Below are 144,179 nucleotides of genomic sequence, written 5' to 3' on the forward strand. Positions count from 1 at the left end.
TGTTTTAAATGCTTCATGTTTGGACACTTCACGAAGGAATGCACATTGATTGATCTGATCGGTGCAGAAGGTGTGGGGAGAGAGACCAGTTTGTAGGGAAGGCAATAGGGATCCCAAATTACTGTTGTGCGAAGGAAAAGAGCGACGGAAATGGTAAATTTCCGGAATTGAGGAAAGCACTAACTGCAATTGGGAAATGAGATTTTTTTAAATAAATCATAATCTTTGCAGGGTCGTTCAAGACTAACTTGAGCCGACTTACCTATGAATGTAAGATGGAAATTACCATTATAAGGGAATTAAGCCATCACTTCCAAATTGGCCATCAAACGCTTGGGAGTGAGTATAGACGCGAAGCTCAATTATAAGCAGCAAGTATGTTTGCAACATAGCATCCACTTCAAGTATGTTCCTAGCAAGGAATGATGCTGAACGAGCGGGATGCGTTTTGCATTCAGAAACATGCGATTAAAATCATGGCAGACGAAGAACGTCGAAAGAACAGTGGTGAACATACAGGCTCATCTCTGCCAACATGGAGTGGTTGGAGAGGTGATTAGGTGAGATCAAGTATAAGCATATATGGAGATCTGAGGACTTTCTCAAAGAGTGAAAGAAGGCAAGGGAAGAAGGATCATACGGACTCCAAGAACGGATCCCCGTCTTGAGTGAGGTAATTATATTTGAGTGCTGAAATAATTCCTAGAACGCATCAAGGATCATCTTGAAAGCTTGATCGATAAAGAGCAGATTCGTTTCCGCTCTGAACTCTCCTGCACTGACCACAATCACATGCTGTGGATTATTTTGGAGCAGTATGCAAAGTTTAGATGTCTTCTTCTTTTCATCAAAGTATGCATGGGAGTAAACTAAGTCAGAGAGATAAACATCACGTCTTGAATCGGGGTAACAATTCAGAAGTAGTAGCAGAGTTTTCCGTGAATAGTATCAAGAAGATTGACCTTCCCAAAAGAATCACAATTTCCCATTCCTTCAACCATTTAATCCCAGATTTGATACCATTTTCGGAAACAACATAACTTCTAAGTGGGCATGGAGGTTTTCAGTTTTACCTGCACATGATTGGGAAGGCGCGATCTCCTGATTGTGTGTTCTGCAATGGAGTGGCGGATGACGCTGAACAAACCTTTTCTCTTGCGAGAGGTGGGACGGCCTCCGCCAGCAGCTTTATGCGGCCGCAGAGGAGCTTTCTCCAGAGGACATTGTGCGAGAGATGCTGAAGAGCAGCTGGTAGCTGGAATCGTATTGCGCATTATGTTCGGGCTCTTCTTATTTCGAAGAAGATTGATTTCGACCTGGCAGAGGGACCGGACGGTAAGGGGTTCCCTGAACTAACAACAACTCCCTTCCTCCCCTCCCCTCCCGTTGGTGAAAAGAATTCCCTGACTTGAAGGCTCTCAAAGCCGGGAGAGCGGGAGGGCTAGCCCGAAGTAATGTGTCAAACGGTTCCAGGCTAGTTCTCTGATGACAGGGAGGTGTTTAGTTGGTAGGCTGCCAACGTGCTGTTACAGGAGTCCAACACTCTGTGCGTAAATGCATTCACCTACCCTACTCCCAAAAAAAAAACAAAAAAAAAAACGTCAGCACCGAAAACGAACCAACCAACAACATCAAATCGCACTGGTCAAACGGGAAAAATAAGGATAGGAGAATACAACTTTGAGACCGTTGATAATTTCTCCTATCTAGGGTCGAAAATCACAACCGATACAGCTACGATGATGAAATCGGTGCACGGTTGTTGTCTGCCAACAGAGCCAATTTCAGCTTACAAAAACTGTTCCGCTCGAAACGTTTCATCATAGGGTCAAAGCTCTTACTGTACAAGACAATGATTTTGCCAGTCCTTATGTATTCCTCGGAAACTTCGTATCTTAGCAAGAAAAATTGGGAACTCTTGGTCGTGTTCGAGAGAAGAATCTTGCGAAGAATTTTTGGCCCCCTACATGAGGATGGACGATTCCGTAGCATACATAACGACGAAATCTATGAGCGATACCATGACCGTCCGGTTGTGGATAAAATCCGGCTCAATAGGTTACGATGGGCGGATCACTTAATCCGTATGGATGAGGATGATCCCACCCGGAAAGTCAATGAGGGCAATATCTATGGTAGGCATTTGAGGCCAGCTGTCCGGCTAAGACAGTCAAGACATCAAGGGATGTACCTTGGTGGAACAGGAACCTAACCAGAATGAGAACAGAGACACGAAAACTCTTTAAGTCGGCAAAACAAACGGAAGTGAAACGGAACAGCTTCAGGGAATTCTGTGAAGGGATCGAACAAAGTCACAGAAGTAACCAGGCTGTACAAGCCTGTAGCCAAAGACGGGAGAATATCCTCTGTCTGCTTGAAAAAGGAAGATGGGACATTTACCGAGAATGAGGAGGACAGGGTACACCTGCTTCTCAGAACTCATTTCCTGGGGTCTTACCCCACGGTGGCAGGTGACACCATTCTGCTTGACACTCCAACAACGAATAAAAGAGGAAGGAGGGAGAGCTGGAAACTAGCAAAAGAGGTATGCTCAGAAGCTAGGCTAAGATGGGCAGTGGGAACTTTTAAACCACTGAAATCTCCAGGAGTAGATGGCATTTTTCCAGCACTTATCCAGAAAGGCCTAGGAATTATCTCAGAGTCTCTTCTAAGGGTGGTAAGGGGGAGCATAGCACTGGGATACATATACCAAGGGCATTGAGACGGGCAAAAGTGGTCTTTATTCCGAAAACGGGTAAAATGGATCCTTTTCACCCTAAATCTTTCAGACCTTTGCCTAACATCGTTGCTACTCAAAACGGTGGCGAAGGTCATAGACTACTATATTAGAATTAACGTTCTAAAGCGTAATCCCCTAAATCACTGTCAGCACGCTTACCGGGCAGGGACGGTCAACTGAAAATGCTCTGTATCAGCTGACAGAAGTACTACGGGGTGTCATAGAAACAAAAGAAATTGGACTGTGCGCGTGCGCATTCGACAAGCACATCGTTCACAAAGATACAAGATGCCCTGAGCCGCAAAGGAGTGGGAAACACCCTGGCATTCTGGATGCGCAAAATGCTAGAAAGCACTCAAATAGAAGTACCGACAGGTACAAATTCTATTGTCATGAACACCACTTAAGACTGTCCACAGGGTGGGGTACTAATCGCCGCTGATGTGGAGTATGGTAGTGGATAAACTCCTGGATGTGTTAACAAATACTGGAATACAAGTCCAGGATTGTTTTAATCTGTAGGGGCAAATATGAAGGTACCCTATGTGATAGAATCCAAACTGGACTAAGGGTCACTAGTGCCTGATGCAGGAGGGTGGGACTGCGAATCAACCCAACCAAAGCCACCATAGTACCATTCACTAGGAGGCGTAAGCTTGATCACCTGAGAGTATGACATTACATGATATGGGGGTGAAACGACAAACAGAGGTCAAATATTTGGGAATTACGCTAGACCAAAAATTACTCTGGAAGACACATGTCGGAAACACTTGTCGGAGAGCCACGAAGGGCTCTGATGACTTGTAGATCCATAGCAGGAAAAAATGGGGTTGCAGCCCGAAGATACTACTTTGGATATATACTGCAATAGTAAGGCCAATGATTACCTATGGAGCGGTAATCTGGGCAGAAAGAACCGAACTCAGCACACAAGCCAGGGAATTACATAATCTGCAAAGGCTTGCTTGCGTGTATATCAGTGGGGTAATGAGGACATGCCCAACGGCATCCCTGAAGGTGCCTTCTGGGATTAATACCTCTTCATCTGCACATACAGATGCAGGCAAGGAGGGCAATATTCAGGATGGCCGGTAGTACGATTGAGGCGGGGAGCTGCCTAAATCGAAGGAAGATTGATCATCTTTCCAGGCGGTATCCCGAATTACTGATACCAACGGATAACATGAGGTTTCACTTCGATAAGAAGTTTGAAACACTTTGGAGTAACAAGGTAAACTGGGAGAGCGTGGGCTGCGGCATACGGCTTAAACCTGCAACTGATTACTTGGTATACTGACGGATCCCTCACAGCAGAGGGAGCCGGTGGCGGTGTCATTGGTTCAAGGAAAATGTACTTTGAGCCAATGGGCAGGTACATTAGTATATTCCAGGCGGAAATATACGCCATAGACAAATGTGCCTCCTTTAATCTGCAAAGAAACTGCAGGGGGCAGAACATAAGCTATTCTCACCGATAGCCAAGCGGCAATCAAGGCACTTAGGTCCAACCAGGTGAACTCTAAACTGGTGTGGGAATGCCTTGAGAAACTGAATACACTTGGCTCAGTCCAACAAGGTTTAGATACTTTGGGTTCCAGGCCATGCTGGGTTGGAAGGCAACCAGGCAGCGGACAAACTAGCCAAGAAGGGAGCACGGACGCCTTTACACGGGCCAGATCCCTTCTATGGAATCGGAAACGGTTTCATGGCTATGAATCTAAAAAATGAAGAGGAACGATTGAGGGAACTATACTGGGCGGGCCTACCTGGGATGGAGCAGTCCAGGGTGCTTATTGGGGGATACGAATCCATGCGCACAAAGGATTGCTTAAACCTCACCAAGAAGAACCTCCGAATCATAGTGGGAATTCTCACTGGTCATTGTCGGCTGAACTATTACCTAGGGAAGCTAGGGATATCTACGGGCATTGCCTGCAGGTATGACGAAACTTCTATACACGTCCTGGGACAGTGTCCGGCACTTGTGCAAAGTAGGTCGAGGCATGTGGGAAAACACTTAATATCAGATGCAAAGCTGAAAGATTTGGAAGTGGGGAACATATTAAAGTTCCTGACGGTTATAGGCCTGCTTGAGATACTATGATCAATAGGTACACTATGACCAGTAAAAGGGGCGCAATAGTTCTTCGAGGGACGCGGTGCGACTTTCCCTTAACAGAATAATAATACTAATGGTAGAAAAAGAAGACGAGGCAGACACCTGCCTGAGATGGAGCGATGGCGGAGGTCAGGACGCCAGACAGCTTTTAGGGATATCGAATTGGTGGACCTCGACGCAAAACCGGGATGTTTGGAGTTCCTTATTAAGGCTGGCCTAGACCGGATACCGGTTGTTGCGCCGTTGATGATGGTATAGAATACAGTATAGAATATTGTATTTGGTAATAGGCTAAACAAAAAAACATTTGTTTAGCGTGGGCATAATATCTACGCGTGCAATATGTACGTATTTCTTGTAGTTTGAAAAAAGTATGAAGAAATATTTTGGGTTATTAGCCATATGCGAATGGAAAAATGTGCATAGAAAGTTTCTCACACCGAAGCGCAAGCTGCCGGTATTCCGGCTTGTTTCCCGTTGGATTATTTCTTCTGAACGATTATGTGCGTATGTAAAAAAAACGTCCTTTTTAATCAAATTCGCTTTTATTTTAAAAAAAGTCTTACAAATAAATCACTCATAGAATTGTCCGTCGCTCTACTTTTCCCATTTTTCAGGTAGAATGTGGTATACCTTGGTGCTTTGACGTTATCCTACAAGCGACCAAATTCTTTGTTTGTCCATATGAATAGAATAATTTGAAGTGACGATATCTAGTGATTACAACGTCTCCAAGAATCCTTAGTCTGGCCACATGCATTCGAGTTTTATCAGATTGAAGGATACCTTTGTCGTGTCATTGTTCGTATTGTGATGGTTTTCCAATCAAGGCTTCTTCTTCCAGTTGCAGTGAATATGGTTCTACATTGATAGATTGTTTAAATTTCAGTAGCTCATTGTACACCACCCCGGGTTGATCCCGCTAAATGGCTTTGCACACAATGCTGATGCATGAATCGGCTTATCCCAATTTTTTTGTTCAGTGTTATCATATTAGCTTTTCGTTGTAGCAATTTCGGGTCTCTTGGTTTGAATTCCTACGCTGCCCAATTTTCTTGTTTGCGCATCACGTCTAGTGAATGTAAGCAACTAGAGATGACTTCATAACAACTTCCAATAACTGCGAGTTTTTCGAAATCGGCTAAACCAGTTATCAGGAAGTTCGGTAAGAAGGTGTGGTTTGTGAATCCCTTTACATATAGCCAGTGACAACATTTTGTGTTGTGTTGAGAGGGCTCCCCATACATCTGAAAGGGGGATGTACAATTTTTTTTCACCAAATATGGTCACGTGGGGTATCAAATGAAGCGCTCAATCAGTACTTTTCGAAAATGATCTTGCTTCTGATATTGGATGAGGAGCGGATGAAAATGTGCGCCACAAAAAGTGAAGCAGGTCTCGTTATCAGAACTCATCCGACCAACAAATCTGAAAAAAATCACAGTGGTTGCATCTCTGCGAAATCTAGGCCTCAAAATGCATCCGTTTTCGATATCTGCACAAATATAGTTAATAATATAATAGTATATTTTCATATTTTAGACATTTACTCGACAAACCCGTTTCGGTTTGGTACAAAACATAACATAAGACACATTTTGGCCAAGTTTGAATGAAATGCAACTATTATTAACAAATTTATGGAGGGTGAGACTGCCACTTTTTGCGAATATCATACATTCTACAACGTGTATAATGTCAATGGCGATTGCGGTTAGTGTCTAATTTAGAAAGATATATAGATATATACATTAAACCAGCAGTATTCAATATACGTACTATACGTATATATGTATGCTTTTGTGCACCAAGAAAATTGGAAATAAGTGTACGATCAATTTGTGTACGTGCAGGTATATGTACAGTATTTGGTAAAAGGCAGTTTGTTTGTTTAGGGTGAGGATATCATCTAGGTAGGATGAGGATAATATCTATGGCTGTAATATGTATGTATATCTTGTAGGTTGGAAAAATATGAAGGAATATGCTGTAGATCTCTCTTACATAAGATGAGCACAAAACCTTCACACCCAAAGCGCGAGCTTCCGGTATTCCGACTTGTTTAAGGTTAAAAGGATATACTAACACTTACCGCAAATGTTGCTTCTATGGTTTTTATGACATTTTTGGTTAAGTAAAACACTTGCAAATTCCTCCCTCAGCTGCATTGTGAAAATTTGGTGTTAAACGGTATGATACATGTGATAGATATCGCTGTCAAAATACTAGATATGAAGTTAGATACAAATTCGTGGTTTTTAAGTTCTGCTGCGTTATTCTGATTGATTGGTGTATAAATTTTGTGTCGTTACGGGTGAAATTCAATATGTATCGATTTAACTTGTATTAGGTTGTTGCATATGAAATGGTCGATTTGGCAACCAAGTGAAGTTAGTTGTGATTTTGCTGTATCAAACCTCCACCAGTTGGCGCTGTTGGTGTCGGAAAATGAAGTATAAATACTCCTATATTTAATCAAGGACTCATTTCAGTTTTGACTATCGTTGTGATAACAGTGAACAGAAATATTAACAACGCATTTGGAGCTGATACGGTAAGCGAACGAACCACACAACGGTGGCTTTGAAAAATTCCGGTCAGGCGACGGAAACCTTCAAAGTGAGCTACGTCGATATCCAGGACCATCGCTTGATAACCACGAGCTGCGTTTACTAATCGAATCCGACACACGTCAGTCTGTGAGAGACATTGCAAAGAAACTGGGCGTACGCTATTCGACAGTTTCCCGGTACTTGCAACAACTTGGAAAGGTGAAAAAGCTCGACAAATGGGTTTCGCATGCCCTTATGGAGCAAAATATGGCGCTTCGAATGAAAATTTGCACTTCTTGACTCTCCTGCATCAGAAGCAATCCCTTTTTGCACAGAATAGTGACATGTGATGAAAAGTGGATATTATACGACAATCGTCGCCGATCAGTACAGTGGCTAGATGCTAGGTAAGCCACCGAAGCATATGCCGAAACCGAGCCTCCATCCGAAGAAGGTAATGGTGAGTGTTTGGTGGTCTACAGCTGGAGTTGTCCACTATTCTTTTTTGGCACCTGGAGAAATGATAAATGCACAGAAATACTGCGCTAAACTCGAGGAAATGCACCAAAAATTGAGTATTCAACGGCCGAGATTGGTTAACAGAGATGGTGTGATACTCATTCACGGCAATGCACGACCTCATGTATCCAGAACAACCGTTCAAAAGTTGAACGAATTGCATTATGAGACTCTGCCCCATCCACCGTATTCACCGGACCTTTCGCTAACCGACTACCACTTTTTTAAGCATTTGGATAATTTTTTGGCGGAAAAACAATTTAGGAACGAAGAGACTAGTCAAAATTGCCTTCAACGAATTTATCAACACCCGACAGTTGGACTTCTATAAAACTGGCATACATGCTCTTGAATCTCGCTGGGAGAAGTGTTTTGAATCGACTGGGACCTATTTTCATTAAATAAGTATATTTATTAAGTATATTTTTGTAAGCTTTACAGTGGGTTCAAATTTTAGTACCAAAACGGCCATTTCATTTGCAACAACCCAATAGAATTCCTTTCGCGTGGCTTATTGAATCTAATACAATGCATACAAATTAATGTATTTTAACATTTAAAATTAAGTTATCGTAGTATAAAATAGCCATAAATTGTTAATAGAATCTAAGTTGGAATAAAGGCAATCCACATTAAGATTCATGAACCGTGCCTCCTCCCATTATTCTAAAACTCCACTTAAGTTCTCACCAGATTGAAATCCTATACTGCTGAATCTTCCGCAAAAATGCATATCTCCCCTATTTACTCATAGCGAACAGCAGATTTAATCTTCACACTTATTTATGGAGGGGCTGATAAGATTCTTTGCGACTAATCTAGAGACGGTCAGTGCTTATGGAATTATTAAAGTTTTGTTAGTTCACCATTGACTCTCAGTTAGCGGCTGGTTCGCAACGGAGTGGGGTAGGTAGAAGTCGGAGTAAACGTTTTTGAGTGCTCATCACAAGTATATAAGGGTCGGCTTGTATCAATTCTAGAGTCCAGTGGACAAACGGTGGTTTGTGTTGTTGCTTTTAAGGAAATTGTGATTTTCCATTTAAATACTTAAATTTTATTGGAAAGTGATGGCTGCAACCACAACGAACCGCCAATATTCTTCTCAGAATACTGTCATTGATACAAAGTGAGTTTAATTTTTCCCATATTACACTTTCTTACGTATCTATAAGGAAAATGAATATTTGCTTTAAATAAGCATCTTGAAATCGTGTGCAAATATGCACCGGATCCCAAAAGTAATGAAGTGGCAAATTCTATTTGGCGAAGGAAAAGTCGAGTCTTGTGTGACTGTTATCAAAGTACGTATAGTTTAAGTAGCACCTATCAATGGTTTTAATCGGAGAAAAGTGTTTTACACCTTCTATTCATTTCATGTTTTCTGTTATACTAGTTTTTATGTATTAAGGCAATGCTTCTTGATTTATTGAACACCGACTGTTGAGCATATGCTGCAATATTGCGAAATGCGGAGCTATACATAATATTGTGAAATATGGCTCTGATCCCGCCGTAGTGGAGTCAAATCCTGCTTGAGCCATAAGTCTTTCCACTACTTTATGTTGGAGCGTTTTGATACACACATGAGGAACATTTCATTCAAGCAAGCAGCATCCACTGACAGCTGCTTAATTTGCATATGGTTACTTGATATACGGCCTAGAATCGATTTGAAGTGAGCGTTGCTGTTGCGGCAAAGAATGGTCTCGAATATGAACCCATTTTGCAGTTTCATAATTGGATTTTCGAAATCAGCTCTACCTTCCTGCATGCTTGAGCCATGATTATGACAGTATGCATTGGGTCGGTCACCTTTTCAATGATACTGAGCCTGAATGCATCGTTGATCCTGTGCTTAGCTTTCCATCCAGCTTTTCCATACACGTGAATACACTTTGTAAATTTCATATAAATCTCCTGCCCCTTGTGAGATATGAACCGCGACTTTCCCTGTGACAGTCAAGACTATTTGCATATATAATATAACATACCATATATGTAGTATAGTGTAAATTGGAGAACGGCCTTTGCATTGATTTTAGAAGCTCTGCAGCAATATACGTAAGTCATAAAATGGTGAAACCGAAGCTCCTTTTAAAATTTTGTATGGTTGGATAGGGCTGGCAACCATACACGGAAAACAACTTGTTACGAAGCCACAAAAGGAACCTAGGACTGGACTGACAATACAACGACGAACCCGGCAACGTAAACGGAAAAACGATTTGCCCATTTTCTCACGGAACGTGTGCTGTACAAAGATCGAGTTGCCAAGCAGCTAGCCGATATCCTGTCCTAATATAGGGGTGATGTAACAGCGTTGCAGGAGATGCGTTAGACAGGGCCCGGTTTCCTGGAAAACAGTAATTACACCATATATGTATTATAGTGGCCATCCAGTAAACCATGTGCTCGGAATAGGTTTCTTAGACAACCAAAAAATGCAACCTTCTCTTATTGACTTTGATAACATAAGCGAAAGGCTATGCACTCTGCGCTTGCGAGGCGAATTTAGAAATATAAGCGTCAAACGTTCACGTCCCTACAGAGGGGAATGCAGAGTCGGAGAAGGATACCTTCTACGAGGCAGTGGAACGAACCGTCGATGCCTGTCCCAGGTATGAAATCAAAATCACACATGGTGATTTTAATAGGTAGGTAGGGACGGGGCCCGTATTCAGGCGGTACGTTGACCCATAGCTTACATAAAAATACAAATGATAACGGACTGCGGATTATTCAATTAGCAGTGTCACACGAAATGATTGTTGAAAGTACTTGCTTTGCGCGGAAAGCGGTCCACAGACAAATATGGAACTCTCCAGATGGGACCACTTTCAACGAAATTGATCACGGGTTGATGAATGTAGAATCCCGTCTGACAATCAGGTGAGAGTGAATACTGAAGCCATCCACAGCACAGCCTTCCGTAACACCTATAAGGGGGAAATGGATGCCGTAATATCCACAGTCAACAGAGATCCTAGAGATGAAGCATCAACAAATGATTTCCACAATCACTTGAAGAACGTTATCATAAATACGGCTCCAAATATACTTGGCCCCAGCTGCAAAAAGAGTCAGAACGGCTGGCTCGACGATGAATGCAAGCTAGCAACGGAATGCAAGAATGCCGTATACCGAGTAATGTTCCATTCTCAAAGGATACAGGGCACGCGCGAACTCCGGTGAGCGGAGAAGCGACTTCACAGACCGAAAAAGAAACCTGGGAGAACCAACAGGTCTGCGAATTCGAAAAGTAGAGGGATCAACCGCACCAGGCCCGGAAGTTTTACCAACAAGTCAACAGGATGAAGCCTTACACAACTCGATGCTCATCCTGCCGAGATATGGAGATTATATAAGGAGCGTTTTCCACCCGTTGCCGCTTTAAGTCACGATGCTCCCAGGGCAGAGGTGAAGCAGCATCTGATGAGTCTTTTTAAAGGTTTTGTGTGAAATAAAATCTTATTAGAATCGAATCAATGTCTGTTTGTCTGTCTGCAAGTTCGTCTTTCACACCCGATTTATTCGGAAACGGCTGGACCGATTGTCACCAAAATTGGTGAGAGCGTGTGATCGGTTGTTCTTTTTACATACAGTAAATAGTGCCATTTTGTGTTAACTTTAATATGGGGCTCCCCATACATGTGAACGGAGGGTGAAAAATTTTTTTTTCACAGAATGTGGCCATGTGCGATTTAAAATGAAAGCGCCCAATTAGTACTTTTGAAAACTGGTCCCGTATTTAATCTCGGGTGGAACGTAGGAGAGTGGAGGCTCAAATTATGATGTCCAAAAAGTGTAACAGGTCTCGTTCTCAGAACCTATCCAACCGAAAAAGAAAGGAACCCCCTCATGCTAGGACTACATATACCTAGGGTATAACATAAAGCATACCTTTGGAAAGTTTGGAAACAATCCAACTATTAGTAACAAAGTTATGGAAGGTTTAAATTGCACATTTTGCGTGAATTTCGTGCATTCTTAAAAATGTATAACGTCATCATAATAATCTCAGGACAGAATATGCCGATGACATAACCCATACAATGACACAACGCAGACGGGTGACAAAAATGCTACTATAGATTGCAATACTTTTTGGTAGAATTTTAAAAATTTCTCGGAGGTTTTTGAAAATGCTGTTGATTGCAATATTACACATAATACATTATTCGTGTCCTCTGTCATTTCCATTCCTCCTTTTCCATAAATTCACGATCAGTTCGTCTAAACAGTCCGCAGTTGACCGGGGGCTGGAGCGTGGATGGGATGTGGCTTGCCCGGACCGTTGAGGCGGCTGGCGGTTGAATGAAAAATGATCCGGTCAACCGGCCAGACGGAAAGGGTATAAGGAAAGCCGCGCGTATGTGTTTGATGCGCCCTGTCGTCGCACACATGCTGTTTAGGTAGTGAACAAAAATTTCATGTTTGCTTTGGCTACGAGCGAGAATTTTATGTGTATTCTCATTGCTGGCAAATAGTATAAACCCAGACAAAAATATCTCAAATTTTCATCTCTACGCCCTCTACGTTCAGAGTTAAACTAATAATGTCGCTTTATTTGCCGGCACGTTCAACTAGCGGCAGGGTGTATAGCGTCTCTTCGAGCGCAAGTGACAGGCTGAACTGAACGTGGATGGCGGCCTTTATGATGTTATCCCCTGTTTAAATGTCAACGGTAGTATGGCACCAAGCAAACAGCTGCGGTAGTGGATTAGGTGGCATTACTATGTTGCATGGATATCTTAGCGATTACGTAAAACTAAAAGGCAACAGGAGTTTTTTTTAGGAGTAAATGATTGTGACTGTTTTAAAAATACTTTTTAAGGATTCAGATAAGGAATTAAAATTTAATATCAAATCATTGGCATTTAACAAATGTAATTTTCTCATCGTGTGATATGTCTCTTCTTTAAGGAGGTAATAATCAGATCAGATCTATTATGTAACGCTCACGTGTAGATAACGTATATATGCACTCCGATGAAAGTCCGAAATGAATTCATTAATCGCAAGAGGCACTCCAAGTTTTTCTCTGACGATTGAATTGTAAACAAAGTTAGTTTCATACGATATACGTAATTACATATCTTGACTGCGAAATTGCTTTCTACTTTCCGCTTGATAACTTAATTGACAATGAGCTGCTTTGGAGTATTTGAAATTGTACACATCAGTGATAAGGGGTTTTGAGAGTAATTGATAAGAACTCCAGTGACTTTGCGGTAACTAAATAAGGTAGAAAGCTCCAAATAAGCAATATCCACTTTTTACATATAATGGCTGTGGGGATACAAAAGGCATTATTTATTCAAGGTCAGGTTGGAATTATTAGTTTTGTCTGTTGCCCTCTCTATCATGTGTACGGGCCTAGTGACACCAGATGGTCAACGTAGCCTTGTCATGAATGACAAATTTGACCTGTCGTTAATAATAGGACTTCAATATAATTTTATCCTATATGCTATACCTGCAGCTTATACTAATGATAAATTTTTAAAAGTCAATGGTTTCGGTTGACGGTGACTCCAAAGAAATAATAGTTTTGATAGTCAGTCCTTAATTTTCTTGAAATTATTTCAAAACCTGAATCATAGCATTTGTTTTAACTTTTAAAACAATGCTTATTATTTATTATTAATAAGTTAATATTAAAAATTACCTTGTTAGCCATATCATTATTGGTAATGATAGCTATCAGTTCCGAATAGAGCCTTCGTTATGGATGTTGGATACCAGTCTACTCAGTTGGGAATGCGTATGCGAGTCAAATCAAGATCTTTTATTTATTTTTTAAGGTTTTGTGTGAAACAAAACCTTATTAGAATCGATTGGGTGTCTGTCTGTCCGTCTGTTTGTCTGTCACACCCGATTTATTCGGAAACGGTTAAACCGATTGTCACGGAAATCGGATGGAGCGTGTAATCTGTTGTTCACTTTATATATATTATTATTATTCTGTTAAGGGAAAGTCGCACCGCGTCCTCAAAGAACTATTGTGCCCCTGTTGGTTATATTGTTCCTATTGATCATGGTATCTTAAGCAGGCCTATAACCGTTAGGAACTTTAGTATGTTCCACTTCTTGGTGATGTTTAAGCAATCCTTTGTGCGCATGGGTTCGTATCCCTCAATAAGCACCTTGGACTGCTCCATCCCAGGTAGGCCCGCCCAGTATAGTTCACTCAATCGTTCCTCTTCATTTTTTATATTCATAGCCATGAAACCGTTTCCGATTCCACAAAAGGGTTCTGGCCCGTGTAAAGGCGTCTCGGCTCCCTTCATTGCTAGTTCGTCCGCTGCCTCGTTGCCTTCCAACCCAGCATGGTCTGGAACCCAAAGTATCCAGACCTTGTTGGACGAGCCAAGTGTATTCAGTCTCTCAAGGCATTCCCACAAAAGTTTAGAGTTCACCTGGTTGGACCTAAGTGCCTTGATTGCTGCTTGGCTATCGGTGAGAATATCTATGTTCTGCCCCCCGTAGTTCCTTTGCAGATTAAAAGAGGCACATTTGCCTATGGGGTATATTTCCGCCTGGAATATGCTACTGTACCTTCCCATTGGCTCAAAGTACATTTTCCTAGGACCAATGACACCTCCACCCGCTCCCTCTGCTGTGAGGGATCCTTCAGTGTACCAAGTAATCAGTTGCTGGTTTAAGCCGTATGTCGCGGCCACGCTCTCCCAGTTTACCTTGTTACTCCAATGTGTTTTAAACTTCTTATCGAAGTGAAACCTCGTTGTCATGTTATCTCTTGGTATCAGTAATTTGGGATACCGCCTGGAAAGAAGATCAATCTTCCTTCGATTTAAGCAGCTCCCCGCCTCCATCATACTACCATCATCATCATCAACGGCGCAACAACCGGTATCCGGTCTAGGCCTGCCTTAATAAGGAACTCCAGACATCCCGGTTTTGCGCCGAGATCCACCAATTCGATATCCCTAAAAGCTGTCTGGCGTCCTGGCCAACGCCATCGCTCCATCTTAGGCAGGGTCTGCCTCGTCTTCTTTTTCTACCATAGATATTGCCCTTATAGACTTTCCGGGCGGGATCATCTTCATCCATACGGATTAAGTGACCCGCCCACCGTAACCTATTGAGCCGGATTTTATCCACAACCGGACGGTCATGGTATCGCTCATAGATTTCGTCATTGTGTAGGCTACGGAATCGTCCATCCTCATGTAGGGGGCCAAAAATTCTTGGGAGGATTCTTCTCTCGAACGCGGCCAAGAGTTCGCAATTTTTCTTGCTAAGAACCCAAGTTTCCGAGGAATACATGAGGACTGGCAAGATCATAGTCTTGTACAGTAAGAGCTTTGACCCTGTGGTGAGACGTTTCGAGCGGAACAGTCTTTGTAAGCTGAAATAGGCTCTGTTGGCTGACAACAACCGTGCGCGGATTTCATCATCGTAGTTGTTATCGGTTGTGATTTTCGACCCTAGATAGGAGAAATTATCAACGGTCTCAAAGTTGTATTCTCCTATCCTTATTCTTCTTCGTGTTTGTGTTTGACCAGTGCGGTTTGATGTTGTTGGTTGATTCGTCTTCGGTGCTGACGTTGCCACCATATATTTTGTCTTGCCTTCATTGATGTGCAGCCCAAGATCTCGCGTCGCCTGCTCGATCTGGATGAAGGCAGTTCATACTACCGGCCATCCTGAATATTGCCCTCCTTGCCTGCATCTGTATGTGCAGATGGAGAGGGATTAATCCCAGAAGGGCCTTCAGGGATGCCGTTGGGCATGTCCTCATTACCCCACTGATACACACGCAAGCCAGCCTTTGCAGATTATGTAATTCCCTGGCTTGTGTGCTGAGTTCGGTTCTTTCTGCCCAGATTACCGCTCCATAGGTAATCATTGGCCTTGCTATTGCAGTGTATATCCAAAGTAATATCTTCGGGCTGCAACCCCATTTTTTCTTGCTATGGATCTACAAGTCATCAGAGCCTTCGTGGCTCTCCGACAAGTGTTTCCGACATGTGTCTTCCAGAGTAATTTTTGGTCTAGCGTAATTCCCAAATATTTGACCTCTGTTTGTCGTTTCACCCCCATATCATGTAATGTCATACTCTCAGGTGATCAAGCTTACGCCCCCTAGTGAATAGTACTATGGTGGCTTTGGTTGGGTTGATTCGCAGTCCCACCCTCCTGCACCAGGCACTAGTGACCCTTAGTCCAGTTTGGATTAGGGGATAGGGGACCTTCATATTTGCCCCTACAGATTAAAACAATCCTGGACTTGTATTCCAGTATTTGCTGACACATCCAGGAGTTTATCTACTACCATACTCCACATCAGCGGCGATTGTACCCCACCCTGTGGACAGTCTTAAGTGGTGTTCATGACAATAGAATTTGTACCTGTCGGTACTTCTATTTTAGTGCTAGCATTTTGCCCATATAGAATGCCAGGGTGTTTCCCACTCCTTTGCGGCTCAGGGCATCTTGTATCTCTGTGAACGATGTGTTGTCGAATGCTCCTTCGATATCCAGAAACGCGCACAGTGTAATTTCTTTTGTTTTTATGGCATCTCGTAGTACCTCTGTCAGCTGATATAGAGCAGTTTCAATTGACCTTCCTGCCCGGTAAGCGTGTTGGCAGTGATGGAGGGATCACGCTTTAGAACGTTAGTTCTAAAGCGTGACCTTCTCCACTGTTTTGAGTACGAACGATGTTAGGCAAATTGATCTGAAAGATTTAGGGTGAAATGGATCCTTTTTACCCGTTTTCGGAATAAGGACCACTTTTACCCGTTTCGATGCCCTTGTATCCCAGTGCGATGCTCCCCCTTACCACTCTCAGAAGAGACTCTAGGATAATTCCTAGGCCTCTCTGGATTAGTGCTGGGAAAATGCCATCTACTCCGGGACATTTCAGTGGTTTAAAAGTTCCCACTGCCCACCTTAGCCTAGCTTCTTCAAGAGGATATTCCCCCGTCTTTGGCTACAGCCTTGCACAGCCTGGTTGCTTCTGTGATTTGTTCGATCTCTTCACAGAATTCTCTGAGGCTGTTCCGTTTCGCTTCCTTGATCGCGTTGCTATATGCAGTCAGTGCATTTTTATACCTCTGCTAGTCCTCGGTATGTTTTGTCCGGTTGAAGAGTTTTCGTGCCTCTGTTCTCATTCTGGCCAGGTTCTTGTTCCACCATAGTACATCCCTTGAAGACTTAACTGTCTTTGCCGGACAGCTGGCCTCATATGCGCCAATGACGACTAGTGTTGAGGTTTTCCACTACTGTTTCTAGTTTTAATTAGCTCCTGATGTAACCAGCCTCCTTGAAGGTGGGCAATGTTGTTGCTCAAAGTGCGTTGCGTAGGATATCCAATCCGTTCTCTTGGGATTCCTTATTATTCTTTATTTCGGAGTTACCCTCAATGTCGAATCTGATTATCCTGTGATCAGGCCTGGATTTCACGGCAAGCTTAAGGGCCTTGTTCGGTACTCCGTCCAGGCCCGGCGCTTATTCCCTATTCTGCTGCAGATCTCCAGCAGTTCGTCTCTGGTGACTGGCGGGATTGCCGTCACATTCAGAGGTGGCTGGAATGTGTCGGTGCTCTGCTCTTGCTGGGGGAATAACCCCTGGATGATTTTCAGCAAGAGGGTGGGACACGTGATCTGCGGAGATGAACGGCCTCTGAATCGTCCCATCACGATTCCATAAGCTCTCTCCCAAGGGTTGACGTCCGCTTCTGAGCAGAGCTCCTTAAAGCATTTCCTCTTGCTACGCTGGATGGCGCTGGATGGAGGGTTTTGCGGGCTGCCTTATAGACGTACTCTTTCTGCCCCTGATCGACTCTACCTACCGACCTCTGCCTGAGCCGCTCTTCTGGCTCGGTGGCAGGCTGATCGAAGACCGGTCAGTTCATCATTCCACCATCATTCTACTGGGGAATGAGCACCTCCTAGGCATGGACGCGTCACATGCTTTGGCGATGCATTGAGCCAGATGGACGGCTCTTTCCGTAGAGGCGCCTGCTTTATCAGGTTGATCTAAGCACACCTCTATGAAGGTCTGCACATCCAAAGATTTTGCAGACTAGCCTGAAATCTTTTTCGGTTTCGGGCATGATAGCTCTTTGCCTTTAGGCTCGACACATGTCTTGAAGAAGATTGCCTGGACATACCACGTGCCAGCGAGAGGCTGACACAGGTCAGGTCAGGTGAGCCTGACCCCCCTTTCTGGAAGGTGTTTACAGCACCTTCGTTAGCTAAATTCATGTCCATCTGCGCGAAAGCTTCTGTTAAACTGCGCCCCCCAGCATCTCATTATCAAGATTCTCAAGAATTTGTCCGAATTCAGACAGTGTCAAACTTGGTGGGGCGTAGCAGCTGTATACATATACACCACTTATTTTCACCCACACAAAGCCATTGGCTGCCTGACTTGCAGCACATTGTATGGCCTGTCGACCACAAGCCCATATCGCCGCTCCACCAGTCGAATCTGCGACCCATACGCCACCGTGACGGTTTCTATATGGTTCACTTATGATGGCAATTTCCATCTCAGATTCGAACGTGGTCTGCTCAAGTAAATCCTGAGCGACTTTACAATGATTCAGGTTTATTTGAATAAACCTCATTTTCTCATTGCAGTGAGCGTCTTTCTAAATTCCGGTCATTTACCACTTCCGGCAATATGCCGGTTATCCTGTCCCTGTTTTACTTCGCACAGTAGGCATTTGGGGTCCCTATTGCACTCTCTGGCAATATGGCCTTTCTCCCCACATCTTCTGCATAGATCGGATCGATCGATACAAATTTCTCCTTTCGATGTCACTTTATCGAGATCCTTACATTGTATATAGATCTGATGTTTTTGGGCACGCACTGCGGCATTCTTCCCAGGTGAGTTTTTCACTTGAGTGCGAAAGTCATCAGTTTTGCCATCGCTGGATCTTTTCAGCTCGAAGATGAGATCCCCTTTCTGGGTTCTTCGAATTCTGTTCACATTTCCGCTCAGATCTTTTAGGTCGGGATCAGCTTTGACCTTTTTGAGTATCTCCGCGTAGGGCAAATTGCCCTTACTGGAGATAACAATTGCATCTGGACGAGTTCGCATTCTCGCTTTTCGTTCCGCTTTTTTGTTGGTAACTTTAGTCGATCCATCGTTTTCGTTCGTCTTAGGCTTCGCAACGCTGGTCGAGTTTCCTAGATTCGCTGTACGTTGTCCTCCTTCTAAGCTGTTGGTGTTGGTTTTAAGAATGTCCTGTCGGCCTTTTTTTCTCTTAGACGCCTGCTGATTATTTAAAGGATCCCCCTCTTTTTCACGTACTCGTTTATTTCGCCGGGATTCAATGGTAGTACAGTTAGGCGTCACTTGGGTCGCCTGTGATATTGTTGGCACAGCGGGGTTTGGCGTATTCTTTTCCTCCATCTGCGATTTATATTTTATGGCTTGGTGCACGTTGTGCTTGTCCTTAATAAACTCGGACAGCTCAACTATTTTTGCCCCAAGCAGGGTGAAGGGTAATTCCTCCGGATCGGGGCTCTGTTCCTTTGCCTGTACTTTATGCTTCATCATCTTTGGCATTGGTGAAGATCTCAAAGTTGATGAGCTTCTTTTGAATGGATTCGTTATTCCTAGAGCACCTCCTGCTGTCGAGCATCTTGAACATATGCGGTGGGTGTTGTCACGGTTTTTGTTGTTCAAAAAGCTGCCTTTAGTTCATCTTTGTTTGCTCTTGGTATTGGTGTTCTCGGTAAAGTCGTACTTCGCTTGAACCCCTCCTTCTCCAGATTCAAATCACTTGTAACATTATATGCCAAGGTGGCCAAGTTGTCCACCACCGAGGCACTGCGGTCGAGGGATATCCATGACCGGGAGCCCGCTTGCTCCCTCCCAAAAGCCGCCGGTACTGGGGTTCCGAGCCTCTGCACCGTAAGTTTACTCCTTCTCTCGTCTTCCATGGTGGTTTTATGTTCTGGGTATCCTTCCCATAGCCATTTTGGTCCGCGCACCAGAGATGAGCAAACACTAGCCCATGCACAGTCAGGAAAGAAAAGTGTATGAACACATATTTAGACATCAATAGGTATACCCCAATCCGCCAGCTGGGGTTGCGCCTGATGGGAGATCTGGCCACCCCTCACAGGTCCGTCTGTCGGTCTGTCCACCTGCCTGTCTGTCAGTCTGTCCGTCTGTTTGTCTGTCACACACGATTTATTCGGAAACGGCTATACTGATTGTCATGAAAATTGGTAAAAGTGTGTAATCTGTTGGCCCCTTTGCATGCAGCAAGTGGCGGCGTTTCGTCTTAAGTTTAAGGGGGGCTCCCCATACATGTGAATGGAGGGTGCAAAATGTTTTTTCATAAAATGTGTGCGTGTGGAATATCTAATGAAAGGTCTTAATTACTTACTTTCACTTTTCGAAACTGGTTCTATATTTGATATTGGTTGCAGTATAGGGGAGTGAGGGCTCAAAATAAGACACACAAAAAGTGTAACAGGTCTCGTTTTCATAACCTATCCAACCGAAAAATCTGAAAAAAATCACAGTGGTGCATCTCTACGAAATCTAGGCCTCAAAATACATCCGGTTCCAATACCTGCACAAATAAAGTTAATAATAGTGTATTTCCACATTTTAAAAATTTACTCGGCATCCCCCCCTTTATGTTCATCCCAGAAGTTCAAAATTTGGCATGGGTATAACGAAGAACATAATGCACAATCATCCAATTATTATTAACAAAGTTATAGGGGGTGAAACTTTTCCATTTTCTGTGAATTTCATGGATGGTAAAACGTGTATGACGTCATCATCACATATCAATTCATCAATACCATAACAAAATGAGTTCCTATGAATGGGGTCGGAAAGAATTATTTTGTTTTAGTTTTTTAGTTATTTGTATATGAATATCAATTACTCCAACCAGACATGTGTGTATGTAGGTTTTTTAAAAAAACGTTGCCATGTGGGATATCAAATGAAAGGGGAGTGAGGGCTCAAAATGCGACCATCAGTGTAACAGGTCTCGTTCTGAGAACCTATGCAACTGAAAAATCTGAAAGAAATTACAGTGGTGCATCTCTACGAAATCTAGGTTTCAAAATACATCCGGTTCCTATATCTGCACCAACAAAGTTAACAACAGTATATTTCCATATTTTAGAAATTTACTCGAAGTTCAAAATTTGGCACGGGTGTAATGGATAACAGGTTTGAAGAAAATCCAACTATTATTAACAAAGTTATAGGGGATGAAAATTTGCAATTTTTTGTGAATTTCGTGCATTCTGACGTCATCGTCATATATCAAATCGTCAATACCACAACGAAATGAGTTCTTATGAATGGGGTCGCAAAGAGTTATTTTCTTTTGGTTTTGTAGTCATTTGTATGGTATATGAATATCAATTACTCCAGCAGACATGTGTATGTATGCAGCTATATAGTATATGCGTGCTAATGAAATTTGCGGGTAGTGTCTAATTCAGATAGATATATTTGTATATAAACCAGTCGTATTTAATATACGTACTATATATGTACATATGTATGCTTCTGTGTATGAAGTAAATCAGAAATATGGGTACGATCAATTTATATACGTGCATATATATGTACAGTATTCGGAAATATGCAGTTTGTTTAGGATGAGCATAATATCTAATATGTACGTACATCTCGTAGTTTGGAAAAATATGAAGGAATATGCTGGATTTGTAGCTATACACGGATAGAAAAATGTGTCTTGAATCCACCACCGCCACCACCACAAACAGGTTACCAACTAATCATATACCCTTCGTTATAGAAGTAGGGAGTATCCATTTGACAGATTACTTCGAATTAGCCTTCCTATCCTCCCGCCTTAGGAAATCTAGGATAGGATTAGATAAGCCCGTTCATATTTGCCAGAGGTAGCCCATTACTGAAAAGAATTTTGTAGTGTACCTAACATATCTGCCTATTTTAGTTTACTAGGGGCACTACCCGTCGAAATTGGCGGCTGTGTGCCTAAGCTCGATGAACCGCAAATGGGCTTTGAAATGTTGGTACCCTCAGCTGATCGCATTGATTAGATGGCCTGCCAACATTTTACGAGTGTTGCCAAAAACTTTACTAGATTCAATGCGATGCAGACATTGAACATCGATTAGCCAGGTATGCGTGACTTTGCGATAAGGTTTAACCTAATTGGCATAATAGTTAAACAGATTTATTGGCCCCTGCACGGTAGGGTTTTCAAGACAAAGTAGTAAAGCCGGCAGTAAGCAAGGGTACGAATTCCTAGGAGAGACTAATAAACTGGTTTCTATTATGTACCAACTGATCGTCTATACCGGTGAACTGTGCGACCCAGAAATTCTACACCTGATCGAGACGAGGAGCTGATTTTGACCAGGTTTTTTTTATAAAAGAAAATCCAATAACTGTTTTCTTTTACTTAAATAAAATGAAAATTACTGAACACTGAAGAAGACAACAAGTACTCCCCGAAATATGCATATTTACCTTTTAATAAATAATTTTAGCAAACTAAAATTAAACTGTTTATGGATTTGCTTTTATATCAATAATTTTACTCAAATGCTCTGCACGGAAGTTTTTGTTCAATGAAGTTTTGTTTTCCACAATGTTCACACAAAAGTTCAATCAACAGATTATCAACTTGCGCTTCCTATACCCCAAGGTGTGTCTAAGTTAAATTACCTTAAAGCCTATTAGCTCAATGGGCGACCAATGTCTTTATGGTTATAAAATACAGTAATTTCGAGAGAGAACACTTTTGGAGCCGAATTATTCTTCATTTAAAGAATTGGGTTCCAGCTTTCCAGAAGTTGCTACAATGTTTTTAAGTTCCTTTGCTTTCTCCGGTATGAATTTTTGTTTGTTTGCCTTTTTAACTTCTGTAGCGTTTATAGGTGGAATTGTTTCAAATATTCAAAATGGTTCTTTCATTTAGACGATATTTTAGGGTTAATTACTGTCACTTTTGTTTGATTGGATTTCAATCAAACAAACTTTCGCTATTGCTAATGTTCTAGGTGAACTTATATTTTTAACTTGTTTTCCGAATTCCGTTTTCACCACTTTAAGAAAATTTCAGTATCGTCTGGGCATTCGCAGTTACTGCGATTCTGTACACCCTTGTGATCAAACTCAGAAAATTCATATTTATGTATATAAAAGCAACTTGGAAATCACTTTTGTATAAATGGGTTTTCAATATATTCCGTTATATTCATTTTCCACATTTCATGTTCCTAATATTAATTAACGCTACTTTATAACATTATTATTGTTATTATTCAATTTAGAAACTTTATGACTTTATTATTATTATTATTCAATTTAGAAACTTTAGTCGCAGGATTCTACGTCTTACCATTGCGAGTTTAATTATATGGTGAACGGTAAAAGGTTTTTCGTATTTATTTGATGGGCCGCGTGAGAAGCCGCGTGTGTCTCCCGGTGGTTGCGACAGAAGAGACCGACTTATTTCCATGCGGTCTTTTCCTGTCCCAGCCAACGGCACTTTCTCACCGCTAGTCCTCCATTCCCGTGGCGAGTTCTAAAAAAGTGGAGAGTTCCGCGCCATCTATTTGTTCGCATTCGCATTCGCGAATCCTGCCGCGCCACAATATTATGTGCCTTTGGTTGAAATCCACGTTTCTATGTAGTTCGTTTTTGTGGTCGATTTTTAAGTAATACTGATTTTCATCAAATGGTTGTTTTATCATTTTTAGAGTCTGGAAAAATCTCAAAGTTGAGAATGTTGACACCATATTGAGTACAATGACTATTAATTCTCTTGCTGAGCATAGATATGATGCTTCTTTTCCAAAGGGTTCTTGCAAATTCTTTTTTCCTGTCGGCAAGTGTAAAAGTTGTAAACGTGTAAGCATGGATCCGTGTTTACACTAATTTGTTTATGACTTGACATCATGATCTTCCAAATCCGATCGCCGAACAGATGTTGGAGAATTCGAGAGGGTTAGATTTTGTGAACGACCCTATGTCTTCTCAATATCGGTGATGTCCCTCATGACATTTTAAGCAAGGAGTTGAAGGTTTGACCGCGCCGCGTCCATCCAATACCTTGAATGGGTTGATGATATCTTTCCGTTCTGTCACAGAACCATGGCCATGAGTGAATGGCTCTGAATTTTTAGGAAAATGAACAGAAAATGCTCGGGTCATTGAACGTTTCCCTTATTAGTTGGATTCCTGGGTAGCATCGCATCTAGGATCATAACTATCGAGATCGAATGTGATATTACCTATTTCTGTAAAAAATCTAAAAATCCAGCAATATTAAGTAATGCTACATGGAAAGTGACCACCACAGGACCTCGAAAGTTTCAAACTTTTAGCAACTCATGTCTCACAATGCAAAGAAAATTAATAAACAAGTCGGGAAACCGGAAGCTGGACGCTTCAGGTACGAAAGGTTTTGTGTATTTCTTAGTACGTAGCACGTAATATATCCATATATTATGTGAGAGTATCCACTTTCGGGTGATATTGACATTCATAGTCTTCAATTTTCAAAGAAGCAACAAATTAGGTATTATAACTTTGTTAGTAATAGTGCGATTTCCACCAAACTTGGTAGAATCATGCTCTATATTATAGCCTATATCACTGCAAAATTTCATGGTACTAGGATGAACCTAAGGGGAGTTTCTAACCAATTACAAAAAATTGTAGTAATATACTATTATTAACCTTATTTAAACATATATCAGCATGGAAGGTATTTCGGAGCCCAGGCACCATATAGTGGCAGCCTCCTGATTTTTTTCAGATTTTTCGGTTTGGTAGTTTTTGAGAATGGCCCCCTTAAAGAAGTGATCACTTTCAACCCCCCGCGCTCCCCACCCTTCCAGCGAATGTCAAAACTAAGGTCGGCTTTGAAAAGTACTAATCGAGAGCTTTAATTTGATACCCCACATGGCTATATTTGATGAAAAAAAAATTTACACCCCCCTTTTGCATGTATGGGGACCCCCCCCTTAAATTCGACCTAAAAGGATGTAATTCACTGTATGCGTGAGCGTTCACAATTCCTACCTTTCTACCAAATTTGGTGTCAATCGCTATAACTGTCTCCGAGAAAAATGCGTGTGACGGACGGACAGACAGACAGACAGACAGACGGACAGACAGACAGACAGACAGACAGTAAACCGATTTTAATAAGGTTTTGTGTTTACACAAAACCTTAAAAAGGATAAAATTAATCTGTTGGTGGAGGCGAATAACAAAAGAAATTGTGTATTTTCGTAAACAAAATTTAAATCCGGAAAGAGTTAACAAATTGGAATACATAATGAAATTAAAGACTCAAACAAGTCGAAATATCGGATATAAAGGTTTTGTGTTCCTCTTACGTGAGAAACTTTCTACGCACATTTTTCCATACGCATGTGACCCAAAATATACATTCATACTTTTTCAAACTCCAAGATATACGTACATATTACAGGCGTAGATATTATCCCCACCTTAAACGAACAACCATTGCCTATTACTGAATACTATACTTATATATGCATGTATATATAATAAATTCTTTCCGATTTCCTTCGTGCATAAAAGAATATATAGCGTACATCTGAAGTATATTGAATACCGCTTATTCAATGTACAAATATATCTATCTGAATTAGGCACCACCCCAAGGTTTCATTTACATATAAAGACATACATATGATTGTCTGGAGTAAGTGATGTTGATATATAAATGATTAACAAACTAAAACGAAATATTTCCCTGCTACCTCCCATTCACGTGAGATCACTTTGTTGTGGCATTGACGAATTGATATGTTATGATGACGTTATACATTTTTAATAATTCACGAAATTCACACAAAATGTACAAATTTCACCTTCTATTACTCAGTTTATTTGTGCAGATATCGGAACGGGATCTATTTTGAGATCCAGATTTCGTTTAGATACATCACTGTGATTTTGTCAGATTTTTTGGTTGGATAGATTCTGAGAACGAGACCTGTTCCACTTTTTGGAGGTCATATTTTGAGCCACCCCCCCCCCCCCTACGTTTTACTCGAAATCAAATATGGGACCAGTTTTGAACAGTACTAATTGAGTCCTTTCATTTGATATATCACATGACCAGATTTTTTGAAAATAAATTTTGCACCCACCAATTCCGCAGATTCGTACTAATATTGTAGCCAGAGGACTGTCGAAATATTTTGAGTAGCTTCGGACAATTGATCACTACCACATGAGTGTTTTCACGCTTTATGCGGCTTTAGTAACATACACAATATAATTAAAAATAAGATGATATAGAGTATGTAATGTTATATTTATATTTTTAATATGCAATATATAATGCACGAATTTGTAATGGAGAAATCATAATTTTACAGGGCAAGCATACATGTAAAAATAAATGGAAAGTCTTATGAAGGTAAATATTGATTTTTTTGGGTGTATATTTCCTAACACCAATAAATTTTCTCCCCCGCAGTTGATACATCTCGAGTTCCAATTTCAACGTCATTGAACTCCTTTTTAAGAAATCATGCCTATTTACCCGGTACTAAATTCATGTGTCTTGAAGGAGGATGTGGTGCATGTATTGTGACCGCAACTGGCAAGGACCCAATTACTAAGGAGTTACGTTCATGGGCGATAAACTCAGTAAGTAGAGGAAGACTTATGTAAATGGATGTATATACTAAACTTTGATTTGTTTTATTTAAAATCTGGTTTAAAAAAGAAAAATACCTTGAGAATTAGTTGTAGATTTTTTTTCGGTTTAAAGGCTCAAAATTATACCACAAAGCGAATTGATAAAAAATGAGAACTCTAGATATGGTAAGGAAATCCATAACTTATGAAATAATGATCTGGAATAGTAAAAAAAGTAAGAGTTATTGTAACTGTACAGATTGCTTCATTTATATAAATAACAATTTTTAAGAACTTTTTTTTCATGGCAACATTTATTTCTACATTAAATCCTTATACAAAAAGATTTTACACATTGAAACAATAAAAAAATTAATTTCTTTGGCGCTTTTTAAGTGTAAATACGAAACCATGTTAAAATCGATTCAATGTCGGTCTGTCTGTCACATCTGCTTTACTCGAAAACGACTAAAACAATTGTCACGAAATTTGGTAAGAAGGTGTGATCTGTGAATAATAATAATAATCGTTGGCGCAACAATCCATATTGGATCAGGGAATTGAAGTGTGTTCGAGTAGTTTCATTCAAGACCGTACACTGCAGTACACTGTAGTAGACAATGTGGTCAGCATTGCGGTCTGTGAATTCTTTTGCATATTTCCAGTGGCGCCGTTTTGTGATGATTTTGTTGGGGCTCCCCATACAAGTGAAACGGGGGGTGTAAAATTTTTGTTCACCAAATATGGTGTGTGGGGTATCAAATGACTCGATTAGTACTTTTCGAAAGTGATCTTGTTTCTGATATTGTGTGAAACATTGAGCAGTGGAGGCGCAAAATGTGTGCTCCAAAAAGTGAAGCAGGGCTCGTTCTCAGAATCTTTCCAATGGAAAAATCTCTACGAAATTTAAGCCCTAAAATATATCCGCTTTCGATACCTGCAAAAGCAAAGTTAATAATAGTATATTTCCATATTTTAGAAATTTCCCTGGCAAATTTCCTAGAAGTAAAAAATAATATAAAGCACAATTTGGTCAAATTTGAAGAAAATCTAACTATTATTAACGAAGTAATATTGTTAACAAAGTTATAGTGTGTTATATGGAAGGTTGCGGTTTAAATCTCACTGGTGGCAGTGGGATTTGTATCGTGATTTGACATTGGATATCAGTCGACTCTGCTGTGAATGAGTACTTGAGTCAAATCAGGCTAATAATCTCGGACGAGCGCAATGCTGGTCACATTGCCTCCTATAGCTTATTGTAATCCTATAGTGTACCGTTACGGTCTAGAATGAAGTGCTCTAACATACTTTAAGGCCCTGCTCCAATATGGATTGTTGCGCCAACGATTATTATTTGCGAGTTGTCACAATCTCGGCAGATGCCGGATTTTATCTAATACTAACACTAAGTGCCAAGCATTTAGGCTCGGACGATCCTACCTACTTAAAAACTACAGGGGCGCTGATGGTGGTGGCCCGGGTGCAGGTTAATGGGAGAATCCGTCAAGAACTCTCCGCCACATCGAGCACGTATGCAGAATGGTGTACTTCTGCATAGTTTGAACTAGATTGTGTGAGAGTCCCAGGACATCAAGGGACGCCGTGAGGGATTCAGGTACAATACCTGTAGCTGACAATATTATGGGAACTACAACTACCCGCTCGAGACGCCAAATTTCTTTGATTACCCGAGCATAGTTCACCTTCTTCCCCCCGTATTTCCGTTCGATGTTGCTGTTATCAATAATATACGCGGAGCGACCCGTCTTGTCAACTAACAGTAGACTTATCAAGTATTGCTTGCGGCTCATATCGGTAAATCGGACATGTTCCCGTGATCAGCCCATGCTTGTATGCAAGGTTTTGATGGATAATCATACATTCAGCATTATGCCTGGTGATATGTTGCACCGGTGCCATAACAGTATAGCCAGAAATGAGATGGTCCAACGTCTCTAACATAGAACCACACATTCCGCACTGGTCGTTCTCCACCCGTTCTTTCATCATGAGCTTCTTGTAAGCTCGGGTGACGCCACGTCGTTCTAAATGAAAACATGAACCCCTCCGTCTCAGGTAAGAGCTCCCCAGCACACAGCCATCTGTTCGACAAATGCAAATGGACAAATAGCTGCCAAAGACAATTTACGTGTTTACCATGCATTGCCTTCGAATTTCATTCATCGATCCGCTCTTGGTCCGACGTCACCTCACTCATAGGATTGAAAGATCGATTCTTCAAGTGGAGTCAGCCCATAGTCACGCAAGGAACTGGCCTTTTCTTTGCTGTAAAAATAAGCGCGTAGAGAGTCGACTTAGCAATGATGTTGTGGCGCCACGTCAATCACGCCTCTACCTTCGATACCACGAGGCAGGTTCATCCGCTCCACTACAGAGTTTGGATGATGCATTCGGAATTCGCCGCTAGATTTGTTTCTGATTGGTCGTCGTCCACGGCAATATTCCGAATGCATAAGCCAGGAAAGGGATAGCGAATACATTCAACGCGCATATTTTATTCTTCCCCGAGAGATGCGATTTCAGCACCAGCTTTACACGTCGCACGAATTCGGACAGCAAAGCATCCTTCAGATCACCAACTCGAGCATGGGTTCCTTGCAGAATTCCTAGGTACTTGTAGAAGTCTGTCTCGGTCATAGCTTCGATGTGGAGGTGAACAATGCTAGTGCGACATGCGGGTCGTGATGACCTTTGCGGATGGCTTGGTTTCGACACTTGTCTAATCCAAACTCCATCCGAATATCACGGCTGAACATACAACTTGATGTCATCTAAGTACATCAAGTGTGTCAGTTCGCACTTAGCACGTAGGCTACATTTAAAAAACCATGCCCTGTGACATCATTCGGTAGCCATGAAAAGGGGTTCAGTGCCATACAAAACCAATGAATCTCCCTGGAAAATGCCCCTTCGTATACGGAGTGGTGTGCCACCCTTCCATGACTGTCGTCAAAAACTTTATTAGTTTCGGATCAATGCGATACAGATGTAGGACATCGATTAGTCAGGCATGAGGGACGCTATCGAAAGCCTTGGCATAATCGATACAGCAATTAAAGAGGTTTCTTTGGTGTCTAGTTGCTTGTCCTATAACTACCGAGTCGATAATGAGTTGCTCTTTGCAGCCCCTCGACCCAATTCGACAGCCCTTCTGCTCCTCGGACAGTATGCTGTTGGTCTCGAGGTGCGCATTGACCCTTCCGCTAATAATGCACGTTATGAATTTGTAGGCAAGCTATCGGTCCTGTATCTGTAGGGTCCTGGGCCGTGTCCTTCTTAGGGATAAGGTAGGTAATCCCTGCAGTGAGGATAGGGATATAAATTCCTCCGGTCGACTCATGACCTCATTTATACTGTGTGCCAACCGACTGTGTACGCTGGTAAATTTCTAATACCAGAAATTCTGCACCCGATCCAGACCTGGGCCCTCCAATTTTTCGAGCTTTTTATGGCTCGTCGAACTTCCTCTTCGGTAACATCCGCAAAATTCATGCCAGGTGTATTGGCATGGCGGGTGTTTTCGGCGGTGATCCACTCAGCATGCTCGAAGGGTAACCCCCAAAGTCCACCCGAGTATTCTTTCGCTTCCGTTACCGAAAACTGATTCCTCGCATTTGTTGCATTCTGCACACATCTGGAGTGACTTTTCCCATACCGTCGTAACCGACTGTATATGACTGAAAGTTTCTGCTTTAGTGTGTCCAGAATTTCACCTACGGGTGTTTCGCTGGGGATGGCATAGTTCCGGTAACCCTATGCACTTTATTTCTCACCCGTTTAGCAGCGACATAGCACAGTGAGATGCTATCTCATCATTGATTTGAGATAGACTTCCCGGAGTTGCTGGAGATGTATAGAGCCTGGGAATACCTGGTCTATGCAAAGGATCCATTTCCAAGAATTCTTTATACGCTTTCGGGAATTCGTCCCGAAGCTTAGCAGGATCCTCAGCTGGACGGTGGAGAAGAGTGCTTCGGCGAGTACTGAAACTGTTGCCTGCAGTGCGGCGTGGTGTTGTTGATGCCGCCGCCTCTGCCCCTATCGACTCTCGGTCACCAGTTTTCGCAGGGATCTCAAGCCAAACACGTTCCTTGATGATGGACGGGATTGTGTCGCTGCGAGTTATAAAGTGGTGCTGGTCTGCGACTCGCTGCACAGTCAAGTGGGCGAATTGCGGGAAACGCTCGACGAATTTCTGGTGCAACAAGTGCTGGTAAGATATTGTATCCGCTCCTGCCATTATTTCGTAGTAGGAGCGGATGATGAAGGGGTTCATTTCTTCTGTCCACTTCATCCGCTGCCTACGAGAACCTGCTGAAGTCGTCGTGGCGCCTAAACATCAAACCGCTCCACGACTAACGGTTTCGACGCCGCGCTGTCCATTACGGGAGCCCGGTCCAGTCACCAAGTCGCCGGTTGTCTGTGCCGGATCTCAAATTTCTTCTTCTTCTCATATATGGATTTGCATTTTATACCTAATTGCCAGGCTGTGGGGATAGCTTCCTTAGTGAGTAATCTGCTAGACTTGAAAGTTCCTGCACTTTCCTCACCTACTCCCTGAGAAGCTTCGGTGGCGTACAACCATTCAGACTGAAACTATTCATCTCTCCGACTTTCACAACCAGGGTTGGGACCGGCTACGGCGGATTATTATTTTATTATTATGAAATTTTTTCCATTTTTTGTGAATTTCATGGTTTGTAAAACGTGTATGACGTCATCACCGCATATCAATTTGTCAATACCACAACAAAGTGAGTTCATATGAACGAAGTGAAGTGAAGAAAGTGGCAAAGAAATATTCTGTTTCAAGCTTTTTAGTCATATCAGCAGCAATATCAATTGCTCCAGATAGGCATATGTGTGTATGTAGGTATATATAAGTACTAAAGAAGTTTGCGGGTAGTGTTTAATTCAGATATATTTTTGTACATTAAACCAGCGGTATTCAATATACCAAACTAAGGATGGGCATCAGAGCGATGATTCGTTTTAATGCAAAGTGTGTGCGACCATGAGGAAATGTATTGCTACATCCCGATTGTCGCAAACACTTCAAGAAATGACGCGATGGTTCTACACTACAGAGATATGGATCTTAAATCGAAGAGAGTGCGGATTAAGACTGAAACCCACTAGGTCAGATTGTTACCGGACAGGACTCTTCGGACTATAGCACAGGTTGCAAGAATAATCACTTTTTGCATCTCCATGTATAGTCCAGCCCTAAGATCGGTTTTCAGTGCTTTACGTAAGTTCTGCGGGACTAATCCCGTCGCTGAAATTGCGACCGTCCGCCAAGCGGCCGTAGTTCCGGATTTTTTCGTGCTGTTTTTCAACAGTGTTCTGGTCCAACGGTACGACTACATCGATTATGAAGTACGCTCGTTCTTCCTTCAAAAGCATAACTAGATCGGGTCTGTTATGATTAATACTGTGGTCGGTGGCAATAGTGTGATCCCACAGTAGTTTGACCCGATCATTTTCCAAGATTCTTTGCGGAGTATACTTATAGTAAGGATGGTAGGTTGCCACTAAGTTATACTTCAACGCAAGGTTTTGATAGAGAATCTGGTAGACGGAGTTGTGACGATTGGCGTACTCGGTACTGTTCAACATCCTGCACGCATATGTAATGTGCTGGATGGTCTCCTCTTCACACTTACATAACCTACAACAGGTTTTGGTGATTGAGGAGTCGTGAAGAATGTACCGTTTATAATTTTTTGTTGGGAGCGAAGTATCCTGAATTGAAGTTAGGAATGGTTCGGTTTTATAGAACAGTACACCATTAGCCAACCAATTGTTGGTGGCTTCGATGTCAATGCCTGGCAACAACAAATTTTTTATATTTTGTATATATTGGGTTGGGGAAAAGGAAATCTCGTATTTGTGATCGAAATTTGATACTTAGAACTATCCGATTTAAGTCAAATATGCGCCGTTTTGTTCCCAAACTTGTTACCATTTAGAAGTTAACTTCATTACCGACCCCACCGACCCTCAGAAAGCCAGTTTTTGCAAGCCTCTTTTGAGGCAAGTAGTACCAAGAGCGTGTTGCATGGACCGGAATAGATCGTAATCACTTGGTGCCAGGTCTGGACTATACGGTGGGTGCGATAGGACATCCCATCCGAGCTCCCGTAGCTTCTGGCGGATCATCAAAGATGTTTGAGGACGAGCGTTGTCCTGGTGGAACACAACACCATTCCTATTGACCAATTCTGGCCGCTTCTGGTCAATCGCCTGCTTCAAACGGTTGAGTTGCTCACAGCAGAGGATCGAATTGAGGCTCTGGCCATAGCTGAATAGATCATAGTGGATGATTTCCTTCCAATCCCACCAAACACTCAGCAAAACTTTCCTAGGCCATCAATCCGGGCTTAGCGATGGTTTGGGCGGGCCCGCCGTGCTTCGAGCACGATCTTTTTCGTTTGAGGTTGTCGTACGTGATCCACTTTTCATCACCAGTCATCATCCGCTTCAAAAATGGGTCGAATTCGTTCCGTTTCAACAGTGCACCGCAGGCGTTGATTCGGTCCAAGAGATTTTTTTCCGTCAACTCGTGTGGCACCCAGACATCCAGCTTTTTTGGAATCCACTCTTCTGCAAATGGTTCCGAGCGGTTTTATGGTCTATACCCAGTTCCAGGCCAATCGAGCGAATGTTAACATTCCGGTTTACTTGGATAATTTCGAAGATTTTACCGGTTTCTACGACGATTGGCCTACCAGTACGGGGTGTATCTTCGACATCCACTACACCAGAACGAAATCGATCGCATCAACGCTGTGCTGTGCGAATCGTTACAGTATCGGGCCCATAAACTTCACAAATTTTTTCGGCCGCCTTCGTTGCATTTTTATCTCTCAGGTAGTAAAAATGTAAAATATGACGAATTTCTTCTTTGGTGAACTCCATTTTTGACGCGCTGAGACTGAAATGTACGATCACAACACTAGCAAAGAGTCACTTGTAGCACTGATTGTCGTCTTCAAATCGCCATATAGTATGACCCGATGCGATAAGTACAACACAAGATATGTTTAAGTGTCGCCATCGATTGACAAAATACGACATTTCTGTTTTCCCCAACCCAATATATATATATCATTACGTACGTTACATTGAACAAGCGGTATTCAGTGTACCCACTTTATATGTACATATGTATAATTTATGTATGAAGTAAATTGGATATATGTATACAATCAATTTAATTTATATATGTGCATATATAAGTATAGTATTCATTAATAGGCAGTTTATTTGTTTAGGGTGAGGATAATATCTACATCTGTCTGGAAAAATATGAAAAAGTATATTGCATTTGTAGCTTTATACTTTATACTCGAAATGCGAGCTACTGTGGCTGAAACATGACTTTCGAATGGTTCAGATATTTCATTGCATGCAACCAAAAATTCTTTTTTTTTCGTTTTATTCATATTTAACATGTCCGTCAGTTTTTCATCAATCAATTTTTGATCAATTGGCTTGTGGCAGTTATTTTCAAACAATTTTTTAAGAAAATTACGAAATCATTACATCATGATAATTTTAAACAAATGTTTTTTTAATTTTGATGTTTTCCGGTGACCCAAATTATGGCGTACTGGATCATCTGAACCAAAAAATGTCGATGAATTAGTTAAATTACAGTAAAAACTAGTGTTTGATTGAAGGATTTAGAAAATATGCATTTTTCACAAAATGGCGGACAGCCAAAGTTAACGGTCCGATTTTTCATTAAAAAACAGTCGTTTTTGGGCTATAAAACGGCCATTTTCTGCGAAAAAAATCGAATGATTAAATGCTACATTTTTAAGGTTTTGTGTGTGGCGCCATCTTGTGTTAAGTTTAAGGGGGGGGGGGGCTCCCCATACCTGTGAATGGAGGGTGCAAATTTTTTTTTCTACTGAATGCAGCCATGCGGGATATAAAATGAAAGATCTCGATTAGTAGTTTTCGAAACTGGTTCAATATTTGATATTGGGTGAAACATAAGGGAGTGGGGGCTCAAAATATGACCACCAAAAAGTGTAACAGGTCTCGTTCTCAGAACTTACCCAACCGAAAAATCTGAAAAAAGTCACAGTGGTGCACCTCTATGAAATCTAGGCCTCAAAATATATCCGGTTCCGATATCTGCACAAATAAAGTTAATAATAGTATATTTCCATATTTTAGAAATTTACCCGGCACCCCCCTTATGTTCATCCCAGAAGTACAAAATTTGGCATGCGTGTAATGAAGAACATGCACAGTTTGGTCAAGTTTGAAGAAAATCCAACTATTATTGACAAAGCTATAGGGGGTGAATTTCGTGCACTCTACAACCTGCATGACGTCATCATCACATATCAATTCTTCAATACCCCAACGAAATGAGTTCTTATGAATTGGGTCCCAGTGAATTATTTTGTTTTAGTTGTTTAGTTATTTGTCAACCAGACATGTGTGTATGTAGGTATATAATATATGCGTGCTAATGAACTTTGCGGGTAGTGCCTAATTCAAATAGATATAAGAAGTAGATCGGAAATATGGGTACAATCAATTTATATACGTTCATATATGTGTACAGTATTCGGAAATAGGCAGTTTGTTTGTTTAGGGTGAGCGGAATATCTATGGCTGTAATATGTACGTATGTCTCGTAGTTTGGAAAAATATGAAGGACTATGTTGGGTTTGTAGCTATATACGGATAGAAAAATGTGCGTTGAAATTTCTTATATAAGATGAACACAAAACCTTTATATCCGAAGCGCGAGCTCCCGGTATTCCGACTTGTTTGTATTGTATAGGCTTGCCAAGTTTCAAAAGATCACTGGCCCATTTGTAGCAAATGCGTTGAAAGTTTCAACTTCAGATCGTTTGTGTAATGGATTCTTTTCTTTCAGCGATCACATCTCTGTGAATTTTATTCGGATCGGCGTGAACTATAAGAGAGTATTCTCAGAAAATTATTCTCAAAGAAAAGTCGACATTTATTATTGCTGGAGGTGGGGTTAATTGCTTAGCTCCTAACGTTCCATATTGTATATTCGGTGATTTTCCGGATATTGTCTTTTTCGCGATTCCCTCAAAAATGGAATCTCATCTAGCAGGTGTTTATTCTGTTACGTCTATTTCGTTGAGTGGGAAATTTTCATCTTAGTAATACTGCCAATTTAGGTGTTCATTTCTACGCTCATTCATTTGAAGTTGACGAAGATTTAGTGAACGTCAATTTTTAGAATTTGTTTATAATAAATAATTGGTCAGTTTCCGATTTTATTATTTCAAAATTTTTTCGCTACTTATGAAGCATCTTACGAGTACGTAATCTAATTTTCTGTTTTAACATTTTCGGAAGTACAAATAAAACAAGCCGGGAAACCGAAAGCTGAGCGCTTCAGATATGAAAGGTTTTGTGAATTTTTTTTATAAAACCATTTGAGTTGACATTTGTCTCATTAGTACCTAACATTACGTGCTCTATATTATTTGAGAAAATCTACTTTCGCGCTTTAGGTCTTCGCACTCCTCACCTTTCAAACAAGGAGTGTGAAGACCGGTTTCAAAAGGTACTAATTAAGACCTTTCATTTGATACCCCAAATACGACTATACTTGGCGAAAAAAATTTACAAACCCCTTTTGCATATGTAGGCCCCCTTGAATTGGACGTAGAATGATGTAACTCACTAATGCGTGAGCGTTCACAGTCCCAACATTTCCTCCAATTCGGTGTCAATCGCTATAACCTTTTCCAAGAAAAATGCTTGTGACAGACGGACAGACAGACGCACTGGCAGGCAGACGGTAAACCGATTTGAATAAGCTTTTGTTTTATACACTCTTGGTTCCATATGGAAAGAAGCAAATTATAAATGGCGGGTTCAATGATAGCGTAATTTGATGGTTGGTGTAGAAATATCATCAATAACTGGTGCTTCATTTGTTTGTCCCTTAATCACTGATTCCATTTTGTCCAATATTGGAAAATCAATGTTTTGGACCTATTTGAGTTTTACAGTTCTGGCCAGTTTGATTGGTTAAGTTGCATGCGAAGGAATGAGGAGATTTTTAAAATAAGGCCACCCTTCACGTGTTTCATTACCGTTCCCGGTAATTAGGAGGTTCTCTTTAGGTATTCCTTAGAAACCGGAACTCTTTCTTTACTGTTTTGTGTCATATATTTCGAAGGCAGCTAATTCGTTGGTTACTCTGGGATAGTGGATTCAATTGCATCGCATCGCCTATACTGGAGTTATCGCCCTTTCTTGAAATATCACCTATTATCTACTGTCACTTTCGTTTCCTGATAATATGTCAGCCGGTACGTGACCCGTACGCCATGTAATTTTTCGTTGTGGATTACATTTGGGGCAGATTAGGCAGTCATTAGGATATGACATGCCGGAGATGTGTAGGTGTTAACGACGGCTTGAAACTCTGTTATTAAGATATATATTGATTGATACCGTTCTTGTCCAACCTGTTGATGTAGATAGGAAATATGTGGTGACCTTGATATCGTCCATTGAAGCCCCCCGCGTGCTTCAGGCAAAGCAGCATGAAGAATTTCACCGATAACAAGAAAGAGTAGTATCGTTGATAAGATGCATCATCAATGTCTCTACTATCCAGTGGTGGAATCTTGCACTTCCCGACATTAGTCGCGGTACCAGAGCTCAAGCGCGTAACGTTCGTCCCCACTAGCAGCAGCAATAAGAACTTTCAGTTCTTTAGGCTCGTCGATCCACTACCAAATTTTAGCGGTCAGCTAGGTTTGACTCTTTGCAACGTGATCAACAACTTGACTTCCACCAGAGAAAAGCGTACTATTGATGGCGGTGCCATCGGATGCAATGCGGTGCTATTGGATGCTCATTGCCGGTTAGTGTGATTTTATGGCAGATACTCGAGCCGTATTCTGATCATCGAAAAGACAGTAAGAACTGTAACCTGTAAACCTCCCATTATTGTCATTTCGGTCCGTACAATTGTGTTTTCCTATTACATGTCAGAGCATGGCATTCCCGAAGCTATTCAGAGCACCCATTACGATCGTAATGTCACCTTTGGGAACTCTCCCTAACCTGCATTGAGTTGTTCATAGAAAGCTTTTTTTTCTGTATCAGAGGTCTTCATTCGGCAATTTAATTTATGTCTCATTTGGAATTCGAGGATATGAGGACGAGCATTGCGGATATAGTAAGCATCACTTCGACATTAAATTCAGAGTTACTTCCAGCGGGTTCTCTAGAGTACAACAACAAAGCGTCGCAAGTGGAAGTGGTCTGCTCCATTAGAACCCAGAGTCCCACCATTTTACTTTGCTTATCACACTCAAGGCGGCTGCCTTATTCGGAATTTTAAGGATCATCTTCTTCTTCCAGTCATTAGAAATGTTTTTATATTCCCAGAATGTACGAATGAGTAGGAGTAGCGACTCTGCAAAAGCAGAAAACAGAAAAGTTCATCATTGAAACCGTCAATGTTGGTGTTTTAACTCCACTTGAGTGTGTTGATTGCAAAGATAATGCCACTTTCTGTTTGAAGAAGGAAGTCCCAAGTCCATATCCACATGCTTACCGTCTGTGAGCTCTTTTGTGGTATGGTATATGGTAATGAAATTGTTGCTGTTTTCAATGCAATGGTGGAATTCCTTTTGTCATAGAATACTCGCTCTCGTACTTTTTCCACTTTGACGGAACGCCAGCGTGTCGCATTCAGCCCCGCCCGCAGGCATCAACAGATTCCTCAGGTCCTTACGTTCGTCGATTCTGCAGTCCGTCAGGTCTTGTAACATCCTTTTTGGAGTGTGGCTGTTCATCCGCGTCAGGGATAGAAACATTTTTGCCGGTTGACCAGTATGGATAAATGTTGTCGAGCGGGTTGCTGCTGTTTATTTGTGGCATTTGCGTAGCAAAGAGAGTTTTCCCATTACTGAACGAACGCTCGTTTTAAATTTGGAGGAGCGACGCTCTGTTCCCCTGTCTGCAGACACTATAGCAACACGCAAATCTCAATGCCGTTGCTACTACATTTATAGGACAACTCCTAAATCTACTGCTGATCACAATATGGTCGATCTGATGTTAAAACTCAGTTGATTCGCGCGAGCAGAATGCCGTACATGGCGAGACAATGGAAATTTGCTTTAAAAACCTTTTATTATTGTTACCGACACCAAGACCATGCCTCCACATCACATGACTGGATAAGGTATTGGCAGAGCCCAATTTGATATTCAGATCATCTCTCACAATCACCAGTAATCTTCTTCTGAATTTCGTTTAGTTGTTGATAGAAATCATCGTCCTTCTCTATGTCGGAAGTCTCCGTCGGTGGATAGCACTGCACAATTTGATGCTCCTTAACCTGGACAGAATCATCCAGTGAAAATCCTGTTAAAAAATATGCTTTGCCGTAGCCGCCAGTAATGTTCCGGCACCGAGCTCAAGTCTGTTACGGTTAGGCTTTCCAGAGTACAAAAGCGCCGTTCAACAAGAGGGTGAGGAGTACTCTTCAAAGCCCCACCAGTCTCACTTTGCTTAGATCTAGAATGTTCTGTTGGAATTCTTACTCACTTTGGAGTAACCGAACATTCTACGCGCTCTCGATGCCATTGTCAAGGAACCATTTTCGGTAGCCCCAACCTTTAGGCTGCGAGATGGAAGGCCGCAGTTCTGTTACTAGCTATCGTTTATTAGAAGAAGTTATTTTTTCCGGGAGATGAATTACTTTAATCTACATGGTCCAAAGAGTTGAGAAAGTGTGTTGGCCGGTATTCTATTTAGCATATATGTTCAATGTTGTAAATTTCCTTTGGTGATCTGTAAAAATCTTTAAGCAAATAGTCTCTACTTAGGGGTTTAGCAGATATATGTATGTATAAACTGTTGCGTTAAATTTGTTGTTGACCGCTATCACGACTTTGAAAATATTTTAGATGTGTTTCTCATTCATTAATTAATTTATTTATTTTATCATTAATTAATTTTATTGTTATACGTGTTCGGATAGTACAGTGGTTAGAGCACTACGCTGTGATAAGGAAGGTCGCGGTTCAAATCTCACTGGTGACGATGGGAATTGTATCGTGACTTGACGTCGGATACCAGTCCACTCAGATGTGAATGAGTACTTGAGCCAAGTCCGGGTAATAATCACGGGCTATCGCAATGCAGACCACATTGCCTCCTACAGGGTACTGTAATCCTGTAGTGTATCGTCGTTACAGTCTTGAATGAAGTGCACCTTCAAGGCCCTGATCCAATTGGAATTGTCGCGCTAACGACTACTATTGTTAATTTTATTATATTTTAAAATTTATAAGTAATGAAGAAAAAAACATTAATTAAAAATTGCTTTCAGTGCTTAACACCAATTTATTCTTGCGACGATTTGGAAATCACAACCATTGAGGGAATTGGTAACAGAAAAATTGGATACCATCCAGTCCAGAAGCGCCTTACTCAATTCCATGGAACGCAGTGCGGTTACTGCTCGCCAGGCATGGTAATGAATATGTATAGTCTCCTTGAGGCCACCAATGGAGAAGTCACTATGAAAGAAATTGAGAATAGCTTCGGTGGCAATATATGCCGTTGCTACAGGATATCGCCCAATTTTGGATGCGTTCAAGTCATTGGCTAGTGATGCTGACCCAAAATATAAAGCATTTTGTCCTGATATTGAAGAAATACCGAGAAAATGCCCAAGAACAGGAGAGTCATGCAATGGGACCTGTAATGGAACGCAAGCCGTGAGTCATCACCTACGATTTAGCGAGGGAAGAGACTGGTACAAACCCAGTGACTTGAAGGAATTGTTTCAAATTTTGTCAAGTGTTGGTCAGAAGCGATATATGCTGCTGGCAGGCAACACAGCTCATGGCGTATACAGAACTGATAAAAGCATTGATATTTTCATTGATATAAAAAATGTTGGTGACCTCCGTAGGCACACTATAAGTTCTAATGAGGTTAAAATCGGTGCCAATGTAAGCTTGACCAGCACTATGGAGATATTGAAGGAGGCAGCAAAGAAATCGGGATTTGAGTATTGTTTGGAGATAGTGCGACATATCGATTTGATTGCCAATGTTCCAGTAAGAAATGTAAGTAACATATTCATTATTTCTATTGCAATAAATATATAGACTACTTGCGTGGTAGCAGTAAGTATAAGTTCTACTCATACAAAATTAAATAGAAAATTTACTATTATCTCCAGTTAAAATATGGCTATTTGAGGTCGATATAGGATGTTTCTCTTCTCAATAAATTTCGATAGGAAGGCGATAAGGAAGAGGTTTGTTAACCTACTCTTGTGAAAAGTATTGCAGATACTATCTTAAATAATTCTGGTCTCTCTGATACTTGTGGAAATGTACTACTGACATCCTAAAAGTTGGCGTGATAATTCTTGATATCAAAGTAGGAAAATAGTCCACCTCTCCTCGTGCACCCGAAAGTTCCACCCTTGTAGAAAATCATAATTAAAACGGGAACAGGCGTCTCAGTCTAAAACTAAAATCGTTAGCAGCGCAGGGAATGGCATCCCAGGTAAAATTGTCAACAAAATTCATTTTACTTTACGACAGTACCTGTCTAGCCGTACTGGCTAGAAAGGTTTTACGATGGACTATAAAATTTGTTTTTTTTTATGTAATATTATGTTGTTTATGTCTAGGCATGTAAAACCGCTTGCTTTCCGATCCACTCGAAAGCCATTAACAAAACTCTTGCCCAAGATTATGATTCGCGAAGGAGCAGGTTGAATGGAATGCCTAGGCTGGACTCCCGTATCTTATGGTTCCGTAATCAATTTATGCTCTTTTAATGGAGGGAGTTCGTCATGTTCGGTTACCTTTTGGAAAACGTTGGAAGATACTAAGCGCCGACGGGCAAATATTGTCGCCGATCTATTGTTGTACGGTTTTCTTTTTCTCGTGGTACATTTGACCCAATATTTATGGTCGTTAGTGTAATAACTGCATTCAAATACTCTAATTCATTATCAGGATCTTTGCTAGTAACTCTAGCGACAAATTTTGCAAGAATTGGATTTTTAAACATGACAATAATCATAAGCTTTTTCGTCGATTGACGAAGAGTTGGCTGGTCTGCACAAACCCGCCCAATATTGACGAAGGCAATAAGAATGAAATAATTTATGCCAACTTCAGCATCTTATCCTATATAACATATGCTATAAAATGATATGTAACATAAGGACTTTAAAATACATTGGTTTTTTTCCGACACTGTGTATTAGCCTACGAATGGAGCATAGGTAAAACTTCTTTTCTTTCATTTGGTTTTCACCTACGGAGACGTTATTGTTAGGTGAAATAGAGGGCGAATGGTAATATAATAATAATCGTTGGCACAACAATCCATATTGGATCAGGGCCTTGAAGTGTGTTAGAGCACTTGATTCAAGACCCGAATGGTAATATACTATTATTAACTTTAATTTGAACAGATATCGATGTGGAGAGTATTTTGAGGCCTGGGCACTATATAGAGGCAGCTTCATGATTTTTTTCAGAGTTTTCGGTTGGGCAGTTTCTGAGAATGGGTCCGTTAAAGAAATCATCACTTTCGACCCCTCCCACTCCCCGCCTTTTCAACAAATCTCAAAACTAAGACCGGCAAATCTCAAAATTAAGACGATTTGTTTGATACCCCACATGACTATATTCGGTGAAAAAAATTTGTACAGCCCCCCTTTACATGTATGGGGACCGCCCCTAAATCTCAACGTTGAAGGATATCACTCACTGGATGTCTGGGGGTCCAAAGTTTCCACCTTCTCAGCAAATTTCGTGTCAATTGGTATAGCTGCTTCTGAGAAAAGTGCCTGTGACAGACAGACAGACAGACAGACGAACAGACAGACAGACACAGACATTGAACCGATTTTAATAAGGTTTTGTTACACACAAACAAAACCTTAAAAATTATAAAATGCAAGTTAGAACAAGTCGGGAAACCGGAAGCTGGGCGCTTCAGGTATGAAAGGTTTTGTTTGCTTCTTGTGTGAGTATATTTGAGTGTAGAACTATCCCATTTGTACGTAGCCGGTTAAGAATATGTATTTAGTATATCAGATTTAGTACTTCGGGTTATAAATTTACACGGTAGGACCCCACATGGCTGGAAAAATTTTTTACACCCTCCTTTTACATGTATGGGGAACCCCCCAAAATCTCAACGTGGGAGGATATCACTTACTGCATGTCTGGGGGTCCACAGGTCGCACCTGCTCACCAAATTTCATGCCAATCGGTACAGCCGTTTCTGAGAAAAGTGCCTGTGACAGATAGACAGACAGACAGACAGACCGACAGACAGACAGACATTGAACCGATTTTAATAAGGTTTTGTTTTACAAACAAAACCTTAAAAACGACATTCAATCCGTACTTCAACTTTGACCTCCTAATCAGCTGTCTTTCTTTCGAACAGTAGTTTGATCATTCGGGGATTCGAAATTTAAACAAATAAAAACTAGTCGGGAAACCGAAAGCTGTATGCTTCAGGTATTAAGGGTTTTGTGTTTCGCTATGAGGCGAACTTTGAGTGCGTGGCTATTGCACTTGTATAATAATTGAAAATTCAACTGCGTCAGCAGCTATTTACATAAATAATTTGCTCTGCAAAATACCCTATGGACTTTAGTTAATTCCATACGCTTCGCACTATCAGTTCATAATAATTAGCAAATGTGAAGAAGTTAATCAAAAACAGATACAAACAAGTCGGAATACCGGAAGCTGGGTAGTTCGGGTATAGAGGTTTCGTGTTCATCTTGTGCGAGATATTTCCTATGCAGATTTTTCCATTCATACATAGCTAAAAACTCAAAATATTCCTTGATATATCCAACTCTGCCGTTCATACGAATTCACTTTATATGATCATGACGTCATATGTGTACGTACGTACGTATTAGATTGCGATAAATTCAAAATTTTGAGCTTTTATAACTTTGTCAATAATAGTCGTTTTCCTCCAAACTTTCCAAAATTGTATATTATTTTGCTTTAGTATTGCTAGGATGAGTTTAAGGGGGCTTTTCAGGTAAATTTTTAAAATATGCTATTATTAACTTTATTTGGGCATATGTCGGAACGAGATATATTTTGAGGCCGTACAGCTGCGCCATCGTGATTTCAGACTTTCCGGTTGGACTTTTTGGGGCGGTATAGTCGATTCTGCGAACACCCACGACTTATGAATACATGGTTCATCAAACGATTGTCTCATCTTCCTACATTTTATAGTGAGAGTAGTGGAACGCAAATCGATTATATTCTCGTGAGACGCCGACATTTTTCATCGCCATTGATTGACAAGCCGTTCCCTATGAGACCATCGCACCTCGCCGTTGATTGCCGTCTTGCAAATCAAGCTACCGATAAAACAGCGTGAGGAACGCACTGTGCTGTCAGACATTAAATGGTGTCGATTTCGGAAGAAGAAAGAAGAAATCATCTCACTTACACGACTACCAACCATTACGAAGGCGCGATCCGCAAAGCGACCTTTGCAACCCTCGGGGTCACAAAGCCAGGTAAGCGGTTCATCAAGCAAGTTACTTGGCTTTGGAATGACAATGTTGAAATAAAGGTCGGCGAAAAGGAATACCTCTACCACAAGTTCCTCGACGATAAAACGGTAGTCAATTGGCAAATTTATAGGAATGCCAAACGGGAAGCAAAGAAAACGATCATTGTCACCCGAGCGGTCCATTACAAAGATATTTACGATAAACTGGACACTGGGGGTGGCGAGAGAGATTTGTATCGACTTACCAAAAGCCGACACGAACAAACACGTTATTGACAAGAATGGTGCTTTGCTTACCGACCATCGAGCCGCGAAGGATAGATGAGAGTTCCAATATAGAGAAGGAAAAGTAATCCAGCAGAATGTTCAAATTCGGTCCGGTTACTTTCCCATACCATGGAGATTTTTTAACGCATTCTTGTCAACTGCATTCGAGAAATCGGTCAAATAAAAGTGACTCGAGCCGGGTTTGTTAAGAACTGCGGACTACTGACACAATACACGCTACGCGGTTTTTCATGGAGAAACACCGTGAGAAGCATCACCCTCTTTACATTGCATTTCTGGATCTGGAGAAAGCGTTCGACCATGTGCCACACGAGCTTATCTGGTATGCTCTACGACAACACTTAGTAACAGAAATACTCGTGCGCGGGGCCAATTGTTCTATCGCGAATCGAAAAGTAAAGTTCGAAATGTGGTGTTTTTTTTTCAGATTTTTAGATTGAGTAGTTTCGGAAAACGAATTCTGTCTCCCTTTAAGTGTGCATATTTTGACTCCTTACCCGCGCACTTTGTAATCTATGTCAAAACTAATATCAGTTTCGGAAAATACTCATCCAAACTTTTCATTTAATACCACAGGGTCATATTCGGTGGAAAAAGTTCTTGCATACCCTTTTAAAGTCCACTTGAATTTATGTCACTGATTGTATGCGTGGGATTTCATATTTCATAGTTCTCTCTCTGCCGACCAAATTTCGTTGGGATCGGTTCAGCCGTTTTGGAGAAAAGTGCGTCTGGCGGACAGTGAATCCTCTTAATAAGGTTTTGTTCCACATAAAACAGAATATGGCAAAAGGGCTCAATTAGTACTTTTCGAAACTGAGAGTGGGGGATCAAAATAAGACCCCAAAAAGAGTGACAATCTCTCTCCTTATCCAACCGAAAAATCTAAAAAAATCACAGTGGTGTATCTCAACGAAATCTAGGCCTCAAAATAAGTGAGGTCATATGATTCTAACATTGTGGAGTCGAGAAGGGATGCATTAAATTGTAAATTCGTTGAATACATTTATTACTTACTTAAGGTACTGCAGGTCCGGTCTGCGGCCAGAATTTTATTAATATAACTTTAGCAGTTTTTAAGAAATCGTTACATTTTACAACAAACATAGAAAATTAGAGCGAAAAAAATCTGCGTACACATTTAATAATAGTTTTAAAATTGTTAGGCGTTGAATTGATAAGCTTTGCTGCCTCCTCCAATGAAGTTTTCTTCCATTCCTCTCTGAGAATATTTCTCAATATTTCTTTGCTTGTTATATTGTGTTGACGAATCCTTCTCTCGAGTGAGTCCCGTAAATGTTCAATGGGATTAACGTCTGGAGACTATGAGGTATATGAAGCTGTTTTCAGGCATTATACAGTAACCAGAGCCTGACAGCTTGGGCTGTATGCTTGGGATCACCATCATGTTGAAAATAATAAGATTTCACTCATTTTGCTTCAAATTACTCCTTAAAATATTAAGGTAATCTAGTTTATTTATTGTTGACTCAATAAACTCAAGGTTACCCACGTTGTTAGTCGTCATACATCCCCAAATCGTTATTCCACCACCACCGTGTTTCACTGTTGGAAGTAAATTTTCGTTTTAGAATTAATTAATTTCCTCCATATTATTCCGGAAAAAAAATTATTATCTGAAAACAAGACCTCTTTCCAAAACAATTTGGGCTCATTTACATACTGTTTAGTAAAGGCAAGGCGTTCTTTTCGATTAATTAAATAAAATCCGCGTAACTCGTCCACGGTACGCTGCCTTTTTCCTGATGGTATCAGGACAAATTTGTGTCCGGACAGCTGAGTGGTTCGTGCACCAGGCTGTTATACAGACGTTCGCGGTTCAAATTTCGCTGGTGGCAGTGGAATTGTATCGTAATTTGACGTCGGTTATCAGGCCACTTAGCTGTGAGTACCTGAGTCAAATCAGGGTAATAATCTTAGATGACCGCAATTCTGACCACATTGGCTCCTACAGTGTACTATAGTGTAATATTACGGTTTTGAATGAAGTGCTCTAACACACTTCAAGGCCCTGATTCAACGATTATTATTTTCCGAGTTGTCAGAATCTTGGCAGATGCCGGATTTTACCTAATACTAGCACTAAGTGCCAAGAATTTAGGCTCGAACGAGCCTACCTACTTAAGCACTAAAGGGGCGCTGGTGGTGGTGGTCGGTAGTAGGTCAATGGGAGAATCCGTCGAGAACTCCCCGCAATATCGACCACGGTTTGAACCAGATTGTGTGAGTGTCCCAGGACATGAAGGGAAGCCGTGAGGGATTCAGGTACAATACCTGTACCTGACAATATTATGGGAACAACAACTACCCGCTCGAGATTCCAAATTTCTTTGATTTCCCGAGTTAGTGGCTCATAGTTTACCTTCTTCTCCATGTATTTCCGTTCGATGTTGCTGTTATGAGGGATGTCAATATTAATTATATACACGGAGCGACCCGTCTTGTCAACTAACAGCAGAACTATCAAGTAATGCTTGCGGCTCATATCGGTAAACCGGACATGTTCCCGTGATCAGCCCATGCTTGTTTGCAAGGTTTATATACAGCATTATGCCTGGTGATGTATTGCACCGGTGCCATAACAGTGCAGCCAGAAATGAGATGGTCCAACATCTCTAACGTCGAACCACACATTCTGCACTGGTCGTTCTGCACCCGTTCTTTCATGATGAGCTTTTTATAAGCTCGGGTGGCGGCCACGCCGTTCTGAATGGCATACATGAATCCCTCCGTCTCAGCAAAGAGCTCCCCAGCACACAGCCGTATGTTCAACAAATGGCTGCTAAAGACAATTTACGTGTTTGCCGTGCATTGCCTTCAACTTCCATTCATCGATCCGCTCTTGGTCCGACTTAACTCCATTCAGAGGATTGAAAGATCGACCCTTCAAGTTAAGTGGAGCCAGTCCACAGTCACCCTTACAGACAGCCTGTATGCGAGGAACTCGCCTGTTCTTTGCTGTAAAAATAAGCGCGTAGCGAATTGACTTGGCGATAATATTGTGCCGCCACGTCAACCACGCCTCTAATTCCGATGTCACGAGACAGGTTCAATTCACTCCACGGCAGAGTTTGGATGATGCATTCGGAATTTGGACATAGTAGTCTATATCAGTCGCTGGACGTTTTTCAAATCGGTCTTCGTTCACCGATAAGTATAATATGTATAAGCCAGTGAAGGGATAGCGAATACGTTCCACACGCTTATTTTATTCTTCCCCGAGAGAACTTCACACGTCGCAGGAATTCGGACAGCGGTGCATCCCTCAGATCATCAACTCGAGTATGGGTTCCTTGCAGAGTTCCTAGGTACTTGCTAGCTTCGATGGGGAGGTCACCAACGCTATTTCCTTCATGCGGCTCGTGATGACTTTTGTGGATGGCTTGGATTCGACATTTGTCTAATCCAAATTCTATCCGAATATCACGGCTGAACATTTCTAGTATTCGCAAGAGACTTCTAAGATGGTTGTCAGTACCAGCATACAGCTTGATCTAAGTAGATCAAGTGTGTCAGTTCGCACTTAGCACAGTAGGCAATACTTTATTGCAAAACCATGCCCTCTACCATCATTCAGTAGCCATGAAAAGGGGTTCAGTGTCATAAAAAACCAAAGGGGAGTCAACGAATCCCCCTGGAAGATGCCCCTCCGTATATGGATGTGCTCTGAGGCGTTAGCATCCTCAGATGTACCCCATGATAAGGTGGTATGCCACCCTTTCACGACTGTCGCCAAAAACTTTATTATTTTCGGATCAATGCGATACAGATGAAGGACATTGATTAGCCAGGTATGCGGAACGCTGTCGAAAGCCTTGGCATTATCGATATAGCAACTAAAGAGGCTTCTTTGGTCTCTACTTGCTTGTCCTATAACTACCGAGTCGATAATGAGTTGCTCTTTGCAACCCCTTGACCCAACTCGGCAGTCTTTCTGCTCCTCGGACAGAATGTTGTTGGTCCCGGGGTATGTATGGGGTGAATAACCCCCAAAGTCCACCCCAATACTCTTTCGCTCTGTCACTGAAAAGCGCACTGCCTGGACGCTCTGAGTGAGTGATGAGTGATCTGAAAAAACTCCGCTGGTTCCTCGCCTATGTTGCATTCTGGACCAGCCTAGCGATGCCTTAGTAAGTCCTACCGACGTTCCAGACGAATTTTCCATGGTGGATCTCTTCGGCCACTAAAACTAATAACACGAAAGCGAATCTTCTGTCAGTGAAATATCAGCATACAGCCGAGATGCAATCTCATCATTGATCCGAGATAGAATTTTCGGAGTTTCTGGAGATGCATATAGTCTGGGAATACCTGGTCTATGCAAAGGGTTCATATCCGAGAATTCTATACACGCTCTTTGGAATTCGTTCGAACCTCAGCAGAAACCTCAGCTGCATGGTAGAGAAGAGTGCTTAGGCGAGTATTGAAACAGTTGCCTGCAGTGCGGTGTGGTGTTGTTGGTGCCGCCGCCTATGCCCCCATCGTCTCTCGGTCACCAGTTGACCTCAAGTCGAACACGCTTTTTTTCACCATTGTTAGAATACTGCGTCTTCCTCTCCAGGGCAACATTGATGGATGATCAGAAAGGCTTTTCGAACAGAACTCACCTGTTGATTTGAAGTTCTTAACAACCCGCTGGATAGATAAATTTTATCTTCCAACGACTCCTGCAATTTCCCTGCAATTTGTTCCCTACTTCCATAATCGAATGATGATTTCGCTCTCGCTAACTAAAATTTATTTTCATTTATTTGCCATTGCAATAAAAGCACTTATTCCACAACATAAACTTTAAACAAACTTTCTAATAACGTTAATAAATAAAACCCAGTTTAAAATAGATGCAGGACAATTTCAGCAAGGTGCATTTGAGATGTCATATTCTGAGAAATTCCCTAATTCGATGAGTGCACGGAGACTTTTTCTGCTTTGATTTTGTATGGTTGTTCCAACGAAATTAATGAAAATCAGTGTGCCGAGTGATTAACAATTACTTAATCGAAAGCCGAAACAAAATCTGGAAAATGTTTGATCTGTTTCGCTTTTTAAGGTTTTGTGTAAAACAAAACCTTATTAAAACCGGCTGTCTGCTTGTGCTCGAGATACTGCAGCGATTCACATCAAATTTGGTAGAAAGCTGGGAACTATAAACTCTCACGAATACAGTAAATTACATCCTTTTAAGGGGGTCCCATTACATGCAAAAGCCGGGTGTAATTTTTTTTTTCATCAAATATAGTCATGTAGGGAATCAAATGAAAGGTGATTTCTGAAGCCGGTTTAGTTTTGAGATTTGTTGCAAAGGTGGGTAGTGCCGGGGCTCGAAAGTGATCATTTCTTCAACGGACTCATTCTCAGAAACTACCCAACCGAAGTATCTGAAAGAGGCTGCCACTAGATTGTACCTAGGCTCCGGAATACCCTCCATACCGATATCTGTCTAAATAAATACATTACAATATTTTTTAGTAATTGGCTATGGTGAAAACATATCGATGGGTACGAAATTTAGTGAGAAGGTGAGAACTGTGAACTCCCACACATGTGGTGACTTACATTGTTGAACGTTTAACGTAAGGGTCTCTATATACCTAAAAGATGGGTGTAAAATTTTTTTTCACCGAATATGGTCTTATTGGGATATCAAATCAAAGGTTTCGATTAGTAGTAAAGCAAATATGTATTAGATTTAACGGGGGCACGGAAGGGTGAATTACTTGAAGGCTTGGCCTCAAAATACTCCTCGCTACAATATCTGCTCAAACAAAATGTATAATAGTATATTATTATATTTTGAAAATTAACTTTGAACTTCCCTTAAGGTCATCCTAGATCCACGTAATTTTGCAGTGTAAAGTTTGATGGATGGTCCTTCTGCTCCTCGGACAGAATGTTGTTGGTCCCGAGGTATGTAATTTTGCATTGTAAAGTTTGATGGAAATCTTACTATTATTAAGAAGGTTGTAGTAGGCGAAATTGGCCCCTTTCACATCAAATTACTACACCCCATGTGATAATATGTCAGTACCACATCGAATTGAATATGGGATATATTCAACGTATACACACTACGAACTATGTATAATTGGAACCATTGTGTACCCGGATATTCTTACAAGGGCCAAGGTTCCGGTTTCCGACTTGTTAATTTGTGAATCCGAAGATTTTCTTAGAGTTTTAACATAAAAATTACTGCGGCAGGTTGCCGTAGTCTTTAGTAATAACATTTACATTAGAAAAAAAGTATAAAAGTATAAAATTAGGTCCTTACAAAACTAACGTCAAGAAACGGTAACCAAATGAATTTTACTTTTAAAACTTGAAAATCTTTAAATATGCACTTATTTCCATCTTTGAAAAATATTTTAGGAGGCTAGGTGTCGTCTAACTAAATGAAAAACAATCATAACTAATACCAATTTATTGAATCCACTGTTTACATAAGGACAAGGGGATGTCCTATCATGCGTCCTCTTTAACCTGGCCCTCGAGAAAGTGATCCTGTGATGCTGAGGTAAATGCAAGAGGTACGATCCTCTTCAAGTCCACCCAACTACTGGCCTATGCTGACGATATCGACATCATGGGAAGAACCACCCGAGACGTACAAACTGCCTTCATCCAGATCGAGCAGGCGGCGCGAGATCTTGGGCTGCACATCAATGAGAGCAAGACAAAATATATGGTGGCAACGTCAGCACCGAAGACGAATCAACCAACAACATCAAACCGCACTGGTCAAACACGAAGAAGAATAAGGATAGGAGAATACAACTTTGAAATCGTTGACAATTTCTCCTATCTAGGGTCGAAAATCACAACCGATAACAGCTACGATGATGAAATCCGCGCACGGTTGTTGTCAGCCAACAGAGCCTATTTCAGCTTACAAAGACTGTTCCGCTCGAAACGTCTCACCATAGGATCAAAGCTCTTACTGTACAAGACTATGATCTTGCCAGTCCTCATGTATTCCTCGGAAACTTGGGTTCTTAGCAAGAAAAATTGCGAACTCTTGGCCGCGTTCGAGAGAAGAATCCTCCGAAGAATTTTTGGCCCCCTACATGAGGATGGACGATTCCGTAACCTACACAATGACGAAATCTATGAGCGATACCATGACCGTCCGGTTTTGGATAAAATCCGGCTCAATAGGTTACGGTGGGCGGGTCACTTAATCCGTATGGATGAGGATGATCCCAACCGGAAAGTCTATAAGGGCAATATCTATGGTAGAAAAAGAAGACGAGGCAGACCCTGCCTACGATGAAGCGATGGCTTAGGTCAGGACGCCAGACAGCTTTTAGGGATATCGCATTGGTGGACCTCGGCGCAAAACCGGGATGTCTGGAGTTCCTTATTAGGGCAGGCCTAGACCGGATACCGGTTATTGCGCCGTTGATGATGATGATGATGACTGTTTACATAATTGCCGTGAGTCTCCGACTACATATTACTTTGTTATTTCTATGTAAATATTTGGCTTATTAAAAAAACGGTAGAACATTATCTGACTCGTAAGAAAGTACCACAGCCTCAATATGAAATGAAAATGAAAATATGAAGTCGGGAAACCGGAAGCTGGGCGCTCAGGTATGAAAGGTTTTGTTTGCTTCTTCTGTGAGTATATTTGAGTGTAGAACTATCCCATTTGTACGTAGCCCGTTATGTACGTATATGCTTTTAGCATGTCAAATTTAGTACTTCGGGTTGTAAATTTACACGGTAAAGATAACTTTGAGTTACTGTAACTTTGTTACTATTAGTATGATTTTGATCAAACTTGGAGGTAATTTGCTTCATATTATATTTTATACTAATACCAACTTTTATAGCTCTGGGATAAATTCAAGGGTGGTTTTACCCAATTTTCCAAAAAAAATATGATAATATACTATTATTAAATTAATTTGAACAGATATCCATATGAAGAGTATTTTGTGGCCTGGGCACCATATAGAGGCAGCTTCATGAATTTTTTCTGAGGATGGGTCCGTTAAAGAAATCATCACTTTCCATCCCTCCTACTTCCCGCCTTTCTAACAAATCTCACAACTAAGGGCGGCTTCGAAAAGTACTAATCGAGACCTTTAATTTGATACCTTACATGACTATATTCGGCGAAAAGAATTTTTACACCCCCTCTTTTACATGTATGGAGACCCCCTCCCCCTAAATCTCAACGTAGAAGAATATCACTCACTGCATGGCTGGGCGTTCATAGCTCCCATCTTTTCACCAAATTTCGTGTCAATCGGTATAGTCCTTTCCGAGGAAAAGTGCGTGTGGCAAACAGACAGACAGACAAATAGAGAGACAGACAGACAGACAGATATTGAACCGATTTTATAATAAGGTTTTGTTTTGCAAACAAAACGTTAAAAAGAAAGATAGTCCACCAAAATGTTCATTCTTGAATGCATTTTTGACAACCGTATTCACGAAATCGTTCAAAAGTTCATGAATCAATCCGGGTTTGTCAAAAACTGCAGAATTTTTGACGCAATATACACTGCGTGGTTACACATGGAGTAACACCGTGAGAAGCATTGCCCTCCTTCACATTGCATTTCTGGATCTGGAGAAAGCGTTTGCCCGTGTGCTATACGAGCTCATCTAGTACGCTCTACGACAACACTTATTGCCAGAAGAACTCATGTGCTGGATTCAATTGCTCTACCATAATCCGAAAAGTAAAGTTCGAAGTGTGGTGGGTGTATCAAAACCATTTCGTGTTTCTGTCTATCAAGGAAGCGCCCTCTCACCATTATTCTTTGAATTTTTGACGACTAATCCCCATGAAATAGGCACTTTCACTGTCAGTGATAGTAACCTACCCAGAACTGAGCGCTTGTTTTCGCGGGCTGTGAGACGATCACGAACGTCAAACGGAACGCCGCTATAGTATTAAATTACAGACAACGAAGCTATCAAATCCTAATTACATCATCATCAACAACCGGTATCCGGTCTAGGCCTGCCAACCGGTATCCGGTCTAGGCCTGCCTTAATAAGGAACTCCAGACATCTCGGTTTTGCGCCGAGGACCACCAATTCGATATCCCTAAAAGCTGTCTGGCGTCCTGACCTACGCCATCGCTCCATCTTAGGCAAGGGTCTGCCTCGTCTTCTTTTTCTACCATAGATATTGCCCTTATAGACTTTCCGGTTGGGATCATCCTCATCCATACGGATTAAGTGACCCGCCCACCGTAACCTATTGAGCCGGATTTTATCCAAAAGCCGGACGGTCATGGTATCGCTCATAGATTTCGTCATTGTGTAGGCTACGGAATCGTCCATCCTCATGTAGGGGGCCAAAAATTCTTCGGAGGATTCTTCTCTCGAACGCGGCCAAGAGTTCGCAATTTTTCCTGCTAAGAACCCAAGTTTCCGAGGAATACATGAGGACTGGCAAGATCATAGTCTTGTACAGTAAGAGCTTTGATCCTATGGTGAGACGTTTCGAGCGGAACAGTCTTTGTAAGCTGAAATAGGCTCTGTGGGCTAACAACAACCGTGCGCGGATTTCATCATCGTAAGCTGTTATCGGTTGTGATTTTCGATCCTAGATAGGAAGAAATTGTGAACGGTCTCAAAGTTGTATTTTCCTATCCTTATTCTTCTTCGTGTTTGACCAGTGCGGTTTGATGTTGTTGGTTGATTCGTCTTCGGTGCTGACGTTGCCACCATATATTTTGTCTTGCCCTCATTGATGTGCAGCTCAAGATCTCGCGCCGCCTGCTCGATCTGGATGAAGGCATTTTGTACGTCTCGGGTGGTTCTTACCATGATGTCGATATCGTCAGCATAGGCCAGTAGTTGGGTGGACTTGAAGAGGATCGTACCTCTTGCATTTACCTCAGCATCACGGATCACTTTCTCGAGGGCCTAGGTTAAAGAGGACGCATGGTAGCGCGTCCCCTTGTCGTAGACCGTTGTTAATATCGAATGGTCTTGAGGGTGATCCTGCTGCTTTTATCTGGCCTCGGACATTGCTCAGGGTCAGCCTAGTCAGTCTTATTAATTTCGTCGGGATAGCGAATTCTCTCATGGCCGTGTACAGTTTTACCCGGGCTATGCTATCATAGGCGGCTTTAAAGTCGATGAATAGATGGTGCAACTGTTGTCCATATTCCAACAGTTTTTCCATTGCTTGCCGCACAGAGAAAATCTGATCTGTTGCTGATTTGCCTGGAGTGAAGCCTCTTTGGTATGGACCAATGATGTTCTGGGCATATGGGGCTATCCGGCCTAGCAAGATAGAGGAGAATATCTTATAGATGGTACTCCGCAACGTGATAAATCTATAATTGCTGCACTGTGTGATATCTCCCTTTTTATGTATGAGACAGATAATGCCCCGTTGCCAATCGTCAGGCATTGATTCGTTGTCCTATACCTTGAGCACAAGTTGATGAACCACTTGCTGTAACTGGTCGCCTCCGTATTTAACCAATTCGGCTGTAATTCCATCGGCTCCTGGCGACTTGTAATTTTTAAGCCGATGAATTGCACGGAATGTTTCTTCTATACTTGGAGGTGACAGTATTTGTCCGTCGTCTTCAGTTGGCGGGACCTCCAACTCGCCGATGTTCTGGTTGTTCAGTAGTTCATCAAAGTACTCAACCCATCGCTCCAATATGCCCATTCTGTCGGAAATCAGATTTCTCTCTTTGTCTCGGCAGGACGAACATCGAGGTGGGTGAGGCTTCATCCTGCTGACTTGTTGGTAAAACTTCCGCACCTGGTGCGGTTGCTCCCTGTACTTTTCTAGTTCATAGACTTGTTGGTTCTCCCAGGCTTCCTTTTTCCGTCTGTGAAGTCGCTTTTCCGCTCGACGGAGTTCGTGATAAGTCTCTGCGCGTGCCCGCGTTCTTTGAGAATGCAACATTTCTCGGTATGCGGCATTCTTCCGTTCCGTTGCTAGCTTACATTCATCGTCAAACCAGCCGTTCCGACTCCTTTTGCGGCTGGGGCCAAGTATGCTTGTGGCCGCATCCATGATAACGTTCTTCAGGTGATTGTGAAGATCATTTGTTGATGCTTCATCTCCAGGTCCTCTGTTGACTGCGGTTATTGCGGCATCCATTTCCCTCTTATAGGTGTCGCGGAGGGTTGTGTTGGATGGCTTCAGTGTTCACTCTCGACCTGATTGTCAGAGGGGATTCTAGGTGATATTGTTATTCGAGCTCGGAGCACCATGCCAAGCGAGATAGTGATCCGAGTCTATATTGGCCCCCCTATATGTTCTGACATTCATCAAGGCTGAGAGGTGGCGGCGTTCGATCAACACGTGGTCAATTTGGTGGAAAGTGGCCCCGTCTGGAGAGGCCCGACGTATGTTTGTGGACCGCTTTCCGCGCAAACCAGGTACATCCAACAACCATTTCGTGTGACCCTGCTAATTGAATAATCCGCACTTCCGTTATCATTTGTTTTTTTCGTGGAAGCTATGGGAGCCAACGTATCGCCTGAATACGGGCTCCTTCCCGTACTTGGCTGTTGAAATCCCCAAGTATGATTTTGATATCATATTTGGGACAGGCTTCGAGGGTTCGTTCTACTGCCTCGTAGAAGGTATCCTTCTCCGACTCTGCAGTCTCCTCTGTAGGGGCGTGAACGTTTATGAGGCTTATATTTCTAAACTTGCCTCGCAAGCGCAGAGTGCATAGCTGTTCGCTTATACTTTCAAAGCCGATAACAGCAGGTTTCATTTTTTGGCTGACTAAGAAACCTACTCCGAGCACATGGTTTACTGGATGGCCACTATAATATATGGTGTAGTGGCTCTTCTCCAGGAAACTGGTCCGTGTCCATCGCATTTCTTGTAACGCTATTATATCAGCCCTATATTGGGACAAGGGTATCGGTTAGCTGCTCATCACTGTTCATCTCTGTACAGGGAGCGGACGTTCCATGAGAAAATGCGCAAATCGTTTGTCCGTTGTCGTTGCCGGGTCCGTCGTTTTAAAGTCCGTCCTAGTCCGAAGCTCCTGTTGTGGCTTCGTAACAAGTTGTTTTCCGTGTAGGGTTGTCAGCCCTACCCAACCCCCAACCTGGAGGACCAGTTGGTACAATTTGTCCCGTTTTTAGGCGCGGGAGACTCGCCTTCATCCTTCTCCTGTCTGCAGCTTTTCGTTAAGAAAGCGCTCCCAGGGGTCACCACGTGGAGGTGGAGATAGGGTTTGGTAGCAGAGCTGTTGGTGTTGGTTCAGCAGGCATTTCGCAGGTTTTCTGCTCCAACGTGGGTACCAATCGCTGACAGCTCCTTCTGGCCTTGAGGCAGGCCTTACGGCATTCTCTGATTTCACAGTTCCACCGAAAGTTCGGAACTCGCTTCTGGGATACGACACACCTTGGCATGGAGGCGCTCACATGCTCGCCGTCACTTTTCACCCATCTGTAAAGCTTTATCTTTTGCGCTTCCTTCAAGCGCTGCATTTGGCTACAGAACTTCTTTCAAAATCTCCTCGTCAAACTTATTAGCTGCGCACCTTTCAGCTCTCGCCCGGAACCACTTCATTAAGTGTACCTTGCATGCTTTCAAAAATTATGGCCTGGTGGTTGCTATGTGTATATTCACGTCACGTCACATACCACTGGAGATCCTTAGCTAAAACATCGCTAACAAAAGTAACATCTATCAGGGCATTTCATTTCTCTCCTTTGGAAAGAGTTCCCCATCCAGTGTTAGCAACTACAAGATTCAGACAAGAAACAGTCTCGAGTAATATACGTCCTCTTCCCTTCGTTTCTCGGCTGTCCCATTCTTTAGCCCATGCGTTAAAATCGCCAGCCACTATATTAGAGCTATTGTCGTTTGCATCCATTGCTAGCCTTTCCGCCAAAGAATGGAACTCCTCTTTTATAAGGCTTGGTACCGCATAGCAGCTGTAAACAGATATTTCGCCCATTTTTGCTCTGGTGAAACCACTCTCGAGAATCTTCGTGGTTCTTTCTATGGCTCGATTTCCGCATGTCCATATCGCTGCTTTTCCACTCTTATCCGCGACCCAAATTCCATTGTCTAGATTTTTGTACTGCTCGTAGACAATAGCAACGTCGATTTTGTTTTCCAATACCGTCTGGGAGAGCAGGTCTTGAGCCGCTTGGCGATGGTTCAGGTTTAACTGTAGGAACCTCATTTCCGCATAGTGCCGATCGCCCTTCCAAATGCCGGACATGTGCTGCTTCCTGTGATATGGGCGCTGCCAATGTCGTTTATTTACCTGCAGAACAGACAATTGGGTTTTTCTATGCAGACTTTTACAATGTGACCTTTTTTCTGCATTTACGATACAGATCCGACCTATCATGTACGCTAGTACATTTTTTTCGCCACGTGCCCAAATTCCAAACACCTGAAGCATCTTTTCAGAGTTATCTACTCTCGTAGTCGGCAGGGGATCCAACCAATTGGAACTTTACTGGCATTAATAGCTGTTTTGGCCGCTTCGAATGTTAGACTTGTGGAACGCAGTTTGTGTGCCGCCAGATGCCTCTCTTAGTTGTAGAATATATCGCTCCTGGACGGGTTGTATTTCCAGCTGGGATCGTAGGGCTTGGCAAATTTCTTCGTTCGTTGTAATCTCGTCCAAGTCCTTACACTGAATAACCACGCGATTTTTACTTAGCTTTACTTCTGCTGTCTCACCCAGTGACGACTCAATTTTTTTCTGCAGGTGTTCTGACTTGTTTTCGCCCAGCGATAGGTCGCCCTTCTGCGTTCGCCTTATGCGGTTCACACTTTTACGTAGCTCTGTCAACGAGGTGTTTGTTTTGACCTTGCGCAGAATATCAGCGTACGTAAGTTCACTTTTTTCGTTCTCTTCTGTAGTTTTTTCTTCTTTTCAACCTTAGTCCAAATGGAACCTTGAATGCAATTACCGTTTTTCGACGTAGGGTCTGGTGGTCTTTCGTGTGATTACTTATTTATTTGCCATGGAAGCGTTTTGCGTTTTTGGTTGCGTTGTGGAGATTCCGCTTCCCCATTAGACTCTCTCAGTCTTTTACGGAGCTTCGGAGTTTCTTTTGTGCCCAATATTGCTGCATCCATAATAATGAAGGAGCTGCCTCTAGATTTGGATCACTCTTGGCGTTGACTGCCGTGCTACAGTTTCTCCCTGTTTTTTTATCTTCATTATTTTCTTTTAATCCTTCCCGACTTCAAGATACGCAGCTCTTATAGCACGCACCTGGTCTTTAATTGCATGATGGGCATTATGTTGAGCATCGACATACTCCATAAGGTTTTTTTATCATCGTTCCTAGCTTTGCTATCCCCTCAGGCTCACTACTCGCATCGTTCACCGAGGGGCATTGGCTAATTTTGTCAGCATTATCAGGCTTTGTTGTCGGGGATCGTATTACTTTATTGTTCCTCCTAAATGGGTCGCTTCCAATATTTTACCAATGGCGTCTTCTCGCCGACACTCTTGCTAGTGAGAACCAGGCTGGATGTCATGTTGACATTGGGAACGGATGTCTCTTTTCCGGGTTGATTATATTCCCCTTCCATTCTTTCTGCAAATAATTGACGTCTCCTAATCAAATCAAGCTAGTTACTTACCGTTATATTGCATCCATGACGATTGTGAAAATAATAAGCTGTAATTTTAATTTATTTTTGGCTTTGAGTGGGATTCAAACACGGGGGTGAAAATTGACTCGCGAGAATGAGTGTCAGCGTGAGTTATACGCAGCACTACACGAACAAAAACCAAGATTTAAGATGTTGATAAAAAAGTTCCGGTCTAATTTGGGCTCGAACCTGCGTCCTGGTGATTCACGGGCAAAGCACTTGCAGCGCCCCGAAAATGGATAGATCCGAACCTATGCCACCGACCCGACCGACCGACCCTATGCCAGCGCCAGGCGTAACTTTGGAAAGTTTGAAGGCAATCCAACTATTATTAACATAGTTATAAGAAGGTGAAAATTGTACATTTTGTGTAAATTTCGTGCGTTCTTATGGTAAACGTGTATGACGTCATCATAACATATCAATTCGTTAGTGCCACAACGAAGTGAGCTCACGGGAATGGGAGGTCGCAGGGAAACATTTCGGTTTAGTTTTTTAACCATGCATATATCAATATCAATTACTTCAGACAGACATATGTATGTATTCATATGTAAATGAAACTTTGGGGTAGTGCCTAATACAGATAGATATATTTGTACATTGAACAAGCGGTATTCAATATATTTTAAATGTACGTATGTATACTTTTATAATAATAATAATAATTGTTGGCACAACAATCCATATTGGATCAGGGCCTTGAAGTGCGTTAGAGGACTTCATTCAAGACACTGTAGGAGGCAATGTGGTCAGCATTACGCTCACCCGAGATTATTATCCCTGATTTGACTCAAGTACTCATTCGCAGCTGAGTCGACTGGTATCCGACGTCAAATCACGATACAAATCCCACTGTCGCCAGCGAGATTTGAACCGCGACCTTCCATACGACAGCCTTGTGCTCTAACCACTCAACTATCCGGACATCTTATTTACTTTTGTGCAAATAATAAAATAATAAATAAATAAAATACATGCATATATAGGTATCGTATTCGGTAATAGGCAATGTTTGTTTGCTTAGGGTGAACATAATATCTACGTCTGTAATATGTACGTATATCTTGCAATTTGAAAAAGTATGAATGAATATTTTGGGCCATATACGAATGGGAAAAATTGCGTACACAGTTTCTCGTATATCCCAAGCACCAGCTTCCGGTATTTCCACTTGTTTGTATCTACCTGCGTTTTTGCCCAAATGAAATCGATTGACAAATAGAATTTCAGGCAGCCTTTAAAAAATTAAAATTTCAAAATCGGTCTTATTTTTTTTATCTGAAACATCGAAAAAAGGGACTTAAAGTCTATGAATCTCAGAAATTCTTATTCAGACCATAATTGCAAGTGCTTTGACTATTTTGATAAAAAAATTATCAAAATCGATCTAGTGGTTTCTGCGAAAAATGAGGAGATAAATGCCTTCTATTCAGTAAGGAAATCTTGGGAGACTTTTACCAACGAGTGGTAGAAGGGGATAATCCAAAAAAGGCACCGGTTTTGAGTGTGACAATTGAAGAGGTAATCATGGAACCCATCAAAGGACATATAAAAAGCTTGGTTGACAGAGCACAGGCTGGTTTCCGTTACTTTTCCATTGATCACATCAACATCCTACGAAACATTTTGGAACAGTGCGCGGAGTTTAGATCTTAGCTTCAGTTGCTCTTAGTCAATTTTGAGAAAGCTTTCGACTGTGTTTCCGGATAGCTCAGTGGTTAGAGTATAAGGCTGTCGTACGGAAGGTCGCGGTCACTGGTGGCAGGGGGATTCGTATCGTGATTTGACGTCGGATACCAGTCAAATCAGCTGTGAATGAGCACCTGAGTTAAATCAGGGGAATAACTCGGGCGAGCGGAATGGTGACCACATTGCCTCCCATAGGATATTGTAATCCTGTAGTGTACCGTTACGGTTTTAAATGAAGTGCTCTAACAGACTTTAAGCGCTGACCCAATTGGATTGTTGCGCCAACGACTATTATTATTATTACTCGTGAAGTTAGTGTATCTGACGTGCTCTTCACAAGAGGAGCCTTACGGAGAAACTAGTAGCTATTAACGGCGCGACACATAATGACTCAATATGTTAGGTGCCGCATCGAGGTAAAATTTGAGGTCGAAACCGGAGTCCGCCAGGGTTACATCTATCAGTGACATTCTTCATGCTGCCTTCTCCGGAGGATGTGGAAGAGTTCAATGTACTATGATATCTTTCCTCACACAACTCGGCTATGCCGATGATATCTGTTTGCTCTCTCGCCGGGCTATGGACTTTAACCAATTGGCTCTGTATTTGAAAAGAAAAGCAAGCACAGCTGGTCAGAAAGTTCCCTGTCTGACGGGTTTCCGCATTTCCCCTATCTGCGTTAGTAGGTAGAGCATTAAGGGTGTTGACGATTTTTTATATCTAGAAGGGGTAGTTTCTGCCGGCAGTAATACCGAACTGAATCTTGCTCGACACATTAGTGATGCTAGATCCGTTTTGTCTAAAATATGGCAATGCAGAAATATTAACATCAAGCTCAAATTGAGACTGTTCTGAACTAATGTTCTTTCTGTGTTGGTGCAAGGTACCGAGGACATCCTACTCCTTTCTCCCATAAATACGAAATTTGCTTAGGACTGAACAAGACGGATGAAACTATTATTTGTTTCTCTTCTATTTTTTTTTTTATTTTTTGGGTTGGAAGTGTATACCATAAATGTTTCTCCGAGTTTCATAATTTCAGTTATCATTGATGTATGAAATTTTAAGTTCAGGTTTTTTGAGATCGTTCAGTTGAGATGTTCTATAATTATGTATGCAACAAGCGTATTTTATATAAGCTGACTTCGCCTGGAGGAGAGATGGATATATTTCAATATCCAAAATACCTAACCCATCTTGTTGAGGACCGTTATGGGATAGGGGGCGCTACTATACAGATTAGACCATGCACAATTAGCAATCGTTCTTCCGTTTTGTGTAGTCAATTCGTTGTTACTTTTAGCCTTCGAAATGGAGTTAGTGCAGCAGCATAAGTTGCGAAAACCAGACTGTTCCCTATCTATTATTAGAATGTATGTTATTGTTATTTCTTCTACTCGTTAGGAAATATTTCACTTTCTCATATTTAAATAATAATTTAGAATGCTATAGAAAAATCCGTCCCTAGGAAATATTTTGAAATCGTCAGACGACCTTACTCTAGATCAATGTGTTAATGGCTAAGATAGTTTCGCTTTTGTTTATAGGAGCAGTTCATATTTGCGTGTCACCTTGACTAGAAACCATTAAGAATTGCTACCTTCAATTTTTTGGTGCGCGTCATCGGAGGGAAAAGTATCTTTAACTTCATACGTTTTCGAGTTTTACCGTGTTACTTGAGTTCTAGCCTATTAGCAGTAACCGTTAAAGTTCTCAGTACCTTAGGGGTCTAGTGCTGGTTAGTATTCTCTGGCAGAGAGGGGGAGCGCAATAAGTTAGTTTTCAAACTGTAACCATTATCGCTCAGGTTGTACACTCCAGAAACCTCATCTTCTTATCGCTAATGTGTGTTTTCCGCGTTTTTAGCAGAGAAAAGTGAGACATTTAGTTGTAGATTCTGTTTCCGTTACTAGTAATGTTTTTAAGGTAAGGTGAAGTCCCCACACATGTAAAAGTGGGGTGTAAAATTTTTTTTCATCGAATATAGTCATGTGGGGTATCAAATGAAAGGTCTCGGTTAGGACTTTTCGAAACCGGCTTTAGTTTTGAGATTTGTTAGAAATGGGAGGGGGGATGGAAAGTGATGATTTCTTTAACGGACCCATTCTCAGAAACTACCCAACCGAAAAATCTGAAAAAAATCATGAAGGTGCCTCTATATAGTGCCCAGACCTCAAAATACTCTCCATATCAATATCCGTTCAAATTAGGTTAATAATAATATATTAATATATTTTTGGGAAAATTGAGTAAAATCCCCCTTAAGTTCATCCCAGAGTCATAAAAGCTTGTAGTAGTATAAAATATAACATGAAGCGTAGTATCCCCGAAATCTTTGTCGAAATCATACTATTAGTAACAAAGTTACAGTAGCTCAAAGTTGTCTTTACCATGTTAATTTACAACCCGGGGTACTAAATCTGACATACTAAATGCATAATGGGCTACGTACAAATGGGATAGTTCTACACTCAAATATACTCACAGAAGAAGCAAACAAAACCTTTCATACCTGAAGCGCCCAGCTTCCGGTTTTCCGACTTGTTTATTGTTGCATATACTTTTATTTCGGAAATAACTTGCCCTCTTCCTCAGTGCAAGAACATCAGTTATGATCTTCATCCCATTTCGTCATTGAAATTCCCTGTAGTTTCTGTCTCTTCCACTTTTTTCAAACGCGCTTCCAGTCGTCTTTGCCAAATGTTCTATTTTGTGGACAAACAAATGTGATTGCAGTTCTTTCTTTTAGGCTGGGACACTAGCTGGAAACCTTTTCATTAAGCACACACACACGGAATTTCCATCTGATTTATATCTTGTGTTGATGGCTATCAAGGCTAAATTAACAATTGGTAATATTAATCGCTCTTGATTCTGTTGATATCTTACCTAATCTGATCTCTTTTTTTAGGAAATAATGACGGTAGCAATAAAACAGTGGCTGTGGAAGATTTTCTCAATCTGGATCTGAACAAAAAAGTAATCCTGAATGTTATATTGACACCTCTTCCATCTGATCGCTTCACCTTCAAATCTTATAAAATTATGCCGCGAGCTCAAAATGCACATGCGTTTGTAAATGCAGCTTTTCTTACCGAAGCACAAGGAGGTCGCATAAAGAGCGCAAATATTTGCTTCGGTGGAATAAATCCAAGATTTAGTCATGCTATCAAAACGGAAGCATTGCTCATCGGTAAAGATTTGTATTGTAAGCAAACATTGAGCGAAGTAATTAAAACTCTTCAGAATGAGATAAGTTCAGATTGGGTCCTCCCAGACGTCTCTCCAGAGTATAGAAATAATTTGGCGATTTCCCTTTTCTATAAGTTCGTTTTGGCAACTTGTCCTCCTGCCAAACTATCAGCAAATGTTATATCAGGTGGAGAGATTTTGCAAAGAGCTTTAAGTTCGGGGGATCAAACCTTTGATACAAATAAGGATAGATGGCCGATTACACAACCGGTGGAAAAGATTGATGGAATCGTTCAAACGGCTGGCGAGGCACAGTACGTAAACGATATACCCCATTTCCCGGGGCAATTGTGGGCTGCATTTGTATCGGCTACAGAAGTGCATGCTACAATCAGTGCGATTGATCCAGCTGAAGCACTCAGCGTCCCAGGTGTTCGATACTTCTTTTCCGCCAAGGACATCCCTGGAAATAATAATTTCACCCCAACAACGGCTATGATGATAAATGAAGTGGAAGAAATCTTTTGCGATGGTGCCGTAAAGTATCATGGTCAACCAGTTGGAATAATACTTGCGGACACTTTTGAATTGGCTAGCTATGGTGCCGGTTTGGTGAAGGTTCATTACCGGAAGTCGGGTATGTTCCTAATGGTAACTCTAGAAAACTTTTAGGTTAAAATGGAGGTGTTTTATATTTATAGATCGACAGGTTGTTCCAACTATTTTCGATGCATATGCTAAGAATGCAACTGATCGCTTCCGGGAGCTACCTTTCAAGATAGAGCCAAAGTCCAAAGGTATTGTTTTTCCTGCCAAATATTTAGATAACAACCATTTTTGATTATCTTTATAGTTACTGAAACTGAAATTTGCGTCAAGGATCGATTTGAAATGGGTGGTCAATACCACTTTACCATGGAAACGCAAACAACTGTTTGTGTGCCAGTTGAGGATTGTTTAGATGTATACTCAGCTACGCAGTGGGTTGATATGACTCAAATGGCTATTGCGCAATGCTTGGGAGTACCCGAAAATAGGTAAGACATTTTTGATACATTTTTCACGCTGAAGTTGATCTAAAGGAGATAATAATAATATACTAATCGTTGGCGCAACAGTTAACTTTGGATCAGGGCCTTGAAGTGTGTTAGAGCACTTCATTTAAGACTGTAACGATACACTACAGTAACAATGTAGAGGTATTACGTTTGCCCGAGATTATTACCCTGATTTGACTTAGGGACTTATTCACAGCTGAGTCGACTGGAATCTAACGATACAAATTACACTGCCACCAGTGAGATTTGAACCGCGACCTTCCGTACGACAGCCTTGTGCTCTAACCATTCAACTATCCGGACATATCTAAAGGAAATTGTATCTTTTATGACGATCTTCATATCCTTTCCTTGAGGTATTTGATTTTTCTAGACTACGCTATGGGATTATACTTATATATGTATATACTTAAAATTTTTAAGATAAAAATTGCACCAGTTCGACCAAAATAACCCTACTATTATACTTCGATCCGGAGATTGTACTGGTTTTCGCTGCGAACTCTAATCTTCGGGGTAACACTTGAGAAATATCTCCTGCTATAGAAGACCTCAGTAAAGTTATAGCCAAATTATCCTCGTTGTGTTACTCCAGCAATATTCTTATATAGTCTATTTGCAAGTAAACTGATAATGCACCTTTGCTCATGCTTCCTTTGGATAGAATTTGAGCTATATAACAACTAATCGACACTCTGCTCATATACAGGGTCTTTAAAATAACCGGCCCACTGCAAATAGGTGAAAATTTTTCATAACTGCTAGTTAATGTAAAAAATTGATTTTCATCAATTTTGATAAATTGGAAGGCTCCATTCAGTTGCTACCATTTTAAGTGTTACTGTAACTTATTGAAATTATCGGAAATTTATTCTTATCATTTCAAACCAAACCATTTACCACAATAGTCACTGGCGGAGTGAATCGTGAAGCACATTATCAAAGTAGGAATTAGTACAGGCCCTATATTCTACCAAACCGATTTATAGCAAGTTTGTGGGATGTCTCTGTCGATTCATTAGAAAGTATGCCACTCAACAGAAAGAGCGGTTGTGGTTTCATCAGGATGGGGCACATAATTTCCTGGCCGTTACATTCTTTCTTAACCAAAATTAATCGAGAATGCAAGATCGTCCGATTTAGATCCACTGGGTCACTTTCTGTGAAGCTGTTTGAAATATGTGGACAGGACACCCTTATAATAATAATAATCTTGGCGCGAGAGTGCATATTGGATCAGGGCCTTGAAGTGTGTTAAAGTCCATCATTCAAGACCGTAACGGTACACTACAGTACACTGTAGGAGGCAATGTGTTCAGCATTGCGGTCGTCCGAGATTATTACCCTTATTTGACACACGTACTCATTCTTAGCTGAATTTACTGGTATCCGACATCTAATCACGGTAACAAATCCTGCCACCAGTGAGACTTTAACCGCGACCTTCCGTTACGATAGCCCAGCACTCTAACCACTTGAGTCATCCGATCACCCTTAGAACAAGTTGTTTATAAAATAAGTAATACTGCTTCAAAGGTATCAACCAGAAGAAGAAGAATAAAATCATGCTTTAATTTTCATTCATCAGTCTCCGTTAGAAATCAATTTCTTTGTTATTTTGCGGAATCTGTCACACACGATTTACTCGACAACGGCTAAATTGATTGTCATGAAAGTGTGTAAAGAGTGTGGCCTGTGAATCTCTTTACAGTGGCAGACAGACAAAATGTGTGTATGTAGGTATATCCGCGTGCTAATGAAGTTTCCAGGTAGTGTCTAATTCAGATAGATATATTTGTATTTTAAACCAGCGGGTTCAATATATGTACTGTATATGCACATGAAATATGAGTATGAGCAATTTATATACATGTATGTATATGTACTGTATTCGGCAATAGGCGGTTTGTTTGTTTCCGGTGAGGATAATATCCTATGTCTGCAATATGTAAGTACGGCTTGTAGTTTGGAAAAAAATGAAGGAATATGTTGAATTTGTAGCTATGTGCGGATGGAAGACTGTGCGTAGCATTTTCTCACATAAGATGAACACAAAACCTCTACTTCCGAAGCGCAAGCTTCCGGTATTCCGGCTTGGTTCTCATTTTGATGGTTCATATTTCCAGGCCCGTAACTGCTACTTATTGTATAATTAAGGATGAAGGGTTGTTAACAAAATTAAAAATATCATGGTGAAACGGAGCGTTTGTACGAAAATTAGAAACTTTGCTCGTATGTGCGTCAAAATTTGAGGAAGCTAATACTTCTACACAACTTAATCTCTTTTCACAAATTCTGTATTGTAGACTGAAGTCCTGACGACAGTTCAACGTTTATTCTTATACTTTAACTATCGTAGCTTCAGAGTTATGATGTTAGTGGTGTAAAGGTGGCAATTTTTTTTAAGAAATTAAAATGCCTGCAGGAGCTAAACGGTTAAGAAATTGAGAAAAAATCAATTAATATTTTTTGCTTAGAATTGCATCGGGAATCGGTCGCCATACAGTTTGTCCGGTTGTTTTGAAATACTCTGTGTAACGTTGACATTACTATGTTGAAGGGAACACTATAGCAGGGGCAGAGATTTTGGAGAAGAACGACTTCACTCATCTATTACAATTGCAACTGGAATTCCATCATTTGAAAATAGGGTCCTTTTTTAGTTAAAGGATGAATTGTTGGTTTTAAAGCAATGAAAAGCTACGCGTTGAATAGTTGCTAGGTAAATTCCGGAATATCAACGTCATATCCCAATGGAGCGGTTTACCAATGATCAAGGAGCTCCTTTGAGGAGGTAGAACCTGTTCCAGGTCAAACTTTAAAACTTCCACAGCATAGCCTAGGGTAATAGGGTGTACTTAAGCGATACTTTGGCGTATATAGTCTTTACGCTGCTTAGCGCCTAAGAATATTGACAATATGTTAGCACAATCCAAAAGACCAAAATCGGCACTGCCGAAGTCAATGGTTGTTGCTAGGGCTTATGGATGAAATTTCTCCGCTAGCAGGGTAGGCTTCCTTTGGATCTACAGATTTGCAAGTAAAATCTAGGTTTTTACAAATCAAATTGCATTGTTGATTATAAGTGTCAATATGTCAGCTTCAGATCCTGTCATATACAACGTCGGCTACTATGTGGATAATATATCCCCTGCTTCCAAGTATTTTAATTTGGCATCTGGTATTAAGTATTTTTCTAGGTACTTGAACCTACACAAGTGCCGGAAAGTTTCCCAAAAAGTGTATGGAGCTTTCAACATACTCTGCACAGAACCAGCAGGCATTGTCCGTATGTATCCCTAGCTTTCCCAGGTCCGCAATGAAAAGTGAGGATTTCCACTATAATCTGGAGGTTCTTTTGGGTGAAGTTTGAAAAGTCCTTTGTTCGCTTTGGTTCGTGTCCCCTCATAAGCACCCTGGGTTGCTACATTTCTGGTAAGCTTGCACAGGGTTTTTTCCTAGGCAGTTCTTCTTTTTTTTTAATGTCATAGCCACGAGCCTATTTCCGATTCCATAAAAGGGTTCCGGCATTCCCATACCAGTTTAAAGTTCACCTGTTTGGACCTAAGTGCCTTGTTTGGAGGAGGTTGAGGGAGGCCTGGAGTATGCCCGGCACCTGCTCCCCTACTGTAAGGGACCCGTTAACGTACCAAGTAATCAGTTGCTGGTTTAAGCTGTATATTACAGTCACGCTTTCCGAGTTTGCTCAGTTACTTAAACGTGTTTCAAACTTCTCATCGAAGTGAAATCTCGTTGTCATGTTATCCCTGTATCAATAAATCGGGGTACCATTTAGAGAGGATATCAATCTCGCCAAAATGGTATTCCCGGCCATCCTGAAGATCGCCTTCCTTGCCTGCATCTGTCTGTGCAGGTGGAGAGAAGTTAATCCCAGAAGGACTCACTGTACATGCGCAAATCAGTCTTTGGAGTTTGTCTACCTGCGTGGCTTGTGTGTTGAGCTCAGTTCTTTCTGTCCAGATTACCGTTCCCCGTTTACCAGAGTATTTTTTTATTGTCTAGTGTAATACCCAAATATAAGACCTCTGTTTCTGGTTTCACCTGCATGCCATGTGACCTAATTGTTAAGTTGATCAAGCTTGTGCTTCCGAGTAAATGCTACTGATTTGATTTGGATTTTAGCTGGATTGATATGAAGCACTGTCTTCCCGCACCACTGCACTGTGGTTTCTTCGGTCCCTTCACAGAATTCCCTGAAGGTGTTCCGTTTTGCTTCCCTGATTGCGTTGCTATACGCAGTTCTGAATCTCGGCCAGTTTCCGGTTTGTTTTGCCTGGTTGAAGAGTTTTTGCATCTCTGTTTTTATATTGACAAGATTCCTGTTCCGCTGGGGTACATCCATTGATGACTTAGTCATCCGGCTAAGCTGGCCTCATATGCGTCATTGACAACTTTGTTGAGGTTTTCCATCACTGCCTCCAGTTCCAATTCGCTCCTGATATTACCGCCCCTTTGTAGGTGAGCCATGTTGTTGTTGAAGAGGGGTGGGGGTGGATTCCTTATTATTATTTTGATTTTGGAGTCGAATCTGATTATTTTGTGATTCGACATATAGGGTTCATTCGACAATTTCCTAATTCCTGAGCAGGTATCCTCTAGAGTTATATCTAGTATCTCTTGTCTGGCGGTGGTCGTGAATGTTGGAGTGTTTCCTATGTAATAAATTTCTAACTTATTGTTAGCAATAAATTCAAGAAGGTATTAACCTCTTCTATTGGTATCGCTGCTTCTCTAGCCTTCGTGGCACTGGCATCGCTGAGGAGAAGCTGTAACAGCCTTCATCAGTGTAGTGACTAGTTCCGGTGGAATCCGGATGTCGTCTCATGGGAAATAGCCCAATGCCACAACTGCCTCTCGATGGCTTCCAGTGAGACTTGGACAAAAGTTCTATCGTTCAATATTTGTTGGTAGTATCCTTTCAGTGAACTACTTTCCCGACTAATCCTGTAATCAATTTGATGGCTTGTAACAACTAGGAACAATCTATTATAGATTACTGATATTGTTGTGTGCTGAATGATTGTTGATTGCTATTTAACAACAGTAAGCGCGGAGAGGCTGCTCTCAAAGAGGTGTTCCATCCCCACTTCTGTAGAGTATGTTGATTAACTCATAACTATACGAACTACAAAGTCTGTTAATACACGCCCATGCTTATGCGGATAACGTAGTTGAACTAGTTGTTGGCCAGGATCTCGGAAACATTGTGTAAGTTCTCTTAATGTACAAACTCACACGTAAACGCATATTTTCACAAAAAGATGAGGATTATGTGCTAATAACTTTTTATCAATTTTCCTGTTAATAAAAGTGTTTGCCTATAATTTGTTAAAAATTAGAACTATTTTTTATTTAGTTCCAGCTAGTGTATTCTCTTTTAGACCTTCGGCACGTATCACTCCGCTCCCAGCTGAATCCGAGGGGTTTGAGAGCCCCGCTATGGGCCTAATCGGCCCTGGTCGGCGTCAAAACGTACGAGATCGTCTTGGGCTTGCTACCGATGTGACGTCCAAACTGAACGCGTGCTGCAAATTGAACGCATTCTCCCCGGTACACCACATCAGCAGCAACGTTCTAGCATGCCATTGGACAGCGGATGGTATACGGTTGTCCGCTGGCGTTTAAATCCAAGGAGTTTTCGGAGTTCTGAGAAGAGAATAGATTCGAATTGTATTCCCTGGTCTGTGATTACGGTAGAAACACTAAAGCGCGGATGCCTCAGCACATGACTTAGCTGTAATAGACTTCAAAAGTATTACCTCAGATCATTGATTGAGCGTCAATACTTGTAGCTTTGCGAATCTCGCAAAGGGTCTACAATCTTGAGGTGTGGCTTTGTTGACTTAGGGAATACATCTACTCCCTACCTAGCGTTACACTTTTGGCATGCGATGCATTCTCTGGCCCAAGGATTGACTTTCTCATTTATGGGCAGCTGCTGGAGATTCGCCAGTTCGTTGTTCGAACGCCAGGGTGTCCAAGATCAACGCTGAGCGAAACACTACCTGAAAGACGGTCGGAATATATGGCCTACGTCCCTTTTCGGAGACCTTGCAGCAGATAGAGGAAGATGAGCCGAAGGTGAATTCTTAAACTTGCATTTGAAGTCCGACTGTAGGTTCTGAAAAATAGGCGGAAAAATCAACTGCGGCTGAGATGATGATCAGAGACAAAGCGTCACCGAATAAATTATCTTGACCAGACATATGTTTAAGGTTCGATGTAATGTGTGATGAAATTGGCGAAAGGACGCTTTGTCGGGCTTCTACCTTAAGGCAATAGTTAGGGACTTATAAACAAGGTGAACAGCTTATCTCCCAGGAGAAACGGAAGTACTTGAGCCTCAGATACGCGGCCAATAATTCAGATAGGGGACGTAATTCGCAGTGAGTTACATCTTTTCACGTTGAATTTAAGGGCGGGGGGCTCCCCATACATGCAAAAGGGGTGGGTAAATTTTTTTTCACTAAATATTGTCATGTGGGATATGAAATGAAAGGAAAGTATTTTCCGAAACCGGTCTTAGTTTTGATATTTGTTGGAAAGGTGGGAAGTGACGGGAGTCGAAAGCGATCATTTCTTTAACGGACCCATTCTCGGAAACTACCCAACCGAAAAATCTGAAAAAATCAGGAGACTACCACTATATGGTACCTAGACTCCGAAATACCTTTCATACCGATATCCTTTCAAATAAAATTAATAATAGTGTATTACTATAATTTTTGGTAATTGGTTGCAAAACCCACTTAAATTTATCCTATTATCGTCACATTTTTCAGTAATGTAGGTTATAGCAAAGAGCCAAGTTTGGTGGAAATCGCACCATTACTAACAAAGTTATGATAGGTCAAAATTGTCGCTTCCTTGCAAATTCAAGACTACAATAGTCAATATCACCCGAAAGCGGATACTCTCACATAATATATGCATATAACACGCGCTACGTACTAATCGGCCAAACGCGCACAAAACCTTCCAAACTTCAAGCGTCCAGCTTCCACGAGTCGACCGGAGGAATTTCCACCCTTCCTCACTCTGGGGATTACCTACCCTTATTCCTAAGAAGGACACGGTGCAGGACCCCGTAGACACAAGACCGAGTACTTGCTTACCTCTACAATTCATAACGCACCTCGAGACCAACAACATTCTGTCCGAAGACAGAAGGACTGCCGAGGTGGGTCAAGGGGTTGCCAAGAGCAACTCATTATTGACTCGGTAGTTGTAAGACAAGTAACTAGAGGCCAAAGAAACCTCTTTAGATGCTATATCGATTATGCCAAGGCTGTCGATAGTGTCCCGCATACCTGGCTAACCGATGTCCCTCATCTGCATCGCATTGATCCGAAACTAATAAAGTTTTTGGCGACAGTCATGGAAGAGTGGCATACCACTTTATCAGTGCGTACATCTGAGGGTGATAATAGCTCAGAGCCCATTCGTATACGGAGGGGCATCTTTTAGGGGGATTCGTTGAGTCCCCTTTGGTTTCGTACGGCACTGAACCATCTTTTATGGCTACTGAATGATGCTAGAAACACGGTTTTGCAATAAAGTATGGCTTACGTGCTAAGTGCGAACTGACACACTTGATCTACTTAGATAACATCAAGTTGTATGCTGGTACTGACGACCATCTTAGAAGTCTGTTGCGAATAATAGACACGTTCAGCCGTGATATTCGGATGGAATTTGGATTATGTCGAATGTCGAATGTCGAATCTAAGCCATCCGCAAAGGTCATCACTAGCCTCATGCCGGACATAGCATTGGTGACCTCCACATCGAAGGTATAACCGAGATAGAGTTCCACAAGTACCCAGGAATTCTGCAAGAAACTCATGCTCAAGTTGTTGATCTGTAGGATGCTCTGCTGTCCGAATTCCTGCGACGCGTAAAGCTGGTGCTGAAATCGAATCTCTCGGGGAAGAATAAGATAAGCGCATTGAATGTGTACGCTATCCCTTCACTGGTTTATGTATTCGAAATATCGCCGTGGACGAAGACCGATCTGGAAAACGTCCAGCGGCCGATACGGACTACTATGTCCAAATTCCGAAAGTATCTTCCAAACTCTGCCGTGGAACGAATGAACCTGTCTCATGACATCGGAGGTAGAGGCGTGGTTGACGCGGGGGCACAACATCATCACCAAGTCGACTAGCTGCGTGCTTATTTTTACAGCAAAGAGCAGGCGAGTCCGTTGCATGCGCCTGTCTGACTTCACTTGAAGGATCGATCTTTCAATCCTCTGAGTGTGGTAAAGTCGAACCAAGAGCGGATCGATGAGTGGAAGTTGAAGGCAATGCACGGTAAACACGTGAATTGTCTTTGGCACCCATTTGTAGCCATTAGCATTTGTCGAACAGATGACTGTGTGCTGGGGAGCTCTTTAGCTGAGACGCTGGAATTCATGTGTGCCCTTCAGGACGGCGTAGTCGGCACCCGAGCTTATAAAAAGTTCATCCTGAGAGAACGGATGGAGAACGACCAGTGCAGAATGTGTGGTTTGGCGTTAGAGACGTTGGACCATCTCATTTCTGGCTACACTGTTATGGCACCAGTGCAATACACCACCAGACACAATGCTGTGTGTAAGGCGATTCATCAAAACCTTGCACACAAGTATGGGCTGATCACGTGAATATGTCCGGTTTACTGATATGAGCCGCAAGCAGTACATTATAGTTTGTATTGGGACCGGCAAATTCTAACGGATTGGCAAATTCCACACAAAAAGCCTGACGTACAGGTAGTTGATAAGACGGGTCGCTCCGCGTATATTATTGATCTGCTATTCCCCATAATAGCAAAGTTCAAACCATGCAGAAGTACACCATTTTGCGTACGTACTCGATCTTGCGGGAGTTCTCGATGGATGCTCCCACTAACCTACCACCGGCCACCACCACTAGCGCCCCTTAGTGCTTAAGTAGGTAGGATCGTCCGAGCCTAAATGCTTGGCACTTCGTGCTAGTATTAGGTAAAATCCGGCATCTGCCGAGATTGTGACAAGTCGGGGATAATAATCGTTGGCGCAACAATCCAATTGGATCAGAGCCTTGGAGTGTGTTAGAGCACTCGCAACGATACACTGCAACACACGGTAGGAGGAAATGTGGTCAGCGTTACGCTCACCTGAGATTATTACCCTGATTTGACTGAGCAACTCATTCGGAGCTGAGTCGACTGGTATCCGACGTCAAATCATGATACAAATCCCACTGCCACCAGTGCGATTCGAACCGCGACCTTCCGTACGAAGCCTCGTGCTCTGACCACTTAGCTATTGGGATACAGGTTCCTTGCTTGCTCTGTTTGTGAATAAGTTGTTTGTCAATTTGGTTCGTTGATGGGCCCTAATCTGTTGATGTTAAGCTTGATCTTCAATCATCAGCAGTTCTAGGTCTGCGAGCTGCCGTAATAAAAGCTTGCGTTGGTTTTTGTTTTTGAGAATCATTTTAGAAATAGCGTAGTAAACGATGTAAACTACAAGAGAAGCGACATCAAGAATGTTGAAGAAAGATGAAGTGACAATTTCCTCGTTCGCAGTTTTGGTGTGTGTGAGTGAACCCCACGCGGATTTGGTCTATGCTGTAGTGTCAGGAAACCGGAAGCTAGACGCTAGGTATGAAAGGTTTTGGGTATTTCTTTAATAATGAGATTTGAATATGCATTTGTGCCATTAGTACGTAGCACTTAATATATGCATATATTATGTGAAAATATCCACTATCAAGTGACATTGACATTCAAAGTCGTGAATTTGCGCAGTAGCGACAGCTTTGACCTATTATAACTTTTTAACCAAATTTGGTGGGACCATGCTCCACCGTCCATTAACGATATTTTTGGTTAAGAAAGGATTATGGATTATTGGCTAAGAAAGGATCTGAAATTAAGTGGAAGCGTCCCATCCTGGTGAGACTATATCTTGCTTCTTCTGTTAAGTGGCACATTTTGTAATAAATCGAGCGGGTTAGGTTAATTCCTGCCCAAGATTTTAAATTCCATCGGTTTTGATAATATGCTTGACGATTCAATTCAACGGTGACTATTGTAGTAATTAGAAGTCGATTCTTGGGTGAAAAAAATTCGTGCAAAATAAAATATCCTTAGTGAAGTAAAGATTTCCCCGATTGTTCTTCACCGACAACAATCCAAGCTATTTCCAGGTAAAATCTTTCTTGCAAGGAGTCGCGTACATTTTCATTTTTATATGTAGCTCAAAAAATAAATAAATGTGTATGATTAGTACATCAAATATTTTCTTTGTAAATGCTACCTCAAAAATTCAGCTGTTGTCACCTTTTCTACTGTTTTGCATATGTGGCATTTGAAATCCACGAAAAGTAGTACAAAACAAATGTTAAATAATATTTACAATAGACGAACACATGAAAATACCGACCAACATACGGAGATATCAGAACGGTGTTGTTAACAACTGCGCGATGTCTGCCTGTCTGTCACATCCTATTTATTCGGAAACGGCTAGACCGATTGTCACGAAAGTTGGTTGCAGCGTGTGGTTTGTGGATCCCTTTACATACAGCAAGTGGCGCCATTTAAGTTTAAGGGCGACCGAAAAATCTGAAAAAAATCACAGTGGTATATCTAAATGAAATCTAAGCCTCAAAATACATCCTGTTCCGATATCTGCACAAATAAAGTTAATAATAGTAACCTCCCTTAAGTTCATGCTAGGAGTGCAGTGGTATAAGAGATTATAATATATAAGGCATAACTTTGGGAAGTTTGAAGGCAATCCAACCATTATTAACAAAGTTGTAGAAGGTGAAACTTTTACATTTTATATGAATTTCGTGCATTCTAAAACGTGTGACGTCATACATGTCGTAACATATCAATTCATTAATGCCACATTAAGGGAGGTCGCTGGGTAATATTTCGTTTTAGTTTATTAATCGTTTACATATATATCAATAGCAATTACTCAAGGCAGACATATGTATTTGTAAATGAAGTTTTGAGGTAGTGCCTAATTCAGATAGATATATTACATTGAACAAGCGGTATTCAATATACGCACTTTATACGCACATATGTACACTTTTATGCACGAAGTAATCGGAGATATGTTTACGATCAATTTATATAAGTGCTTATATAAGTATAGTATTCGTAATAGGCAGTTTTTTACGGTGACGATAATATCTGTCTGCTTGGGAAAATATGAAGGAATATATTACATTTGTAGCGATATACGGATGAAAAAATGCGCGTAGAGGTTTCTCACATAAGATGAACACAAAACCTTTATACATGAAAGCGCCAACTTCCGGTATTCCGACTTGTTTCTTCGAGTAAACGACACGTACAAAATTAAACTGCCTTCCGAATGCATTCATTCGTTGCAGAATGTTTCTCAGATATCAAAGCATATAAAGACAATTCTTTTGATTTATTCTTTCAATTTAAGGAACCTGGCTTTATCTGGATTAAGAAGGTACAAACGTCACTATATGTGTTTCAATAATATAATACAAAACTCACTATATATTATTATAATCAGGCGAAATACCTTGGATAACGATCAATTTCAACTATATTGCAATTATCAACTGAGTGTAGTTTTTAAAATTCTTGCGGATTATAGGAGGGATAACATCTAACCTATGAACTATCAACTTAACAAAAATACTTAGAGCAATATAACATCATCCCTTTCATCCAGAACGTGGGCTTGGTCGCGAAAGTCGATGCCCTTCGCAAGCAATACTTCTTTAAGTAGCTCCGTCTTCTTTTTTGGCAATGCGTTTCTTTTAAGGTTTTGTGCAAAACAAAACTTTAATTGAAATCTCTGTGTGTCTGCCACACGCATTTTTCTCCATGATCCATGGCTAAACCGATCTGAACGAAATTTGGTGGACATATCATCATCATCAACGGCGCAACAATCGGTATCCGGTGTAGGCCTGCCTTAATAAGGAACTTCAGACGTCCCGGTTTTGCGTCGAGGTCCACTAATTCGATATCCCTAACAGCTGTCTGGTGTCCTGACCTACGCCATCGCTCCATCTTAGGCAGGGTCTGCCTCGTCTTCTTTTTCTACCATAGATATTGCCCTTATAGACTTTCCGGTTGGGATTATCCTCATCCATACGGATTAAGTGACCCGCCCACCGTAACCTATTGAGCCGGATTTTATCCACAACCGGATGGTCATGGTATCGCTCATAGATTTCGTTGTTATGTAGGCTACAGGAATCGTCCATCCGCATGTAGGGGCCAAAAATTCTTCGGAGGATTCTTCTCTCGAACGCGGCCAAGAGTTCGCAATTTTTCTTGCTAAGAACCCAAGTTTCTCAGGAATACATGAGGACTGGTAAGATCATAGTCTTGTATAGTAAGAGCTTTGACCCTATGGTGAGACGTTTCGAGTGGAACAGTCTTTGTAAGCTGAAATAGGCTCTGTTGGCTGACAACAACCGTGCGCGGATTTCATCATCGTAGCTGCTTATCGGTTGTGATTTTCGATCCTAGATAGGAGAAATTGTCAACGATCTCAAAGTTGTATTCTCCTATCCTTATTCTTCTTCGTGTTGTGTTGACCAGTGCGGTTTGATGTTGTTGGTTGATTCGTCTTCGGTGCTGAACGTTGCCACCAGTATATTTAGTCTTGCTCTCATTGATGTGCAGCCCAAGATCTCGCGCCGCCTGCTCGATCTGGATGAAGGCAGTGGACATATCGGAACTATGAAATCCCACGCATACAGTCAGTGACATAAATTTGGTTGAAATTTAAAGGGGCTCCCATACATGCAAATGAGGGATGCAACATTTTTTTTTACCGATGATAGTCATATGGGCTATTAAATGAAAGGCCCTCAACTAGTACTTTCTGAAACTGGTATTAATTTTGGCATGAATCATTAAAATCTGAAAAAGCTCGGGTTGTGCGTTCATATGAAATCTAGGCCTCAAAATATATTCCATTCCGACATCTTCTCAAATAAATTTACGAATATCATATTACCATCTTTTAGAAATTGACTGGAAAACCATTTAAGTTCATCCTAGGAGTACCAAATTTTGCACCAACATAGAGGACACTATCGCCGGCTGAGTTTGTTGAAAATACGGCTCTTAGTGTCAAAGTTACAGCAGTTCAAACTTTTCAATTTCGCGTGAATCTACTCCATCATAAGCTATGAAAATAAGATGCTGACGTTATAAGTAACGAGAATAATTGACATTCGAATGAAATATTATTCATGAAGGATCTACTTCTCCCTGTCTTGTCTGTCGCACGCATTTTCCTCGGTTATAGCGAGTGAGACCAAATTGAGTGGACAAGTGGGAACTGTGAACGCTCACGCATACAATGAGTTACATCATTCTATGTTGAATTTAAGGGGGGGGGGGGGGGGGTCCTCATATTTGCAAAAGTAATTTTTTTTCACCAAATATATCAAATGAAAGGTCTCAGTTAGTGCTTTCCGAAGCTAGCCCGCTTTTAACATTTGTTGGAGGGGTCAGGAGTTCTAGGGGCCGAAATCGATCATTTATTTCACGAATCCATTCTCAAAAACTATCCAACGGAAAAACTTGAAAGTTAATAATAGAATATTACAATAACTTTTAGTTATTGACTGCAAAACCCCCTTAAGTTCATCCTAGATTAATCATCACGATCAATGTAGGCTTACAACACAGGGCATAATCCTACCAAATTTGGTGGGAATCGCCCTATTACTAAGAAAGTTAAAATAGGTCAAAGTTGTCGGTTCTGTGCAAATTTAAGACTTTGAATGTCAGTATCACGCAAAAGTAGATATTCTGATATAATATATGAATATATTACGCTGCTTTTTATAAAAAAAATACACAAAACCTTTCATATTTGAAGCGTCTAGCTTCCGGTTTCGCGACTTGCTTCAATCTATCGAAGGTTAGCTTTTTCACCTTTGCTAATAATAATGAATTCCTAGTATGAAGCGTATGAGGGATGAAATTATTAGTGGAAATGGCTTTTTAAAAAGTAGAGGGCAATTGAATTTTTAACTATGTACACACGGAACTGTCATGAACTCATTATTCCTCAGATAGGGAAACACAAAACCTTTTATACCTGAAGGGTTTATCTTTCGGTTACCTGACTTGTTTGTATCTGTTGTACGTTAACTTCTTCACATTTGCTAATAACATTTAACTATGCTTGGTATCTTGATGACATCATCCAGAGTTACGAATGAAGTTTGCAGCGAGGGCAATTTTACATACATTTTACATTTCGACGATAAATTTACAATTTCTTTAACTTCCGTCTTGTCACTCAAATACGGAGAGCATGACGCCAGCACCGTTGTCCTTCTTTGCTTAAATCGGAGTTACCAATGTTAAGTTCTCTTAACGTGTAAATTCAAATGTAAATGGATATTTTCACGAAGAGACAGTGATTATATGTTAATAACTTCACATTATTTGTATTACCTACAAAAAGGAGGAAACTGAATGGCCTTTTAGAGCTGCGGAGCACAACCCTTCATCTTTCCGAAGAAGTCAACTATCCGGTAGCTATTCTAGACAAGAAACTTGCTTGGAACAAACATATAAAGGTAGAGGTGAAACGGGCTCTCACAGCTTACGGGCTGTACAAATGCACCTTTGCTTCGACATGGAGACTTATGCCCTCAGGTAGTAATGTGGATACACGCTGCTATCATTAGCTCGTTGTTCGCTTACGCGCCCGTAGTGTGGTGTATTAAGGTGACACAAAAAGGTTTTGCTGTAAACATGCTTGACTGCACAGAGTTGTGTACTGGGTATTACCGCTGCTATGAGAACAACATCCGGGGCGCCTCAAAGTACATTACCCAATTTGCAGCCCTTCGATATTTGGTTTTGCAAATTAAATTCAGAATTTTCCAGATTAATTCAGAATTTTCCAGATTCCAGATTTGTTCCAGTCAATTTTTGAATTTTGAATTTCAAATTCAGACTTTCTATTTTCAATTCAATATTTTACTATAAACTTTTGTATCAACTTTTTACTGCTAGATAAAAGTGGATGCTGGAATTCTTTGAAAAAAAAAACTGGGCTGCCCATCAGCCATTGCGTATTGGCTGCATTTTACTATAAGAGCAATCTCTGGATAGCTTTCACAAAATAATAGGCACGTTGCCACTCGTCAGACGCTGCCTCATCTCTGCTGATGTAAGATGCTCCATTATCTACTTCGCAGAGTATGACAGACTGCGAATTATATTGAGCGTAAATCCGTCAATACTTTATGCCAAAGTTTAGCCAGAGCTGAAAATATTTTGTTTGAGGATTGGGGGATTCTAAGTCTGCATCCACTTGATGTCAGAACGGACCGGATTTGGCTCGAGCATTTTACACCTGTGTTCGGATAGAGTGGTTAGAGCACAAGGTTGTCGTATGGAAGGCTCGCGGTTCAAATCTTGCTGGCGGCAGTGGGATTTGTATCGTGATTTGACGTCGGATACCAGTCGACTCAGCTATGAATTAGTACCTGAGTCAAATCAGGGTAATAATCACGGGCGAGCGTAATGCTGACCACATTGCCTCCTACAGTGTTCTGTAGTGTACCGCTTACGGTCTTGAATGAAGTGCTCTAATACACTTCAAGCCCAATATGGATTGTTGCTGCCAACAGTTATTATTATTATTTTATACCTGCGAACCGTTTCGGTCACTGCTGCTCCCAGGCAGCGTCTGACGAGTTGTTTCTGCTCTGCTATGAAACCGTGAAGCGTGTATTGCATCTATATGAAATCCATGTTTTAGAAATTTACCGGAAAACCGCCCCTGGCTCCAGCATAGGACGATAATATGCGGCATAATTCTGAAAAGTATGAGGGCAATCCAACTATATTAAGAAAGCTTATAGAAAGTCAAAATTTCGCACATCAGGTATATGTCGTATATGTCGTCATCATCATATAAAGTGAAATTATATGAACGGCGGGGTCCATGGGAGCGTTTCAATTTTTTTGGTTTGATGGCATCTCGATGCATGTTGGAATTATGGTAATTGCATGCTGTTTTATTTAGGTCGATTCTCAGTTCATGCTGATCGGTTGAACGATTTTGGCGTCTATAAATTATATACAGCATCTAATTTTAAGGTTTTGTATAAAACAAAATCTTATTATGTAAAATCGGTTTACTGTCTTCTGTTATACGCATTTTTATCGGAAACGGTTATGGCGATTCACACCAAATTTTTAGTAATTGACTCCAAAAACCCCCTTTCCTTCCTTCCTGGAATCACTGAAGTGTAGTAATGTAGCACAATCTTACCATGTCGCACTATTGCTAATAAACTTATAATAGGTCAAAGCTTGTCGACCTGTTTTAGTTATTTGCATATCGGTGTCAAATACTCGAGGGAGACATGTGTATAATATCTATGTACAGGGTGCGGCTGCATAACTTCCTTTTTTAAAATGCGCGCCACTCAGTTAGTTGATGTCATAGCGGAGCGCTAGTGGTCTCGTTCAAGAGGGGATACTGTAAAGTCACAGTTAGATACTAGACAGCTACCTCACTCCTCCTTGCCCCTCAAGGGGGGAAATCAGTGCGAGTACACACGATTTCAAATTGTTTTGTCCCTGAGCATGAGCGAGATGTACCGAAAACCCGATCAGCTGTGTTTGACATACCGCCCGGACTTGCCAATGTATTGGTGAGATTGGCAAGTTTTTGCTTATGTATAAGTGAATACGTGAAACAACTTTTTGCTATATGGGTGAGCACGCCGTAGTACCAGAATAGCAAAAGCTCACCGATCTCTCTCTTACCAATACGATTTGACGAAGATTATGCCTGTTCCTTGTTTAGCGTCTCTGATGTGTACAGATAAGCTTCTGCAAGCACATTTGCAAGTGGGGTCATTTTTGTAAGGGTACTGTCTATAGTATATCTACTGTGGTAAAGTTTTGTCCCGACACGGTTCAGTCGCTATCATGCGTTGGAATAGTGAGGAGCGTGCCTTTGCCGTTGAGGTTTACTTTTCAAGCGGATGTTCGGTTATTGCAACACAGCGTGCATTGCGGAATCGCTTTAATTTAGCCCCGTTGGCTCCCGTCACAGACCGCAAATCAATTGTTACATGGGTCACTACATTCAGATAAACTGCAAGTGCGACAAAAGGAAGAACTGGAGTCCCTCGGCCCGTTAGATGACCTGAGAACGTTGAAGCAGTGAGAGCATCAATGTTGCGATCGCCACGGCGTTCTGCGCGCAAACACGCATCTGCCCTTGGACTATCCGATCGTTTTGTGAGAAGGATTCTTCGTGATGATCTTCATTTTCATCCCTATAAGATGGCCATAGTGCAGGAACTTTCTGAACGTGACTTCAATTCTCGGAGGAACTTTCTGAACGTGACTTCAATTCTCGGATGAACGCGTGTGAGCCTCTTCTTGATGTCGTTCCCGAGGATGCTATTGTTTTTTTTAGCGATGAAGCCATTCATTTGTATGGGTCGGTTAACAAACAAAACATGCGCTACTGGGCTGACACCAACCCTCGAGAATTGCATGCAAAAGCCTTTGCATTCACCCAAAGTCACAGTGTGGTGTGCAATTTCCTCAGCTGGAATTATTGGTCCCTGGCTTTTTGAGGAAAATGAGGTTACAGTGACAGTGAATTCGGACCGGTATGTAAACATGCTACAGAATTTTCTTTTGCCCACGGCTAGAAAATTTGGATTTGGGGGACACTTGGTTCCAACAAGACGGTGCAACAGCACACACTTCAAGAGCATCGATGACTGTTTTGAGGGAACACTTTCCAGAGCGCCTTATCTCAATTAGAGGCGATTTGGAATGGCCGGCACGCTCTCCCGATCTGTCCCCTTGTGATTTTTTTCTATGGGGTTTTTTCGAAATCCCTGTGTTTATGTGAACCGTCCAAGAAGCCTACAAGATTTGAAGACCAACATCCAAGAAGAAATTGTCAACATTAACACCTGCTATGCTAACTAGAGTCATGACAAACGGCCAGAAATCGGTTTACGCAATGTATGCAGAATGGGGGATGTCACCTAACAGATTTGATCTTCAAAACAATGTAAATAAAAACTTTAGACATGTGCCTACATTATAAAAAATAAATAAATATTTTCCGATGCATACAATAGTTTTTATTGAGTTTTGAAAAAAGGAAGTTATGCTGCCGCACCCTGTATAATAAAGCCTGCGGGTAGTAATCAATATAATAGACATTTGTGTACCTGGTTACCATCAGTTTTTAATTTACGTATTGCTTTTGTCCACGGAGTAAAGTGGAAATACGAGAAGACGCGTTAGATCAATTTATCATTGCGGCGATTGCCTATAGCTTTTGTTTATTTAAGATAAACACAGTATTTATGTCGTTGATATATATCTACATATGTGTATCTTTGAATGTGGCAAAATTTGAGCGAATATTTCGTATTCGTACCTATGTACGAATGGGAAAATCGTGCACAGAGGGTTTCTCACATAAGATGAACAAAAAAAACCTTTATACTCCAAGCGCCCAGCTTTTGGTAGTCCGACTTGTTTTGTCTGATAACACAGTTTCTTTATTATATAGTATACTACATGAATAACATGAATTTTTTACAGAGGTATCCGTGTACCCCGGGTGGATTACACCTATACTTTTTTTCTAAAAAAATAGCTTAATGCATAATTCGATACAAAATTGGACCAATCTGGATCATTGCCCTGGTTTCTATCAATTGCGGATTACTATTATATTTTCAGATATTTCTTTTAGCTTCTTTTAGCTTTACTTTTTGTCTTCTTTGGTATTGGGGAGCCAGTTTTCCCCGAATAGGTCCTGGAGTATATTCTGCGGCGTTCGATTGAGTGAAATACTTTAATCAACCAATCTAAAATTAGTTTATTCAAAGCTTACTTAAACTGATAAAATTTAATACTTAAGGGGGTGATCCCGTGTGAAGGCCATTTTTTTTTTGGCCTATTTTAGAAATTTTTTGTGAAGATCTGGATAAAGATACAAATGCGAATTTTTCCCTATAGATTTATTAATATCTTGAGCGTGCATAGTAATTTTTCCATCCCGATCGCATAGTTGGTCATTGAAATACAGGGCAATTTATACACGCATCTCCAAAAAAGGTGTTTTTCTGCTGCCACGCTAGATGGCGTTGTGATCATCTTAAAGAAAAAAGTAGACGTTGTGAAAATTTCAAAGAATTTCGTTTGATAGATTTTGGGCTATGGTGGCAGCCGATTTTCAACATGCAGTTTCGAGAAAAACGCATTTAAAAAGCAGAATGCGATTTTTAACCATAAAACCTTAATTGACCGTTAATCTTCTACACCTAATCCATAAACTTTAGGTTTCTTGAAAAAACACATTTACAGCCTTGGCTTCAATTTTTGTCCTTTTAGTGAAGTCATTCAAACGTCATTCGGTTCGATAAATACGAGCTTAATTACGGCGACCGACATAAATCTGGCATGTGACTTATCACGTGTTTAACACTATAATTTCCGAACGACTCCGAATATCGAAAAAATCGCTTTGCCCATTCCACACTATATCTAGATACAATTGATGCCAAAAAAAATTCGATTCCGCGAATCCGACACACGGGATGACCCCCTTAAATCATTACCACTCCTGCTTTACTTGACTCAAACTCATTTTATTCTTTCAGTCTTAATATGCAAGTTCGTCGGCTTGGAGGAGGTTACGGAAGTAAACTTTCACGATGTGCACTTGTAGCATGTGCCTGCGCACTTGGAGCCAAGCTATCAAATCGTCCAGTTCGGTTTGTTATGACCCTTGAATCTAATATGGAAGTCATCGGAAAACGAAATGCCCTGGTCAGCGATTACGAAGTGTATGTGGATTCCAACGGGAAAATCTGTAAATTAGTTGATGAATTTGCGCATGACTACGGTTGTTCTGCGAACGAAGATGTGGGCGTTAACACTGTTGAATTCATTGCCAACTGTTACGTTACCGATTCATGGAAAGTTGCGGCTAAAGCGGTTATAACAGATTCACCAAGTAATAGTTGGTGCCGTGCACCTGGGACGACCGAGGGCATCGCTATTATTGAAAATATCATGGAGCATATCAGTCGGGCGACTGGCCTGGATCCTACTGACGTTCGTATGGCGAATATACCTGATGGTAATAAAATGAAAACTCTCTTGCCGGAGTTCTTGGAGTCCGTGGACTATCGATTACGGAAAAAGGATATTGAAAATTTCAACTCAACGAATCGATGGAGGAAACGTGGGATTGCTGTAGTTCCAATGCAATATCCACAAGGATTCTTCGGAAGTATTCCTGTTATTGTATCCATCTTCCATACAGATGGAACAGTAGCCATTACTCATGGAGGAGTGGAGTGTGGACAAGGTATTAATACCAAAGTAGTCCAGGTTGTTGCCAAAACTTTGGACATTCCCATGGAGTATATCAAAGTCAAGCCGTCATTGAATTCGGTTACACCTAACTCTATGTGCACTGGAGGTAGTATGACTAGCGAGGCTGTGTGTTATGTAAGCTAATTACTTCCACAATTTACTTATACGTTCTTATCATAATGCCATTGCTAAAAAATAAAGTAACATTTTTTTTTTAGGGTGCTATGAAAGCTTGCGAGAAACTCCTAGAGAACATGAGACCCATCCGTGAAAAAATGAAAGGTGCTAAGTGGCCTGAGATTACGGAGGCGTGCGCTAATGATCTGGTAGAACTGAGTGCTATGCATCACTACAAGGCGTCTGACATGAAGAGTTACATAACGTGGGGACTCAGCTGCGCAGAAGTGGAAATTGATGTTCTTACTGGGAACTTCATTTTAAAACGCGTTGATATTCTTGAGGATACTGGCGAAAGCATCAGCCCACACGTAGATTTGGGTCAGGTAATACAAAACAAAACAACTTCTATTCTGTTTTACAAGGGTACACGTTTTTACAGGTTGAAGGAGCATTTGTTATGGGTTTGGGATATTGGCTGACCGAAAATCTTGTATACGAAGATACCGGGAAACTACTTACAAATAGATCTTGGAACTATAAACCACCTGGTGCGAAGGATATTCCTATAGATTTCCGGGTGACTTTTCTGCGCAACAGTCCTAATCCTTTGAGTGTTCTTCGATCGAAAGGTATTTCATAAAGTTTTTTTCAGTTCAAATAAGTCGATTCTACATATATTATATTTTATGAATGCAAAGCTACTGGAGAGCCTGCTTTATGCATGTCCATTGTTAGCATATTTGCTCTGCGAAACGCAATAGAGTCAGCCAGGAAAGATGCCGGTCTTAAAGAGGAATGGATAAAAATGGGCGCACCAACCACCGTTGATAAAGTTTTTATGTTATGTGGTACGAATCCGAAGGCGTTCAAATTGTAAGGAGTACGTGTACAACGGCGGCTTATCTTCAATTTATATGTATCATAAAAACGTTGATAATACAGCAATTTTGAAAAATGTGTATTTTTGTTCGAACCAGCTCGTTATGTTTTTCTGCTTCTAAGTCTAAGCAGATTTTTGCCAACTTGGATTATAGATCACTCTTTCATAAGGTACAAATATGACATCTTTTTCTTCTTTATTCTTATTTATTCTATATCATGTTTAGTGGGATTGCGTATGATTTTCATTATCATCGCAATTAATTCTGCTCAAGTTATGAATTTACAGAATCTCAATACCGATAAAAATAAACATACATATGACCAAAATCAGAATACGAACCCTGGAAACCAAGTCGGAGGTTTCCCCATCGTATTTTAATATGAAGTATGTATGTATAATTTTTCTCACATTTCAGCACCCCTTTGCTTTTCTAATAGTCCTTCCATTTTCCTAATCTTCATCCCGACATTCATTTATACGAAAAATTTAAATTTTAAATGATTAGTTCCATTCTCATTTTTATAATTTCATCATCATCAACGGCGCAACAACCGGTATCCAGTCTAGGCCTGCTTTAATAAGGAACTCCAGACATCCCGGTTTTGCGCCAAGGTCCACCAATTCGATATCCCTAAAAGCTGTCTGGCGTCCTGGCCTACGTCCATCGCTCCATCTTAGGCAGGGTCTGCCTCGTCTTCTTTTTCTACCATAGATATTGCCCTTATAAGACTTTCCGGGGGGGTACGGATTAAGTGGCCGGCCCACGTAATCTATTGAGCCGGATTTTGTCCACAACCGGACAGTCATGGTATCGCTCATAGATTTCGTCATTGTGTAGGCTACGGAATCGTCCATCCTCATGCAGGGAGCCAAAAATTCTTCGGAGGATTCTTCTCTCGAACGCGGCCAAGAGTTCGCAATTTTTCTTGCTAAGAATCCAAATTTCCTAGGAATATATGAGGACTGGCAAGATCATAGTCTTGTACAGTAAGAGCTTTGACCCTATGGTGAGACGTTTCGAGCGGAACAGTCTTTGTAAGCTGAAATAGGCTCTGTTGGCTGACAACAACCGTGCGCGGATTTCATCATCGTAGCTGTTATCGATTCTGATTTTCGACCCTAGATAGGAGAAATTGTCAAAGTTGTATTCTCCTGTCTTTATTCTTCCCGTTTGACCAGTGCGGTTTGATGTTGTTGGTTGGTTGGTTTTCGGTGCTGACGTTGCCATCATATATTTTGTCTTGCCTTCATTAATGTGCAGCCCAAGATCTCGCGCCGCCTGCTCGATCTGGATGAAGGCAGTTTGTACGTCTCGGGTGGTTCTTCCCATGATGTCGATATCGTCAGCATAGGCCAGTAGTTGGGTGGACTTGAAGAGGATCGTACCTCTTGCATTTACCTCAGCATCACGGATCACTTTCTCTAGGGCCAGGTTAAAGAGGACGCATGATAGCGCATCCCCTTTTCGTAGACCGTTGTTGATGTTGAATGGTCTTGAGAGTGATCGTGCTGCTTTTATCTTGCCTCGCACATTGGTCAGAGTCAGCCTAGTCAGTCTTATTAATTTCGTCGGGATACCGAATTTTCTCATGGCCGTGTACAGTTTTACCCGGGCTATGCTATCATAGGCGGCTTTAAAGTCGATGAATAGATGGTGCAATTGTTGTCCATATTCCAACAGTTTTTCCATCGTTTGCCGCAGAAAGAAAATCTAATCTGTTGCTGATTTGCCTGGAGTGAAGCCTCTTTGGTATGGGCCAATGATATTCTGGACGTATGGGGCTATCCGGCCTAGCAAGATAGTGGAGAATATCTTATAGATGGTACTCAGCAACGTGATACCTCTATAATTGCTGCACTGTGTGATATCTCCCTTTTTATGTATAAGACAGATAATGATTCGTTGTCGTTTGAGCATTTATAAAAAAAATTTACCGGCGATGTAGATGCAAATGAAATTCTCGCTTACTACCTCAATAGCTGTGTGACGACTACAGGGTGCCTCAACACGTACCAGTGTGTGCAACACCGATCGCCTGAACAGTCCGAACGGGCTGGCCAGCCGCATCCCATCCAATTTCCGGCCGACTGTGAACTGCGGACTGTCCAGGCATAACTGACATGATCGTGGATGGCGGCCTTAAAAGCGCACGAACGTTTACCTTTTGCTTTCCAAGAGGCTAGATTAAGCTGCTTATTATTAAATGCAAAGTGCGCTTATTTCTGGCTAAGGCGATTCAAACGGTATCTCAGTTGGGTAGATGCTGGTTCGATATAGGACAGTTGAGCCGATATTTCTTTGGAAGTGAAATTGATTTGAGTTTGGAATGGCGGCGGGAACAATGCTGGTTAGCGCGATGACTTTTTTTATATTTAAATTTTTTCTTAAAAGAAAGCCATTGCAAATGTTAGTGCGGTTTCGGAAACTCTAGAGGCCACCACGTTCCACGTTAAGTCCGGTCTGTCAGTTACATCTGAACAGTTGGTAGTTGATCGGTTGTCGGAACATGGATAGAATGCGTCTGGCCTGGCCGTTTGGACTTTTCAGGCGGCGGTAATTGTACGAAAACTCAGTTAGTCAACCGCCAGGTGTTTAGGCTGAGAGCGAGATTTTGATGTGAATCTTCATTGCTGGTAAACATTTTTTATAAATGCTAACACAAAAATATTTCGAATTTTCATCACAAGGCTTTCCACGCCCAGAATTGAACTAATGATACCGCTTGACTTGCTGGTACGCAGATGGTGATTTCAATTCAACTGGCATCCGGGGCGCTGCAGGTTCTTCCGGCATAATTGATAGGCCGAACTGAACGTGTATGGCGGCCTTAAACAATCGCCTTAACTTAGTGTAACATTGAACTTGTTTCCAAGTTTCGGAGGGAATACCTCACACTTGGCTTGAACTGGTCGAGTTTATAACACCATAAGTTTGAGGTGGGTATTTGGATTGGGTCAGACGAGCTTAGAAAAAAACCTTCTTACAGCGGAAATGTGTTCCGATGGATTAAATTGGGGGGGATGGAGCTGGAAGAAATGTTTTCCCCGCTCGAGAACGCGGTACGGGCCTTCATAAGGAGGCTGCAGCGGCTTCCGGACGGCATCCGTCCTGACCAGGACGTGCGTACACGTGTCCAGTTCCTTGGGCACACAGACAGGTGCGGACGAGTGTTGGGTGGGAGGAGTGGCCTTGATGCGTCGGAGATTGTCTCCCAGCAGACGCACCAACCCCGACTCTATGAGACCCGATCTCTTGTCGAAGACCGGATCACTTGGAAGTCTCGGGTTCCCCCGTATACAGCCCCGCGGGGCTGGCAGCAAATTCCTCTCGGCGGGTTGTACGAAGGCCGAGTAGGACGAGAGGCAAGACTTGGGTTCAGGACGGATCGTCGCGCACCATAATGGCGGCTTTCAGCGTCCGGTGCCAACGTTCTAGCATCCCATTGGATTGCGGGTGGTATGCAGTAGTCCGCTGGCGTTTAAACCCTAAGAGTTTGCCTAACTCCGAGAAAAGGGTGGACTCAAATTGCATTCCCTGGTCAGTGATGACCACTGCAGGGACGCCAAAGTGAGGTATCCACTCTCGACAGGGGACTTCGGCACATGATTGCGCCGTAATGTCTTTCAGAGGTATTGCCTCAGGCCACCGCGTAAACCTGTCGATAATTGTAGACAATACCTATAACCGTGCGAGTCTCGCAAAGGCCTTACTATGTCCAGGTATATTGTGTGGAACCGCTTGGTAGTGCGGTGGAATGAGCCCACTTCTTTCCTTACATGCCTGGAGACTTTACATTTCTGGCATGCGTTGCACTCTCTGGCCCAGGAATTGACGTCCTTATTCATAGAGGGCCAGAAGTATTTCTCGGTGACTAACCGATTTATGGTCCTGATGCCTGGATGCGTAGAACACTTTCTTGCGAAAGGTGGCCGGAATGTATGGCCGAGGTCCCTTTTCCGAGTCTTCGCAGCAGAGCGAGAGGTTTGAGCCGAAGATGGGCAACTCCTGAAATTTGTATTTGGGATTGGATTTGAGGCTCTGAAGTGCTGCGTCATCCTCCTGCGCCTTGGCAATAGCCGAGAAATCGAGTGAGGCGGAGATGTTAACCTCGGAGACACGAGACAAAGCGTCAGCAACTATGTTGTCCTTGCCGGACACGTGCTGGATGTCTGACGTAAACTGGCTTATAAAGCTCAGGTGTCAAAGCTGACGAGGGGACCCTTTGTCAGGCTTCTGTTTCAAAGCATACGTGAGAGACTTATGGTCCGTGAACACTGTGAACGGCCTGCCTTCTAGGGAGAAATGGAAGTATTTGATGCTCAAGTACGAGGCGAGCAGTTCGCGATCGTAGGTACTGTAGTTCCGTTGACCGGAATTCAACTGCTTCGAGAAGAAGCTCAACGGCTGCCAAACTTGATCCACCTTTTGGTGAAGGGCAGCACCTACTGCGATGTCAGAGGCATCAACAAAAACGGCTAGGGGTGCATCTTGTAGAGGGAATGCCAAGAGTGTAGCGTCGGCCAGTTGTTGACGGGATTTGTCAACGCGCGGATAGCCTCCTCAGACCACACGATCTCTCGTGTGTCCTTAGTTTTGGGGCCAGACAAGTACGCGTTCAAAATGGACTGGTGATGGGCGGCCTTGGGCAGGAAACGACGGTAGAAGTTTAGCATGCCGAAGAACCTCCTCAACTCCTTCACTGTCTTTGGACGCGGGAAGCTTGTTATCGCTTGCACCTTGTCTGGGTCGGGCTGCATTCCTTCAGGAGAAATGGAGTGGCCGAGGAATCTCACCTGTTTTTGAAGAAATTTGCATTTCTCAACGTTTAGGACTAAACCGGCCTCAAGGAGACATTGAAAAATGCACTCAAGATGGGCTAAGTGCTCAGACTCTGAGGAAGAAGCGACCAAAACATCATCCAAATATACGAAACAGAAATCGAGGTTTCGCAGGACTGAGTGAATGAACCTTTGAAAGGTTTGCGCCGCATTGCACAATCCGAAAGTCATTCGGGTGAACTCGAAGAGTCCACCTGGCGTGACGTTCTGGGTGGCCGTCGCCAGGACCCCCCGCAGACCTAGTTTTTTGCGGCAGGCGTGAATTTATAAGGGATTGTACACTTGGTGGCTTTATCGCCGAATCTGCGGTGGTACCAGCAAATCCCGCGGTCCGTGGACTGTCCTGACGACCTGCTACCTAATCGCCCTTTTCGGGTGGCAGACCGCGAGTGAGCTCGTGATCTGGCGCCCGAACGCTGAGCGTCCAGCGTCGCCCGCATTTCAGCCACACTGGCTGTTAAGGCGGCTATTTCGCGCCTTAAGTCGCCCACCACGTCCAATGGCTGTTGAACGGCCGCTATGGTCGGGCGTACGTGCACCTCGTACACTTTGTCGGCCGCAGCTGCCAGTGCCTCCGAGGAACCTGAGACACACGCGAGGACTGCCTGGGTTGCCTTCCAGGAGCCCACGCAGCCAAAGGGATTTCATCAACTCGTCGTCGATCTTACTCCCACCCAATTGCTTCATTTCGCGCAGCAATTGGCTGGGAGTCCGATCTCCCAACGTTAGGCCTGCCGGCAAGTGATCCAGTTTTGCTGACTCACTTACTGACAGGCGCCTGATTAATTCGGTCTTGAGCAGTGAATATGAAGCCGATTTCACTACGTCAGACACGAGCACGATGGACTCCTCGTCCAGGCCGACCATCGCATGATTAAAACGGGTCGCGTCCGCTGTGATCCCGGACATCTGGAACTGTGCTTCCAAATGCACGAACTACAGTTCGGGGTTCCGCCGCCAAAACGGAGGGACGCGTACGGCGAGGGCGGTCACTTGCGGGTCCGATGGACCTGCCGCGTCTTTGCCGTCAACCGACATTTCAAAAGACTGACTATTACGCGAACTTGCGGGAAGGTAATACCGACTTAGCCAAATCCCTAAACGACACGGCAGGCCGCACCTTCAAATGACCGCACCAACAACGCATCCCAAAGTGAAAAGTTCGCTAAAAGAGCAGAGAGCAAGCGAAAAGATGCCGATGCAAACGCCTCAACGCCGTCTCTTGCGGCGATTTTGTTTTTATTCTTACCACCTTTTTTTAAAAAAAAATTTTAATGAAATTATAAATAATAATAACGCGGCGGTGTCTGTTGTGTTGATGGTGGCAACGGCTACGAAGGCGGCGCTGGTGATGGTGTCGACGGTTGTGGCGGCGGCTACGGCGGTGACGCTGGTGAGGGTCTTGACGACGGGGGCTGCAGTGACGGCGGCGGCTTCGTACTCTGCGGCGATGGTGGAAACGACTACGGTGGTTGTTTCCGATAGCACCACAGGTTTTGTGATTGGAACTGAATTACATTCTGATGTAGTGATTGTACATGTTTTTTGACGTTAGAACGGAAATATGGATCGTTTTCGAAAGACGCGTAGCACATTCGGTTAATTATATTCAATGACAGTGGGGGAAAGTTGGAAATGCTTCTCCCACTTCGGAGTTTCCTTCCAAGATGGAGAATGTGCACATTTAATACGTTTGCAATGATTCGATCAGCACTGTGCGCGATTTTCGGGGTCACCAATTTAGGAGCTTTTATTCTTCGAAATAGGTTTCTGACAAATTTAAGAACTTTTATTCTTCCAAATAGGTTTCTGACATCTTTTTCGTATTTTACAAAGTTCAATACACAATTTCAAGAAAGTACTCTTATTATAACTCCGAGATATTAGAAATTATACTGATTACCGTCTGTAACTGTTTTCTTTCTGCACGAAACTCGTTCTTCTCACAATGACTGCCAACTGCCTTTTTTCTTATTTTTCTTATTTTTTTATCTGACGTTTCTCGCCACCACTTTGTTCTTCACTCTTGTAGCGAGGTCTGAACTGAGTGGAGTGTAGCGACATGGTAATGACATGACAGCACCAACATGGCAACGCCTTTGAATAGCTGATATGCTCAACAAAGTAACGTCACTATATGGATCGGCAAGGATATAAATTCGACGCCATCCGACTCTTTTACACACTCTTTCTCTCGACCTTCTCGGTGTTTGTTGAATAAATGGGTAGAACCTTAAAAACATACTTTTTCATGTTTCTACATTGGTGACCCCGACGACTAGAGTTAAAATAAAAAGTGCAGTGATCTTAAATTTCTATACGTTCAATCGACACCAAGCGCGAGTTTCAAAATGGCCACCGAATCCAAATCGCCAGAGACGCCGAAAACATCCCTTCAGAGTGATTTCCTGCCGCCGATAGCTAATCGACCAGCAGGCGTATTCGTGGAAGCGGCACGCATACAAAAATTTCCGTCATTTTATCGACCCGACCCGGCATTTTGGTTTGAGCAGGTAGAGGCTGCGTTCCACACTAATCACATCACGTCGGACGAAACAAGATTTAAGTACGTGATATAATTTGTCGAGCCGGAAATCCTTCCGCATGTGATCTCGATAGCACGCAATCCTCCGGCAACAAATAAGTACGAAGCCGTGAAGGAGAGGATATTGGCAGCATTTGCAGAGTCCGCCGAATCCAAGCTGCGACGACTTTTCCAAGGGCAGAATTTGGAAGGAAAGAGACCATCGCATTACCTGCAGGACTTGCGAAACACTGGCGGAGAGCAGGTAACTGACGCCATGCTAAGATCGGTGCTACTTGAGTAATTGCCCGAAAATATTCGAATGGTGTTAGCGATTTCTAACGAAGCAGACGTCGATAAATTGGCGATAATGGCGTATTTAATGATTGAGATGCAACAACTGCCTTGCATTTCCACCGTTCAGAAGGCATCCACGGAAAATGATGTCTTGGAGCAAATATTGAGCAGAATTGACCGACTGGAAATCACGACATGCAACCAGTCCCGATCCAAACAACGGAGCACCGGAAGGCAAAGATCAGGTTCACGGAATCGAGGGTTTTGCTTCTTTCATCAACGGTTTGGAAAACAAGCGCGTAATTGCCGACCGCCATGTAAGTGGCAAAATAATTCCGCGACTTCGGAAAACTAAATTCGTCGTCCCGAATTTCGGCGGTCGAGGACGACCCCTCTCACAGTAAACCCAGCCGATTATTAGTACTCGATCGGAAAAGCGACATGCATTTACTGGTGGATACCGGTGCTGATATTTCAGTTTTGCCTAAAGACAAAAATCAGCACACGCCAATGCAATTTCAGCTTTATGCCGCCAACAATACGCCGATCAAAACATATGGACATCGCATCATAACGCTCGACCTCGGCTTACGACGACCGTTTACCTGGAGGTTCGTTTTAGCGGATGTTCGACAACCAATAATCGGTGTCGATTTGCTGGACCATTATGGCTTATTAGTGGACCTACGCAGGAGGAAGATAATCGACGAAAAGACCAACTTATCCTGCATCGCAAAGCTCACCGGCACCATAACTTGTGGTATGACAACGCTGAAGTCTAGCGAAAGTTATCATGACATTCTGAGAGATTTTGTCGACATCACAATTCCATCTGACGGAGCGAAAGTGATGGCTCATGATATCTACCACCATATCCTGACTAAAGGACCGCCTGTTTTTGACCGACCCAGACGATTAACGCCCGAAAAACTGCGCGAAGCAAAGGCCGAATTTGACTACATGCTACAACAGGGAGTTTGCCAACCATCGAGTAGCCCATGGGCGAGCCCGTTACACTTGGTACGGAAGAAAAACGGACAATGGAGACCATGTGGAGATTATCGGCGTTTGAACGCTATCACCGTCCCAGATAAGTATCCCATCGCTCACATTAGTGACTTTGCGCACAAACTGAGTGGATGCAAGGTATTTTCCACGATTGATCTGACGAGAGCATACCACCAGATTCCTGTAGCACCCGAGGACATTCCCAAAACAGCTGTCATTACTCCTTTTGGGCTTTTTGAGTTCCGAGTAATGACGTTCGCTCTACGTAATGCCGCACAAACTTTCCAGCGGTACATTGATCATGCACTCCGCGGATTGGACTTTTGCTATGCATACATCGATGACATTCTTATCGCTTCTAAATCGAACGAGGAGCATCGGAAGCACTTATTGACGATATTTAATCGACTCCGTGAATACGGATTATCCATCAATGTCGATAAATGCAGCTTTGGAACATCTTCTGCCAAATATTTAGGATATTTGGTGAGCGAAAATGGCATCAAGCCCCTTCCAGGACGAGTGGAAATCATTTTGAATTTCGGAAAACCGTCAACAATTGCCGATTTGCGACGATTTCTAGGAGCTGTTAATTTCTATAGAAAATCGTTGCAGAATGCAGACGAAATTCAAGCACCTCTCCACGAGTATCTCATTGGTGCAAGGAAACGGGATAAACGCAAAATCGAATGGAATCCACGAGCAGATGTCTCATTTGAAAAGTGCAAACAGCAAATTGCCAACGCTGCGTTACTACGACATCCCATGCCATCAAATCAGACGCATCGGACACGGCTATGGGAGCAGTTCTCGAACAGGGGAACAACGATGTTTGGGAACCGCTCGGTTTCTTTTCGAAGAAGTTCTCCGATACACAACGTAGGTACAGCACTTACGATCGAGAACTCCAAGCAATCTACAGTGCAGTCAAGTTTTTTCGCTACATGGTCGAAGGTCGTCCATTATTAATCAAAACCGATCATAAGCCGATAACGTTTGCCTTCCAACAGAAAGCCGATAAAGCTAGTCCACGGCAATTAAGGCAACTGGACTATATCGGCCAATTCTCGACCAATATCATATACGTCACTGGCGAGGAAAACGTTACAGCAGACGCCTTGTCCTGAATTAGTGCTGTTACATTGCCGGTTGCCATAACGCCCGAAGAATTAGCTACAGCGCAACGAAACGATGAGGAACTCCAACATCTACTGCGTTCTGAAACGACCTTGGATTTGAAAAAGTTACGAGTTGACGACAAGGATACAATGTTGTACTGCGACGTGTCAACTTCCCAAATACGGCCGTATATCCCAATACTTCTCAGGAGGAGAATATTTGAGATTACTCACCGACTATCTCATCCAAGCGGACGCGTCACGAAGAAGCTGATTTGCCGAAAATATGTCTGGCCTAGTATGTCCAAGGACATTCTCGAGTGGGCACGAACATGTCTAACGTGTCAACGAAGTAAGATTGGACGACATGCAAAACCATCGCATGGCCAAATCGATATGCCGGACACGAGATTCAGTCACGTACATATCGATATTGTCGGACCGCTAACGCAATCACAAGGTCACTCGTATGTATTGACTATGATCGATAGATTTACGAGATGGCCTGAAGCGGTTCCGATATGATCAATTACGGCAGATGTTATCGCAGACGCATTCTACACCAATTGGATTTCACGATTTGGAGCACCTACTATATTAACATCGGACCAAGGATCCCAGTTCGAATCCTTGATCTTCCAGTCGCTGACGCATTTAGTGGGATGCAAAAAGATTCGAACCACTGCATACCATCCTGCTTCTAACGGATCGATTGAGCGATGACACCGATCGATGAAAGCAGCTATTATGTGCCACAACAACCGTGAATGGGTCGAAGTGTTGCCAACGGTTTTGCTCGGTCTTCGTACAAGCGTTAAGAAGGATATTGGCGCAACAGCTGCTGAGCTAGTCTATGGGACAACGATTCGCATTCCTGGAGAGTTCTTTCTTGACGAGGAAATGCCTCCCGATCCGAAATTTTTCGTTGAGAAATTTCGTCACCATATCACGCAAGTTCGTGCAACGCCAATCTCTCGACATGATAGAAGGAAGGTGTTCGTCCACAAGGATCTTTCTACATGCTCACACGTGTTCGTGCGGATTGATCGAGTGAAGAAGCCGCTAGAGCATCCGTACGAAGGACCATATAAGGTGTTAGAAAGACTTTCCGACAACGTTTTTAAAATGGAAATTCAGTGCAAAGCAACAAATATCAGCGTCGAGCGACTAAAACCTGCCTATTTCGAAGTAACATCTGATCCAACGGAAGCAGCCCAACGACCAATAAGTTTGGCTCCCAAAACGTATGTAAGACCAAGAGCGAAACCAGCGAGTGAGAGGCGAGTAATATTCGATACGTAGTTTTCCAGCCGTTAACCGTCAAAACTACTCAGGAGGGAGCAGTGTAGCGACATGGTAATGACATGACAGCACCAACATGGCAACGCCTTTCAACAGCTGATATGCTCAACAAAGTAACGTCACTATATGGATCGGCATGGATATAAATTCGACGCCATCCGACTCTTTTACACACTCTTTCTCTCGACCTTCTCGGTGTTTGTTGAATAAATGGGTAGAACCTTAAAAACATACTTTTTCACGTTTCTACAGGAGAGCGCCGATGACGTCATCTGCCGCGCCACAAATCTCTTTTTCTTAGTAAAGAGCTCTCCAGCACACAGCCATTTGTTCGGCAAATACAAGTTGATAAATGGCTGCCAGAGGCAATTTGCGTGTTTGCCTTCAACTTCCATTCATTGATATGTTCTTGGTCTGCCTTGATCGCACTCAGAGGATTGAAAGATTGATTTTTCAAATCAAGTGGAGACGACCCGTAATCTGCCTTACTTGTTTGTTACGAGTGCTTAAATACAGTAGATTCGCAACGGATTGGCTGGCTGTGTTCAGGATATCGAAAGCCTCCTTGAAATCGGTGAAGAACAACTGAAGATCTAAACTCCGCGCACTGTTTCCAAACGATCCGTAAGGTGTTTATGTGATCAATGCAGGAGGATCCTGAGCGGAAATCAATCTGTTCTCTATCGACTAAGTTTTCGAGATGTTCCTTGACGCGTTCCATGATTATTTTAGCAGGGCGGCAGGGAGTACGCAGATACCCCTCGAATTGTTACAATCATAACAGGTGCACTTCTTGGAATCACTTCTTCCACTCTCTGGGAAAGGTCATACATATTCATGATTTCCATACGGGTGGAAGTGGTAAATCTGCTAAAACTACAGGTACAGCGAAGACAACTCTGCGGGGGACCGTCTAGCACAACAATTTTACTCTATTTGAGTGTGTTGACAGCCGAGTTGATTTCTCTTTTGCTTGGAGGAATAGTCCGTATTCGTATGTTATGGTGATTATGCATTTCATCCACAAGAGTCGGGGCTTCATCGGATGTTCTCCCATTGTAGAGCGGCAAATGGATAATACAAGCGGTCGATGTTGAGTTTGGGGAGTCGCAGCTCTCCAACTTCACTCAAGCGAACAAGTAGTATAGCTATGCGGGTTCTGCGCCAAAATCCCATGGATTTTTAAAGGGGCTTCCGATTTTACATTTTCCGCCATGTTGGATTTTTGCGGGTTCTGCGCCAAAATCCCATGTATTTTTAAACGGGGTTCCGATTTTACATTTTCCGCCATCTTGGATTCTTGGGTGACGTCATAAGCTTTTTCCAAACGAATTGCATGATATGCGGAGTTGTTAATGATGGTTAATGGTTATGGTTGGTTAATGATGTGTAAAAGCTTAATGTAGAGGGATTGAGTTCGAATTGGTTCGGTGCTAAAATATTGATATTTAAATTTCCATTATTGCCCCACTTAAGTTAGATTAATAAGTAGTACAAAATACGCCAGCCAGTTCAGTCAGTTTTCAAATACACACGTATGCGGTAAATACCTAATTCAATGCCTTCTCTTTTGATGATCACTTACCTGGTCAATGCGCCTCGGTGCAATATCCAATTGATAATTTGAGAAAGGAAAAATTGATACTTAAGAAGGCATTGAATTAGGTATTTACCGCATTCGTGTGTATTTGAAAACTGACTGCACTGGCTGGCGTATTTTGTACTACTTATTAATCTAACTTAAGTGGGGCAATAATGGAAATTTAAATATCAATGTTTTAGCACCGAACCAATTCGAACTCAATCCCTCTACATTAAGCTTTTACACATCATTAACCGACGCAGCGCCATCGATTGAAATGAAAAATCACTGCCAATATCCATAGCGAGCAAAGATCTTGAAAAGCTATTTCACAATATAATGCAATATTCTGTAATGAGCTTTTTAATTTAATTATTAACAACTCCGCATATTATGCAATTCGTTTGGAAAAAGCTTATGACGTCACCCAAGAATCCAAGATGGCGGAAGTAAAATCGGAACCCGGTTTAAAAATACATGGGATTTTGGCGCAGAACCCGCAAAAATCCAACATGGCGGAAAATGTAAAATCGGAAGCCCCGTTTAAAAATCCATGGGATTTTGGCGCAGAACCCGCATAGCTATACTACTCGAACATAAGCGACCATGAGATGGTAGTCCCTTTTGAGGCCAATGTCAGCGTTTCTCAATGGCTCCTCATCGCAGGTCCGAACAAGGTGCTGCCACAGCCCGCCTTGGAATTCAGATCACCATCAAAATGACCAGATGAGTCACGTGGTTAGAGCGCTGGGCTGTCGTAGCGGAAGGTCACGGTTCAAATCTCATTGGTGGCAGAGAGATTTGTTATCGTAACTGGATGTCAGATATCAGTCGACTCAGCTGCTAATAATCTCGGGCGAGCGCAATGCTGACCAAATTACCTCCTACAGAGTTCTGTAGTGTATCGTTACGGGCTTGAATGAATGTTCTAACACACTTCAAGACCCTGATCCAATTAGATTGTTGTGCGAACGATTATTATTATTATTAGTAAAATTTCACTTCTGGAAAGCCTCTCCTGAACTGCATGTAATAACTCATAGGTACATAACAGTGTATAATTGTGGTCAATTCACTTAGGCCGGAGTCCTACAGTAAGGACTCTGTCAAAAACCAGTTAAAAAGGCGCGACTTGCGGTAGCCGTTAAAAATAACCTAACCCTGGATTTGACCCTTACCAGAGTACAAAAGCACATTGTCGTAAGACGGAAAGAAGTCCTCATCATGTTACTTCTCTTAGGCCCAGAGTGTTCAGCTTATGTTGCTGTAACTCCTATTCGAGACGTTGTTGACGTTTCGGTAGCCGTTTTTATACAGCTCTTAGTGTGTGTACGTTGAATATACACAGTATTCATTTCGATGTGGTACTGACATTTTATCTCTTAGGGAGTAGCAATTTGGTGCGGAAGAGGCAATCTCGAATTGGTATAACTTTATTAAGTATTCGGATTTCAACCAGATATTCCAGTATGCTGCCTCATACTAAAACCTATATTCAACCAATTTACGGATCTAAGGGGAAGTGTTCAGTAAATTTGTAAAATATAATAATACATTATCAATATTTAGGTAAGGGTATTTCGGGGTCTATGGTAGATAAAATGTGCATGTGCCATCATACCTTTTTAAAGATTTTTCGGTTGGGCAGATTCTGAGAGTAGGTCGATGAAACAGTTGACCCCTTTCTGACCCCCGCGCTCTTCTCCTTTTCAAAATTAATAAAAAAATGTTTGTTCCCCTCTTTTATGTATATGGGACTCTCCTTAAGTTCAACATGCGGCAGTATAATTCACCGCGTGCATGGAGATTCAGAGTTCCAATCTTTCTTCTGAATTTCGTTTCAATAGGTACACCCGTCTGTGAGAAAAGTGCGTGTGACAGACAGACAGACGAGCGGACAGCCAAACAGTCAGACAGACAGGCAGTGAATCGATTTCGATAAGGGTTGCTTTCAATAAAACTTTAAAAACGGAATAAGAAAAAGTTCCTTCTTCTATGTGGCAATTTGAAGAAAAGTTCGTGGGACAGGTAGACAGGCAGACATTAAACCGATTCTCATAACAACACAAAACTTTAAACGATAGTAAGAGCTTGAGAATTTGCCGCTAATTAACCACATTAGAAAGGAAAGGCATATCGAGTTTCCCAAGAAAATATTCGGTTATATACATATGTAGTTCTCTGGTGTTTTCTCGATTTGACGATAAGAAAAATAGGAATCAAACTACTAGTGACAAATCGAGACGTACGCAATCAGTAATTTAGCCGCAGATTACCTTTGAAAATCAAAAGACCAAAAAAATGTTTCTCAGAATTTATTTGAGATTGTAGAAATATGAGGGTATTTCAGGTGAAACAACTTGAATAGTAACCTTTTAGAGTGACAGACTGCCGCTATTTCTTTGTGCTAAAATTAACTTCGTGACTACCCTTGCAAATAAGTAATTTGGCTTTGTGTTTTGATATGGACTCCCGTATAACAAATGGGTGGGTGCAGGATCGAGTGAATTCAGAGGGAAATTATTTCAATGCGGGTCCTCGTTGTGTATTTTTTTCGTACATTTAAGGTGGGCGCTACTGGAGTATACTACCACTATCATGTGTAAAGTCACTCAGCTGCCAATTATCAGTCAGATAGCCTGAAATATCTTTATTTTGTTTTGTTCAGTGATGTTATTTCCTCTAATCAAAATGCTACCGGGTTTTATACTGTTCAACATTTTCGAGAAAGCAGACATGTAGATTTCAAAAATACCAAGGATTTCACATTCAATAGGAGATTTCGCTCTCAGCTCTATAAGTTCAAGGAAGACAATTTATTATGTGACAAACCAGTGGTTAGAGTACAAGCTGAGTGATTAGAGCACAAGGCTATCAAACGGAAGGTCGTGGTTCAAATCTCGCTGGTGGCAGTGGGATTTGTATCGTGATCTGACTTCGGATACCAGACGACTCAGCTGTGAATGAGTACCTGAGTCAAATCAGGGTATTAATCTCGGGCGAGCACAATGCTGACCACACTGCCTCCTACAGTGTACTGTAGTATACCGTGGCGGTCTTGAATGAAGTGCTCTAACACACTTCAAGGCCCTGATCCAATATGGATTGTTGCGTCAAAGATTATTATTATTTTCCGAGTTTTACAATCTCGGCAGATGCCGGATTTTACCTAATACTAGCACTAAGTGCCAAGCATTTAGGCTCGGACAATCTTACCTACTTAAAAACTAAAGGGGCACTGGTGGTGGTGGCCGGTGGTAGGTCAGCGGGAAAATCCTTCGAGTACTCCCCGCAACATCGAGCACGTATGCAGAATGGTGTACTTCTGCATGGTTTGAACCAGACTGTGCGAAAGTCCCAGGACATCAAGGGAAGCCGTGAGGGATTTAGGTACGATACCTGTGGCTGACAATATTATGGGAATTACAACCGTCCGCCCGAGACGCCAAATTTCTTTGATTTCCTGAGCCAATGGCTCATAGTTCACCTTCTTCTCTACGTATTTCCGTTCAATGTTGCTATTATGGGGGATAGCAACATCAATAATATACGCGGAGCGACCCGTGTAGAGTGTGGCGATCAGTAAGAACTTGCCGGTTCCAATACATGCTGTAAGCAGAACTATCAAGTACTGCTTGCGGCTCATATCGGTAAACCGGACATGTTCCCGTGATCAGCCCATGCTTGTATGCAAGGTTTTGATGGATGACCTTACATACAGCATTATGCTTGCTGATGTATTGCACCGGTGCCATAACAGTACAGCCAGAAATGAGATGATCCAACGTCTCTAACGCCGAACCACACATTCTGCACTTCCATCCGTTCTTTCATGATGAGCTTTTTATAAGCTCGGGTGGCGACCACGCCATCCTGAATGGCACACATGAACTCTTCCGTCTCAGCAAATAGCCATCTGTTCGACAAATGCAAATTGACAAATAGCTGCCAAAGACAATTCACGTGTTTACCGTACATTGCCTTCGACTTCCATTCATCGATCCGCTCTTGGTCCGACTTCACCCCACTCAGAAGATTGAAAGATCGATCCTTCAAGTTAAGTGCAGTCAGTCCACAGTCTGCCTTACAGACAGCCGCATGCAAGGGACTCGACTGCACTTTGCTGTAAAAGTAAACGCGCAGAGTTGGCGATGATGTTGTATCGCCACGTCAACCACGCCCCTACCTGCGAGGTCACGAGATAGGTTCATCCGCTCCACGGCAGACTTTGGACTTTGCGGTTGCATTCGGAATTTGGACATAGTTGACCGTATCCGCCACTGGACGTTTTCCAGATCGGTCCACGGCAATATTCCGAATGCATAAGCCAGTAAAGGGATAGCGAATACATTCAACGCGCTTATTTTATTCTTCCCCGAGAGATGCGATTTCAGCACCAGCTTTACATGTCGGATGAATTCGGACAGCAGAGCATCCTCAGATCACCAACTCGAGCATGGGTTCCTCGCAGAATTCCTAGGTGCTTGTAGAAGTCTGTCTCGGTCATAGCTTCGATGTGGAGGTCACCAATGCTATGTATATCCGGCATGCGGCCCGTGATGACCTTTGCGGATGGCTTGTCAAATCCAAACTCTAACCGAATATCACGGCTGAACGTGTCTATTATTCGCAAGAGCCTTCTAAGATGGTTGTCAGTCCCAGCATACAGCTTGATGTCATCTAAGTACATCAAGTGTGTCAGCTCGCACTTAGCACGTAGGCCATATTTTATTGTAAAACCATGCCCTCTAGCGTCATTCAGTAGCTATGAAAGGGGGTTCAGTGCCATACAAAACCAAAGGGGACTCAACGAATCCCTCTGGAAGATGCCCCTCCGTATACGGATGGGCTCTGAGGTATTAGCACCCTCAGATGTACGCACCGATAAAGGGTGGCATACCACCCCTTTCATGACTGTCGCCAAAAACTTTATTAATTTCGGATCAATGCGATACACATGAAGGATATCGATTAGCCAAGCCAAGCCAGACAAGCCATGGCATAATCGATATAGCCACTGAAGAAGTTTTTTTGGCCTCTAGTTGCTTGTCCTACAACTACCGAGTCGATAATGAGTTGCTCTTTGCAACCCCTTGATCCAACTCGGCAGCCTTTCTGCTCCTCGGACAAAATGTTGTTGGTCTTGAGGTGCACATTGATCCTTCCACTAATAATGGACGTGATGAATTTGTAGAGGGTTGGTAAGCAAGTGATCGGTCTTGTGTCTACGGGGTCCTGCACCGTGTCCTTCTTAGGGATAAGGTAGGTAATCCCCGCAGTGCGGAAGGGTGGAAATTTCTCCGGCCGACTCATGACCTCATTTATACTGCATGCCAACCGACTGTGTATGCTGGTAAATTTCTTATACCAGAAATTCTGCACCCGATCCAGACCTGGGCCCCTCCAGTTCTTCGAACATCCGCAAAATTCATGGCAGCCGTATTGGCATGGCGGGTGCCTTCGGCTGTGTTCCATTCAGCATGCTCAGCATGCTAGGCGGGTAACCCCCAAAGTCCACTCCAATACTCTTTCGCTTCCGTCACCGATAACTGTATTGTCTGGGCGCTCTGTTGGGATTCGTTGAGAGATCTGAAAAAGCTCCGCTGGTTCCTTGCGTATGTTGCATTCTGGACACGTCTGGAATGACTTTCGCCATACCGTCGTAACCGACTGCATATGAAAGAAAGTTTCTGTTTTAGTGCGTCCAGAATTTCAACTACGGGTGTCTCACTTGGGATGGCATAGTTCCGGTAAACCCTCTGCACTTTATTTCTCACCCATCTGCTGGCATTGCCAGTGCTGATCTGAATCAGTCTAGCAATGTCCTGCCTTAGTGAGTCCCGCCGACGTTCCAGACGAATTTTCCATGGTGGATCTCTTTGGTCACTCAAACCAATAACACGAAAGCGAATCTTCTGACCGTGCAATCTGATAGCTGCAACTGGACCACAATACACAAGTGATTGTAGTTGCAGCAGCGACACATCAGCACACAGTCGAGATGCAATCTCATCATTGATTTGAGATAGAATTCCGGGAGATGCATAGAGCCTGGGAATACCTGATCTATGCAAGGGATTCATTTCCGAGAATTCAATACACGCTCTTTGGAATTCGTCCCGAACCTCAGTGGAAACCTCAGCTGATGGTGGCCGGGATTGTGTCGCTGCGAGTAATAAAACGGTACTGATGCGCGAATTGCGGGAAACGCTCGACGAATCTCTGGTGCAACAAGGGGCGGTAAGATGTTGTACCCGCCCCTGCCGTTATTTCGTAGTAGGAGTGGATGATGAAGAGGTTCATTTCTTCAGTCCATTTCATCCGCTTCCTACACGAACCTGCCGAAGTGGTCGCCACAGATTGTGGTGAAACAGCTGCAGCAGGCGCCTAGACGTCGAACCGCCCCACGACTAGCGGTTTCGATGCCGTGCTGTCCATTACGAGAGCCCGACCTAGTCACCAGTCCGACGGCTCCCGCCAGTTATCCGTACCGGACCTCAAATTTCTTCTTCTTCTCACTATTGGTGATGCATTTTATCCCTAGCTGCCAGGTGTTGGGATAGCTTCCTTAGTGAGTAATCTTCAAGACTGCAAAGTTCCTGCACTTTCCTCACCTATCCCCTGAGACGCTGCGGTGGTGTACAGCCATTCAGACTGAAGCTATCCATCCCTCCTCCTTTCACAACCGGGCTTGGGACCGGCTTCGGCGGAGTTATTATTATTAATATTAGTAGAATTGTGCTCTATATCATAATCTACATTGCTGTAAAGTTTCATGGTGCTTGGATGAACTTAAGGGGGGTTATGCAGCCAATTACCAAAAATTATAGTAATATACTATTATTAGCTTTATTTGAACAGTTATCCGTATAGAGCCTCTCGTTTTTTTTCAGATTTTTTGATTGAGTAGTTTCTGAGAATGGCTCCGCTAAAGAAATGATCACTTTCAAACCCCCTCACTCCCCACCTTTCCAATAAATGTCAAAATTCCGGAAGAACTGATCGAAACCTTTCCTTTGATACCCCACATAACTATATTTGGTGAAAAAAAATGTACACTGCCTTTTGCGTGTATTGGGGCCAAGCGTTTCGCCTGTCAAGCAGGCGAGTGGCTGACGGTAATCACACCCTGTACGGGGTGACCCTAATATGTATAAACAATACGCTACGGATCTAGACTGAGGGATAAAAAACACTTCCCTCCACTATATTAGTGCGGTCAAGGGCATTCGACTGGCCATATTGCCGAAAGTATTTCCGGGGCAGATACTCACTCGTGAGGAGCCGGAAATTATCAAAGACCTTGTCGAAGAGAGAATAGGTACCACACATACCTCTGGAGAATACTCTGACGAACGGGTTGGTCAAAAACTGGAAAGTGTCGGATGAAGTCTCTATGTGCGATCACAGAATAATTAGATTCCATATTAAGGGCAACTCTGAAATGAAAAGAGTAGCAAGGAATCCCAAAGGAATAGGTTGGAACACCTATGCTAGCCCCTGAGCAATAACCGGGCGTATCTATAGGGGCCGTTGATGAACTGAAAACGGCGATGGAAGACCTTAATAAAGCTCTTCACCGGGGCAAAACAAACCGGGGAAGTACAGCAACGCAACGAGAGAAGCAAAGGGAAGCATTTTCATGGAGACACGCAGAAGCGGATAGAAAAGATTCTTTTCACCCTCAAATTTTCAGACCAGTTTGCGCAACATCGTTTATACTTAACACGGTGGAGAAAATCGTAAACAACTATCACCGCTACAAACAGTTATGTCAACTGTTTAACGGACCATCCTGGTCAACGAAAACGGCTCTGTATTAACTAACGGACGTGTTACGGGGTATCATAGAAACAAAAAATAGCCCTACGTCGGTTTTTGGATATCGAAGGAGTGTATGGCAATACATTGCACACAGAGGTACGAGTTACTTTGATCTGCAATTGAGTGGCAAACATCTTGAACTTCTGGATGGGCAGAGAAACAGAAGGGCCGATAGATACCAATTCTATCGTCATAAACACTACTCAAAGTTGTCCCCAGGTTGGTTATGGGGTACCGTTAATCTGGAGTATAATACATTGAACTCCTAGGAGCTAACAAATATTGGAATACTGGTTCAGGGTTACGATGACGTCGTTGTTTCAATCTTTAGGGGCAAATATGTTGATATCGTATGTGATGAATTCAAATTGGACTCAGAATTACTAATCCAGCGAAGGCCAGCGCAGCATTACTCTCTAGGAAACATAAGCTTGACAATTGAATTACATGACATGGAGGTGAAGCGAGAAACAGAGGTCAAATATTTGGGGATTCCACTAGACTCCTCTGGAAGATATATGTCGAAAATACACGTCGGAAGACTACAAGGCTCGTACGACTTCCAGGTTGATAGCAGGAAGAAAGTAGTGATACACTCGAGCACTGCAGTAATAAGACCAATGATTACCAATGAGGCGGTACTCTGGGCAGACAGAACTGAACTCAGAACAGGAAACAAAAGGTACACAAATTTCAAAGACTAGCTTACGTGAATACCAGGATACGTTCAACAGTACCCCTCCAGGTCCTTCTGGAATTAAGATCTTAACATCTTCATATATAAATATAAATGCAGGCAAGGTTGACAATTTTCAAAATGTCCGGGAGTATCAGTGAGGCGGGGAGCTGCCTTAATGGAATCAAGGTTGATATACTTTCTAGGCGATATCCCGAATTACCGATACCAAGGAGTAGTTTGACAATGAGGTTTCATTTCGATAACAAGTTTGAAATTCATTGGAGTAACAGGACAAACTGTGAGAGCGTCACAGTTGCCTACAGCTTAAACCAGTAACTGATTAACTGGTGCACTGACAGATCCTTCACAATAGATACTTGCAGTCAATGTGTAAGCACTTGTACGTTCCAGGCGGAAATATAAGCCTTAGATAGGTGTGTCTCTTTCAACCTCGAAATAAAATATAGGGGGCAGAACGTATCTATTCTGACCGATAGCTAAGCGGCGACCAACGCACTTAGGTCAAACCAGGGGAACTCTAAACTGGTATGGAAATGCGTTGATAGACTTTGGGTTCGTTGCAATATTGGGTTAGAAGGTAATGAGGCAGCGGATGAACTAACCAGGAAAGAAGTACGCGCTACACGGACCAGAATCTTTCAGTGGAATCAGAAATGGGTTGTCTACGACATTGCAAAATGAAGAAAGATAACTGAGCAGTCCATGTGGGATACAAAGCCAAGCAATCGAATCAATGTTTGATTCACACCAAGAAGGGCCTCCAGACCATAGAAGAAATAGTCGTTGCCATCTCACCTATTATTTGCTGTATCTTACAGTCAGTACGATTGATCAAACAAGTGTCAGAAGTGCTGAGAGAAGGGCCGCCGCCTCATCAAAAGTTGTACTGAAGACGCACATGTCACGGGAGGGGAAGAGCGAATGTTGAAGGTGATGGCAAGTGTTCGGTATATAGGGGAGCTCCGAATCACTTGGCTAAACGAGTCTTATACAAATTTAACTCAACCACTTCAAGGAAGCTCAAGAGAGATTATCGCCATGTCTAGATTGAACTCCCAAATGGTATGTATCTGCTCTCACATACCATTTGGCAGTTCAATCTAGACATGGCGATAATCTGCGGACCATACCGAAACTATAGTGGCGCTATGTGGATAAAGGATATGACAAGCCGCAGGTAGTTTTGTAAGGGTAAAAATAAACGGCGTCCATATCTACAGCTACTATACCCCTTCTAGTGTAACAATCGCACAATATGACAGTATTAGGTGTTGAAAGAACAATATTGGGATCTTCGTGGTAGTCTTAAAAAGGTCACACAGAGAAGCAAATGGAATTGGTATCTGCAGCTGTGCTTGAGTCAAATAGAATCCCGCCGGCTGCTGGCGATAATAATATGGCTAAGAGTGCCCATTGGCTAAACTAGGCAGGGACACCTAGCTGCTTAACTCGATTAATCAAAAATTACTCCTTGGAGTGGTTTGTTGGTGCGGGAAGACATCCAAGATGCCCAAAAAAGAACCCCACCCTTACCTATCCGAAATTAGCTAATACAGAGGTGTGCAAGCTCGTTCTGTAGAGCTGCACTCTGTGCTGGTGGGCTTTGACAATACGCTTGTAATCGAGAATAAATTAACGTAATAAGTAAATTAGCTACTGATACAAGTGAGTCATTTTAGATACAAGCCTTGAAAAATAATGTAAATTTTAATTTTGGGCTACGGATTTGCACTCAAAGTGTCTCATATGAACAAATACAAAGCCTTTTCTAGCTGAAACTCCGGCTTTCAAGTTATTTATTAGTGCTACTGGTGTCAGCCCAGGTGCTTGCTGCGTATTTCCAGATTGTCTCTGGGAGTTTTTGTAATAGCTTCCTTGAAGGTACATTGGTTAATTTTTATTGGAAAGTCTATGCATTCATATTTCTAGATATGCGGAGACGACAGATGATAATTTAATTTCTTATTTGATATGTACTCATCTAAATACTTTAAATCTGAGAAGAACTATACCTTCACCCGCATTCTTCTTTTTACGCTAAAAAATTGCAACACTTTTGTAGTGAGTATTTGCAGAATTGTCAGTAATAGTATGACTTCCATCATAGTACGTTTCCGCGAACTAGCTTGCCAATTTGACGAAAGTACTTTAGAAGAACTGATAAAATAGAGATTACGTGTATATATTTCTTGGACCTTAAATTCAATTGAATCAATGCAATCAATACACTATTTCACTTTTCAGATATGTTAGATGTAGATGTGTTAAAGTGGTACAATAAAGTACTCAAACAAGTGAAATAATGAAAGGAAGGTTAGGATAGAAAGCAAACTAGCTACAAAATAATAAAAAATATATTTCCAGTTGAATTGACATCAGTTACAGTTGCATTATATAGATGCCGTTTCTTGGTTTCAAATGCAATGCATTTACAATCACTGTCTTTCTTCACGTTCAAGGTGAGTCCTTGTGCTAGACTTCAAACCATGGCCGAAAAATGCGCGAAACATTACTTTCGTAGGTAATGCGATATCACTTCCCCTGTTGAGAAAAGGGATATTATAAACTAATATCACAAACATCGCCTTTCATTATCCTAACCGCATATGGGATGATATTATCACATATTACATTTATCACATTCATAGCTTCAAATATAACGCAGTCAGTTTGTCAGTCAAGTAAAATGAATAAATTTTTCATACAATAGAAGAAAAAAACAAAAGATCATATATATTATAGTAAAAATATGGAATGATGATTCTTACGAACGTGCATTACTTATCAATTAGAAGTACATGCATTTTCTGTTTTGTTTTGCAAACAAAACCTTATTCAAATCGATTCAATGTCTGATTGACACGAAACTTTGCGAGATGGTGGAAACTGTGAACGCCCAGACATGCTGTGAGTTACATTTTTCGGCGGTCAGATTAACGGGGGGAGGGGGGGGTCCTCCTACATGCAAATGAAAGGTCTGATCAATGTTTTTCAATGCCAATCTTAGTTTTGAAATTTGAAAAAAATCAGCTGTTTCTATACGGTGTACAGGTCCCAAAATATTTTCGGAGAAGTTAACTTGGAACCCAGCCCCAACCCAATGAAGTACCCTCTTCCTCCCTGGTGACGTGGGATAGTATAAAGAAGGACGGGAATGGCGAAGGTGTTGATTGCCATGATTTTATTTTTCCTGAATAGCTTAGTTTTCAGACGCCGTTCAAATTTCCCCAGCAACTTAGATTTGGTTATTGCCACTGCAGGTATTGTTGCTTGCAATATGCCGAGGTATTTGTAGATGTGGTGCGAATCCATACCCTCAATTTGGAACTTATTTTGGCTGCATCCTTCGTTGTCGGTGTATTTTCCTCAAAAATTGTTTTTAAGCGACATTTCTCCAATCCCAGCCCAAATGCCGATATCTCTGCTGAACAGGATGGTGACGACCAGTTGAAGTTGGTCCTCGTCTTTGGCATACGATTTGATGTCGTCAATATAAATGATTTGATGTATGTTTCGACAATATGTCATGTTTGACCTGGAATCCGTATTTGCTTTCATGCAGAAGATTGGGATAGTGGATTCAAAGCCAAGCAAAACCACAGCGGACTTAGAGAGTCGTCTTGGAAAATGCTATGCGTTATTGCTATCTCTCCTGATATTTGTGAGGATACTGATAGCTTCGTGCCCTAATTCTTCACCGCTGTCCTCAGGAGAAGAACCACATTCGGGTTGATTCGGGCGTAATGCTTGTAGTAATCATAAATGTAGTATGGAGTTAAAGGTGAAGTAGGCTGTCGAGATATTTCGTTTTTGGTGGGCAGCCTGCTTTAAAGCTGCCGTATCGATTATAAGCTGTTATTTACAGCCTCGGGAGCCTTTTGCACATCCTTTTCGCTCCTCTGCTATCAATTGATGAACATCAAGATGCTTTGAGATGTCTGCGCACAGAACTGACGTGAAGACCTTGTAGATGGAAGGAAGACAAGTAATTGGTTGATATTTGCTCCTTGGGGATGAGGAAAGTTACCCCCTTGGTGAAAAGTTCTGGAACTAACTCAGGATCGGCAATCATCTGATTAAATTGATTTCCTGTGAGTGCTCTTGAACCGCCTCAGACGGAAGTTGTGAATCTTGTCAACTCCTGGCGCCTTTCAATTGCCTGCCTTGCCAAGGGCTCTTTCTACGTCAACTTCAGTTACGTCAGGCATGGTCATTTCCGGGAAGGCCTCGCATGAACGCATAAGGTGTGGGAGCCACGCTGCTTCTAAATTGCAACGGCTGGATTCGCTCCAAACAGTTTCCAATGATGTTGGCAACGCATTTGTTCACTCTTGGTGCTTGCGTGACACGATTAATCTCCTTTCTCCACTTTTCAACTTTTATTGAGCCGAAACACCCAGAATGGTACAGTCCTCTTGTGCGGATCTCTGTTATTGGCTCGAAGATGTTGATTATAGAAACGAATAGCCGTGGCAGATGCAACGTAGACCAGGCTGTGAACCTCTGTCGCAGTAATCTCGTTAGCTAAACGATCAGGCAAAAGTCCGTTAACCGCAGCAATGATGTTAGTAGTTGTTAAAGTAAACTTTAGTTTTAGGATCTTCGGCCTAGCGTCTGAGAGAATCTCAGCATATTTTGTAAATGCGACCTGGAATGAGGTCAAAACCTGATTGTAAACTGGGTCAACATCCCCAGTTACTTCACCTTCTCCTGACTACTGAAAGGAATACTTACAGGTGAAGTACTTGTGTTGCTCCGTTGGCTAATTCGGTAAGTTGAGTCCACACCGAGCTCACCGGAAACTTCTTAGAAGATTTATTGCCTAGTTGGAAGCGCAACTCGCTTGTTATTCACTATCATCTGGTATTGGTTGACAACGTTCTGTTCTGGAACGGATAATGCGTCAAGAAGTCGGTGTCTGTGATTCTGTCCGAAATCCGTGAGACGGTAATAGGCGCGGACGATAAATTCGTTTAGTTGATTCGTCCAAACCCTACGACGACTAGGTCTTTCGTTCTTGGTGGTTGGCGGCATAACCGCCAAAATATCCAAGGGCAAACAGCCGTTTTGGTGCTGTTGTTGTTAGCTTCGTATTCCTGGGGTCCCATTAAAATTATTAAGAATATCGCCAATTTTTTTTGCCACGAGTATTGGGGTAGAAGTTAACCCTGAAACAGGGCCCCTGAGATAGAGTGTAACGTTACTGTAATTCATCTAATAGGCGCGTCGATTCATTCACCCCGGATTATGGATTTTAATTCGCCCTGGTGAAGGCGATCTATCTCGCGAAGTCCATACGAGTAATATCTATGGTAAAAGGAAATATGTGGCAGAGCCAGCCTCAGACGAAGCAGTGGCGTAGCCGATGATATCAGGTGGCGGCTAGGCATATCCAATCGATGGACCTTGACATTCTTTACTAAGCCAGGCCTAGATCAGACACTGTTTGCTGCGCCGTTGATAATAACCATGATCACTTTTGTCGTGATTCGCGAAGGAATTTTTTGGTTTTCTATTTGGTCATATCACTTTTCCTCATAATATTCATTTGACTTGTATTGTTTTATAACATCCTGTACGCCTTCGACTGATTCGGTTACCGATTTTATAATGTTGTGAATGTTCAAAGAATATTTCCTTCTTTTTCGAAGCGGTATGCTCATTCATTCGATGTAGTACGCGTCTCTCAATCCAAATCGGTTCATGCCTATATTAATAATTCATCTTCGAATACTTATTTAAAGACGGTTCACAGATATTTATTTCTTCTGATGTATCTTTTAAGGGAATCGTATTTTATTTTATAGCTTTATAGCTGTTGCCCTTTCTACCTTATAATGTTGCTCTCCCTACCCCCTTCTGCCATTAGTTTCAATTTTAGGGCCATGTCCGAATAGTCTTTTTACCCACTGTAAATATGTGGGTAGTTTTCGGTTTAAAGTCGGCATCCTTGGCAATGGAACAGTATTTCGATTCAGTCTTTCGGGAAACCGTATTGAAACTGAAGGTGGTTGGTAAAATGAGTTTACACCGTGTTCTTTCAATATGTCGAAACCGATGCAGACACAATTTTTGTTAAATGAAGTTAGTAAATTTATTCATTTAACGAACGGGAAAGTTGGGCAAATTGTAAACGAATTAGTGGACATTATTCTGAATAAAGTGAAAGCAAAGGACACGCTATTTTGCAGACTGTTCAGTGAGAAATTAATTTGTGGCAGTTATCGCGATCAGATTAAAATAAATGAACCAGATGAATTTGATTTAAACATCCTTTTGAATTTATCCAAAGCCAAAGTAGTGAAAAACGAGAAAAGCCATCCAGGTTTCGTGAAGGTGGACCTAAGCGCTTACAAGTGCGATGAAAATTTTAAATCATTTTTGCAACGTTTCACAAACAGACGCTGCTTTCTTCTCGTTTCCAATTTACAATCGTGGTTTGAAAGCTGCATAAGCAGGGTGAAAATACACAATTCTGTCATCGAACTCAGAAGTTACAAGTTTTACGTTAAGGTACGGAAAGCCGGCCCAGCACACACCATCTCTTTTGAAACCCAGGAAGCGGCATCTGACCCTTATTTAACAACTGGGTTCCGATTCAGTGTTGATCTTGTGCCAGGGATCCAGTTCGATCGGGATGACTGGCCATCTGAAATTGCCCCGGATCGTGACAATTATAAATGGGTTGCTATTCCGAAACCCTTAAACGGCTCCGGTAACGCAGAACACTTGCTGTTTGTTCCTTCCTATGCGGTGCAGGAATCCGACATTATGTTAGCGAAAAATAGCAAAAAGAATGCTCTCCGTCTAATAAAAAAAATTCGTGACAGGAACAATATCCAGAATTTGAAAAGTTATTTCATAAAGACGGTTTTTTTGTGGAAGAGTAAAAGAAAAGGATCTAAATTTTGGGACCGATCTATTGACGTTATAGTGAAAAAGGTAGGCTAGCCGCATCTTATCAGATAATTGTGACACTCTAATGTTTTCTGCAGATGCTCAACATGTTAAGGAGACGTTTGAAGCGACGCGTCCTAAAATTTTACTGGCATCGAAAATTCAACATGTTGGATAAATTCAGTCCCACTCAAATTGACACTATGCGAATGCAAATAGAATCTGCGATAAGACAATTTCGAAGCTATCGAAATACAAATATGTTATTCGATTTATTTCGTAAGTTCGTAAGTTTGTCCTTTTTACAGTTTTTCTTTATGAGCTTTCGTTGCAGTAACTGACAAAGAAAAGGAACAACTCCTAGCAAGGATGCAAAAAAGGGCGAAGTAATTCACATAATATCATAAGAATTAATTGGAGGCAATTTGTTATCGGACTTTCGCGCATCATCCTCAGTCTATGGTGGATTTTTTCAGGAAAACCGAACGGGCGATAGGAGTGTCTGAAATTGGATTGAAACTTGAATTTCATTTGCTTACAGAATTTTGTTTCGTTAATTTTAATAAAATTTAGAATTTCTAAACGTATCTTTCATCATTCCCCGGGTACGGATTGTCTTCCAAGCAGAAGAGCAGGCATCTCGCCCATCAATACTTCTAAAGGGAGTAAAACTACTTTGCTCGATTTTCTTCGCTCCACCTGCATTTTCTGTAAATATGCTACTTGCACTCATGCGGAAATCCTGCGAATCCGAGGCCTTCTCCAGAGAATAAAAGAAGGGGATGATCATTAAGATTTCAAACAAGGACATCTGTTTTGATTGTAGAGGCGATTAGAGGGGTATCTGCGTCCGACAGGGAGCAGGCTGGTGTTGGCTGTGGTTCCTCCTGCAATGGTCACATCAACACCCTCCAAATCATTTGGCAACAGTGTGCGAAATCTATTTTCGCTTCACCCTCTATTCATCGATTTCGAAAAAGCTTTCGACCTCGTATGCAGGGAGGGTGTCTGGCCTTTTCTACGGGGAAACTAATAGCTATTATCAGAGCGATATATGCATCTTGTCACCGATATAATTTCTTCTTGTTATCGTTGACGTTCTTCCCAGTGCCTTATCCGAAGCACGTGGCGGAATTCAGTGGACGACGACATCTTTCCTCAAACACTTTGATTATGGTGATGACATCTGTTTGCTCTCGCATTGGGCCAAGGACCTTGACTTGGATTTGAAAATGGAGTTGGACTGAGCATACACACTAGCAAAACCAAGGTTCTCAGCCTGACGGGTCATCGCACTGCATTAATGTAATTTGCATATGTAATGTGGAAGTGAGGTTTCTGTTGACGGTAGTACCGAACTCGCTGTTATTCGACGCATCAACAACGCTAGATTCGTTTTCCCTGCTTTGACTAAAATCTGGAAATGCAGTTATTTCAATACCAAGACTGTTGAGGCTGTTCAGTTCTAGGGTTCTGTGTTGCTATATGGCAGAAGCATATGGCAAGTGACCTCCTCTGGAATTTAAAGGGTCCAAATCTACGTCAATGCTCATTTTGGAAATGCGAAATTTTCCATATCTTGAAATAATAATAAGGAGGATACTTTGTGCTGTTTGAGGTGTTACTCTTGGAAGATGGACATTTATTAAGGCTGGATATACGACGTTGTTGAATAATTAGCAAACGCCATTTTTCGATAGTTAGTGTTAAGTCCTGTTTTAGCCACGGTGACTTGCGCTTTTAAAACTCTCTCCTTGATTGGAATTTGGCGAGAAACAGCTGTTGTATCTCGTCAGGTGGCTTAAGTATCCGTTTTGTCTTGCTTGGTCATTGTGACGTAGAGTGATTAACTGCGAGGACATTAATGTCAGTTTTGAGCACCACTTTTGTTGTTGGATGAGTATCGTAGTACACCGCAGTAATCAGTAGTATATGATTTATGTTCTATTTAATACGCAAGTCGATCAGATGTAGCGCTTTTTGCAGATCAATTGACTAATATGTTGGTTGTTCAGAGGAAACAAAGGTTAGAGTGCAATCTCAACTCAATACAGTGCGCAATTGGTCTACTTTTGGGAAGACAAGATATAATCTCCAGTGAGTATGATTTACATTGCAGTCTACAGCAGCAACCAACTTGCATCCTAATATACCGGTAAAATGTTCCGACGGCTTGGTGAGAATTTTTAATTTTGATTGGCAATATATTATGGCGGCGCGATGGTTGAGAGGGTAGAGCGTCAGCCTCTCAATCTCCTTGTTCTGGGTTCGAATCCCAGTCATCATGGGTGTATGTGTTCGTCTAGTGTTTTTTTCGCTGAAACTGAAGCACAGTCTGACTGTCTGGATGCCTCATACTCCACTAAGGAGTGAACAGGAAAAACTAATATACTATGTATGTTGTTATTCCTTCGATCAGTTTTGTCAGCCTTATGGATGCTGTTCACAGATGAGCTTCGCAGTTCTCCCCCAGATGGTTGTGTCTGATTCTCCTTAATTATATTAATTCTAATTAACATTCTCGTTCTAGCATGAGTTTTGTCGTCTGAATGCTTTGCATCGTAAAAGAAGAACCGACGAATGCTGAAAGTATTGAAGCAAACTTCGTCATAGAATTTACGTCCCGTGGAAAAGCTTGAAAACATCTCGCACCTGAGACTTCGCCTAATGGGATATCTGGCCACCCTTTACGGGAATTTGAAACTTGTTTGTTTTTCGTTGGTGTCCAGTGCAGACTTGTTAGCACTGATGAAGGGAATAAGTGGTTCCCGGTATTTGCAAGAATAAGTATCTACATCAACGAAAAAGAGACAATAACTTTTTTATTATTTCACATAATTAATCGTTGGGAAGACCGCATAATTACACTCAGCTTTACGGGAATGTTTCATACTTATTTTCTTTTGTAAAGTTTTGCCTAAACACAAAACCTTATTAAAATCGGTTCAATGTCTTTCTGTTTCGATTTACTCGAAAACTGCTATACCAATTGTCACGAAATTTGGTAAGAACAAAGATATACGTACTATATGTGCACATATGTATGCTTTTGTGCACGAAGTAAATCGAAAATATATGTACGATCAGTTTGTAAACGTGCATGTATGTATATAGTATCCGGAGATAGGCAGTTTGTTGGTTTAGGGTGAGGATAATATCTATGTTTGTTTGGAAAAATATGAAGGAATATATTGGATTTATAGCTATATACGGATGAGCGTATATAGCCCGAAGCGCGAGCTTCCGACTTGTTTGCAATTATCTTGAAAATGGTTGAATCAGTTGATATGAAATTTGATAAAAGTACTAGAACTGTGAAGAACAGACAGTGAATGACATGATTTTAAGTGACAAGCCTCCATTCACTGGCTGGTTAATAAACCTAGAAATCATCATTAGCAGTTCGAATGCTACTGCCAACATATTCAGTACGGAAAAGCTAAATAGATGTGTTAAATTTGTTGGTATATTACCTAGATTTCCTTTTTCCGTATCTAATCGTATTGTTGAAGTTTATATGTATGTTCCAGTAAGATGATATACACATGTATTTGCATAAATGAATGTATACTGATGATCATTACTTCAATTAACTGTAAACTGATAAACCAGAATCTACAGATAATCATTTAAGTGAAATAAATCATGCATCACATTCGCCGAACTTTGATTGTGAGTTCTATCCTACGCAGAAAAGCTTATCATTTCTAGAATATTGATAATTCTTTTCTTTGAAAATTGAATTCTTTCTTTTTAAGGTTTTGTGTGAAACAAAACCTTATTAGAATCGAGACGGTGTCTGTCTGTCCGTCTGTCTGTCTGTCTGTCTGTCACACCCGATTTATTCGGAAACGGCTGGACCGATTGTCACGAAAATTGATGAGAGTATGTAATCTGGTGTTCCCTTTACATGCAGTAAGTGGCGCCATTTTGTGTTAAGTTTAAAGGAGGTCTCCCCATACATTCGAATGGAGGGTGCAAATTTTTTTTCCCAGAATGTAGCCATGTGGGGTATCAAATGAAAGTTCTTAATTAGTACTTTTCGAAACTGGTTCAATATTTGACTGTAGGTGAAACGTAGGGGAGTGAGGGCTCAAAATATGACCCCCAAAAAGTGTAACAGGTCTCGTTCTCAGAACCTATCCAACCGAAAAATCTGAAAAAAATCACAGTGGTGCATCTCTACGAAATCTAGGCCTCAAATTATATCCGGTTCTGATATCTGCACAAATAAAGTTAATAATAGTATATTTATACATTTTAGAAATTTACCCGGCACCCCCCTTATGTTCATCCCAGAAGTACAGTACAGTACAGTAAAGAATTTGGCATGTGTGTAATGAGGAACATAATGCACAGTTTGGTCAAGTTTGAAGAAAATCCAACTATTATTAACAAAGTTATAGGGGGTGAAACTTCACATTTTTTTGTGAATTTCGGGCACTCTACAATCTGCATGACGTCATCATCACATATCAATTCGTCAATACCACAACGAAATGAGTTCTTTTGAATTGGGTCCCAGAGAATTATTGTGTTTTAGTTTTTTAGTTATTTGTCAACCAGACATGTGTGTATGTAGGTATATAATATATGCGTGCTAATGAACTTTGCGGGTAGTGCCTAATTCAAATAGATATAAGAAGTAAATCGGAAATATGGGTACGATCCATTTATATACGTGCATATATGTGTACAGTATTCGGAAATTGACAGTTTGTTTGTTTAGGGTGAGCGGAATATCTATGGCTGTAATATGTACGTATGTCTCGTAGTTTGGAAAAATATGAAAGATTATGTTGAACGGATAGAAAAATGTGCGTTGAAATTTCCTACATAAGATGAACACAAAACCTTTATACTTGAAGCACGAGCTTCCGGTATTCCGACTTGTTTTTTGACTGATCTCAGAGATATGTACTTTATTTTGGGCATACTACATATGTATATAAACAGTTTTTCCGCGTTTTGCAGGTACGTTTTGCAAAATAGCCCAGGTTAATGAGTTTCACCAAACAACAGCAGACATACAAGAACTTGAAATCAGCTTTAACTCAGAAGAGAACTTGAGCTTGAGGCAAGTGGCTCTAATCTGCGCATGCAATTAAATTGATAAGTAAAAATATTGGGTTGGGGAAAAAGAAATGCCGCATTTTGTCGATAGAGGCGACACTTAAACATATCTTGTGTTGTACTTATCGCATCGGATCATACTATACGGCGATTTGAAGACGACAATCTGCTACAAGTGTCTCTTTGACAGTGTTGTGGTCGAACGTTTCAGTCTCAAGTTATACCGTGTTAAAGATGGAGTCCACCAAGCAAGAAATTCGTCATATTTGCTCTTTTCACTACCTGAGAGGTAAAAATGCAACGAAGGCGGCCTAAAAAATGTGTGAAGTTTGTGGCTCCGATACTGTAATGATTCGCACAGTACAGCGTTGGTTCGATCGATTTCGTTCTGGTGTAGTGGATGCCGAAGATACACCCCGTACTGGTAGGCCAATCGTCGAAGAAATCGATAAAATCGTCGAAATCATCCAAGTAGACCGGCATGTGTGCATTCGCTCGATTCGCCAGGAACTGGGTATAGACCATAAAACCGTTTGGAACCATTTGCAGAAGATTGGATTCCAATAAAAGCTGGATGTTTGGGTGCCACAAGAGTTGACACAAAAAAGTCCCTTGGACCGAATCAACGCCTGCGATGCACTGCTGAAACGGAACGAATTCGACCCATTTTTGAAGCGGATGATGACTGGTGATGAAAAGTGGATCACGTACGACAACCTCAAGCGAAAAAGATCGTGGTCGAAGCGTGGAGAGCCGGCCCAAACCATCGCCAAGACCGAATTGACGGCCAGGAAGGTTGTGCTGAGTGTTTGGTGGGATTGGAAGGGAATCATCCACTATGAGTTGCTTAACTATGACAAGCCAATTTGGGCTCTGATAACACTTTGCCCAGACATGTGATGAGGAAGCTCGGTGTTGGCGATCGAAACGACAACGGGCCGTCATTAGGTGGATGCGGACTCAGGACTCCCAGCATCCTAAACAAAAAAATTCACTTTGGCCTGGTTTAGGTCTGAACTTACTTACGACGAACTTCACTTCAATATAATTCGCACTCATGTCGTTTTTGCTATTATATATGATCTATATGTTGTTCGGCAGTGGAAGAGCTGTCTTACTAATCTGACAGCAGGTGTATTGAGTAGCCTTCCTAAAAACAGCAGCATTGGACTGCTATCAAAAATGCTCTTTTCTCGATCACCACAAACGTGTCGAAGGGGCGTTACAAGATCTGACTGATCGTGACATCACGAAAACGGATCGATAAACGAGATTAGCAGCTTGATTGACCGCAGTGAGTGATGGCGGCCATGACATGTCCGAACTCAATGTTGAGTCTGATTATTCTGTGACCCCACATAGAGGGCACATCCGACATTCTCCAGTTCCTGACGAGCCCGTTCGTCAGAGTAGTCCCTAGAGTTATGCCTAGTACCTCTTGTCTGGTACTATTCATAAATGCTAGAGCTCATATTTCCGTAGTTTTTCCATCGTTAGCTGCAGAGAGAGAAAACTGATCTGTCACTGATTTGCTAGGAGTGAAGCCTCTTTGGTATGGGCGGATGATGTTTGAACCGCTTGATGTAGTCGGTCGTCTTCATATTTAACCAATTCGGCTGTAATTCCATCGGCTTCTGGCATTTTATGATTTTAAAGTCGATGAATTGCACGGGCTAGTTATTCCATGCTTGGTGCTGTCAGAGTTTCTCCGTCGTCTTCTGTTGGTGGGACCTCTAACTCACCGATATTTTAGTTGTTGAATGGTTTATCAGAATGCTCAACCCATCGCCCCAATATGCTTTATGGTCTGAAATCAGATTTCTCTCTTTGTCTCGGCAGGATTAGCATCGGGATGTATAAGGCTTCATTCTACTGACTTGTTGTTCCCTATACTTTTCGAGTTCACACACGTGCTGATGTATAAGTCTTCCAGGCTGCCTTTTTTTGTTGTGAAGTTGCTTCTCCACTCGAAGAAGTTCGTGAAAGGTCTTTACGTCTGCGTTCTTTGAGAGTGCAGCTTAACCCGGTATGCAGCATTCTTCTGTTATGGATGGCTTCAGTGTTCACTCTCACCTGATTGTTAGAGTGGATTCGAGGTGGTATTATGTATTTTGACATGACACATTCATCAAGGTTGAGAGGTGGTGGCGCTAGATTATCATGTAGTCAATTTTGTTAAAAGTGGTCCAGTCTGGAGAGGCATACGTATGTTTTGGGATCACTTTGCGCGCAAACCAGGCGCTTCTAACAACCATCTCGTTGTCATTGCCGTTTTTAGGTAAGCTATGGGAGCCAATCGTCGTCTGCATACGAGCTCCGTCCCTAATTGGCTGCTAAAATTTCCGAGTCAGGTTTTGATATCATATCTGAGGCAGGCTTTCTAGCTTCTACTGCCCCGTAGAAGGTATCCTTTTCCGATTCTGTAGCCCCCTCTGTACTTAAATGAATATCGGTATGGAGGGTATTTTGAGGCATTGGCACCAAATATTCACTTTTCGATTTTTGGGTTGGGTAGTTTCTGAAAATGGATTCATGAAAAAAGTGATGAATTTCCAGCCTCCGCATTCACCTATCTTACATAAAACGGAAACCATTGGTTCAACTTTGAAAAGTACTCATCGTGACCTTTCATTTGATAATCCACATGACTATATTCGGTGAAAAAACGACTGACACCTCCCTTTTGCATGCATGAGGCCCCTAAACTCAACGTGGATGATATTCACTGTGTGCAGGGGGGTTCAGAGTTCCCATTTTTCTATCAAATTTCGTATGAGGAAAGTTGCAGTCTCTGAGATAATAGGTGTGACAGACAGGGAAACAGACAGTAAACCGATTTTACATAATAAGGTTTCGTTTTATACCAAACCATAAGATTAGATGTTGGTATATATGTGGCCGGGAAGGATTCGCAGCATTCGAAATTGATTTCGACTGTTGCGAATGCGAACAAATAGATGGCGCCACTTTTTAGAGCTCGCCATGGGGGTGGAGGACTTGCGATGAAAGTGTGCCATCAGTTTGGGGCAGAAAGAACCACATGGAGACGGATCGTTCTCTTCTACCTCTAACCTTGCGATAGACGATTGTCTTCCGGTGTAGCATTTATAAATTTCTTTAAACTCTTTCGTTACAATTAGTGGAGTTTTAGTTTGTGTATAGAGAGCATCGATATGTATAAATCATTCTGATCAAGTATTTACGGTTGTTTTATTATTCATTATTTTGGGAATTCTGCGCTCGATACTAAAGTGAGATTGTTGCAGTGAGGACTAGTTACGGAGCAAAAATAAATAGCTAAACTTACATTACCAATGCAAAGTTAGCTAAAGTGGTGACCCCGAAGAGTACGGAAATCAGAACGCAGCGCCAGACATCAGCACCGCAGCGCCAGACGTCAGCACCACAGCCCCAGACGCCATCAGCGCAGCGCCAGACATCATCACCGCAGCCATCAGAGACGCCGCCGTAGCCACGCTCGCCGCCGCAGCCACGCCCGCCCCCCCAGCCACGCTCGCCATCTCCAGCATCGACGTCGTCACCGCCTTCACCATCGCTGCCGAAGCAACGAATCATAATTTTAATTGAATTGTAATTTATTTTAATTGAATTTTAATTTATTTTAATTGAATTTATTTATTGAAAAATCAATAAATATTACACCCACTGCAGGAGGCGGCGCGGAGGTCTTTAAAGTGCTCGTCATCGTTGGTTGTCCGCTCTCTGGGCGAAGTTCTGGGAGGTGATTTCTTTGTGCGTGCGTGCATTTGTGGGTTCGGCCTGCTGTGTCGATTAGAACCGTTTCACCGCATCTTCGCTTTAACACTCGTATCGAAAAGAAGTTTTCTTTTTGTTAGTCAAGATGTCGATCGACAACAAAGACGCGGTAGGCCCATCGGACCCGCAAGTGACCGCCCTCGCCGTGCGTGTTCCTCCATTTTGGCGGCGGAACCCGGAGCTGTGGTTTATACATTTGGAAGCGCAGTTCCAAATGTCCGGAATCACATCGGATGCGACCCGCTTCAACTATGCGGTGGTCGGCCTGGATGAAGAGTCGATTCTTCTGGTGTCCGACGTAATGAAATCGACATCATACACGCAGCTCAAGAGCGAGTTGATCAGGCGCCTGTCGGCAAGCGAGTCGGCAAAATTAGACCACTTGCTGGCTGGTTTAACGTTGGGTGATCGAACTCCCAGCCAATTGCTTCGCGAAATGAGGCAATTGGGTGGGAGCAAGATTGGCGATGACCTGATCAAGCCGCTCTGGCTGCGACGGCTCCCGGAGGGCACCCAGGCGATCCTCGCTTGCGTCTCCGGTTCCTTGGAGGAACTGGCAGCGACGGCCGACCAGGTGCAGGAGGTGTATGTACGCCCAACCTTGGCGGCCGTTCAACCACCGTCGGATGAGGTGAGCAGCTTGAGGCGCGAGATAGCCGCTTTAACAGCCAGTGTGGTCGAGATGCGGGCGACATTGGACGCTCAGCGTTCGGGCGCCAGATCGCGAGCTCCCTCACGGTCTGCCACTCGAAATGGGCGCTCGGGTAGCAGGTCGTCCGGACAGCCTGCGGACAAAGGTATTTGCTGGTACCATCTTAGATTCGGTGATAAAGCGACAAGATGTACGCTACCGTGGGAATTCGCGCCTACCGCAAAAAACTAGGTCCGCGGGGGGTCTTGGCGACGGCCACCCAGAGCGCAACGCCACGTCGCCTAACTATTTTCGACTCTTTCAGCAGGCGCAACTACCTCATCGATACTGGTGCGGAGGTTTCGGTTCTTCCTGTACCTCAGCAACATCAACTTTTCCCACAACCGCTCAAATTGGCGGCAGCAAATTCCTCCCGCATAAACACATACGGGTATAGGCAAGTGGACGTGAGTCTTGGCTTGCGTAGGACGTTTTCGTGGCGTTTCATCCCCGCGGATGTCAGCTTCCCCATATTAGGCGCAGACTTCTTGTATCACTATGGGTTGCTGATGGACTTGCAAAATAAGTCCCTTATAGACCCCACGAGCAACCTTAATTCGTCGGGCCAAATGGTATCTCACACTGACAATAACCTTTCCGTTCTTTTGGAAGACATCACCGACTCTCGTGTTCGGACACTCCACCAAAAGTTCAGCCAGATTACTATCGAGTGTAGTCTCTCGAAACCAGTGAAGCACAATGTGCAGCACCACATTAACACTACTGGTTCCCCGATTTTCTCGAAGGTGCGTCCTCTACCATCCCAGAAACTGGCTATTGCGCGGAAAGAATTTGAACAACTCGTTCAACAGGGTATCTGCAGGCCGTCAAACAGCTGTTGGTCTTCCCCACTGCATATGGTCCCTAAGCCAAACGGCGAATGGCGCCCATGTGGGGATTACAGAAGGCTAAATGCACAGACTGTTCCTGAACGATATCCAATTCCACTCATCCACGACTTTCCGCATCACCTCGCGAATTGCCGCATCTTTTCGACCTTGGACTTAACCAAGGTTTATCATCAGATCCCTGTAGCTCCAGAAGACATCCCAAAGACGGCAATATGCACACCCTTTGGACTCTTCAAGTACACCCGGATGACTTTCGGATTGTGCAATGCGGCACAAACCTTTCAAAGGTTCATTCACTCGGTCCTGCAAAACCTCGACTTCTGTTTCGTATATTTGGATAATGTTTTGGTCGCTTCTTCCACTGAGTCTGGGTACCTAGCCCATCTCGAGTGCATTTTTCAACGTCACCTTGAGGCCGGTTTAGTCCTAAACGTTGAGAAATGCAAATTCCTTCAAAAACAAGTGAGATTCCTCGGCCCCTCCATTTCCCCTGAAGGAATACAGCCCGACCCAGACAAGGTGCAAGCGATAACAAGCTTCCTGCGTCCGAAAACTATAAAGGATTTGCGGAGGTTCTTGGGCATGCTAAACTTCTATCGTCGTTTCCTGCCCAAGGCCGCCCAACACCAATCCGTTTTGAACGTGTACTTGTCTGGCCCCAAAACTAAGGACACACGAGAGATCGTGTGGTCTGAAGAGGCTGTCCGCGCGTTCAATAAATCCCGACAGCAACTGGCTGAAGCTACACTGTTGGCATTTCCTCTGCAAGATGCACCTCTAGCCGTTATTGTTGATGCCTCTGACACCGCAGTAGGTGCCGCTCTTCACCAAAAGGTGAATCACGTCTGGCAACCGTTGAGCTTCTTCTCTAGGCAGTTGAACCCCGCTTAGCGGAACTATAGTACCTACGATCGTGAACTGCTCGCCGCGTACTTGAGCATCAAATACTTCCGTTTCTCCCTAGAAGGCAGGGTTCACAGTGTTCACAGTGTTCACGGACCATAAGCCTCTCACATATGCTTTGAAACAAAAGCCCGACAAAGCGTACCCTCGTCAGCTTCGACACCTGAGCTTTATAAGCCAGTTTACGTCAGACATCCAGCACGTGTCCGGCAAGGACAACATAGTTGCTGACGCTTTGTCTCGTGTCTCCGAGGTTAACATCCCCTCCCGCCTCACTTGACTTCTCAGCTATTGCCAAGGCGCAGGAGGATGACGCAGCACTTCAGAGCCTCAAATCCAACCCCAAATAAAAATTTCGGGAGTTGCCCATCTTCGGCTCAAACCTCTCTCTCTGCTGCGAAGACTCGGAAAAGGCACCTCGGCCATACATTCCGGCCACCTTTCGCAAGGATCTGTTCCACGTAGTTCACGACTTAGCGCATCCAGGCATCAGGACAACAAATCGGCTAGTCACCGAGAAATACTTCTGGCCCTCCATGAATAAGGATGTCAATTCCTGGGCCAGAGAGTGCATCGCATGCTAGAAGTGTAAAGTCTCCAGGCAGGTAAGGAAAGAAGTGGGCTCATTCCCCCGCACTACCAAGCGGTTCCATACGATACACCTTGACATAGTAGGGCCTTTGCGAGACTCGCACGGTTATAAGTATTGCCTCACAATCATCGACACGTTTACGCGGTGGCCTGAGGCAATACCTCTGAAAGACATTACGGCGCAATCTTGTGCCGAAGCCCTCTGTCGAGAGTGGATACCTCGCTTTGGCGTCCCTGCAGTGGTCATCACTGACCAGCGAATGCAATTTGACTCCACCCTTTTCTCGGAGTTAGGCAAACTCCTAGGGTTTAAAGGCCAGCGGACTACCGCATACCACCCGCAATCCAATGGGATGCTAGAACGTTGGCACCGGACGTTGAAAGCCGCCATTATGGCACGCGACGATCCGTCCTGGACTCAAGTCTTGCCTCTCGTCCTACTTGGCTTACGTACAACCCGCCGAGAGGAATTTGCTGCCAGCCCCGCAGAGTTGGTTTACGGGGAGAACCCGAGACTCCCAAGTGACCCGGTCTTTGACAAGAGATCGGGTCTCACTGAGTCGGGGTTGGTGCGTCTGCTGAGAGACAATCTCCGACGCATGAAGGTCCCCCTTCTCCGTCCGCACCTGTCTGTGCGCCCAAGAAACTGGACACGTGCACGCACGTCTGGTCAGGACGGATGCCGTCCGGAAGCCGCTGCAGCCTCCATATGAGGGCCCGTATCGCGTTCTCGAGCGGGGAGAACATTTCTTCCAGCTCGAGATCGGTGGACACAAAAAGGCGGTCTCTCTATCCAGCCTGAAACCTGTGTGCGCCCCGAAGCAGCGTTGTGTCCGCTTTGTGGATTGACGGTGAACGAAGTTCTGGGATCAGTCGCCGAAACCCCTAAGTTTCATCTGGGGGCGGAGTGATGTGGCACGAAATAAATTTCGAATGTTGCGAATGCGAACAAATAGATGGCGGCACTTTTTAGAGCTCGCCACGGGAGTGGAGGACTTGCGATGAAAGTGTGCCATCAGTTTGGGGCAGAAAGAACCACATGGAGACGGATCGTTCTCTTCTACCTCTAACCTTGCGATAGACGGTTGTCGTGCGCTGTAGCATTTATAAATTTCTTTAAACTCTTTCGTTACAATTAGTGGAGTTTTAGTTTGTGTATAGAGAGCATCGATATGTATAAATCATTCTGATCAAGTATTTACTGTTGTTTTATTATTCATTATTTTGGGAATTCTGCGCTCGATACTAAAGTGAGATTGTTGCAGTGAGGACTAGTTACGGAGCAAAAATAAATAGCTAAACTTACATTACCAATACAAAGTTAGCTAAATATATATAATGTATACGCGTCGAAACTGTTCAACCGATCAGCATGAAATGAAAATCGATCTCAATAAAACAGCATTCAATTACTACAAAGGCTATGATTCAAACCATGCCCTCATTGGCCCAATGGCTACATTGTGCTTACATTGCCACATTTCAAAATAAATATATGGTATGTGAAGTTGTACCCATTCCCATCACCCACTGACTAGCCAGGGGAACGAATATTATAAAATATTATAACGGCATACTCACGTTCAAAGTGCAAGGATAGTTACGTCTCTATGGGTTCTACGTGAGCATCTGTGCAGTGGACTTAATCCCGTGGTCTTTCTAAGACCCGGATTGATTTTGTGACCACAATCAGAGCTCCGTTGAGAAAAGCACAACGGTACCAGTCTATACTGAATACTCAGCTCAGTTTATTCATACTGTTGGATGAAAGACCTACCTAAATCATTACCTAACTTTCGGCATCCGTGTCGAACCGTAACATCACCTTTGAGGTCCGAAGGTCTCTTTTTCGCTTGAACGTAACCACAGTCCAATGAAGCTCCCACAATGGGGCCAACCGCAAAAAACCGAGTTGAATTCACATGCTCTAGGATTTCTCTTGAAATATGAAAATTCGAGGGCTATCCAGGTTCCCATGGTATCAGTAATATATAGTCCTGGTAAGGTTTCGTGACCGAAGCCACTTGAGATGAGTCCCCGTGCAGACTCGAGTTTGATCGCCCTTTGAGCATCCACCTACAATCTCTCGACATGATAGAAGGAAGGTGTTCGTCCACAAGGATCTTTCTACATGCTCACACGTTTTCGTGCGGATTGATCGAGTGAAGAAGCCGCTAGAGCATCCGTACGAAGGACCATATAAGGTGTTAGAAAGACTTTCCGACAACGTTTTTAAAATGGAAATTCAGTGCAAAGCAACAAATATCAGCGTCGAGCGACTAAAACCTGCCTATTTCGAAGTAACATCTGATCCAACGGAAGCAGCCCAATGACCAATAAGTTTGGCTCCCAAAACGTATGTAAGACCAAGAGCGAAACCAGCGAGTGAGAGGCGAGTAATATTCGATACGTAGTTTTCCAGCCGTTAACCGTCAAAACTACTCAGGAGGGAGCAGTGTAGCGACATGGTAATGACATGACAGCACCAACATGGCAACGCCTTTCAACAGCTGATATGCTCAACAAAGTAACGTCACTATATGGATCGGCATGGATATAAATTCGACGCCATCCGACTCTTTTACACACTCTTTCTCTCGACCTTCTCGGTGTTTGTTGAATAAATGGGTAGAACCTTAAAAACATACTTTTTCACGTTTCTACAGGAGAGCGCCGATGACGTCATCTGCCGCGCCACAAATCTCTTTTTCTTAGTAAAGAGCTCTCCAGCACACAGCCATTTGTTCGGCAAATACAAGTTGATAAATGGCTGCCAGAGGCAATTTGTGTGTTTGCCTTCAACTTCCATTCATTGATATGTTCTTGGTCTGCCTTGATCGCACTCAGAGGATTGAAAGATTGATTTTTCAAATCAAGTGGAGACGACCCGTAATTTGCCTTACTTGTTTGTTACGAGTGCTTAAATACAGTAGATTCGCAACGGATTGGCTGGCTGTGTTCAGGATATCGAAAGCCTCCTTGAAATCGGTGAAGAACAACTGAAGATCTAAACTCCGCGCACTGCTTCCAAACGATCCGTAAGGTGTTTATGTGATCAATGCAGGAGGATCCTGAGCGGAAATCAATCTGTTCTCTATCGACTAAGTTTTCGAGATGTTCCTTGACGCGTTCCATGATTATTTTAGCAGGGCGGCAGGGAGTACGCAGATACCCCTCGAATTGTTATGATACAATCATAACAGGTGCACTTCTTGGAATCACTTCTTCCACTCTCTGGGAAAGGTCATACATGTTCATGATTTCCATACGGGTGGAAGTGGTAAATCTGCTAAAACTACAGGTACAGCGAAGACAACTCTGCGGGGGACCGTCTAGCACAACAATTTTACTCTATTTGAGTGTGTTGACAGCCGAGTTGATTTCTCTTTTGCTTGGAGGAATAGTCCGTATTCGTATGTTACGGTGATTATGCATTTCATCCACAAGAGACGGGGCTTCATCGGATGTTGTACGGTTAAGAATCGTGGTAGAGTGTTCCTTACACACTTTCACTGCTTATCATTGTGAATAAGAAATCGGTCCTTAGCGTCCTTCACAGGACTATCCGCATGCAAGTTCTTTCGTGATTCGGTATACACTTCTATCTAAATCATCGTGTTATGTGACATTTTCTGTTCTCATGACCAGCGTTGCAGCAACTTCCCTTTTATCACTGCGCACATTACGTTGAACTTCTCAAGACTGCGCACGATATACGATAGAGCCTGCAACCCCTTCCGTTCATCGATATGTTTCCACGATTGCGCAGTCAACCAGATCTTATGCCGTCTCCTTAGAACGTGGCCGACGAACTGTGTAACACCCGACAAAGGAGCATTTTTATTTCAGCCAAAGTTGATCAATATTCTCGGGTGGTTTGTGACACCTCCTCAGAACGTGACCGACGAACTGTGCAACACCCGACAAAAGCCATTTTTATTTCAGCCAAATATTGATCAATATTCTCAGGTGGTTTACTAACTAAATCAGCTATTCAGCCAGAACGATAGTTCTCCCATTGTAGAGCGGCAAATGGATAATACAAGCGATCGATGTTGAGTTTGGGGAGTCGCAGCTCTCCAACTTCACTCAAGCGAACAAGTAGTATAGCTATGCGGGTTCTGCGCCAAAATCCCATGTATTTTTAAAGGGGGTTCCGATTTTACATTTTCCGCCATGTTGGATTTTTGCGGGTTCTGCGCCAAAATCCCATGTATTTTTAAACGGGGTTCCGATTTTACATTTTCCGCCATCTTGGATTCTTGGGTGACGTCATAAGCTTTTTCCAAACGAATTGCATGATATGCGGAGTTGTTAATGATGGTTAATGGTTATGGTTGGTTAATGATGTGTAAAAGCTTAATGTAGAGGGATTGAGTTCGAATTGGTTCGGTGCTAAAATATTGATATTTAAATTTCCATTATTGCCCCACTTAAGTTAGATTAATAAGTAGTACAAAATACGCCAGCCAGTTCAGTCAGTTTTCAAATACACACGTATGCGGTAAATACCTAATTCAATGCCTTCTCTTTTGATGATCACTTACCTGGTCAATGCGCCTCGGTGCAATATCCAATTGATAATTTGAGAAAGGAAAAATTGATACTTAAGAAGGCATTGAATTAGGTATTTACCGCATTCGTGTGTGGTTGAAAACTGACTGCACTGGCTGGCGTATTTTGTACTACTTATTAATCTAACTTAAGTGGGGCAATAATAGAAATTTAAATATCAATGTTTTAGCACCGAACCAATTCGAACTCAATCCCTTTACATTAAACTTTTACACATCATTAACACGTTGACTGCCAAGGCAATTTTCAGAAATCTGGCCAAAAATGGCAATTTGACTTTATCACATTATATTATTAAAAACTCAAATTCTAGTACATAGGTATCATAAAAAAAATTTTTTGTTGCTTATTTCATAAAAAAAAGGGCATACGAATTATCTCTATAATTATCTCTATTATCTCCGTAATGTTTCAAAAAGTTACTTCTTCTAACGTAGAACTAATAAAGTTCAGAGAAGAACTCCTCATCGCGTTGATTGGTGAAGAAATTCAACCAGTTTCAAAAAAAATTAAATTGCAAGAGCTACATTATTTAGAGAGTTTGCCACCTACCGAAAAAAAGAGCGCCCAACAAAGCCTTGTCGTATATGTACCCAAGCAAAAAAACGCCGAGAAACGCATTATTTCTGTCCAGTCTGCAAAGAGAAGCCAGCCCTTTGTGTGGAAAATTGTTTTAAGAATTTACACAAAAAACAATAAAATATTATGCAACCTCTTGAATTTCAATTAATTTTTATAATTATATTTTTTGTTAGTTTCTAAATAAATTTTCTGTTCGTGCAAGCTAGCATTGATTTTTTGTTATTTTCCTAGAAGCCATCTATCTATATTAGCACTGATATATTACGAGTTTTATCGTAAATGCACAAAAATGGTAAGTAAACATAGGACGAGATAACTCGTAGTTGGCGTCCTAAAAAAGATCGCAATCTACGAGTTATCTCGTAGTTGGCAGTCAACGTGTTAACCGACGCAGCGCCATCGATTGAAATGAAAAATCACTGCCAATATCCATAGCGAGCAAAGATCTTGAAAAGCTATTTCACAATATAATGCAATATTCTGTAATGAGCTTTTTAATTTAATTATTAACAACTCCGCATATTATGCAATTCGTTTGGAAAAAGCTTATGACGTCACCCAAGAATCCAAGATGGCGGAAAATGTAAAATCTGAACCCCGTTTAAAAATCCATGGGATTTTGGCGCAGAACCCGCATAGCTATACTACTCGAACATAAGCGACCATGAGATGGTAGTCCCTTTTGAGGCCAATGTCAGCGTTTCTCAATGGCTCCTCATCGCAGGTCCGAACAAGGTGCTGCCACAGCCCGCCTTGGAATTCAGATCACCATCAAAATGACCGGATGAGTCACGTGGTTAGAGCGCTGGGCTGTCGTAGCGGAAGGTCACGGTTCAAATCTCATTGGTGGCAGAGAGATTTGTTATCGTAACTGGATGTCAGATATCAGTCGACTCAGCTGCTAATAATCTCGGGCGAGCGCAATGCTGACCAAATTACCTCCTACAGAGTTCTGTAGTGTATCGTTACGGGCTTGAATGAATGTTCTAACACACTTCAAGACCCTGATCCAATTAGATTGTTGTGCGAACGATTATTATTATTATTAGTAAAATTTCACTTCTGGAAAGCCTCTCCTGAACTGCATGTAATAACTCATAGGTACATAACAGTGTATAATTGTGGTCAATTCACTTAGGCCGGAGTCCTACAGTAAGGACTCTGTCAAAAACCAGTTAAAAAGGCGCGACTTGCGGTAGCCGTTAAAAATAACCTAACCCTGGATTTGACCCTTACCAGAGTACAAAAGCACATTGTCGTAAGACGGAAAGAAGTCCTCATCATGTTACTTCTCTTAGGCCCAGAGTGTTCAGCTTATGTTGCTGTAACTCCTATTCGAGACGTTGTTGACGTTTCGGTAGCCGTTTTTATACAGCTCTTAGTGTGTGTACGTTGAATATACACAGTATTCATTTCGATGTGGTACTGACATTTTATCTCTTAGGGAGTAGCAATTTGGTGCGGAAGAGGCAATCTCGAATTGGTATAACTTTATTAAGTATTCGGATTTCAACCAGATATTCCAGTATGCTGCCTCATACTAAAACCTATATTCAACCAATTTACGGATCTAAGGGGAAGTGTTCAGTAAATTTGTAAAATATAATAATACATTATCAATATTTAGGTAAGGGTATTTCGGGGTCTATGGTAGATAAAATGTGCATGTGCCATCATACCTTTTTAAAGATTTTTCGGTTGGGCAGATTCTGAGAGTAGGTCGATGAAACAGTTGACCCCTTTCTGACCCCCGCGCTCTTCTCCTTTTCAAAATTAATAAAAAAATGTTTGTTCCCCTCTTTTATGTATATGGGACTCTCCTTAAGTTCAACATGCGGCAGTATAATTCACCGCGTGCATGGAGATTCAGAGTTCCAATCTTTCTTCTGAATTTCGTTTCAATAGGTACACCCGTCTGTGAGAAAAGTGCGTGTGACAGACAGACAGACGAGCGGACAGCCAAACAGTCAGACAGACAGGCAGTGAATCGATTTCGATAAGGGTTGCTTTCAATAAAACTTTAAAAACGGAATAAGAAAAAGTTCCTTCTTCTATGTGGCAATTTGAAGAAAAGTTCGTGGGACAGGTAGACAGGCAGACATTAAACCGATTCTCATAACAACACAAAACTTTAAACGATAGTAAGAGCTTGAGAATTTGCCGCTAATTAACCACATTAGAAAGGAAAGGCATATCGAGTTTCCCAAGAAAATATTCGGTTATATACATATGTAGTTCTCTGGTGTTTTCTCGATTTGACGATAAGAAAAATAGGAATCAAACTACTAGTGACAAATCGAGACGTACGCAATCAGTAATTTAGCCGCAGATTACCTTTGAAAATCAAAAGACCAAAAAAATGTTTCTCAGAATTTATTTGAGATTGTAGAAATATGAGGGTATTTCAGGTGAAACAACTTGAATAGTAACCTTTTAGAGTGACAGACTGCCGCTATTTCTTTGTGCTAAAATTAACTTCGTGACTACCCTTGCAAATAAGTAATTTGGCTTTGTGTTTTGATATGGACTCCCGTATAACAAATGGGTGGGTGCAGGATCGAGTGAATTCAGAGGGAAATTATTTCAATGCGGGTCCTCGTTGTGTATTTTTTTCGTACATTTAAGGTGGGCGCTACTGGAGTATACTACCACTATCATGTGTAAAGTCACTCAGCTGCCAATTATCAGTCAGATAGCCTGAAATATCTTTATTTTGTTTTGTTCAGTGATGTTATTTCCTCTAATCAAAATGCTACCGGGTTTTATACTGTTCAACATTTTCGAGAAAGCAGACATGTAGATTTCAAAAATACCAAGGATTTCACATTCAATAGGAGATTTCGCTCTCAGCTCTATAAGTTCAAGGAAGACAATTTATTATGTGACAAACCAGTGGTTAGAGTACAAGCTGAGTGATTAGAGCACAAGGCTATCAAACGGAAGGTCGTGGTTCAAATCTCGCTGGTGGCAGTGGGATTTGTATCGTGATCTGACTTCGGATACCAGACGACTCAGCTGTGAATGAGTACCTGAGTCAAATCAGGGTATTAATCTCGGGCGAGCACAATGCTGACCACACTGCCTCCTACAGTGTACTGTAGTATACCGTGGCGGTCTTGAATGAAGTGCTCTAACACACTTCAAGGCCCTGATCCAATATGGATTGTTGCGTCAAAGATTATTATTATTTTCCGAGTTTTACAATCTCGGCAGATGCCGGATTTTACCTAATACTAGCACTAAGTGCCAAGCATTTAGGCTCGGACAATCTTACCTACTTAAAAACTAAAGGGGCACTGGTGGTGGTGGCCGGTGGTAGGTCAGCGGGAAAATCCTTCGAGTACTCCCCGCAACATCGAGCACGTATGCAGAATGGTGTACTTCTGCATGGTTTGAACCAGACTGTGCGAAAGTCCCAGGACATCAAGGGAAGCCGTGAGGGATTTAGGTACGATACCTGTGGCTGACAATATTATGGGAATTACAACCGTCCACTCGAGACGCCAAATTTCTTTGATTTCCTGAGCCAATGGCTCATAGTTCACCTTCTTCTCTATGTATTTCCGTTCAATGTTGTTATTATGGGGGATAGCAACATCAATAATATACGTGGAGCGACCCGTGTAGAGTGTGGCGATCAGTAAGAACTTGCCGGTTCCAATACATGCTGTAAGCAGAACTATCAAGTACTGCTTGCGGCTCATATCGGTAAACCGGACATGTCCCCGTGATCAGCCCATGCTTGTATGCAAGGTTTTGATGGATGACCTTACATACAGCATTATGCTTGCTGATGTATTGCACCGGTGCCATAACAGTACAGTACAGTACAGAAATGAGATGATCCAACGTCTCTAACGCCGAACCACACATTCTGCACTGGTCCTTCTCCATCCGTTCTTTCATGATGAGCTTTTTATAAGCTCGGGTGGCGACCACGCCATCCTGAATGGCACACATGAACTCTTCCGTCTCAGCAAATAGCCATCTGTTCGACAAATGCAAATTGACAAATAGCTGCCAAAGACAATTCACGTGTTTACCGTACATTGCCTTCGACTTCCATTCATCGATCCGCTCTTGGTCCGACTTCACCCCACTCAGAAGATTGAAAGATCGATCCTTCAAGTTAAGTGCAGTCAGTCCACAGTCTGCCTTACAGACAGCCGCATGCAAGGCACTCGATTGCACTTTGCTGTAAAAGTAAACGCGCAGAGTTGGCGATGATGTTGTACCGCCACGTCAACCACGCCCCTACCTGCGAGGTCACGAGATAGGTTCATCCGCTCCACGGCAGACTTTGGATAATGCATTCGGAATTTGGACATAGTTGACCGTATCCGCCGCTGGACGTTTTCCAGATCGGTCCACGGCAGTATTCCGAATGCATAAGCCAGTAAAGGGATAGCGAATACATTCAACGCGCTTATTTTATTCTTCCCCGAGAGATGCGATTTCAGCACCAGCTTTACATGTCGGATGAATTCGGACAGCAGAGCATCCTCAGATCACCAACTCGAGCATGGGTTCCTCGCAGAATTCCTAGGTGCTTGTAGAAGTCTGTCTCGGTCATAGCTTCGATGTGGAGGTCACCAATGCTATGTATATCCGGCATGCGGCTCGTGATGACCTTTGCGGATGGCTTGTCAAATCCAAACTCTAACCGAATATCACGGCTGAACGTGTCTATTATTCGCAAGAGCCTTCTAAGATGGTTGTCAGTCCCAGCATACAGCTTGATGTCATCCAAGTACATCAAGTGTGTCAGTTCGCACTTAGCACGTAGGCCATATTTTATTGTAAAACCATGCCCTCTAGCGTCATTCAGTAGCCAGGAAAGGGGGTTCAGTGCCATACAAAACCAAAGGGGACTCAACGAATCCCTCTGGAAGATGCCCCTCTGTATACGGATGGGCTCTGAGGTATTAGCACCCTCAGATGTACGCACCGATAAGGTGGTATGCCACCCTTTCATGACTGTCGCCAAAAACTTTATTAATTTCGGATCAATGCGATACACATGAAGGATATCGATTAGCCAAGCCAAGCCAGACAAGCCTTGGCATAATCGATATAGCCACTGAAGAAGTTTTTTTGGCCTCTAGTTGCTTGTCCTACAACTACCGAGTCGATAATGAGTTGCTCTTTGCAACCCCTTGATCCAACTCGGCAGCCTTTCTGCTCCTCGGACAAAGTGTTGATTGGTCTTGAGGTGCACATTGATCCTTCCACTAATAATGGACGTGATGAATTTGTAGAGGGTTGGTAAGCAAGTGATTGGTCTTGTGTCTACGGGGTCCTGCACCGTGTCCTTCTTAGGGATAAGGTAGGTAATCCCCGCAGTGCGGAAGGGTGGAAATTCCTCCGGCCGACTCATGACCTCATTTATACTGCATGCCAACCGACTGTGTATGCTGGTAAATTTCTTATACCTGAAATTCTGCACCCGATCCAGACCTGGGCCCCTCCAGTTCTTCGAACATCCGCAAAATTCATGGCAGCCGTATTGGCATGGCGGGTGCCTTCGGCGGTGATCCATTCAGCATGCTCAGCATGCTGGGCGGGTAACCCCCAAAGTCCACTCCAATACTCTTTCGCTTCCGTCACCGATAACTGTATTGTCTGGGCGCTCTGTTGGGATTCGTTGAGAGATCTGAAAAAGCTCCGTTGGTTCCTTGCGTATGTTGCATTCTGGACACGTCTGGAATGACTTTCGCCATACCGTCGTAACCGACTGCATATGACAGAAAGTTTCTGTTTTAGTGTGTCCAGAATTTCAACTATGGGTGTCTCACTTGGGATGGCATAGTTCCGGTAAACCCTCTGCACTTTATTTCTCACCCATCTGCTGGCATTGCCAGTGCTGATCTGAATCAGTCTAGCAATGTCCTGCCTTAGTGAGTCCCGCTGACGTTCCAGACGAATTTTCCATGGTGGATCTCTTTGGTCACTCAAACCAATAACACGAAAGCGAATCTTCTGACCGTGCAATCTGATAGCTGCAACTGGACCACAATACACAAGTGATTGTAGTTGCAGCAGCGACACATCAGCACACAGTCGAGATGCAATCTCATCATTGATTTGAGATAGAATTCCGGGAGATACATAGAGCCTGGGAATATCTGATCTATGCAAAGGATCCATTTCCGAGAATTCAATACACGCTCTTTGGAATTCGTCCCGAACCTCAGTGGAAACCTCAGCTGATGGTGGCCGGGATTGTGTCGCTGCGAGTAATAAAACGGTACTGGTGTGCGACTCGCAGACACGTGCGCGAATTGCGGGAAACGCTCGACGAATCTCTGGTGCAACAAGGGGCGGTAAGATGTTGTACCCGCCCCGCCGTTATTTCGTAGTAGGAGTGGATGATGAAGAGGTTCATTTCTTCAGTCCATTTCATCCGTTTCCTACACGAACCTGCCGAAGTGGTCGCCACAGATTGTGGCGAAACTAGCTGCAGCAGGCGCTTAGACGTCGAACCGCCCCACGACTAGCGGTTTCGACGCCGTGCTGTCCATTACGAGAGCCCGACCTAGTCACCAGTCCGACGGCTCCCGCCAGTTATCCGTACCGGACCTCAAATTTCTTCTTCTTCTCACTATTGGTGATGCATTTTATCCCTAGCTGCCAGGTGTTGGGATAGCTTCCTTAGTGAGTAATCTTCAAGACTGCAAAGTTCCTGCATTTTCCTCACCTAACCCCTGAGACGCTGCGGTGGTGTACAGCCATTCAGACTGAAGCTATCCATCCCTCCTCCTTTCACAACCGGGCTTGGGACCGGCTTCGGCGGAGTTATTATTATTAATATTAGTAGAATTGTGCTCTATATCATAATCTACATTGCTGTAAAATTTCATGGTGCTAGGATGAACTTAAGGGGGGTTATGCAGCCAATTACCAAAAATTATAGTAATATACTATTATTAGCTTTATTTGAACATATATCCGTATAGAGCCTCTCGTTTTTTTCAGATTTTTTGGTTGAGTAGTTTCTGAGAATGGCTCCGCTAAATAAATGATCACTTTCAAACCCCCTCACTCCCCACCTTTCCAATAAATGTCAAAATTCCGGAAGAACTGATCGAAACCTTTCCTTTGATACCCCACATAACTATATTTGGTGAAAAAAAATGTACACTGCCTTTTGCGTGTATTGGGTCCAAGCGTTTCGCCTGTCAAGCGGGCGAGTGGCTGACGGTAATCACACCCTGTACGGGGTGACCCTAATATGTATAAACAAAACGTTACGGATCTAGACTGAGGGATAAAAAAACACTTCCCTCCACTATATTAGTGCGGTCAAGGGCATTCGACTGGCCATATTGCCGAAAGTATTTCCGGGGCAGATACTCACTCGTGAGGAGCCGGAAATTATCGAAGACCTTGTCGAAGAGAGAATAGGTACCACACATACCTCTGGAGAATACTCTGACGAACGGGTTGGTCAAAAACTGGAAAGTGTCGGATGAAGTCTCTATGTGCGATCACAGAATAATTAGAGTCCATATTAAGGGCAACTCTGAAATGAAAAGAGTAGCAAGGAATCCCAAAGGAATAGGTTGGAACACCTATGCTAGCCCCTGAGGCAATAACCGGGCGTATCTATAGGCGCCGTTGATGAACTGAAAACGGCGATGGAAGACCTTAATAAAGCTCTTCACCGGGGCAAAACAAATCGGGGAAGTACAGCAATGCAACGAGAGAAGCAAAGGGAAGCATTTTCATGGAGACAGGCAGAAGCGGATAGAAAAGATTCTTTTCACCCTCAAATTTTCAGACCAGTTTGCGCAACATCGTTTATACTTAACACGGTGGAGAAAATCGTAAACAACTATCACCGCTACAAACAGTTATGTCAACTGTTTAACGGACCATCCTGGTCAACGAAAACGGCTCTGTATTAACTAACGGACGTGTTACGGGGTATCATAGAAACAAAAAATAGCCCTACGTCGGTTTTTGGATATCGAAGGAGTGTATGGCAATACATTGCACACAGAGGTACGAGTTACTTTGATCTGCAATTGAGTGGCAAACATCTTGAACTTCTGGATGGGCAGAGAAACAGAAGGGCCGATAGATGTCCCCAGGTTGGTTATGGGTACCGTTAATCTGGAGTATAATACATTAAACTCCTAGGAGCTAACAAATATTGGAATACTGGTTCAGGGTTACGATGACGTCGTTGTTTCAATCGTTAGGGGCAAATAGGTTGATATCGTATGTGATGAATTCAAATTGAACTCAGAATTACTAATCCAGCGAAAGCCACCACAGCATTACTCTCTAGGAAACATAAGGCTTGACAATTGAATTACATGACATGGAGGTGAAGCGAGAAACAGAGGTCAAATATTTGGGGATTCCACTAGACTCCTCTGGAAGATATATGTCGAAAATACACGTCGGAAGACTACAAGGGCTCGTACGACTTCCAGGTTGATAGCAGGAAGAAGGTAGTGATACACTCGAGCACTGCAGTAATAAGACCAATGATTACCAATGAGGCGGTACTCTGGGCAGACAGAACTGAACTCAGAACAGGAAACAAAAGGTACACAAATTTCAAAGACTAGCTTACGTGAATACCAGGATACGTTCAACAGTACCCCTCCAGGTCCTTCTGGAATTAAGATCTTAACATCTTCATATATAAATATAAATGCAGGCAAGGTTGACAATTTTCAAAATGTCCGGGAGTATCAGTGAGGCGGGGAGCTGCCTTAATGGAATCAAGGTTGATATACTTTCTAGGCGATATCCCGAATTATCGATACCAAGGAGTAGTTTGACAATGAGGTTTCATTTCGATAACAAGTTTGAAATTCATTGGAGTAACAGGACAAACTGTGAGAGCGTCACAGTTGCCTACAGCTTAAACCAGTAACTGATTCACTGGTGCACTGACAGATCCTTCACAATAGATACTTGCAGTCAATGTGTAAGCACTTGTACGTTCCAGGCGGAAATATAAGCCTTAGATAGATGTGTCTCTTTCAACCTCAAAATAAAATATAGGGGGCAGAACATATCTATTCTGACCGGTAGCTAAGCGGCGACCAACGCACTTAGGTCAAACCAGGTGAACTCTAAACTGGTATGGAAATGCGTTGATAGACTTTGGGTTCGTTGCAATATTGGGTTAGAAGGTAATGAGGCAGCGGATGAACTAACCAGGAAAGAAGTACGCGCTACACGGACCAGAATCTTTCAGTGGAATCAGAAATGGGTTGTCTACGACATTGCAAAACGAAGAAAGATAACTGAGCAGTCCATGTGGGATACAAAGCCAAGCAATCGAATCAATGTTTGATTCACACCAAGAAGGGCCTCCAGACCATAGAAGAAATAGTCATTGCCATCTCACCTATCATTTGCAGTATCTTACAGTCAGTACGATTGATCAAACAAGTGTCAGAAGTGCTGAGAGAAGGGCCGCCGCCTCATCAAAAGTTGTACTGAAGACGCACATGTCACGGGAGGGGAAGAGCGAATGTTGAAGGTGATGGCAAGTGTTCGGTATATAGGGGAACTCCGAATCACTTGGCTAAACGAGTCTTATACAAATTTAACTCAACCACTTCAAGGAAGCTCAAGAGAGATTATCGCCATGTCTAGATTGAACTCCCAAATGGTATGTATCTGCTCTCACATACCATTTGGGAGTTCAATCTAGACATGGCGATAATCTGCGGACCATACCGAAACTATAGTGGCGCTATGTGGATAAAGGATATGACAAGCCGCAGGTAGTTTTGTAAGGGTAAAAATAAACGGCGTCCATATCTACAGCTACTATACCCCTTCTAGTGTAACAATCGCACAATATGACAGTATTAGGTGTTGAAAGAACAATATTGGGATCTTCGTGGTAGTCTTAAAAAGGTCACACAGAGAAGCAAATGGAATTGGTATCTGCAGCTGCGCTTGAGTCAAATACAATCCCGCCGGCTGCTGGCTATAATAATATGGCTAAGAGTGCCCATTGGCTAAACTAGGCAGGGACACCTAGCTGCTTAACTCGATTAATCAAAAATTACTCCTTGGAGTGGTTTGTTGGTGCGGGAAGACATCCAAGATGCCCAAAAAAGAACCCCACCCTTACCTATCCGAAATTAGCTAATACAGAGGTGTGCAAGCTCGTTCTGTAGAGCTGCACTCTGTGCTGGTGGGCTTTGACAATACGCTTGTAATCGAGAATAAATTAACGTAATAAGTAAATTAGCTACTGATACAAGTGAGTCATTTTAGATACAAGCCTTGAAAAATAATGTAAATTTTAATTTTGGGCTACGGATTTGCACTCAAAGTGTCTCATATGAACAAATACAAAGCCTTTTCTAGCTGAAACTCCGGCTTTCAAGTTATTTATTAGTGCTACTGGTGTCAGCCCAGGTGCTTGCTGCGTATTTCCAGATTGTCTCTGGGAGTTTTTGTAATAGCTTCCTTGAAGGTACATTGGTTAATTTTTATTGGAAAGTCTATGCATTCATATTTCTAGATATGCGGAGACGACAGATGATAATTTAATTTCTTATTTGATATGTACTCATCTAAATACTTTAAATCTGAGAAGAACTATACCTTCACCCGCATTCTTCTTTTTACGCTAAAAAATTACAACACTTTTGTAGTGAGTATTTGCAGAATTGTCAGTAATAGTATGACTTCCATCATAGTACGTTTCCGCGAACTAGCTTGCCAATTTGACGAAAGTACTTTAGAAGAACTGATAAAATAGAGATTACGTGTATATATTTCTTGGACCTTAAATTCAATTGAATCAATGCAATCAATACAATATTTCACTTTTCAGATATGTTAGATGTAGATATGTTAAAGTGGTACAATAAAGTACTCGAACAAGTGAAATAATGAAAGGAATACTAGAATAGGAATCAAACCAGCTACAAAATAATAAAAAACATGTATTTCCAGTTGAATTGACATCAGTTGCAGTTGCATTATATAGCATGCCATTTCTTGGTTTCAAATGCAATGCATTTACTATCACGGTTTTTCTTCACGTTCAAGGTGAATATTCCTTGCGCTAGACTTCAAACCATGGCGAAACATTACCTTCGTAGGTAATGTGATATCGCCACCTGTCCTCCTACATGCAAATGAAAGGTCTGATTAGTACTTTCCAATGCCAATCTTAGTTTTGAAATTTGAAAAAAATCACGAAGCTGTCTCTATACGGTGTACAGGTCCCAAAATATTTTCGGAGAAGTTAACTTGGAACCCAACCCCTAACCCAATGTAGTACCCTCTTCCTCCCTGGTGACGTGGGATAGTATAAAGAAGGACCGGAATGGCGAAGGTGTTGATTGCCATGATTTTTTTTTTCCTGCTTAGTTTTCAGACGCCGTTCAAATTTCCCCAGGAACTTAGATTTGGTTATTGCCACTGCAGGTATTGTTGCTTGCAATATGCCGAGGTATTTGTAGATGTGGTGCGAATCCATACCCTCAATTTGGAACTTATTTTGGCTGCATCCTTCGTTGTCGGTGTATTTTCCTCGAAAATTGTTTTTAAGCGACATTTCTCCAATCCCAGCCCAAATGTCGATATCTCTGCTGAACAGGATGGTGACGACCAGTTGAAGTTGGTCCTCGTCTTTGGCATACGATTTGATGTCGTCAATATAAATGATTTGATGTACATTTCGACAATATGTCATGTTTGACCTGGAATCCGTATTTGCTTTCATGCAGAAGATTGGGATAGTGGATTCAAAGCCAAACAAAACCACAGCGGACTTAGAGAGTCGTCTTGGAAAATGCTATGCGTTATTGCTATCTCTCCTGATATTTGTGAGGATACTGATAGCTTCGTACCCTAATTCTTCACCGCTGTCCTCAGGAGAAGAACCACATTCGAGTTGATTCGGGCGTAATGCTTGTAGTAATCATAAATGTAGTATGGAGTTAAAGGTGAAGTAGGCTGTCGACATATTTCGTTTTTGGTGGGCAGCCTGCTATAAAGCTGCCGTATCGATTATAAGCTGTTATTTACAGCCTCGGAAGCCTTTTGCACATCCTTTTCGCTCCTCTGCTATCAATTGATGAACATCAAGATGCTTTGAGATGTCTGCGCACAGAACTGACGTGAAGACCTTGTAGATGGAAGGAAGACAAGTAATTGGTTGATATTTGCTCCTTGGGGATGAGGAAAGTTACCCCCTTGGTGAAAAGTACTGGAACTAACTCAAGGATCGGCAATCATCTGATTAAATTGATTTCCTGTGAGTGCTCTTCAACCGCCTCAGACGAAAGTTGTGAATCTTGTCAACTCCTGGCGCCTTTCAATTGCCTGCCTTACCAAGGGCTCTTTCTACGTCAACTTCAGTTACGTCAGGTATGGTCATTTCCGGGAGGGCCTCGCATGAACGCATAAGGTGTGGGAGCCACGCTGCTTCTAAATTGCAACGGCTGGATACGCTCCAAACAGTTTCCAATGATGTTGGCAACGCATTTGTTCACTCTTGGTGCTTGCGTGACACGAGTAATCTCCTTTCTCCACATTTATTGAGCCGAAATACCCAGAATGGTACAGTCCTCTTGTGCGGATCTCTGTTATTGGCTCGAAGATGTTGATTATAGAAACGAAT

The 144,179-nt window shown here is 42.3% G+C and overlaps 2 protein-coding genes across 2 annotated transcripts; both read left to right on the top strand.

Annotated features, from left to right (window-relative positions):
* Positions 1–8,825: 8,825 nt before the first annotated feature.
* LOC119651539 (indole-3-acetaldehyde oxidase-like) lies at positions 8,826–86,501 on the top strand. Its single transcript, XM_038055175.1, is given in 13 exon segments — positions 8,826–9,059; positions 26,314–26,354; positions 26,415–26,587; positions 39,972–40,208; positions 40,210–40,716; positions 63,511–63,613; positions 63,673–64,590; positions 64,655–64,750; positions 64,807–64,990; positions 84,706–85,561; positions 85,645–85,929; positions 85,986–86,175; positions 86,245–86,501. Coding segments are annotated over 13 exon segments (3,828 nt in total). The 5' UTR covers positions 8,826–9,000; the 3' UTR covers positions 86,424–86,501.
* A 27,033-nt stretch (positions 86,502–113,534) lies between these two features.
* On the top strand, positions 113,535–115,015 carry LOC119661462. The gene is made up of 3 exons (XM_038070823.1): positions 113,535–114,565; positions 114,619–114,799; positions 114,855–115,015. The coding sequence occupies exons 1-3, from the start codon at positions 113,669–113,671 to the stop codon at positions 114,908–114,910; spliced, it is 1,134 nt and encodes a 377-aa protein (XP_037926751.1). The 5' UTR covers positions 113,535–113,668; the 3' UTR covers positions 114,911–115,015.
* Positions 115,016–144,179: the final 29,164 nt, after the last annotated feature.

This window comes from Hermetia illucens, chromosome 1 (genome assembly GCF_905115235.1).
Source record: "Hermetia illucens chromosome 1, iHerIll2.2.curated.20191125, whole genome shotgun sequence".
Taxonomy (NCBI): domain Eukaryota; kingdom Metazoa; phylum Arthropoda; class Insecta; order Diptera; family Stratiomyidae; genus Hermetia; species Hermetia illucens.

Excerpts from the sequence above, each read along its gene's own strand:
- LOC119661462 (XM_038070823.1), top strand. The coding sequence starts at position 113,669 with ATGTCGAAACCGATGCAGACACAATTTTTGTTAAATGAAGTTAGTAAA. Across the intron at positions 114,566-114,618 it reads TTGACGTTATAGTGAAAAAG|ATGCTCAACATGTTAAGGAG; the intron begins GTAGGCTAGCCG and ends TGTTTTCTGCAG. Across the intron at positions 114,800-114,854 it reads TATGTTATTCGATTTATTTC|TAACTGACAAAGAAAAGGAA; the intron begins GTAAGTTCGTAA and ends CTTTCGTTGCAG.